At 38.3% G+C, this 144,179-nt stretch overlaps 4 protein-coding genes and 1 long non-coding RNA gene across 24 annotated transcripts in view; 3 read left to right on the top strand and 2 right to left on the bottom strand.

Moving 5' to 3' along the window:
• Positions 1–42,068, top strand: part of abi2a (abl-interactor 2a) — a 53,037-nt gene extending 10,969 nt beyond the window's left edge. The window contains exons 2-12 of one of the 12 annotated variants that reach the window (XM_055216530.2): positions 20,025–20,192; positions 22,442–22,618; positions 22,792–22,809; positions 23,308–23,405; positions 25,962–26,111; positions 28,869–28,987; positions 29,444–29,683; positions 34,491–34,649; positions 35,485–35,571; positions 35,769–35,930; positions 41,131–42,068. In XM_055216530.2, the coding sequence (XP_055072505.1) occupies positions 20,025–20,192; positions 22,442–22,618; positions 22,792–22,809; positions 23,308–23,405; positions 25,962–26,111; positions 28,869–28,987; positions 29,444–29,683; positions 34,491–34,649; positions 35,485–35,571; positions 35,769–35,930; positions 41,131–41,306 (1,554 nt within the window). In that variant the 3' untranslated portion in view covers positions 41,307–42,068. Of the gene's footprint in view, positions 1–20,024; positions 20,193–22,441; positions 22,619–22,791; positions 22,810–23,307; positions 23,406–25,961; positions 26,112–28,865; positions 28,988–29,443; positions 29,684–34,490; positions 34,650–35,484; positions 35,572–35,768; positions 35,931–41,130 lie in introns of all 12 variants that reach the window. The other 11 variants (XM_055216529.2, XM_055216531.2, XM_055216535.2 and 8 more) reach the window with 11 other exon arrangements.
• LOC129447136 (uncharacterized) lies at positions 986–4,352 on the bottom strand. Of its 4 annotated transcripts, XR_012358294.1 has the most exons (5): positions 4,139–4,297; positions 3,521–3,649; positions 2,404–2,886; positions 1,680–2,293; positions 986–1,511 (listed from the first exon to the last, which is right to left on the bottom strand). It is a non-coding gene; the product is annotated as an uncharacterized lncRNA (long non-coding RNA). The 4 variants fall into 4 exon arrangements; XR_012358292.1 differs by lacking the exon at positions 986–1,511 and having other exon boundaries at positions 1,675–2,293; positions 4,139–4,352; XR_012358293.1 differs by lacking the exons at positions 986–1,511; positions 3,521–3,649; positions 4,139–4,297 and adding an exon at positions 3,154–3,232 and having other exon boundaries at positions 1,675–2,293.
• A 12,176-nt stretch (positions 42,069–54,244) lies between the features above and the next one.
• On the bottom strand, positions 54,245–123,302 carry raph1a (Ras association (RalGDS/AF-6) and pleckstrin homology domains 1a). Of its 6 annotated transcripts, none has more exons than XM_073855035.1 (17): positions 123,003–123,302; positions 103,994–104,050; positions 81,689–81,808; positions 80,884–80,986; positions 79,079–79,701; positions 75,749–75,823; positions 70,418–70,495; positions 67,152–67,311; positions 64,416–64,537; positions 63,827–63,892; positions 63,576–63,719; positions 61,189–61,299; positions 60,718–60,816; positions 60,492–60,612; positions 60,061–60,200; positions 58,348–58,402; positions 57,588–57,774 (listed from the first exon to the last, which is right to left on the bottom strand). In XM_073855035.1, the coding sequence occupies exons 3-17, from the start codon at positions 81,806–81,808 to the stop codon at positions 57,737–57,739; spliced, it is 2,055 nt and encodes a 684-aa protein (XP_073711136.1). In that variant the 5' UTR covers positions 103,994–104,050; positions 123,003–123,302; the 3' UTR covers positions 57,588–57,736. The 6 variants fall into 6 exon arrangements, with proteins under 6 accessions (XP_055070537.2, XP_073711134.1, XP_055070539.2 ...); XM_073855036.1 differs by having other exon boundaries at positions 58,360–58,402; XM_055214562.2 differs by lacking the exon at positions 58,348–58,402 and having other exon boundaries at positions 54,245–57,774; positions 123,003–123,301.
• Positions 123,303–131,292: 7,990 nt separating this feature from the next.
• LOC129452253 (cytotoxic T-lymphocyte protein 4) lies at positions 131,293–133,975 on the top strand. The gene is made up of 4 exons (XM_055215999.2): positions 131,293–131,673; positions 132,130–132,474; positions 133,180–133,319; positions 133,655–133,975. The coding sequence occupies exons 1-4, from the start codon at positions 131,625–131,627 to the stop codon at positions 133,736–133,738; spliced, it is 618 nt and encodes a 205-aa protein (XP_055071974.2). The 5' UTR covers positions 131,293–131,624; the 3' UTR covers positions 133,739–133,975.
• Positions 133,976–143,770: 9,795 nt separating this feature from the next.
• LOC129452576 (uncharacterized) overlaps positions 143,771–144,179 on the top strand; it is a 3,562-nt gene continuing 3,153 nt past the window's right edge. The window contains exon 1 of the mRNA XM_055216560.2: positions 143,771–144,057. Within this exon, the coding sequence (XP_055072535.2) occupies positions 144,003–144,057 (55 nt within the window). The 5' untranslated portion in view covers positions 143,771–144,002. The remainder of the gene's footprint in view (positions 144,058–144,179) is intronic.

The raw sequence follows: 144,179 nt of genomic DNA, 5'->3' as shown, positions 1-144,179 counted from the left end.
AATTTTTCTTATTACCTTGAGGGGAAGGGTTAGCAAAATGGTCAAAGACATGTGTACATGGTTCAACAAATGCAAAATAGCACGAACAGAATTGTGTTCTGTGTGAATGACCATTAACTTTGACAAACTGTTTCAAAAACAGTTGCTGTGGCCACTTTTATGTCCTAAAATTATTTCTTATTTGTGGACTTTTTCAGGACTATTTATTTGTGGACTTTTTTTGGGTGGTTAAGAACAGATTTTTCTGTTGTGTGACAAACTTGGAACACATTTAATATATCTGACTTTACAGGGACTTTTAATATATTATTTTTGTATAGTTAGAACCCCAGTCATGTTTTTGAATGGTCGTGCATCATTTCCTCAGTTGCCGCTGAGACAGGAGAAATGCAGATTTCAGTGTTGCACTTCCTTCTTTCAATGATGTAAAAATCATCATTTTGCATCATTGAAACCAGGAAGTCCAATATTTTTGTTGAGGAGGTGAGACTATAAACACCAATTTTTTCTGTCAAATAGGCACCAAATTCGAAATGTATGTTATATTTTGACTACAAATATGACGCACTTTCAATAAAGATTAATGTTTCTACGGGTGAAATGCTCTTTTAAGCCATAGTCAATAACTGATAATCCTACTTCTTTTTACCAGAACTTACATACAAACAGCTAATATGATGGATGCTGTAATTAAAACGCCACACTCTTAAAAAAAATGGTTCTATATCGAACCAGAAATGGTTCTATCACCCGCTTCATATATGGAACCCCCAAATGGTTCAATATAGAACCACTTTAATGGGTTCATTAAAAAGAACCCCAAATGGTTCTTTGAATCAAAGTTAGATGGTTCTATTTAGAACCATTAAAGGTTCTTTATTATTATGAGTAATTTATTATTGATAAGAAATTATAACCGATCTAGAAAATTATAAAAGTTTACTATTTATTAATTGTATTATACAGAAATATAAATCTATAAAAATTACTTAAAATCACATCTCTTTATTCTGTATTAGACAGCAAAACTTTAGTTTACATTTAAAATGTCTCATTACATTCAACCATTTAGTTATTTAATTATTTCCATTAAGCATTTTCACTTTTTAATAAACATACATACGTTTATATATAAATAATATATATAAATAAATTGCATCTCTGTATTAAACAGCTAAACTCTTAATTACACTATACATTAAAAATTTTGTTCAAGTTATTTCCCTTACGCATAGATACTGTACAGTATATGCAGTACTAATTTTTAGTAACTTTTACATGTGTCTGAAATGATGAAAAGAAATCACGGTAACACTTCACAATAAGGTTCATTAGTTAACATTAGTTAGCTACATTAGTTAACATGAACTAATAATGAACTGCACTTATACAGCCTTTATTAATCTTTGTTAATGTTAATTTCAACAATTACTTTATTAAAATCTTGTTAACATTAGTTAATGCACTCTGAACTAACATGAACAAGCAATTAAAGCTTAAATTTTTATTAACTAACATTAACAAAGATGAATAAATACTGTCACAAATGTATTGCTTATGGTTTGTTCAAGTTAGTTAATACATTAACTAATGTTAACTAATGAACTTTATTGTAAAGTGTTACCGAAATCACAATGCATTTAAAGACAATTCATGAACAATCTATTAAATAGAATGACAATTTACACAAGTTGATTGTACATTTGTTTTGTACAGGTATTAAAACTTAAGCATATATTTTATAAATTAAAGTCACTGTGTGCTTAATGGCAAAAGGGTATTGAACATTGAGGAGAAAAAAAAACGCAAACAGTTGTCACGGAGTGACTATGCGGGGCGGAACCAAAAGGAGAGTGAAGAGGTTCCGCCCGGACCGGTTTGTAGAGACACCGGCACTTCAGGGTTCCCCGGGAATCCCCGCACTTGCTGAAACAAGGCACAGCTGTGTAAGTGACGTGGCGAGCGATGGTTGGGCGAGCCACGCCATGGAGGAGGATATAAAGAGAGAAGGTAGAAGTTACTGGAAGGGTCGATTTTCGGGCGAGTCAACTTCCGCCTTGGGCAGCACAACGAAGACCAGCCTCCGAAGAGTCCGCAGGCTCTGCTGATCCGGCGACCGCTAGGTAGCGGGCGGAAAGAGTGCGGGGCTGGTCCGGGCGAAAGGACGGCGTGGTTGTGTATAGGAAGTTACTTGTCAGAGTGAAGTTTGATCGCGTTGGATATACGCTGCAGATGCCGGCTGGGTTGTTAGTCCTTCGGGTGCTGAAATACGTAGTTCTGCTACGGCTAGGAGCTGTGGAGAGAGAAGAAACACTGTTCAACAGTCAAGTAAGAACCTCTTGAAACGGAAATACACAAAGCTTTCTTGAAGTGTTGTGCTGTGTCCTTGTCGTCCGTACTCACCTTAGGAGGGTCTCGGACCTTTGTGGATGCCATCAGGGGCCGCCGCGACGGTGTGTGCCCAACCCACCCAGATACGCTCTGTAGTGGTGTTCCAGCTGGAGTCACGTGGAAACCCCTCCAACGTCCCTGGCCCCGTAATACTCCCCCTGAGGGCGAGAAGCGAGATTTTTAGATTCCCTTTCCCATTCCCCACTTTAGTTTTAAATAATTTAAATAAAGTTTCTATTTCTATATTTTACTTATCTCTGGTTTGTCTGGTCATTGGGGTGCTTTGGGACCTCCTCGAGGTGGAACTAGGAGGAGCGTGATCCGCGACAGGGGCGGTCCGCTTCTCCGACCTGTGACACAGTCATTCCACAGCCTGTGATGTCAATGTCTTCCACATATTAAGTTCACATTGTCCATTATAAAGTTGATACTTTCAGATTTGAGAAGATCAGGAGAGCCGTTGAACACTATGGTTGGTGTGGGACCTTTGGGTTCCTGTAAAACAAACATTTCACCTTTTAAGTGCTTTTTACCAATTAACAGAAGCCATCAAATAGACTTAAAATTATCCCATAATAACACAAATAAAGTATGACAACTAGGCAAGCGACACTCACGAACCAACAAGACTCATAATAATTGATGTGGAGCTGTATGCTATTTAAGGGTAAACAGAGTAATATTTTTATATTTGCATTGAATGTTACTTAGTTTAAATAAAGTGCCTCAAATGCTAACTAAATTACAGAAGACTATACCTACACTATTTACACAGTCAAGGAAGCTGGGATTTTCTTTAAATAATGCTTGCAATAACATAAGTGCTCCTTACAACACAGCTGTCTTATTGTGCTTGGCAATTTAATTTAAAATGACAAAGAAATAAAGCAGGACTGTAACGTAATTCATTAAAACCCGGAACAAAATGTATTTAACAGAGCTTTTATAACTGACGGTTGACGAAGCCCGTCAGTGCTTTAACGTTACCAGCAGTATTTTTTAACTGAGGTAAATATTATAAATGTAGCTAGTATCACTATTTAGCACAAGACCCACTCTAACAAAATAAATATTAACTAATTATACTAAATATTTCAGTAATATTGTTTCAAAAATGTAGAAAGTTTACCTCAGGGTACAAACAAGCAGAAATGCCGGTCCTGAGTCTGAACTCCCCAGTTTGAAAAAATAACTGTCACGCCTCGAGGCTCATCTTCGCGTATGGTGGTGGTCTCTGCCTCTCCACATCATCACCGCTCTGGTTTAATAAACAGAGGAATATAAACACACACACATACATAAATAACATGTTTAATATAAGAAAGCTTGACGGTGAAAGATTTTATAACCTAAAATTGCCAAATTTCCCTCAGACATCACACGTAACTGAATTAAACACTATTGGGCGGTTTTCTCGGACAGGACTTATCACTGACTAAAATACTGACATCTGTTAACATATGAGTGCTATTGTTTTGTCTCAAAATGCACGCCAGTATTGTATTTTATAAGGTTTGTTTGTAAAAATGTCCCAATTATAATTAAGACGAAGTCCTAAACCTTGTCCGGTATTATCTTAACTAAAATAGCTCCACTTTAACTCGGACACATAACATAACACACACTTTAAGTCGGTCACATACCATAACACACCTTTATATAACGTCTCTGTTTACAAAAACGTCGAGTATTTGCGTCTGTGCCAATTAATATAGTCTAAAATTAACATTTATTTACAAACACTTACCTGACGTGACCTTGAGGAAACGGCTGATGACTTGTGTCGTTGTAGGAAACAGTGAGTGATTCCAGCTGTTACATGCGGAATGATCTCAGATGAAATGACCTGTGATTCAGATCCTTCCGAGTTAAGTTAAGACATTTTAAATTAAAAACTCACGCACATACTGTACATACACACGCGCGCGCGAGCGGGTCGCGCGCACGCCCGCGCGCACACGGGTACACACACGGGTACACACACGGGTACACACACGGGCATATTTAGAAGTTTTATTTAAGATTATGATATTGGGACTATTTCTCCACCCGCTTCCTCAGCTCTGAAGTTCAAATTCGCATGCAGTCCGGTTATAACAAATGTAAAAGATATGAAACATCACTCAACAGCAATATCAATTAAGTGCAATCCTAAAATATGATTTAAAACATAACCCTTTCATTGTTAAGTATGAGAAATTAAAATGAATTAAATCGCATGTTTAAACGCCACAGAGATATCAGAGCCAGCAGTCTGATGGGCTTGCCGAGGAGAGGCTGCGCTGGGCGGGGTGTGAGCGCTTAAGTGTCTGTGATTTTCTGGAGCTCATATGGAGCTCATCTAGCTACGTCCGAAAGTGTCCGAGCACATTTTTAAATAGACGCTATCTTTATTAACCGACCGCATATTTAAACTTTAAGCACATACATTCACACCTGAACAACTCTTACAATTACATTTTGTGACCAAATAACAGTAATATTATGAGCATTTTGTTGTCAGGAAACATAGCTGTCATAAGTCCACATATTTACCTGATTTGTCTTAATTAGTTCACTCAACACTAGCCATTTTGAATTTTGACTGGATTTGAAAATAACCATTCATTTAATATTTTAAACACAGATCTTCTCAACTAGCTCAAACAAAAAAATTGGTTTAACTTATATATTTTTGCCCGTCCAACATTTCATTAGTTGGATTTTTTACAGTGTAGACTAAATATTAGTAGCCTATTTGTTGACTCTCTCTTTATTTGACCACAACCTATTGACACAAAAAGGTTTGTGAATGAGTTGTGTAGGTTTGTAAATGAGTTGTGTAGGTTGTGTAGGTCTGCAATTATTGTGTAATCTTTAGTTTACACTTCAGTCACAAAACGTGAATTATAGAACCATTTTAATAAAAATGGTTCCTTGCCTTCCAAGGGTTCTACATGGAACCCGTTTTTTGGTAAAAGGTTCTATTGGCCAAGTATAGAACCCCACGGTTCTATATAGAACCTCAAGGAACCTTTTTTTTTTAGAGTGCAGTCAATTTACTGACAGCCAAAAACACACAATAAAAAGACGTGTCAAAATAAAGTGCACCTAAAATGGATTTCCATTTCTGCTAATCCAAATCGCTCACTCGAGGGTTGACCATCTGTAATGAAACCAAGATTTCATCATCTCCCATCGCAGCATGTGATTTTGTGCCAGTTACCTCTCTGCTTTTCTGACAGAGATGGTGATTGAATTGCTGCTATTATTCACAAAAATGGTTTAGTATGTGATGAATCAAAGCACTGGCTGTACTTTGAGCTGACCTGTTTGATTGTTTTCACGGAAGAGCATTTGGAAAATTGATGTCGGCATGAGCCGTCTTGAAGAATTGCTCTCCTTTTAAGGGCTGAATGGCAATTGGTTTTGTTCATCATCTGGCACCAGTTGACATTACTGTAAGGGCAAACTCACAGACGTCTTACTGCCAAATAAATATTTGCTTTGTTGCTGTGGTTACTTTCTTTTGTTTAAAGTGAAATTTTCAGCCATTATCACAAATAATAAAGCCTTCAGTGTGTACTGTATATTTTTTCTTCATGTAACATCTTGGGCTCTATTGTTGTAATTTGATATTTGTGATTTGTAAGCCTGTCAACTGGTTTTCAATAAATAATAATCTTGATTACATCATCAATGCCAATGAGACATTTAAAGTGTCAATTGGAGGTGCTGTTTGGAATTTGGTTGTAATTCACCATCTGAGAGCTATTACAGCACAGAAGATAGAAGTGTCCAGACTTTTGTTATTTATTGAGCAGACATGGCTCTTCATTCTTCTCTGTAGACCGTTTCTCAGTTCCCCCATCAGTAAGGATGAAACCAGACGTTTCTTTGTAAATCGTCTCCCAACTTCATAGAGCAGCGTTGTCCTCTCCTCAGGCCAGTGAAACCAGACAAACAATTGGGTCAGATCATTAGACACAGAAGAACATCAGAAACCAGCAGATGAAACCGAAGCCACAGAAACACACTTGCAAAAAACTGATAGAAGTGGTAAAAGGAAAGAATGGTGGATGGGTGGGATCTTGTAGTGAAAATGGGCAATTATTTGTAGATTTTGTAAGAGGATCTGAATTCATTAAAGCTAGCAGTGTCTACGATTAGTTCAGCCAAAACTGAAAATGTGTTATTTACTAACCCCTTATTCAAACCCCACATACAAAACAATTGTTGTCTTTGTTCTTCAGAACCAGAACAGGGCTCGCAAAATTTCAAAATCCCTGGTAGCCCTTCGGGCAGGCACTTTTCAGTTTTTGCTATAGCCCAAAATGAATGCATTTAGGGATGTTCACATTGACCGTTTAACCGTTAACCGAAGGTAAGAATTTATGACCGATTAACATTATCAGTTAAAATAAAAAAATATTTGTTAATACATGGTGAATGTCGTCATGAGCCGACAGACATTTCGCCACTTTTTCTATCTTTAATTTGTGAATGTCCTGTAAATGACACAAATTATTGCTGCCCTGACGGTCTGATAAAGTAATCATTTGTATGAGAAATCATTTGTATGCGTGTTTGGAAGCTGAACGTGTCCGCGCAAGATGACTCAATCGGTACTCGCTAAATTTGCCGATCTCATGAACCGATCTTTCTGTTTACTTTGGTCATCATAGGGCTTCTGAATGCGGCTGCAATTAGAGACCATTTTTACATAATGCGAGCATTTTTATAACCCGTTGCTCATGTGCGACTTGGGGATTTGGATTTCCCTCTTTGCCTTTACAGAGATATGTGAACATATCACAGCACAGTTGTGATCCATGCTCGTCTCATGTGCTTAATACACAGCTTTGACCATAATAATGTTACAGCGTTATGTTTTGCAATAAACCTCTTTCTTGGTGTAGTGTGTTGTACGCATTTATGAGGCTGCTCCACAGAACGTTGTCTTGCGGTGTTGCCAGGTACTCGTCTCTTTTTTGTGCTTGCATACCGTTGTGTCACTTAACCGTTTATGGCATTTGGCTTATAAGGCGATCAAGTTTTTTGTGTTATTTGAAGTGAGAATCTGTCTGTCCCAATATTTTGATCTTTAAGGTAAAGCATTTGGATTTATTTTGGTTTATTGTTGGATTTTTCTTGTTCGGTGTATTTTTTGTGCAAGATCTGGTGACACTAGTCATCAAACACTCCTGTCATTTTCTGCACTGCCCATACAGAAGACTTCTAGAGAGACCTGTCATGTCCATAATGCATGTTTAAATACAAAATGGTGCTCATTAACAACCAGTTGCTCAGTTCAGTTATGTACACACTATGCAGCATTTCTTATGCAGATGTTACTACCTGCATTTAGCAAGAGTTAATTCGGATAATTACTAAAGTGTGTGTGTGTGTGTGTGTGTGTGTGTGTGTGTGTGTACAGAACAGGATTAAGCACTAAAAGGTGGAGTGACAACCGAATTTCAATGTAGTGTGTACGAGGCCTATATGGCTTTTGTGTACTTTTAAAACTTGACACGAGGGAGTCACAAATCCACTCCCATCATGAAAGCAAAACAAAGACAAAGCAAAAAAAACTAAACAGCAGTTTTTACAATTTTATTTTTGTGTAAACTTCCTTTACTGTAGTTTAGTTCCATCACATTAGGTTTTCACTGTATTTTTTTTACTTAATGCATTAATGTACTTGATGTATTTCAATGTTTTTATTAGAAACATTTATTTATTGATGGAATCTATCTTTAGACGGCTCCAGTTTAAGTTTGTGGTAAAGTCTTTGAGAGTTCCTGTAGAGATCATGGTGAGTTTTGTTAGTCAAAATGGTGCTGAGGTTTTGCTTTTATAAGGAGGGTGTTGTTTGTTTGAACATGTGAGCACAGGAGGGTGTTTCTGTACGTTCATCGGTTGACTCCTATTCAGATTAATTACATGTGTTTAATGATGGCTTCATTAAAACCTTGTTTCCTCAACAACAGATGGAGGAATCATATTGAGATGCTGCCAGAACCTCAAACTATTACTGACATGTACTGTCTGTTCATTTCTGTTCTCACTTTTCCTACTTCCAAGAGCACCTGACCTTGCCAAAGAACCTTTAATATTTACCTGCTGAAATCACACACATTTTACACCAGGGCTAGTCAAGTGGTGGCCCACGGGCCAAATGCGGGCCTCCAATCATCTTTGTCTGGCTCACTGGTCATCTTTGTCTGATTTAAAATCAGCATGGTTATTTTTACCTTTCCCCTGTATATGACAAATGACGGCTGAAAACCGGAAAGAAAGTCAGAAATGGGCTGCGTAGGATGCCATCCATAGCGTAGTTATCGGATCCAATTTGAGCTTTAGATGCATCAAAAATAAACTTGTGCGACTAAACCGTGTGACATGCTGATTAGAATGTATTTTGGTGTGTAGTCCAATCAAAACCCTGTGTGTGCAAGGTGAAAAATATGAATCCTTTTTGTTTAACACTTGAATCCTTTAAAAACGATTGATTACCGACATGTGAACGAACACTAGAACGTTTAAATCAAAAATCAAAGGAATATAAAACAAAATTTTTCTGCGGGCCAGATTATGTTATATTTTTGAAAGGTGACGCAGAGAGAGGGAGGGCGGGCCGCAAATGGCCCGCGGGCCGGGAGTTTGAGACCACTGCCCTAGGGCAAACAGCCGTATGTCCGGTTTTGAGGATCGCTCTGCATCTGATCTCTATCAAAAGTCCTTCACAAAAATTGAATTATTTCAGCTTTTTGCCTAAAATGTGGTGTTTTTGAAGAAAATATGAGTTTTCAGTAATTAAAAGGCAAAATTCTGGATACAAGAAGTGTGCATCTTTTTTGAAAATGCATGTTTTTTTTATTTATGACCTACAGGTATGTAAATGAAAATTTTATATATATAATGTAAATATATATATATATATATATATATATATATATATATATTTTTTTTAAATATGACCCTCGAAAAAGAGTAGCTGAAGACCCCTGCTTTACGCCTTTGGTTTGTAATATCATTGTTTTCCCCCAACGGCACCCCCTCAGAAGGCCAAGTAAGTTTACAATTAACTTCCTGAGATTGATGATGTAGACAAGACCGACATTATCATAATTCCTCCCGCTTCTGACTCACAGCCTGTAAGTTAACTCCTGTTAGCAACCAAATCTTTCAAACAGCCTTTCCGGCTGCATCAGGTATTCATGCCAATCACAACGTACAGATTAGGCCAATCAGGGGGACAGCCCTTTTCAAATCCCTCCTAAAATTTTTATCTGGAGCCCTCTTACATAAAGAATAAATAGGGGATTATTTGCTGTCATTAAAAGAAACGCATGAACGCCATGATTCCTTTAAGTGTTTTGTCAGTGTCCATCTACCACCCCAAAAAGCTGTAAACTGAGGGGAAACACTGCATATACACCAGCACATGTTTTATACATGTTGGTTCAACTGAAAAAAGTTACCTGGTTGCCTTGATATTTTGAGTTAATTCAACTTAAAAATATTATTTAATTTAATAAAAAGGTTGTGTAACAATGGTTGTCAACAAATATTTTTACACAGTGTATGACTGATGTACAGTACATACAGACAGCAGTTATAAAGACAGGAGCCAGAGTTTTTGTGTAACCTCATACTGGAGGTGGATTCTGATGTTTTTGAGCCTGTCCTGTGTTCATATGATAGAAGAAAGATGAAAGGGTGATGAGTATGCGTGTGAGTAAGAATGAAGACTCACTGTGTGGGCTGCCTTGATTCGCAGTTTAGTCTTCCCAATCTAATGGATCCTCAACTGCATGTTCACATAAAAGAGCACTACTTTTCAACTGTAGCTTGACAAACTGCTTGTCATTTTAAAGTAGATGTGTAAATTAATGTGTTAATGATATTGAGTAATAGTTATCACTTAAAACTATAAGTAATAGGTTTCTTAGGTTTCTTATTTTTACATTAGCTCTGGTTGCCTAAAATGTGCTGTTATGATGATGTTAAGGTGTTTTGAATGGTTGTGAGGACATTGCTATGTGGTTGCTGTGATGTTCTTGGTGGTTTTTACATGGATTCAGTCAAAGGAGCTCAAATCTCAGTCTTTATGGCTGCATACACACACAACAGCACTGGTCATTGACAGCCACATTTTACAGCTGAATTCACTTCTGAACAATTCACATTGTGAAACTTTATTAAGTCAGTGTTTTCTGTATACTGTAACAGTAAAGTGAACGAGTTAATATTTTTATATTGTGATGTCTTGTAGACAGAAAGCTTGGCTAGTATATGCCCTCCAGAAATTTGCACTGTAAGCAAATCTAAACATGTAAAGAGGTGCAAATCAATTAATTCACAGAAATGAATCATTGATTTTTCAGCAGTGGTTCTTTGTAGGGCTGAAACGAGTTACTCGATTAACTTGATTCAAAAAAATCCTTGAGGCAAAAATTCTGCCTCGAAGCCTCGTTAAATTCCTATGACACGCACTACACGCACCGAGATCTGATTCACACGGACCGTTGTTCAATGTTCAGGAAGCACACCATAGCGCGTGGTACATTTTGAATTTAGTTGGCGCGATGGCGGAGAGCGAATATGTCCTTAAACGGTAGAGAGAGAATGTCTAAAGTTTGGGATCATTACATTATCATTACATTCAGCATCTGAGCCGAAAACATCCACTGCCGTTTCACCAAGCGTCGATGAAACAAGGTAACGTAGCTTCCGCTGATTTTAATCCCATACTGTATTTGTAGCGATGTCGTTATGCGGTATGCTTAAACTTTTAGGTAGCCACGCAACAATAATTTCAGCTGCATGCATTCACTGTATACAGCGGGACGTGATGATGTGATTTTTCGAACGGATTCTTAACCTAAAATGCACCGCAATGCAAGTGATGCAAACCAAATGCAGCGTTCTATTGAAAATGAATGTATGTATTCCTGCCGTACCAAAATGCAATGAAGCAACTGAACGTCTGGGTGGGGTGTCACTCTTCCTCACGCACAGCACGCGTGCACACATAAACGCAGGTGCACGTGCGCGCACACACACAGGTTGTTACCATAGCAAATAGGCTCACCCCAGAAATGATATATTATTTGTTAGTAGCCTAATGGTAAATGCTGCAGGTGTAGAAATGTACATAAACCAGATATTTACTTTGATGTCAGGGCTAGATTACAGCATGAAACCTGTATTAATAAATTAAAGTGCTTAATTGTTGGCACTGGCACTTATAAACACTAAATGGGTGAAATAAATAGGCTTATTTATTGGAGCCAAATACCTTTGGTTTTTTTAGAAATAAAAGCCAAATGCTTGAACATTTTACAGCCATTCATTTTCGTTATGCATTATTTGTTTTGGTTGTTTAAAAACACACACAAAATTTTTATCCGATTACTCGATTAATCGACCGATTCAGTGCTAGATTAATCGATTACAAAAAGAATCGATAGCTGCAGCCCTAGTTCTTTGCATTGAATAAAGCTGAGCTACCTTCACTCTACTGAAAAAATGTAGTCAAGTAAGTTATGTTGCTACACTTAGTTTCTTATTCTCCAACAAGTATGTCGCTTTGGATAAGAGTTTGCTAAATGATTAAATGTAAATGTAAACAAACATACACCAACCAGTCTGACTGATATCATGTTTCAACACCAGTTTTTAATGTCGATCTGTGGAGTTGTGTGTAGAGCCCGACCGATTTATCGTTTTGCCGATTTTATCGGCCGATATGAGCATGTCGCAGATATATCTGTATCGGCGTATAAGCCGCAGATATGCGCCGATATGAACGTTTGTTACAGAACACATTAAATGCAATTGAAAGATGTAAGTACTTGTTTGTCCAGCAGAGTGCACCATACTGGTTGCTAATGGCGACCCAGATCACTCACTGTAGTGACACCAGCCAATCCCCCACCCCCTTCACTTCAGTCAGTCAGTCTCTCAGTTCAGGTCGCTGCAGTCACGCAGTGTCTTCTAAACAACATTTTTACACCTGGTATTAAGACGCGCTTTGGTTGATTGGATTATAAATGGACAAGAGAGACGCATTCCCGCTTACATTTGGTGTTTTTAATCCGTCTCTTTGTCGACTTGCGAGTTAAAACGCAAGCGGGAGAAATGACGCGAGACGGAGAAATTACACGTTTAAACTACGCGCAGCCGTGCACTTATATAACACTATATAAGATTACTGCTGCTTGTGTTGTTAGTTAACACGCTCATTTCAGAGCAATTGATTCAATAAGCTTGCGCAACTTTACACCCTTGCTAAATAAAAGAGGCGGAGCGAAGACGCATTAGTTTTATTAAAGTCTAAAGTTTGCACGGAACCCTGGGTTTGTGTTATAAAAACGTTGTGCACAAGCACAACATTTAACATAGCGTACATTAATATGTGCTCCGTCAAGCATTGTCTTCGTAACTGTGAGTGGCTAACTAATTTGTGAAGTACACAACTTACTGTAAAGCTAATATTAATCAATGACTTCATAAGTTTCTCTTTATAACGTTATTCTCGTCAAAACTACAAATGATGCAAGTTTTATGTATTTTGTTCTCTTTGTGTTTTAAAGTTATTTATAATAAGTCAAGTTTACTGTTTAGTGCACTGATATCCAACTAATTTTGGATAATAAAGTTTATTGTTAACTTATTACCTATAGTACATATCTTTGTCACATCAATATAAGTGTTGGATCACCACATTTGTGAGTGATCACCAAATTTGTGAGTGATCATTGCATTGCATTGTATTTATTCATAGTATATTATGTTAAAGTATATAGTGTATTCTATGTACAGTACTTTAGTATAATATACTGTAGTATATACGTAAGCAATAAGGTACGAGAGGCTGTGCTGTATCGTGAATAAGTAACGGCTGAAGGGCGTTGTTAGGCACGACGCGAAGCGGAGTGCCTGCAACCCCTTCAGCCGTTACTTATTCACGACACAGCACTTGCCTCGAGTACCCTACCGCTTTTATAAAACGGTTACACCACAATATTAAAGTAAAAAAAATATTAGTGCAACTTTCATGAAGTTAAATTAATAAAAGCATTCCTTCCGCTAGAAAAAATAGTCCCTGACTGCGAACAACAACAACATGAAAGCTCAAATAAAAACAACAAACTGTTCTCAGACTTTGTCTCATTATATGTTTATGTGTTGCTAAGGGTGTTGCTAAGGGCGCAGTGATATTAAATAGAACCGTTGGGTGAAGCGGTCATAGCAGTGTTTTATCATGAATAAAGCACACCTATTGACCAATCAGAATCAAGAATTGGAACCAACCGTTTTATAATGAACTATAATGTACACATAAAGAATATCGGCCGATATATCGTTATCGGCCTTTTTTTACTCCCTAATATCTGTATCGGCATCGGCCCGAAAAAACGCATATCGGTCGGGCTCTACCTTATTGCTTTTATAAAACGGTTACAACACAATATTAAAGTAAAAAAATATTAGTGCAACTTTCATGAAGTTAAATTAATAAAAGCATTCCTTCCGCTAGAAAAAATAGTCCCTGACTGCGAACAACAACAACATGAAAGCTCAAATAAAAACAACAAACTGTTCTCAGACTTTGTCTCATTATATGTTTATGTGTTGCTAAGGGTGTTGCTAAGGGCGCAGTGATATTAAATAGAACCGTTGGGTGAAGCGGTCATAGCAGTGTTTTATCATGAATAAAGCACACCTATTGACCAATCAGAATCAAGAATTGGAACCAACCGTTTTATAATGAACTATAATGTACACATAAAGAATATCGGCCGATATATCGTTATCTGTCTTTTTTTACTCCCTAATATCTGTATCGGCATCGGCCCGAAAAAACGCATATCGGTCGGGCTCTACCTTATTGCTTTTATAAAACGGTTACAACACAATATTAAAGTAAAAAAAATATTAGTGCAACTTTCATGAAGTTAAATTAATAAAAGCATTCCTTCCGCTAGAAAAAATAGTCCCTGACTGCGAACAACAACAACATGAAAGCTCAAATAAAAACAACAAACTGTTCTCAGACTTTGTCTCATTATATGTTTATGTGTTGCTAAGGGTGTTGCTAAGGGCGCAGTGATATTAAATAGAACCGTTGGGTGAAGCGGTCATAGCAGTGTTTTATCATGAATAAAGCACACCTATTGACCAATCAGAATCAAGAATTGGAACCAACCGTTTTATAATGAACTATAATGTACACATAAAGAATATCGGCCGATATATCGTTATCGGTCTTTTTTTACTCCCTAATATCTGTATCGGCATCGGCCCGAAAAAACGCATATCGGTCGGGCTCTAGTTGTGTGTGCTGAAAAGCTGTGATGTCTGTGCATTTTCATTAGCAACAAAAGTGTTGGTAGCATCCCTTGTTCTGCCCACCTGTTCATTTTCACAGTGTATTATTATATAGAGTAATTTTCTCAAAGATTCAGAGCGTGTCCTTCTGTGGTCAGTCATTACTGGACTCAGCACCATGTAATTACACACAGATCTTGAAAGGGAGAGATACACTTACACCGTGTGTCTATGAGTTGGTTGGGCAGTAAATCACCCCTATACCTGCTTCTCCATTGTATTGTTCTCATTTTACAAAAGGATCTCAGACAATGCTGTGATCATTCAGAGCAGGACTTCACCTCCCCTGTGGGTGTTATTGTTAGACTGCACCTGGTCTTAAAACTGACCTTTTCTTAAATAATTCCCTTACTTGCTCTAACAACTGTTTTGCTGTGCTTTGGTTGTAAATTAAAAAATGGTAGTTATTTTTATGTATGTTCCTTATATAGCCCATGTTAAGTAATGTTTGTCTTTTTAAACTAGAATGAGAGTCACTAATAAGCCGATAGAAAATATCTATCCACGATAGTGAGACATATGGCCGAAAGTGAGCCTTCATGACGATAGTTGGCATTAGGGGTGGAACGATACATGTATTCGTTTCGAACCGAATCGGTACGGGGGTCACGGTTCGGTGCGTGAATTTAAACGGAGAATACACGGTATGAAAAAAAAACTTGCGTGCAAAATAATTAATGTAATGCGGAACTTCTGTTAGATCCGCGGGTTCTTTATGGACAGCTAATCTGTTGCCCCGCTTTAGCTCTGAAGCTCTGATTGGCGCCGATGCAGCCGAGCTCCGCCTATGTATGCGCTCTATCAGAGCCCGTCTACATTCTGGCACTCTGCAGTTTTTTGTAGGGTCCGCCGGTCCAGTCAGTTTAGTGAGCAGCGAGAGGATGGCAAGTGGTGTTCCACAAGAGTTTGACGCTCCGCCAGCCTCTTTAAGATCGCATGTTTGGCAAAACTCGAGTTTTCCAGTCAGTTACAATAGTACAGGCGATAGAGTGGTGGAAAAGACGAGGACTTTGCGTCGGCGTTGTTCAGCAGTTGTTAGGTATGTGAGTGGAAATACATCTAATCAGGGCTCTCAAGCCTCACGCATTCACCTTGACACACACGCATTTCAGTCAGTTCACACGACTTTGAATTTCTCACGCTGAGAAGTAGGAGATAAATTGTCCTGCTAATATACAATTAATGGACGAGGCGCAGTTCTGTCGAGTTCAGCTGCTTTTTTAAAGTGTGCTGTGCTCAACTTTACGCAGCGCCATCAGCGTCAGAGTACCGTGAGAAATCTTGCGGAGGAGGCTGATTTCAAATCCCTCTCGCGTTACTCTGACGTCATCCGTTTGTCGTTTCTTGCAGCGCCTCGTGAAGTCGTACACACCTATTAATTCATCCTACAAGCCTATTTTTTGTTCTTTAGTACATTAATATGAAATAAGGCCAAAATGTAATTTTAAAATGTATTTAGGTAACACTTGTAATACATTTGAACCCATATTTGTATGAAAGATGAGTACAAGATTACTTAAAGTGGTATACATTTTTTAAATACAAGATAGTATGTTAAATGCATTTCAGTTCATATTCATGACATCTCAAAATAACACTAATAAGGACACCTATGTTTTTAAGATTATCTTAAGTACTAAAAAAATGCCTTCTTCATTTTTGTTTTGCTTTTCCCTCAATTGTACCAAAAGTGAATCGAACTGTGGCGCCTGAACCGAGGTACGAACCGAACCGGGACTTCTGTGTACCGTTCCACCCCTAGTTGGCATGTTTGCCCATTATAGTTTTAAACTATTATTATGCTATTTTTATTATTATCATAGATTAAGATTAACATTTCGCATAACTCGCACTTGTTGCGACACCAACGCGCATTGTGTGCTTTTCCTCACATGGGAGAACTTGTGGGCTTCTTGCGCGAGAGAGCTCGGACTCTTCCTCGCACCTGAGCTTGTAATGTGCGCGGCCCTGACATTTTCTTTGAGATGTTGTTCGGCGCTCAGGGATTTAAAACCAGTAACCCCCCAGTCACATTAGCTACAAAAGACAGAGACAGAGCGACAGGCTACCATTCATTTTCAATGGGACTGGCCATTTGCCAGCGACGAGCGATGAGCTCGCTGCTGCGCGGGCAAGGTGGTGCCAAAATAGACAAGCAGGCTATTTTATGCAAATGCTGAGCGATGCGACAAAGCGACTGCCAATCTTAGTGAAGGAGCAGCGTGACGTAGGTCTGTGGTAGCCTGGTCCAACCAGACTCTCGCACATTCATTTCATTTGTACAGAGAGTCTGGCCACGCTTCATTGCAAAGCGTTACTTCCGTTAAGGAGGGTCCTCTGTTGAAGTTTAAAACTATTGGATCTGCCCAGTCACTCAGGATCTGCCATAACCAATCGCTAACGTGTGGTCGTGACGTATATCATGCGCCGAAACCGGCCGGAAACAACAAGTCAGAATAATCAGACCAACAAAACTTAGCAAACCTGGTTCTTGCTCCAGCTTTAACTTCTGTATATTCGGCAGTTTTGCAACAATGGACCGAATAGATTTTCTCAAGTCTTTCTCCGCTGCCATTACTGAACTACAACTCAAACTGACCCACGACCTCAACGTCATCGTTCTTAGCCACCCCCATCTGTTCGCTGATTGGTCCTGCAGATTTTTGCAGGAGACAACGAAACTCTACAGAGCAGTCCCAGACGCAGTATTGAAGCGAAATGAAAATTAAGCAGAAGCACGTAGAAGGGCGGAGCCAGGCTAGGTCTGTGGCCGAGTCTATGAAAATAATTCAAGATGGCGGAAAAAGCATATTTCTGTATATATCTGATAAGTTTGGCATTTTATCTCATATTTTGTTACTTTTATCGAGAAATACATACTTTTAAATCGAATCCAAAAACATTGTTCTTGTAACTTAACAATACCGCTGAAGTGACCTAAGATAATACTGCTTTTACATATTAGCCAAGGAACGCCCATGTCGCTTGGTGTCGCTCACTTTTGTAGCTAATGTGACTGTAGGGTAACTGAGTTTTTCCCGCTCCCTGGCACGCAAGAAATTTTGGGGGTGCCTGGGCTTTAATGACGTGCTCTGCTAAATTATTGTGATGTTGAACCCCGAACAATTTAATGCAGTACAATCCTGTAATAATCATCTGTTATTATCTGTAGTGACTCACCTGCACAACATACACAAAATATAGCTAATATAGTTCCTAATATGTCTCCTTAAATTCCTTAAATTGCAGCTCTTCTTGTAAAGTTTAGTCAGCGCTTCACTGTGCTGATAATGAAACTGTGCCACCAGAGTGGCATTTGTAACTACAGTTACAGTTTTTGTAAGCATGGGCTACCACAATGGATAAAACAATTTGGAGGGCTACTTTTTGATATAGTCTATTCAAAATGTTTTTGTTTTACGTAAATTTTTTTTATAAATAAATATTAAAAATTGAGGCTTTTAATGAAATGTGCTTTGGCGACTTTGTGCGGGCAACCTGGTGACCACTGATTTTTTTAAATTGGTTTATTAATTCTAATTTTTCATTTTAGTGGGATAACTAACATGTGATTGTTTTGGTAGACCTATACTGATATGTCGGCAGCAACCTTGCTGTCCAGAAATCAAAACATCTAACCAATGATTAATCCTGGTAAAGGGTGGCTTAGGTTCCACTGACCCATGTGGTTTTAGATGAATGTGCGCTGCAGTCATTTTTCATCTACAAATCAGAACAAAGTCAGAAGTATGTGAGGCGTGACTGTTTTCTCCTGGTACTGCACTGGGACAAAGACAGGAATTGTATACACGGACACACACACACATACTCTTTCCCTTTGACAGTTTTGGGATCAAAGCAGGTGTCATGTGACTGCACACAGAAATGCTTAGGTACTGACATTGCACACATTTGACTGCCACATCCAAATGTCTGATAAATAGTCACACAGTTTATTACTGGCCTGTATCCGCTGTGACCATTTCTGGTAAAATCACATTTACAGGGTCATTTGACATTCAACATTATCACAGGATGTGATGGACATTGAATTTTAATATACTTTGTTGCTTTCATAAGTTTGCATATACTGCATTTGAAGACAGCTTTTAGGATTTTAAATAGCCATTGACTTATATCTAAAATATACTGTACTATGTAAGTATGGTTAGACATGACACCTGCAGAGTGTGACCTGTGCTGGCAAATTGAGTCTGAATGAGCAAATGAGACATTTATATTTTGACATTCTCTATTTACATTCTCTATTTAAAAACTTAAACGATGTGTGATTTGTTGGAAATTGACAAAAATGACAGAGCTACACCTGTTTGAAGTTGATATAGTCAGCAAAGTCAATTTTGAGAAAATCGAGTCAAAGAATTTTAAAGGTTCAAAAACAAAATCACTGCATCCATACCTTAAAATCACTGGTAAAACTAATACATTTGCTACACACAGTCAAAAACAATATCTGTAAGGAAAATGTATGTTGAACTTTTTTCTTTCTTTTATTGTTTGATTGACATTGAGACATGCAGATTTAAGATCTACTGGAATGCAAGATCTAATATAATGTTACACATCAGATATTTTCCCCCAAAAGTTAACCAAACATTCACTTAAAACATAACAAAGTTTATCTGCATGAGTTCTTGTCAAAACAGACATTTTTAAAAGTGTTATTCTGTGTATATGTGTATATATCTGGGTCGCTCGCATCTGTGTGGAAGCTTAAGATCTGTCAGTCGGTGCGAGGAAGATTTGTTTTCGAGTCTTGTCACTCTTAATAACTTTTTTAATATTTTAACATCAAGCAAGTCCTGTACTTTATTTGCTAACTTCTGCACATTTTAAACCGAAACCAAAGTGTCAAGTGCATGTGTACGAATGTACGAATAAAGATCATTATAGATGTTTAATAACTATTTAGAGCATTCGGGATCGCTAGACGTAGGCTTAATGTACTTACCTTAATTTCGACCGAAATCGACATCTAGCTCAAAAATAGACTGTGTGCATTTGCCTCATTTTTCAAGCACGGGGCAAATATTTCTGTAAATTACTCTTGCCAATGTTTATTCATTTGGGTAGATGAATTTGTAAACTGGTTACATTAATCACTCTTTAATGGTTACAGTAACCAATATCAATCTTTATCAAATATTTTACTTGGGCATTAAATGTACTTTGCTTGTCATTCCTCTTTTTGGTTTTAATGGTGTTCTGACTTTTATACTTTATTTCTCCATCAGGCTCCAGACAAGCACCTCGCTCTAGAGGAAACCAAAAGTTACACCACTCAGTCCCTGGCCAGTGTTGCCTACCTGATCAACACCCTTGCCAACAATGTGCTCCAAATGCTTGATATCCAGGCGTCCCAGCTACGCCGCATGGAGTCCTCCATCAACCACATCTCTCAGGTAATCTAACACAGTTTCACACCCTCAGCTATATTTACTGAAATTGGTTTGGGGGTGAGTACCAGTCTTGCATTTGTCAGTGTTAAAAAATGTGGATATCATAGTCAAAAGGCTTTTTCCTGCCTATTACCCGTTAACACTTTAGCAAGAGCTTGTCTGGCAGTTACACTTTTATCTCGGGCAACATATTAAATGTATATTTTCTAAAGAGGATTCATTTGATTGATTCTGCAATAAACTACATCCCACATAGAAATAGAGAGGAAATCTGAACTGCAGTTCATCTGCAATGTAACTGCATTTTGTGATGAGACCGTAATGATCTGTGCCAGCAAGAGATACGGCTGAAGGAGCGAGTTAGTCAAGCCTCCTTACAGTATTAATGCTTTGATGTGTTCATGTCTCTAACACACACACACCCCTATGGCTGCACATCTAAACTGTTATATTACACAGTGTTGAGTTTAAATTCTTTGGGACCACACACATTTTTTTAGTGTGAGCAGAATAAATAAGTGTTTAGTATTAATTTATTTAAATGAAAAGTTTAATGATTCAGAAATTATTTATGTTTTCTAACTATGTCTTTTTTTCTAGTAAAGTTTAAATCAAAGACAAATGCTTTGGTTAAAATGTCTCTTAATGCTTTAATTCAAGTTATGAGACAAAAAGGATCCCCGAGTTTCTCTTAAACCCCATTCACACAGACCTTTGGTCCCAGAAAATACCCTTAAAATTGCCAGACAAGCGTCTGTGTGAACACAAACACGTCCCGTAAATCTTCTGGGATCGTTGCCGGAAAGAGGACCTAGTAAGATACACGGAAAACCCTCTGTGTGAACAAGAAGCCGAAACAATGCCGTAATGCGTGTGTCGTAGGGAGGACGCGCGTCATCACAACAAAAGTTATGGTTCAGCTCCTTAAAACGAGAGATAACATGCATATAAACATTCACCACGAGAAATGTTGCAAACTAGATTGAAGCAGTTATCAGGAAATAATAAATGAGACGCATAAACAATGACGCACGTGCCGTAGTGAGGACGCGCGTGTCATGGCAACATAAAGTTGGTTCAACTCTTTAAAATGAGGGATTTACAACATTTACGACGAGAAATGTCAGCAAACTGGACTGAAGCAGATATCAGGTAAGTTAGCTCGTTACTTACTGTGTTGAAACGGAGATCATTCAGTATCATAAAAGAATATCGCGTCATGTGCTCATTTGAGCTTATAATAAACGAAATTGCCCGTGCGTCATCCCAACAAGATATATCGTTCAGCTCCTCAAACTGTGGGTTTTAAATGCATATAAACAATCACGATGAGAAATGTCTGAAAACTGGATTAAAGCAGAGATCAGGAAGCTTGTCAAATATCCACTCTGAAGCTGAGATCATTCACCAGCATAGAAATGTGTGCTCACCCACTCCTTTATAGTCTTATCATAAACAAAAATGCACGCAAGTTGTTTCTGGAGAGAGAAATAATAAATAATATGCAAACTTCAGACGCTGCGTAGAAGAGAGGGCAGTACTGTCAAGAGGTCACGTGTCTTTCAGGGACCTTGCAGATGCCGGCTAATCATGGCAGTGTGAATGAACTAAAAATCTAACGATCCCGGAAAAATCCAGGATGCATTTTCCGGAATGTCTCTGTGAAAAGGGCTTTAGAAAACTTAAATGACCAACAGAGAAAAACACATGGCACTAATATATTATATCTTAAAATATTTAGGTAGGGAGATCTGCATTTATGACTTGCATCAAAACTTACATTTATGCATTTGGCTTTTATCTTAAAGGGACTTACAGTGCATTCAAGCTATTATTTTTATCACGTTTGTTCTCTAGGAATCAAACCCATGATTTTTAGGTAGTGATTTAATTGCTGTCCAAATCCACCGCAAATGTATCTCCATCCAAACGCATGAGTTTTATCGCGGAGGAGGCATGCAAATATACGTTTGCAGACATCCTAATGAGAAACAATTACAGTCCGAACAGGGCCTTAAGAGTTTGTTGCGATCTAAAGTGTCGAACACAGCACTAAGGTCAAGTAAAACTAGCATTGAGATGCAAACTTGATCCAATGATAAGAGTGAGTTATTTGTAATTTTAACAAGCACAGATTTTGGCCTGAATCCTAACTGAAATTATTTATAGATGATATTTAACTTTTTAATGCAAAATTTTGAAAAAAGGTGAATCTCAAACGTTTGTCATGTGTCCATTTCCCATAAATCCAGACAGTGGATATCCATAAAGAAAAAGTGGCACGGCGGGAGATTGGAATCCTCACAACCAATAAGAACACGTCTCGTACCCATAAAATCATTGCTCCAGCAAGTCCAGAAAGGCCTGTGCGCTACATTCGCAAACCACTCGACTACAGCATCCTGGACGATATTGGCCATGGTGTGAAGGTAAGCTCACCTCTGAATCAGTAAAACTGAGATGAGGGGTTTGCATGATGGAGCGAGTTTTCCAACTAACATGGGTTTAAACTAACAAATACCACTTTGTGTCGTGTGTGGGAGATCTGTCACTAACCTCTCTGTGCTCTCACCTCTGTTTACTGCTTCACTCATGGTTTAAGTGGTTGCTTAGGTTCAAGGTAAGAGCATTAAAAGCTGTTTTACAATCAGCTGAGATGAATGGAGAAGGAATAAGGTATGATGAGTCATTTTGGTTTTGAACTTACTGACTGAAAATATTAAAATTCTGTATTTGATTTATTCAACTTTTATGGGTTTTCCTAATCAGCATAGACTATTTTTTTTTTTTAATAATTCATTTTTAGTGTATTTAGGATGATTTATTTAACGTTTAGTTTATCAAGCTTTCGATTAAATAACCATGGGGAAATCACTCCTTGTTTCTTCTTTGATTTTTACAGTATCGCATTTTCATTTTATAGTTGTGGCTTTTAAATGGATGTGCTTGTTCTGTTTTCTTGTTTGTTTTGCTTTGGGTGTTTATTTGTGTGTTCTGTCACTGTTTCAGTGACCCTGATGCCATTTGTCTTATATACCCCTTTTGTGACATTGAGATGTTATTGCTCACAGCTGAAGTCTGTATTTGGAGTTGTTGATTTGTGTTGTAATGGTCACAGGTCAACACTCAGAACATGAAGATGGGCGGCCTGTCTCGCACCACACCTCCCACACAGAAACCACCCAGTCCTCCGATGCCCGGCATAGGCACCATAGGGTATGTATGTGCACTCGACTCGGTAAAGCTTGGACCTTGTGTAGATAAGAATTGCATGCTTGAGTGTTTATTGTTTTTATTAGGTGAATAATTGAATCTCAATTGTGCTGGATACCCATAGATATGTATGGATGCATAGACTTGGCGCTGCACTGCTGCTTCATTTCTAGTGTGTAGCAATGCAGTGTGAATGCTTTAACCTGTTAACATCAATGGCGAAAAAATACATGCTGCAAATGTGCAACTCGCGTATGATTTGTGAAACCATGAACTGTGTCTGGAACTGGCGAATGTCAATGTACCCGGGTTGGAGGCAGGGACTTATTTGCATATTCATATTAGGGATGTTTATTTATGCAATTCCCCATATTTGATGATCATTTAAATGAATGAATGATTAATCAATGACATAATAGTTAACTGTAAAAGGCAAACGCCAGCTTCCTCATGTAAACTAAAAGTTTTTTTTGTCTAAATAACATGCTAGTGTGACTGCAAATTGAGTCGATTTAGTTGGTGTTTTGATTAAACTTAAACCTCTCATAATGAAATAAAATGACTAAAAACACTCTTCGCCTCACATGTGCACTCTGGCAGTCGCATGCAAGTCTGCGTCTGTGTCAGAAAAAAAGTTTCATTATTATAGGTGTAGTTGTTGCTTTCCGGGTCATTGATACACTGTTTGTTGTAATTGTATCCAAGAAACATACGATGGGCACTTTTCCCATCATCCCCTCCAAATTGGACTTGCGGCACACTGTCAGCAGAGATACTTTAGCAACCTTCGGTATACCATTTAGAAATCTGTTGTGGGCATTTAGAGTATGACGACAGTCAGGTACAGTTTACATTGTACAGTTTTTATGCCAGAATTTAAAGGAATAGTCTACTCATTTTCAATATTAAAATATGTTATTACCTTAACTAAGAACTGTTGATACATCTCTCTATCATCTGTGTGCGTGCACGTAAGAGCTGGAGCGCGCTGCGACGCTTCGATAGCATTTAGCTTAGCCCCATTCATTCAATGCTACCATTTAGAGATAAAGTTAGAAGTGACCAAACACATCAACGTTTTTCATATTTAAGACGAGTAGTTATACGAGCAAGTTTGGTGGTACAAAATAAAACGTAGCGCTTTTCTAAGCGGATTTAAAAGAGGAACTATATTGTATGGCGTAATAGCACTTTTGGGAGTACTTCGACTCGGCGCAGTAACACCCTCCCTCTCCCATTGTGAGAGGGAGAAGGGGAGCGGACTTTTCAGGCGAGTCGAAGTACTCCCAAAAGTGCTATTACGCCATAAAATATAGTTCCTCTTTTAAATCCGCTTAGGAAAGCGATACGTTTTATTTTGTACCACCAAACTTGCTCGTATAACTACTCGTCTTAAATAGGAAAAACGTTGATGTGTTTGGTCCCTTCTAACTTTATCTCTAAATGGTACAATTGAATGAATGGGGCTAAGCTAAATGCTATCGAAGCGTCGCAGCGCGCTCCAGCGCTTACGTGCACGCACACAGATGATAGAGGGATGTATCAACAATTCTTAGTTAAGGTAATAACATATTTTAATATTGAAAATGAGTAGACTATTCCTTTAAGATTACATTTAATATGTTCAATAAAAACGGCCTCTGGTCTCCTTCCCTGTATATGGCAGCGTTACGCGTTTTTATGCCAAGTTGCAGGCTTGCCTAAGGGGCTTTGCTTTCAGTAACGTATTTGCATTTTCTGTATCGGACCCTACACTCTAAAAACAAACGGTGCTATATAGCACCAAAAGTGGTTCTTTGCTCGTAATCATAGAAGAACCGTTTTTGGTGCCATGTAGCACCGGTGAAGCACCTATGTAGAACCACATAGTGCTATGTAGAACCATATGTGGTGCTATATGGCCCCTATTTGGGTCTACACAGGTGCTTCACTGGTGCTTCGCCGGTGCTGTATGGCACTAAAAACGATTCTTCTATGATTACGAGCAAAGAACCACTTTTGGTGCTATATAGCACCGTTTGTTTTTAGAGTGTATCAGAGCCACTGCGGATGCCATTTTGTGCAGCTTCGCATTGGCAGCCAGCTGCGTCTCCGATGACGTTAAAAAGCACAGGTGCTTGGCATCCAGGATCGTCGTGATCATGGCTAGTTTAACTCCTGCGTGCTCGCTTCGGTTTTTCTACTTCTGTATGTGTTTTGCGAAGGCGCCGCATGACCTTGCTGTTTCGACCATCCACAAGTTTTATCGATTTAGTTATTATTTGCAATTAATCGACTAACGATTAATTGTTAGCATCCCTAATTCATATCTATGGTCTGAGCTGGTGTGATTGAGTATAGTGCATGAGACAAGGGTTACATCCAATCAATTTTAAGGCATGAAGAAATTATCACAGGAAGAAAAGCATTCACATATGCCGTTTTGATGCTCAATAATGAGTTTCAAGGGATAAAATTATCAACTACAGGGGGACTTTAAGCACGATTTTGAGAATTAATGTTAATAGGAAAGTAAAAAATGCATTCTTTATAGATAACATATGCTGTTGTTTCTGACAGGAGACACTCCCCTTACAGAACACTTGAACCAGTTCGTCCTCCTGTGGTACCTAATGACTACGTCTCAAGCCCCACACGCAATATGGCACCCCTACTGCAGCAGAGTCCCATACGCACGGCATCTGTCAATCAGAGGAACCGCACGTACAGGTGCCATTACCCATTTTTTCACCTCTCTTACTGCAGATCTCATCTCTCTTTACTTCAGCTATTCATGTGTTTGTATCTTTGAATTGACATATTGACTGTATACTTGTAATATGCCCATTTGGTTGATATTAATTTGTACAGGGCTTTAGCACAAAATCCAAGCCAATTAGAATTTTAAAAGGTGCTTTCGAACAGAATCCAGACTCCTTATAGCACTTGAAGAGGACTACAACAAGCATTACTGATTGCCAGCACAATTGCATAATCTGAAACCTTGGCAACCAGTTGCGAGTGACGTTAGCAGGGTTCATTCAAACCAAGTGCAATCATTGAGAATATTGACACCTCAAGATGCTTTTATCGAGTGAAAAACGTCCCTGTAATGTCTCCCATCTCAGACTGACTGTTTTACAAGAAAAAAATCTGCAGTGAATGCATGTCTTCCACTTTAAAATTTATTTTCTTTAAAGCTCAGTCCTTTCCAACTGTGCCTGACGTTATGTAACAGCTCGGTGCCATCTGTGAGGATGTGTTTCAAAGGCATACTTTGTCCAAAAATGAAAAGGCTTTTAAATTGATTTAAAGTATAAAAGGTAAAAGTATAAAAAAAAATAATGGTAACACTTTACAATAAGGTTGTATTTGTTAACAATTTAAGTGAACTAACAATGAACAATACTTCTAGCTAAATACTTGAAGCATTTATTGATGTTAACTCTTGTTAATTTTAGCATTTACGAATACAAAACTAACATTAACAAGAATTAATACATGCTGAAAAAAGAATTAACATTGTTTGTTCATGTTAGTTTAGTTAATGCATTTACTAATGTTATATAATACAAGCTTATTGTTAAAATAATTGTACATAATAAAGTTATGTAAAAAAAATATTTTTTCACAGTTCAGAGGGCACAGGTATTTTATCATACTGGAAATTTTTACCTTGATATTTATTTAAAGGGGCCATGGCATGAAAATCTGACTTTTTCCATGCTATGATTGGGTCCCCAGTGCTTCTATACACCTACAAAATTTGATAAAGATCAACCCAGTAACTTAGTTTTGGTAAACCATTCTCTACAAGGACATCAGCTCATTTACATTTTAAAGGACACACCCAAAACGGCACATTTTTGCACACACCTATAAAGTGGCAATTTTAACATGCTATAATAAATTATTTATATGGTATTTTGAGCTAAAACTTCACACATGTGCTCTGGGGACACCAAAGATTTATTCGACATCTTAAAAAATTTAACTCGTGCAATTCATATTTTCAGTTGAGGACTTTCTTTTCCAGTTAAAGTTTATATAAATTGAGAAATGTTGTTCAGTTACTCATTAGTTTAGGTTTTGACTGTGTCGAACATCTTGCTTTGTGATTCCAGAATTTTTCATTGGCAGGGAAAGAATTAAACAGTTGCATTGACAAGTTATCTCACGCTTCTCTGCCAATGACATTTTTTCAGCAATCCGTATTTCTGCTATTATCCACCAGGTGGCGCTCTTACCCAACATATAAATATCGGAAGTATTCCCATAGGGCGAACAGTTCAAACGCTGTGTATGTTTTGATAATCGCTCCAAATCTGATCTCTATCAAAAGTCCTTCAAAAAATTTTGAGCAAAAAAGTGAGAATTACATTTTTGTGAAGAACCCTACCCATATTTGAGAGGTGATAAAAGAGAAAAAATAAAGGTAGGATGAAACGTTTTTTTTTTTTTTTTTAAAGCAGTGGTCTGTTCTGTCATTTGATATATTGTATGTTTTTATATCTAAAAAAGAAAATTTTCTGAAAGGCATTAAACTTTTGTGAAAATTAAAAAAATGCTGGCGCTGTCGGGGGAACAGTTCAATCGCTCCATCTAAACTTTTTTAAATGCTTGAGCTTTATATCTGCCTGACATTGCTGTCTCACTTTCTCTTTTCCATCTCTCTTGTATAAAGGTTTAAAGTGTCTTGCTTAAAAAACATTCTCATTGCAGATCGACTTTTTGCTCTTTCTTTTTTCTCATGCTGTCATGATTTTATGTGTTCAATAAGCAGTGTTGCTTTATGCTTTTACTAGAGTGTAAGCTGAGTTAATGTGTTACTAACAGTCGACAAAGAGTACATGTGGCTTAATGACTGTCTGATATCGATTCTGAAGCACGAAGGCAATATTATGCACAGCTCTTTTATGTATTATGGCTCTTTGATCCTTATCAATCTAAAAAAAAGTCATTTATAACATGCATTTGAAAAAGCAACACTTGTCAAACATAATCATTATAAATATTCTTTATTATCATAGATATACCTGAAAAGGTTTGTTAACAGCTCATAAATAAAATTCATTGAGAAGCATAGCAAGCAGAATCGCACAATTTATCATCCCAGGCTATGCTTTATCTGCAGATCACTGGTTTCTAGTATTAATCTCTTTACTTGTTGTTTAAAAGATATTGCAAAGCTACAGCATCCACCATGAATGCACACTGTCTGTGCTGCTGCTATTTTTTAGTCAGAATGTATCATATTGTTGATCTGACTGATTGACTGATTGTGTTTTTGAAACTTAAATATGGTCTGTATCACTTGCATGGAGACCCACATAATGTGGGTTAGCTTCCAAATGCAAATGCCACACCTAAAATCAACTCCAGACCAACTATATATATATGTATAATGATTTGGCATATGTTAATTTTTTTGTATGTAAGATGCATGTACATGTGTAATGTGTGACCTGTAGTGTATGTGTACAGCAGTAGCAGCAGTGGAGGAAGTCATCCCAGCAGTCACAGCAGTAGTCGTGAAAACAGTGGTAGTGGCAGTGTGGGAGTCCCAATCGCCGTACCTACACCCTCACCACCCAGCGCATTCCCAGGTAACTTCATCTCAGACTTCACTGAAGGGACACTTACTGCGCACACTGCCTATGACATACTCAACATGTTTGCTATAAACCCTTAAAATCATTAAACACCGTTCAAACAGCAGGACGGTTCATCCAAAAGTGATATTCAAGGATAATCAAACCTAGGTCTTGACAAGTGAAATGTATAGGAGTGCATTTCTTATATTTTTAGTCTGTTCGTCTTTCGTGCAAGAATGTTGTAGGAACTACTTCACCATGATTTCCAGAATGAACCAAAAAACTAAGGCAACTTTACTAAATGAATATGCATTACAAGTATATTTTAAGCATATGATCGATCATCTAACAGCTCTCTGAGACTAATGCATAATTTCTTCTTGTTATGCTCTCTCATTAGACCATTTAACCAAAATGCAAAACCGTTCCTCAATTGGCACCTACCTCTCTTCTCTTTTTACCCTCAAGCTGCCAGTGCTGGTCTCGCCAGCACACCCTTAGCTACACCTAACTCCACCCAGCCTTCTGTCACTTCCTCTAATCTAACCCTCACCCAACCCTCGACTAACCCACCCGAGTCTCTCCCCACTCACCCTGTCACCACTGAAAGCTCTCTGGCTACGGGTAAGGGCTCTCCACCCTCCCAACCACCCCTCAGTCCAGCTGCAGATATTGTTGCACCAGTCACCAACACCAGCCCTGTTACAGGTAAGTCTCCCACTCGCCTGCCTGTGTCTACGGTCCACTGGTCCTGCTTTTCACCCTCACTGTGCCATTTTATCACCCACTTCCTTAACCTATAACCCACTGAAACATCAAGTTGCTCTGTGGTGATGTTTTGGTCCTGTTCATGCTGTTTTCTTATTGGTCTCAAGCTGCTTTCACATTATATGAGTTTAATTCCTCCCTCAAAACTAAAATGATATATTTGGGTCAATATAAAAACCAGCAGTGTCACTTGTTTATGGCTGCAAAAGGGCACTCAAGATATTTCAAAAGATGTGAATAATGTGAGCTGTTTGGCAGCTTCTGCAGAGACGAGCAGCAATGAGAAATGTTTTATGTAAATCATATTTGTTGTCAAACAATATATGTTTTTTAGAGGCTGGGGCCAAAACACATTTTGAGATGCAGGGTGGCAGACTGCTAGCATTTTCCAGACTATTTTTATCCATCGATAGGGTTGGTAATCTAATTTCGATTCCAATTCTGGAATCAGATGCATAAGAAAGGAATCAGATCCTTGTTATAAAATAACAATTTCGATTACACTTAACGATTTCGGACCGCACGGTCACATAATTTTCACGTCATCTGCCAAGACCTGAGTCACCTGATCTATAGCCATCTGCGCAGGACCTTCTGCTTGAATACTTAAAGTCAGTTTGCCGGAGGACCGTGGTGAGAAGCGCTCTAAAGTGTGCCAGCATTTTGCAAAATCACACTGTAATTATTTTGACAAACTATTATGTTGGGTGTCACCAGCAATATGGCAAAATATCTGCGGTTTGTTCATCGTATTGAATTAAAAGAGTGCACCCTGTTTGGTTTGTTGCGCATCCCGAGTGCCGACTCTGCCGAGTGCTCTTCATTACCAGCCGCCAACAGTAGGAAGGCTCACACAAGAAGTGTGACAGATTGATCACAACGTTTATTGATCAAAACGTGCATGCATTTTCTGTTGTTGAGTCTCCATCACTTAGGTAGGTGTTACGTTACGAGGGAATATTATTTAAGGGTGTTTTCAGACCTGAGCCTTTGTTTCGGAACCTGGTGCGTTTTCTCCATTGATTAGGTTTGTTTAGGCATATATGTGAACATGGCAATCGTGCTCGGATCCGCACCAAAAAAAATTATGATCCGAGACCCAGCTTTGGGACCCAGCTGAAGACTTGGTCCCGGTCCGGTTAAAAACAAACTCTGGTATGGTTCGTTTAAGGTGTGAACATGTACCGACTAGTACGTTCGCTCCAAATTAGGGTTGTGACAATTAATCGGCAAATGCACGTTTTCTCAATGAATGAATTTGAATGAATTACGTTGAAATGCCACCACATCCAAAAGCCAGAGGGTGCTTTCGTGCAGAAACTCCATTTGTGCCACAGAAGAAGTATCATTACAAAACGCTATTCCATGAAATATCAAGAGGCATATTTATATCGCTGTTCTTCAGATTGAGTCAGGTATTTTCGTGATAATAATGATTGTGTTTGACGAGTGTTGCTTTTTTAAATGCACGTTATAAACGAGTCAAACTCATAGTGATTTTGATATTGGACTTCCTACTGATCACAGAGCCATAGTACATGCACAAGCTGTCCATGAAACAGGGTTCCCACGGGTCCTTGAAAGTTTGTGAATCTGGTGGAAAAAAATCAAGGCCCTGGGAAGTTTTTGAAAATATACATGCATAGATACAGGTCATTGAAAGTGCTTAAATCTATTTTATGCAAGAAGTTTTCTGGAAAAAAATCCATATTATTCCCTGTCTAGTGTAGGATAATATTACAAAAATTCTAGGGATGCACGATATATCGGCCGACATATCGTTATCGGCCGATAACTGCTTATTTTTAATATTATCGGTTATCGGTCTGATAGCAAAATTAGGCCGATAAATGAAAGCCGATAAATTATGGATTATTTTGGTTTGTTGAACCACTTTACTTGCTCATTGCTGGCCATGTGAAGTTTTGATTGGTGCTATCTGTGACATAGCACGAAGATGACACGTGTTGCGGGCTTAAGAAGAGTATGCTAGTCTAGCGCAAAGACAAGATGTCTGCGAGATTTTCATTGTGAAAATAATATGAATATTTATCGGCCTATAGATATCGGTTATTGCCCCCAAATTTAAAGAGTTATTGGTTATCGGCATCGGCCAAAATTTCCATATCAGTGCATCCCTAAAAAATTCTGAACTTTTTAAGCACACGTGCTAAACTGTTCACTTTAAATGCTTATATCTTGCATAATAATGCTTATAAATGCTTAAATGTGTATGTGAATGTTGATTCATACCAAAATGCTTTTTTGCGTAGTTGTGTTTGACACATGAAAACGTCTCGGGTTACGTATGTAACTGTTGTTTGCTGAGAAGGGAACGAGACGCTGCATCCCTGTAACGCTGTCTTTGGCAATATTTTAGATAGCGATATTCTTCCTGGCCTCCGCGTCACCCTGTCTTTGTCTTTAAGCCTCACCATTGGTTGAATTTGATATACACATTCAGATGCACTTACCACTAAGGGCCTTTTTAGGGTCACTACATTTGTTTTCTCTGATCGGATAGCTATTTGATTTGTTAAAACTGTTCAATTTACATTTGGCCACATAAATGCGTCTTGGCAAAACGGATATGAATCCAATCTTTTACCCCCACCCAAAATGCAAATACACTATTTATTACTCTGCCTTAAAAACTTAAGATGACGTTTATGCAACAATAGGCAGCACTTACTGTATGTTGTACTGTATGTTGGGCTGGGCATGCGCGTCTCCTTGCTCAGCATGAGCTGAAGCTCGCAGTACAGCGCAGCAGGAGAGTTACAGCGCGGTGATTTAATGCAGGTCCATGACAGGAAAAGCATTCACAAAACTCTCTCTTAAAGTTTTATTTCTTTGTTTAATATCATTTGAGTTTGTCATTAGACTCTTTTATTGATTCTAGGAAGCTTTTTTACCCGCTGTCGTCACTCCATAAAGCAACGAGCATGTCGTCTTTGTTTCTTTGCCTCTTTGACGGCTAACTTCCGGGTGACGTGCTTACGTTTGGGAGGAGTTATGGACTGAAAGATGTGGTTTCATCAACCAGATGTATTTACACTTCTCCAGTTTCATCTGAAATGCGTCCGAGACCACCTCCTGAAGTAGTTTGAGCGATCGGATTTAAATCCGTCTCGAAAACGTTTCGGAGGGCATTTACACCTGGTCTTTTTACGATCGGATAGCTATCCGATCAGAGAAAACGCATGAAGTGACCAGGTGTAAAAAGCCCCTAAGGCGTCCCCAAAGTGTCACCGCAGTGACGCAGCGCGAGTTCCCTCAAAAGGGAGCTGTAACAATGTATCTTAAAAGGTAACACAATGTAACCTTGCTCTCACTTGTAATGTGTCCCCACATTTAGTCCTTAAATTTGAGGGTATTGGACCTGGAAAGTCCTTGGAAGGTCCTTGAATTTGAGGTTAGCCAAGGTGTGGGAACCCTGATGAAACACAGAATCGGAGCCTTGCGATTCAGAATCGATTTCAGACAGGTTTTTTTAAAGGTCGCGTTCTTTCTGTGTTTTTGAAGCTTTGATTGTGTTTACGGTGCACAATATAACATGTGTTTATGTTTCACGAGTAAAAAAAGCGGTATTTTTCACACAATTTACTTATCTGTATAGCGCTGTTTTCACTGTTCTAAAACGGGCTGATGTCTTCCTTGTTCTATGAAGTCCCTCCTTCAGAAATGTGTATTGAGTTCTGATTGTGTAGTTTGTTTAGTGTGCTGTGATTCGATAGCAGCTTAGCCGTTACTGTCGACTGATGTTTTCCTGTGGGCGGAGTTTAGTCAAAAAACTGTTCTAGTGATGTCATTAATGCAGGAATTAGAGGGCTGTAGTCCAAACCGTCCGTTCGTTGTAGGCTTTTAAAGTTGAATTCTATAAAAGAAAATATATAGCCTGGCAGTGAACTTTGAGCTTTATCATTTTAAAGGGAATTATTTATGCTATTATAGCAACATTACACACTAACTAGGGTTTTAAAAAATGGGATCAGAAAGAACGTGATCTTTAATGGGAACGCGTTGCATCGATGCACATCCCTACCCAAAATGCAGAAAGGACTGTGCCTTTTTTGGAGTTAATTATTATTATTATTAAATTACATCGCTGCTTACGTGCTAGTGGGAGATGCGAACATTAACTAACAGGCAGTTTGTGCAGTCCATGGTAGGTGCACATCAGAGCATGCTGTCTACACCAAAGTCATCTTGCAGCAAATCTTCATCTTTGCACAATTTGAATTACAACATTGTTTAGATGATTGTATCATGTGCTCTTCAAAAGTGTCTGCAGTGTCACTAACAGAACAGAATTGTACTACGAATGATCTTCATGATTTTGCACTTCCTGTTTTCCCCCACCTGATAATTTCTGGCCAATGAATACATGACCTTAACACATGTGGTTTTGTTTACAAATTTTGGTTTACTTGCAAAAAGATCAGTGTGAAAGCAAACCACACCAAACAAAAAATTGACTTTTTTTGGTCCGGACCCATGCAAGTGAACCAACGGACTTTCCTGGTATGAATGCACCCTCATTTTGAGAATAGGTGTATAAAGATTGATTTGTCATTGATTTCTATTTTTGACATGACTTTGTGCAGTCAATATTGAAGATATCAAGGTTATATTTTCGCAGAATAATTTTTATGTAGAAGACAGTAAATCACTTTAGCTGGATTTTCACAGCCACACATAATTCAGTATGTTTGTGTTAATCGTTGTTTTCTGGTTGGTTGTGCAGGCAGTCATCAGTTCTTCAGCATGAACAGACCCGTCCCAAGACAGATATCACCTACAGTGGGAGGGTCGCTGCCGTATCGCAGAGCGTCTTCAATCACAGGTCAGGCCTCAATGACCTCCAACCAGCAGAACGGAGGACCTCATTACAGTCAGAACCAAGGTACTGCTCTTACTCTTTATGTGTGTGTAGAAAAGGATAGCAAAACATTTCACAAATTAAATATCACACATGGCACAAATTCAACTTTGTTTCAGCTAAAAACTAACTGTAATGTTTCTCTGAAATCATCAGGTGTTACGGGTGGTATGTTTACCAGGGAATAGGTTAAGCTGGAAGTATAGTTCAGTTTTTACGAATACGCGAGAGTCTGAAATTTTGTAACCATGCATACTTTTTACGCATAGGTCACGCATGCGCCTAGAGGAGAATTTATTATGTTGGCCAGTGGTGACTTCTCTGCCTAGGGGCGTGAAATCAAAATATGTTTTGCTCGTGTTTTCAAAATATGTGTTTGGCGCATCATATGAACCATGTGCATCACATGTCTTGTCAAAATAAGTGCCTGCCTATACATGTTGTGACGAGCTTCGCATTGTGTGCCCTCAAAAAAAGAAGTCACCGCCCGCCACTGATGTAGGCCAACAGATGCGTTTTATGTGTTAAATCTCTGTGTACACGTACGAGTCAAATAAACTATGCTTTGCAAGGCTGTGCATTCAGCCTGGCACGTTCGTTCGCGTACATGTAAAAAATCAAACTATACTCCCGGCTTTGTGAACTGTGTAGCTGGTGTACAGTAGATCCACCATTCATACTTTCTGCTCTGGTTGATGTCACTTCCTGTTTGTCACACACTACACTAACAACATAACGTTTTGGTCATTTACATTCACTCGGTTTTTACCTTTCTGTATGTGTCTTGGTTCATTGGTCACCATACCTCCCCATTTCGCCCTCTGTCTCTTTCTGTGCTTTTTGTGGTGGTGTGGATTAGCCTCAGTGGCCCCTCCTCCCCCCTCCATACTGCAGATCACACCCCAGCTTCCCCTGACGGGTTTTGTGGCTCGCGTACAGGAATCCAGTAAGTGGCTTTGCGCTTTGTTTAATGAGCCCCTCATGCCATCACACCACACATACACGTTCAGTTGGTGAGAATGTCTCATCGCTATTCCTCATCCACAGCAAATCCAAATCATCATTAACTCCTGCTTGTCCTGCATGGAAGCATGTGTATGTGTTGCTGTCTGTGAGTTTCTATTGATTGGTCTGCTGTGTCAGTTTCAGAGGTTTCTCCTCCACATCCCCCTGCAGAAGAGCTGTTTGAAGAGAAACGGCATCCTCCCGCTCCAGAATATGAGGAGGAATCTGCTGTGGTTGAATACAGTGACCCGTATGCTGAAGAAGACCCACCCTGGGCTCCACAGACTTACGTGGAGAAAGGTACTAGTATAAACATGTGAGCATTCAGGCAAAATGTGTTCAAATATGGTGTCCTGTAGGGGTGTGACGAGATCAACAATCGTTTTTGCCTTTATTAAACAGTGAGGTTAGGATAGGACAGGGAGGAAAGAGGAGTATGGGATCGGCAAATGACCACGAGCCAGGAATCGAACTCGGGTCGCAGAAAGTGCGAAAGCACCACATGTCGGAGCGCTGCCCAATACACCATCGGCTCTGACAAAAAATATTGTTTTTTATAATTGATACAGTATCTGCAAACAATATATCCCGATACGCACGTGTATCAATATTTTCTTAAACCCCTCATTTCTAATTAGCATTTTTTTATTGCTGCACTTCAATTTAGCCACCTTACTATTCAGCAGGGCTTAGGGATCTGAATTTTATGATATTTGGCTTGTATAAATATATTTGTTTTAGCATTTACTAGGGCAGACATCCCACCACTTCCAGAGGTTCTGGGAGTCTTCCACATACTAGAGGCTACCTAATGCCTGTAAATGTAAAACATCCCAGAGATTGAGAATGTGAGAATGACAGCGTGTGACAAGACGAAGCAGGAAAATGACAGGGAGCATATCCTGATTGGTCGGTGAGCTACCTCCCTAAATGTAGTTTTTACAGGGTTGGATGTCTGCTACATCAGTGGTTTTCGATCTTGTCCCAGGGGACCCACGGCTCTGCATATTTTGCGTGTTTCCCTTGACTGACACACCCAGTTCTGTTCATGGATCTCTCCCTTAATGAGCTGATGATCTAAATCAGGTGTGTTAGATAAGGGAGACATTCAGAATGTGCAGAGCGGGGGATCCCCTGGGAACAGTTTGAAAATGACTGCGCTACAAGACCATATTTTACTTGCTTAATCGCACTTTGGATGTAACAGTCCGGTTACAATTATTTTACAGTTAGTAACACTACACTGTAAACCCGAACAGTACAATGTAAAAGTTCTTTCAAGTTTTATTTGTTTTCAATGATTTCACCGTTTTGGATGCAAAAACAATAAAATGAGTCAAAGAATTTCGCTAACTCAAAAATGAGTCATTTCAGTACCACAGCCTCATTTTAACAAACACTGCAAATAATTACAAACTTTAGGTGGTTGTGATGAGGTTTGTGGCATTCACTCTGCTTTACTTCAGCTTAACGTTAAATCAGCACGGTTGGTTGAGGATAGGGTTGTAACGGTATGGCGGTATACCTTGCTATTAACTTTTAAGATTATCATACCGTAAACGTTTGCTCATACACGGTTTTGAAAAAAAATAAAGCAGATCTCGCCTGCGCTACTACGTGCATGCAACTTTATTCGGCGTGACTGCTAGACTCCACTCGTTTATGTACGGCAGAGAAAAGGCAAGAGACTACAAATTCTAACCCCATTCCCCACCAGAAAAAAGTTCAAATCTACAGTATGGGAATACTTTAGGTATACGAAAACGAACGCGGGGTTGTCCTTGAAGATGAATATCCAGTTTGCAAGAAATGTGGACGAAGAGTTGCTGCAAAAAGAGGCACTAAAGCCCATTTAAGTGATTTATATTACAGATCGATTTAAGTTGATTATACCAGAGTTGTATAGTACTTAAGTATTTTTACTTTCTACATAAAAGTAAATTTTCAATTATTCGTATTTTATTAGTGTGTTTCTTTGGAAAACAAACATTCCAAAACATATCATAATTTTTACTCCACTACATTTCATAACTTCAAGTTTTTGGTTTATATTTAATATTAAAGAACATTAAATATCTAGTATTTTTTTGTACTTTTACTTAAGTAAAAATTTTTTTCGTACTTTTACTCAAGAAAGTAAAAGTACACAATTTTTATGTAATTAGGCATTAAATCAATTTTAATATGCAATATATAATAAATACACAGTATGATTCTATGCTTTAGAATGTAGTGAAGATTTTTTAGTAAAGAAAAGTTAATTTTTTTCTAAGACACACTCTGAAAAAGCACAGATGCTTGGAAAATGTAACTAAAATACTTAATGAGTATACACCTCTGGATTATACTTATGCCATATAATAAAAACTATACATTTCACTCACTATATGACGATGTGAACAAATGAATATATCCAGAGCAGCTCTGAGAGAATTTAATGAGTATTTTATCATTTTATTTAAAAGAATAAAATTAAAAGAATCAAAAAAGATTACGAATCAAAGTACTTTTTTCGAAATTGTATTTTTTTCCAAAAAGTTTAATATAATAAACCATATGTTCAACCCAAAACCCCTATCTGTTTTTATTAATTTAAGGGTCATTGTAGCTAATGATAATAATAATAATAATAATTAAGGGTTTAATACCGGCAAACCGCGAAACTGTGATAGTTTCTGGGACAATTATCATACAGTGGAAATCTCATACCGTTACAACCCTAGTTGAGGAACACGATTGGTTGAGGAGGATTTCCAGTTCACAGCATGCTTTGCATAAGCCTGCATTACTAGAGCATTTTTTTTAATTAGGTGATATTTTATGTGGTTTTCAGTAAAGAGAAAGACTCAATAGTGTTAAACATTTATTTACGTTGGAGATTTAGAAGAGTTATCTATTTTTGTTTTGTGGTTACTAGGGGTGTGACGAGACGCTTAATCCACGAGACGAGACGAGACACGAGATTGGGTTCACGAGAACGAGACGAGACGATATTTTTACACTTTTTAAGAAACCCTCGATGATAAAATAAATGAATAAGAAACTGAAATCATGTTATTTTTAAATGTTTTAACTAATCAAGGACTGGCCATAACAATTATTTTACTAACTGATTATGAAGTAATTTGTTATTTTTGGGTAATAAAAATAGACCCAAGTGAGCAGTAGCCTTTAAAATTACATAATAACGAAGATGCAATAATAATTGGTTCAAATAAAGTATTAAAACCAAGTTACATTAAACAACATTACATTAACAAACACATTACATTTGTGGTCTATAAATAAAAAGCATTATGTATATATTATAACAAATGCCTGCAGGGGGAGATAGTTGACTCGTCTCGCGGACGCTATCTTCACTTTCACTTAGACGGAGAGAAACGCTTATTTTTTAGCCAAACAATGTTTAAATTCATTTGAATATTTAATATACGTCCATTTCTTTACAATAGAAATGAACATGCAGACATTAAATCATGTAAACTCTGTGATGGTTTAATCTGCTGAGACTTCACATCTGACAGTGATCACCAGACAAACACAACACGTCTCAGACTTCACACGTGCTCCCAAACGAACATTATTGGAAACCCAAACAAAAAAGCAAATGCAGTAAAAGACAGAATATAATGCATGCACTGTAAGAGGCTAATTACACCACCCACGCTTTAAACGCTTGGAAACGCAAGGCGCGACGCACTGCCTTTTTTTTTAAAAAGAGCAGTGCGAGTCGACGCGGCTTTTAATATTGCTAGGCAACCACCTAGTCAGCTGTCTTGTCAATCAAATATTGAAGCGTGCGCTCTTTTGCTGTTAACTGTCACATTAGCAGAAACTTTAAAAAGATGACGCTTGCTCTGACCTTATTTGAGGGTGAGAGGTGCACAAACACGCAGCAGAGAGTTAGCGAGTGGAGTCCGGTTCTTCAAAGCAACTGTAAACTTCCCTCACCACAACGTAAGGCCCGCATCTCCCCTCATTCGAGTGGACAATGGAAAGGCGCGAATGACGTCGGGCGCTTCTCCGCTCAGCGTTCCTTCAAAGGCGCGTGCTGCGGCCGCCGGCAAAAACAGCAAGGCGCTCAGCGCGCATAAACAGCGCGCAAACGCTCCATGCCCATAGAATATCATTTAAAAAAGGCGCCTGCAACTGCCATAAACGCTTTTGGTGTAACTGGCCCCTAAAAGGGTCAAACAGAAAGCTGCATCCTCGGAGGTCGCATATGCAGGCTGCATACGTCATTAAGGTTTATTTCAGATCATTAACTGAGCATTACATTCGCAAGTCGTGAGCATATTACAACAATTTGCGATTAACTAAATTATTAGTAAACTTTATAATTGTTAGTAGTCTCTAATAAGACAGTCTTTATGAAGTAAATGCAGTTTAAAAATGCGACCTCCGAGGGATCTAGTCTTTTATTTGAGAAACGGCCAGAATTTCACCTACACAAGAAATCTCGCGAGACACACTTAATCTCGCGATACATATTTAATCTCGCGAGATCTCGTCGCACGAGATCTCGTCACACCCCTAGTGGTTACCACTGTTCAGAAGTGTAGTGCCTATGCTTAGGCTGTAGATCGGATGTGTGGTGCTTTATTATAGAATATTATATACAATAACTTGGCCAATGCCAACACTGAGCTCAGTTTCTTCACACTTGCATACACAAGTCACATTGTCTGTTTCAGTGACAAAAAAAGGTAAACACTGCTTAAGGTGAAACACTAGTTTTAAGGATTACAATAAATATTAAATACAATAAAATATAAATTTTTAAATTTGGATTAATTGTAATTTATAAATATTATTTATTTAAACAGATTTTAGTAAACAAACCCAAATTTTTTAAGTAATCTGTAAAACCTGACAAGTTCAGAGTACAAAAACATTTGTGGAAACTTCTTTGTAAAATTCTTTGAATTTTTAAAAAATGTTTTGTATTTTACAATTTTTTTGTTTTTTTTATTTTCCTTATTTTTATAATGTTTTTTCCACTGTTTGATTTAAAATGTAGCTGCTTTGCAACAATGCAAAATTGTGAAACGCGCTATAGATGGTTTCATCGGACGCACACACGTGTTTGCGGTTAGGCACCCGAAAAGAAGTGATCTTCCGGTCTGTATTTATTTATCAGTCTGGCTTGTGGCTAGACAGATCTCTGAAACAAATACCTCTTCAAAAATAAAATGTTTTGATTTGCTAAAGACAAAGGGAAGATGATGAGGTTTAGCAGCCAGGGAAGAACTCAAGGAACTGTAGCTGACATTGTATACATTAATTTTACACAGTAATGTTAGCTCCAGTGTCATCATTAATATGTGTTCGATATGATATTTATCAACAAAGGTAATTTACTTGTCATTTATTTTACTTGATTTCCAGAAATAAACTAAGTAGGAGTCCACAAAAGCTGTTTGTTTATTGTTGCTGCTGAAACCATTTATAGAAACAAAATGAATATGTGCCTAACTTTGAGTTTTCTCTTTTTAAGTGGTGGCTATTTACGATTACACCCAAGACAAGGAAGATGAGCTTTCTTTCCAGGAGGGGGCCATCATCTATGTCATTAAAAAGAATGATGATGGCTGGTATGAAGGAGTGATGAACAGCACTACCGGACTCTTCCCTGGAAACTATGTGGAGTCCATCATGCACTACGCAGAGTGAGCGCGTACACCACCATGCAGAAGAGCGCATGTGTGCTATTCAAACTTTTGCACCAAGGACCTTGAGAAGAACACATTTATCAGAATATTTTAGTAATGAAAGCTAATAAGTTTACTGTTACTTTAATGAAGGATAACTTTGAAGTTCAGGTTGTCTATAAGCTAGAATTTGAATGGTGGTATTGTTGGCTATTCATAACATTTTCTCATTCCACAAGGCATTTCAACATTGGGGCTGACTGATGGTTCTCTAGTTTCCAAATGACCTAATGGTGGGTTCATAAGTGAGGTTCAAAAAGGGATTTCAGTACAGCGAATGCAGTTAGGAATACAAGACAAGTGTGCAGCTGAAGACAATAGGAGCAGCTTTCTATTTATTTCATCTTGTGAGTTTTTAAATCTCTCTAAAGTGTTTTGTTTTTAATAATTGTCTGATTTCTTATATATCTTATTAAAGGAATTTGCTTTAAAGTGTATTAAAAATAGTTTAATCGTACATACAGATATAATAAATGGTGCCTGCATTGGGCCATGATTAATTCCCACAAAGATTTCTTTTTTGTTGTTGTTTTAACTCAAGACATGGTCAGTCTCGGCACACATGCAATACTACACATCTAATAACCTCATGAATGTTCTATTCTTTTACTATTGTGTAGTGATGCTAACAACCATTTCAAATGGCCAATTTTCTTTAATGTATGTGTATGATGTGATACATAGACTGCATGCTTAATAAAACAAACCTTATTTATATCATTTACATTTTAGTTATTCATTATTTTTACACTTATCTGCAGAGTTTCCACGCTCATCGATCTTCATGAGTCTTTTGTACATTTGTAGTTATTTAAATCCTAATAATTGAAATTATTGGTACCTGATGTACAAATGCAAAAACGTCAATCAGTACTTATATCTAAAGAATAAAATCACGGAAAGTCATGAAAATCGGTTGTGTGGCACCCTGTATATGTTTCTTGTTACTAATTCCTCGTATACCCAAAAGATCATATGATTGTTCATTCGGTGCATGTAAAAATAATATGCGGTTTTGTTCCTGTCAATGTGAATAAGCTACTATTTGACAATCGTGTAAAAAGTGTTTAAAAGTTTTTAAAAGGGCAAGACTTGTGTCTTTACGTTTTGGCATGCATATCTTGACATGAAAATTAAAGGGATAGTTCACCCAAAAATAAAAATTCTGTCATTTACTTTCAAAACCTGTATACATTTCTTTGTTCTTCTGATTATTTTAAGCAATGTTTGTAACCAAACAGTTTTGTAGCATCACCATTTTTTCTACTATGAAGTCAATGGTGCTCCTTGGTTACAAATATTGTTGTATTCGTTGTAACAAATGATGACGGTATTTACATTTTTTTAGGTACACTATCCCGTACACATTACATTGAATAGGTATACTATCCCTATTCAATGTAAATGAAACTGCATGCTAGAACTACAGCAGGAGAAAAGGATCCCACTTTACCATTGCAATAATACTGGCAAAACATGATGTTCAAAGGGTTTAGTTTGACTGTTACCTCTGTTTGAAAGCACATCATTGCAGACAGAAGATAAAAAATATCTATTTTAACAATGATTTTTGTAAAAAGTATATAAGTATATTCTTGTGTGTAAAGTTGTAAACCAATAAAACTATAGACAAACGTATTTTTATGTGAGAAGATAAAGTTATGGTTCAAATGTGTTTTCCTTTCCAGTACTATGCAAGTATACTTGCTTTTTCAGCTTTACATGTTATTTGCATCTGATTTCTCATGTCTGCAAAAGCTGTGAGCATGTATTGATGAATGTATTTTCAAGGAAGAAAATCCTAAAATGTCTCTTCCTCACATTGTGTGTTCTAGTGCAGTTACAGTGTTCGGGATACACGCCCATGGTCTTTTTCAGATTTGCATAACTTGGCAGAGAACAGGGGTCCAGATGGTTTGAGACGTACGTAAGATTGCTGGAGGTTGTGCACACAGCCACCCACAGACTGAGAGGAAGAGCAGCTATTCTGCAGCGATGCAAAGAAATACTTCACCTCAATATAAAAATTCTCATATTTATTCACCTTCTTGTTATAGATACAACTTCCTTTCTTCAGTTGAACACAAGGTATTTTATTAACATATATTTGGTGTACGTATGTACCGAAATGTTGAATCTCTAAAAATCACATCCATAGATGTTAAATGAATAAAGAAAAGATACTCAAGTCTTTTGGGTGTACTATTGCTTTAATAGGTCCAGTATACCTGTATGTTACAAAATATGTCTGTGGTCATGATTTTTTTCAAATGTTTATGCTGTAGTAGCCGGATATGTATAAGTTTTTTTTTTGTTTTTTTTTTAAATCAAATCAACCTCACAATTTAAGGTTTAAATCGTTCTAAAACAATCTTTACAACCCCCAGCCATCTTTATACTGTGTAAAACCATCTTAGCTTTTCATGCTGTAAACCACAGCATTCACAGGCAATCTGCAATTGCTTAGTTAGTAGGCTATTAAAGCAACACTAAAGAACTCTGGCTCTTTGCTCCCCCTACAGGTTAGAAGCGTAATTGTTCATTACCACTGTCGTAAATACTGCAGCATAGCTGGCTCTGATTGGATTGTAGGTCTGCCGTAAAGCAAGTTTTTGTAGTTTTCACTCGAACTACAGGACCACTACCCGACGGTTGGAAACTTCTTTAGTGCGGTTTTGGCCGATAGAGGGCTGCAAAGCGAATGTGAAAGTGCAGTTCACCCTGTTTTGAGTGGATGAACCACTGAAACTTTTTTGGAAACGTTATTTTAAGGTAAAAAAAAACTCTTTGGTGTTGCTTTAATAATTTAATATGCCATTCATTCAAGTCAGTGCTTATTCTTGTTGAGACCATCTGAATATTAACTAATATCTTTACCTTATTTTTTGTTACTATTTTTTTCCTGCCACTGTGAATACTTTTTTAAATCATTAGCATAGTATAATCGTACTATACGCCTTACTTATACGCACTTTTTCAAATGCCGCAATACATTGCCGCCATCTAGTGATTATATAGGCTACATAACTGGCATGTACACGACAGTGGTGTAGTCTAGATTTTTGTAGTGAGTATACTGTGATTTTTCCCTCTCACCCTTATGCTCACTCGTCCCAGCGCGACACCCCATAAGCACCACCACACTTACAGATGCATACAGAATGGATCTTCACGTAATCGAGAGCATTCTGAAAGTGTACTCATAAACACATAAACTGAATGTGTTATCAACATGTCAGTTTATTATAAGAAAAAAAGAGTTTAACAGCCAATGGGTTTACAGCTGGGGAAACTGGATGGATTTTTAGACTGGTTTAGTGTTAATTAACATCTAACTCGGGGCCAAAAGTTACTCAACTGTTAATTAAAATTAAATAAACTGTTTACAATCTTCAATCCGTGGCTAACACAAGCATTGAAGGAGAAAAAAATATCCACTCTTTCAATAGCTATTATCTGACAACTATTGATAACATTACCATGTGTAATTTAATGGTGTAAATGTTTTTAATTAATACACATTTAAGATGACAATGAATTAACTCTAATTTGCATAGTCATTGAAATAAAAGCTTATTTTATGCATATAATACAAGCAGTGTCTAAAAATGAAAATAGGCTTTTACTTAATTATTATTACAAGACCATCATGTAGCCTAATATTAGACACCCAAACCAAAGTGAAGAAAATTATCTTTAATTTGCAAGTCTGAACTGAACATCAACGCAGACATGATTTTCCTCACAAAACTTTAAGATCATATACATCTTGAACATATATATATAAATTAACACAGAGAAGGAAAGTTTAACACTATGAAGCACAAGCAAACATGCTGAAAGCTAAAACCATCAGGATATAATTATGGGCTTATTTTATTGCATTTGGAGCCTTACCTCCAGATAAACTAATAAACTGGACTGATGTTTTAAATGCTGTTTACTCACATGTGCGTTGTTAACTCTCCGGATTTTATATTGCAGCAGCTCGCTCACTTCACATGGATTGTTTGTTTACAGTGTCGCGTGAGCAGCTACACTGCAGGTTCGACTTCATTTGGCGGTAAGCAGACCCTTTGGTGATGTCAAAGTACCGCGAGAGCGATTCAAAGCAGATTTCTCCATGTGATAAATGCAATCGCTCTCGCGGTACTTTGCTGTCATTCGCATGTGGGTTCTTCTAGTGCCACACCAGTCTCCTCCCCAGTTTCGCGCCGCTATGGTAATTTGATTTCATACGCCGATCGGATCGCGCAGTTCGGCAGGAATTCAAACACACCAAATATATAGCCTAATATATATGCAGTTCAACCCGCTAAAATAGCAAGTGTAGCATGCTACTGGTCAGTGCTTTACATCTGAATTACGACTAAAAGTTTGAAATGTCAGAAAACCATGCTGTTACGCATCCTCAAGCTATTTTTAGTGGGTATACGGAAATCCTTGACAATTTCTAGTGGGTATACGGCGTATACCTGCGTATCACGTAGACTACACCACTGGTACACGATAACTCTACCAACCATTGCATCACCATCGCCTAGCAGCAGCCCTATGCCGCCGCCATTTTGGGGTGAAAGTCCGGTAGGTTCTTGCTGTCGCTATGACATTATCAGCCATAAAAATAAACGTACATTAAAGCTGAAATCCAACCTGACTGTTGACATTGACAACAGAATAACGTACAATCGCTAGAGTGATCATCAAATGCTTTAATCGGACCAATTTAGACAAACCTTTGCTGTCTAAAAATAATTTTATCTGAAAAATGGTTTCTAGTTCTAGTAGTAGTAGCATAAACACTAATATCAACACGTGAATATTAAAGACATGTGTCAGCGAAATGGTAATATATAACATCTGTAGACTGTTTTTTAGTATTGTCTTATATTAATTTCCATTAAAGCAAGACTGCAAACAAAAACTTTTAAACAGCCACTTATTATTCAATTATTACAGACAGCAATGCATCGTGTTCTATATGAGATCACCATGTTTAAAACATATTTAATACATATTTCATACCTTGTGGAGTAGTACCTAATAGTAATAAATATTAGTGATGGGCGATTTCAAAGCAGTGCTTCTTGAAGCCTGGAAACATTCACGTATCTTTTGTTTCGACTTTCGGAGCGTGTTTCAAACTGACCAAAGTCACGTGATTTTAGCAAACAAGGCTTTATTACGTCATATCTGTTTCGAACTCGGGTCAGTTTTATTATCAGGGGTGCAAACTTGTCACCTTTCGGCGAAATTCGCCGTTTTTAATCCAAAATAGGTCATCCTTGTGATTCGTCTAGATCCGATGAGTTTTTGAAAATGAGGGGTGAGGGGGGTCTACGACAGGGTCGCAATGAATGAAAATATGAAAATAATTTCCAGATATTGTGTTAATGATGTCAAATCACTAGCCAGTTTGGCGGGTTATGTTTTATAGTCACCTTATTTGCTCCCGAAGTTTAAACAGTCTGTGCAGAATGAGCGCACACACTTAACTCGTAGTATTTTCTAATCAAGGTTACGCGCCCACATCACATTGCTGTTCGCGTGGTCACCAAAACTTAACATTTGTACAGGTATTTAAGCACCGCAGTTTTAAAACAAGTGATTTTAAGCCGTTGAAACAAAAACAACAGTGCTATATGCGCGCGTTAGCTGTTTCAGTTTGAAAGGAGCGTGCAAGTCGCGCATCCGCCTCTCATTGAGCTTGTGAGTATTTTGCCACTGTATTAGCCTCAAATAAGTTACACACATGCGTCAAAATTCCCGTCTTTGCAAGTGTCCTTATAAACACGACTATTTAGGTAAAAGAAAGTAAACAGCTGAAAGAGAAAACGCATGTGTAAGAGTATTAGATCCGGACTTTGGTCTTAAAGGGGAAGTTACCTAATTTTGCTCCTGTCACTTGTATTAATAAAACGGCATTGAAAGAAAATCTATTACTGCTCTTAACTAAATCCCTTTTCTACCTTTAATACCTGTAATATTTGTATATCGAATTGTATAGGAATTGAATTCGAGTTGCTCGTTCAGGGTTCATATTCATACTGTATTAATATAGCTATGACTGTGAACTGTCGCGGTTACCACCTTCATTTACTAAAAGAAAATTATTTTTTAAAATCCAGAACAATGAGGTCAACTAATGTAGAAGGGTAGGCTACATGTATTTCCCCTTATGAAAAAAAGATTAACACAAGCTATACTACAGCTAAATATATTTTTGAGAAAACAAAAATAAATTAAAGAACATCATTTAGGTTTGTTAAGCGCAAATTAACAGAGCATCGGTCAATACAGAACAGCAGTGTCTTAAAGAAGTTAAAATTAGCCAGTATTTGTGCACCTGTAAATGTACAAAACGAATGCAATACAGAAGGCAGTGCATAATAATTTAGGGTATTTTTAATAATACATTAGTAGATAAATTAACGTGTATATATAAAGTATGAAAACGAATGTATCATTATTTTGGCTAAATTAAGCTGGAGAGGTCATTTTTAGTCACACAGATTTGTCATCATTTCAGAACAAGCTTAAATGCTATCTATAATAACTTACATTATATCTTGTGTCTTCCTTTGTCGAAAATATGTAGAAATATATGCGAGTAAAAAAGAAAAAAGCGGAAACGTTTAGCTCACGCGGGCCGAAGGAAAAAGCCGCTAATAAAGCAGACTCTCCGTGTATAGAGGATGCTGGGATGAAACAGTCGAGTCGGCAGATAATCATCAATGTTTAAAATCTTTCACGCAGATACTGTTGATGAAAAACTTGCATATCTAATGTCTATGTGAAAGTCAAGTGTGCATTCAGTTCACAAAAGCAACCGCAGCGTTATATTGGCTGCATCCACGGAGCAGACGCTAATGAGGTTTTAATGCTGGTAAGCAACCAGTTATATTTTGGCGTCATTTGTGTTTATTAGTTATATTTTGTCAGTAATTTTAATCTTTAAAACTGCATCTAGAGGCAGACGACACCACAGATATTCTGTCATCTCAGTTTTACTTTTTCACACATTCACTGTATGATTTAACGAAATGTGAAGTATTACATTTTTAATTGAAATTTACGATAAACAAATTGGCCTACTCTCTTAACTCTTGACAATCTATTTGGCCTTTTTTATACATGTACTGTATGTCGTGAAAAACAAGGCGGCATATAGTTTCATGAATTTAACGTGAAAGGCGCGGTTGTTGCGGTTGCTTTTTTCCATGCGGTTGGGCTTTTCAGTAGCGCGGTCATGCGGTTACCGCGACAGCCCTACTGTGAACAGAACAAACCCTGAATTGTTTGTTTATGTATAGGCCTACTGAATAATAGGAAATACTACGTTTCTTTTTTAAATAAGTTTCTGTAACACTAAACGCTTTGTATTTGTTCACATTAGTAAATGCATTATGATCAAACGATGAACAATATATTGTAAGCATTTATTAATTCTTGTTTATGTCATTACAGTAATTGATGTAAGTTTGTGGTTAACAGTTTCAAATTTGATTTTAAAAAATGTATTAGTAAATGCTCAAATTAAAAAGATTTACAATGAATAAATAATTAATAAAACTATTAAAATTAAAAGAAAATACAAATTATATATATATATATATATATATATATATATATATATATATATATATATATATATATATATATATATATATATATATATATATATATATATATATATATATATAAAATTAGCAATTGTATCTTTGTCACCTTTTTCACCCCTGAGGAGTTTGCACCCCTGTATTATACAAGTTCATAAAACATCCTTCAGACTGATAACACTACCATTTTGCCTACTTCTTGTTTATAGACAGTGGCGCCCCAGGATTGTTTTTATGGGGGGGCACAAATGGGCCAGTACAAAACTTAGGGTGGCACAATTAAAAAAATTATTATGCCTGAATCTAATGGTCAACAGTTTTCCCTTTGCTTTTAATGCTACTTGTATAGTTATTCTTATTTATTACTAGTATATGATTTACTAGAGACAAATAAAAATTGCAAATAATGTAAAGATCAGATGGTGGAATAGTATTAATCTATCAAAGATGAGTATCGACCGATCATCGTTTGATTTGTGTATTTAAAATACATTATTTTATTAAACTATACAATGAGTTATATCCAGTGTTATCCAGCTAACATACTGTAAATAAATGAGTGACATACTTTAGTCCTTAACACGTTTCTAGTCTTTTATTAAGCTTTCCTGACGTGGGCACCAATCTTACTCTCTCTCTCTCTCTCTCTCTCTCTCTCTCTCTCTCTCTCTCACACACACACACACACACACACATACACATACACACAAAGACGCGTTTGAAGGGAAAAGCGCGTGTTTTCGGCAATGGCTCAGCCAAATTCGCGTCATTGGCATTTCGCATCGCCCCTTGCGAGGACGCGTCTGTCTGATTGCGTCTTTGCATTGACTTTGTATGTAATCTACTCGCGCAAATCGTTGAACTTGCGTTTGGTGAGTATGCCCCATAATGAATGGAAACACATTATTTCCTTTGCGGCACCGCAGGCAGCGAGTGCACATGCACAAGTGCAGCGGGTACACTGGCAAGAGTAGAGCGAGACCTTCAGCCTATGTGCCGGGCTTTTTTAAGGGGGCACAGTGTGCACAGCTCACAGAAATGTGTGCATACACAGACATCAAACGAAATATTATAGATTCTTCAGTCTTTTCTATGGCACTTACATTTCTAACAAGCTGAGCGCCCCAGCCTTCATGCAAAAACCTCCAAAACAAAAGTGTTGACTAACTTTTATATCAAATACTATTCAATCGGATTAATGACATATTGAAACAGCATGTTTTGTTTATTTACGTTTTGTTTAATGACTTCTAATTGTGTCATTAATGCATTTTGCAAAACAACTGCATTATCCTATGAAATTAATGTTATTTTAAATCCATAAAGTACATAAACAACGAAAATGACATAAGCTATAGCCACGTGATTGATTGTAATGTTCAATAACGATTTAAAACAATATGTTTAGATAAAATTATTAGAGTAACGGACTTTTGCATTAAATGTTACCCGTGAGCATGTGTGATTCTGCGCCCCCGTGAACTCTGGCGAACTTTGGCGTTGTGCCAAGAAGATAAATCTAGAAATCTCTACTAATATAACGTCCAGACGGGCACATTTTAAACTATACATTTTCTACACAGAGGAGGTTAACTGCACATTACCTTCCTGGGGTTTGGAAATGTTGTGGGCGTTTCTTAGACGTTTTAATTCCTCAGATAGCCAAATGCAACAGCAAAGCTTGTGAGCGCGCTCCGACGCTGATGACGCCAGAATAAAGAAATTTAACAGGATCAAAGCGGCGAAAATGACAAGTGAAAGTGACAAGGATGCAGCACAGAATTGATAATATTGCGCATATTAAACAGATTAAAAGAAAAGCAACAGATTAATGGATGCTTCTTTGATTTTGAGGTTGCATGGAAAATCCAGTTGGCTCAAAAACCGAGGGTCAGTTTGAATGGGCATGACGTCTCTGGTGCCGGGGTTTAGCCCCGGATGGCCCCAGCCCAATTTAAATCCTGACAGTGATTATCTAAGTTGAAACAATATGCTTTATATAACGTAGAATTAACTGAGTTTTACTTACTAGTTTGTGAGTTTCTTCTGTAATGCATGCAATGGCTGAACAGGAGCGAACAGGACGTCACGTGTACGTCACATGGATGGTAGTGCGGCTGCGCGTAATCGCGGGTAAAGGAGAGGGGAGGGGTTAAGGTTGTATATTATCACATTATACAAATGTATTTTATTTTTTACATAGTGCTTTTAGTGTACATTTTAATGAATACATATTACTACTATTATTTCAATCTAAAAATCTAAAAAAAAAAAAAAAAATTTTAATCTCATTCTGTTTGGGGGGGGCCACTGGGGGGGCCAGTGACTTTTATGGGGGGGCCGCGGCCCCCCCTGGCCCCCCCTTGAGGGCGCCACTGTTTATAGACAGATTTAATTACAAACATGTGCATAATTTAAAGGGGGGTTAAAGTGTTAATGATCTGTTTGCCCTAAATAAAACTAAAAACACCGAATGCACGTTTACGTTAATTAATTACGTTATTATGTAAAAAGTGTAAAATGTTTGGACTGAGATCTTGTTGCTTTTACAACGTTTTACCAGCAGGTGGGGTCACATTTAGGTGTTTCGAGCGAGCGCTTCGATCGAGTGAATCATTTGGTTCAGTTGATTCTCCCATCACTAATAAATATACATAAACCTGCATACAATGGAAATACTCAAAGTAGGCTAAAACTACCTCAAATATGTACTAATGTTTGGATTCTGAAAACATATCAGACAATACAGCGTTTAGGACACTGAAGGTGTCATAAAATTTACTGATGACTTAAATTTATGAAATTATCTATTATTTACTATTTTCTATTCTGATTTGACAGTGAGATTCATTCATTCATATTAGATTTTTCTCTCAATTAAGTATGATAAAGAAGAGCGTTACCGTTTTTTCCCAGGAGGTATATACATAATGTTAATCTTACCTAAAGTAAATTAAATGTTTATTCATTTTCAATAAATATCTGTTTTAAGGCTTTTTTTGTGTTATCTAAATACAATGTGTGGTGTGTTGAGGTATTTTTATTTAAAATAACCTGTGTAAATACATTCATATAATATTTAAATAGATTTTTTTAATTAATAAATAATTTAATTATTTTATATTTTGTATAGTTTTATTCCTCATATGGAAATGTATTTGACTTATTTTAGATATGATAGATAAAAACATAAAATGGAATGTACTAATTAGACGTGCCGTACATATATCTTCACTGCGGCTGGAGCTCTGCGCGCTCTTTCAGTGCGTTCACGGAGCCGCGGCAACCCGCCCTGTCCTAGATCATTGAACTGTTTTCCCAGCTAACAATTTTTTGTTCCCAAAACGTTTTCCTAACGTTAGTTTTTGGTTTCCAGAATATTATTTTTCAAAGTTTGTTAATTGGTTAACCAGGAGAGTTTTCTTTACAGAAATAGAACGTTATTTTAGGTTAGTTTAACGTTCCCCTACGTTAAACTAACCTAAAAATAACGTTCTATTTCCGTAAAGAAAACTTTCCTCGCTAACCAAAAAAACAAACCTTGGAAAATAACGTTAGGGAAACGTTTTGGTAACCAAAAATTGTTAGCAGGGACAGTTGGCCTTCTGTAGAAGGCGACTGCGCAATTACATACGGCTTAAGAATCGTTGAATTTCAAGTGCTTTTTCTTGATGTTTTCTCAACCCAGTTCTGCATTACCAACTACTACATCTACAACACACCTGATTCATCATTAATTCGTCTTGTGAGAAAGACACTAGGGGGCGCTGCAGGACAGAGTAGTGCTGATCCATCATCTCGAAGAATGCTTCTCAAGTTCAACTTTGTTTTTCTCTGCAGATGATGGGATGTGCTCCAGACTTGATTTATTACAGTGCAGCTAGATAAGGTATGAATGTCCTGCCAAAGCAATATCCCACTGCCACTGCTCTTTCTCTCTGTGGATCACTCAGCTGTCAGGGCACTGGGCTCAAAATTACTGATGCGATTGAAAAGAATGTGATTAATGCAAACATATAAGACCTTAAAACTGATGTCCTTTATATACCAAATGTACACTGTAAAATATCCTTAACTTATGCAGTTTTCACCTTTAAATTTGTCCAAATAAAGTCCTTAGCAACACACATTACTAATGATGAATACATTTTTGATATTTTGCATTGGAAAACGTACAAAAATCTTAATGGAATACCCTAATAATTTTTGGCATAAAAAATTGATCATTTTGACCCAAGCAGTGTATTGTTGGCTATTACTACAAATATACCCATGCAACTTATTTCATTTGCTTCTGTCAAGTACATACGGCCAGTTTTGTGGTCCAATATGATATAAGACTTGCGCTGCGTCCGAAACCGCCTACTACATACTATATAGTACGCGAAAAGCAGTAGGCGAGGCGAGTAGTATGTCCGAATACATAGTATTCGAAAAACAGTATGCGAAAAGTACCCGGATGACCTACTACTTCCGGTTAGATTTTGCAGTGTGCATACGATGGACACTTCACTATCCCATGATGCCCCGGACGAGGAGTTGTCCAACGAAGAAGAAGAGGCACGCGGCTGTTTTCGCGCTGAAATGACATGACGTGATGACGACGTATGTCACGTGATGTAGCAACATGGCGGATGTAGTACGTCCGAATCTCATTCATACTACCAGGATTCATACTATACAGTACCTACTGTTTTAATGCCAAGTAAGTAGGTACTTCATCTAATTCAGTACCTACTATACAGTATGCGGTTTCGGACGCAGCCTTGGTTTCATCTATTGCAAATTTGTAATGTTGTGCTTAAAGAAAATGAAATGCTTCTGACTTTTTAACACAAGGGAATATATCATGTTTTAAGGATGTTTAGACAACTGTGCTCACTAACAAGACAAAAAAACAAAAACGAGCAAGAAATGATATTAGGCAGTACACGGAGGATGAATCTCACAGAATGTATCAAGAACTAAGCATTGTGCCATAGCAATTTCATTACTGTAATGCAAAAACAAGCAAAAAAAAAATATTGTCAACCTCCTTATAATAACTTAAAACTAAATAGTTTTTAATGCATTACAGTAATGAGAATTTGTCATATAAAGAATAACACTAAAGTGCACAACAAATTTTTTTTTTTTCGATGCACAAGTTAAGATGAAAAATTATATTGGGGTAAAATGTCAGTAGGTGTAAATTTGTAACTTGGGTAATCACGTCATATGGTTTACAGAGTATAAAATGATAATGAAACATCAACAGAACAAGCACATGGACAACATTCGGTGTGATTTACACATTTATATTGTTCAGTTTAAATGTAACAGACACTTTGCCATTTAATCAACTAAAAGGTTCCTGACTTTAAGAAGCAGCATTAGCTCTGTTCTCGTTTCTTCACTCAGTCCTTCAAAACCAAGCATTTCAGAGATGCGAAATCAACAGGCAAACATTTCGTCAAACTACGCATTCAAGTTTGATAGATGGACAACAATGACAGTAGGCACACAGTGAATTTTTTTGCATTGTAAGTCAAGCAAACTTGACATGACACCTTTTATTGTGTGGCTATGATCCTGGAACCCTAAAAGGTGTGCAATTTTAGGCAACCATATGACGGAAGCATGCATGCAGGAATAACGTCAGTACATTTTTGGCATTGCCATGACATGGATGTTCCAGATATGGGATACTTCAATACAGAGCGTACAGAGGCCATTGGAGCATATCAAGAGATATCAAAACATAGAGAACCACTTCCTAGTGTGTGCGTTTTACCCATGCAGAGCTAACGCACATTGATAAAGTCAGGAACTGCAACTGTATGTACAGATAGATAGTAATGTAACCAACATAGACAGAGCACATTCCCAACCCAGACACAGCCCAGCAACACACAGAGATGTACTCAACTGGTAATGGGCTCATTTTCATCTTCTAACATCTTCATGGAAAATAAGCAGGGTCCACAGCAACACAACATAACAGATTTATCAATAACAATGGTAATCGTTTTCTTTTCTTGACACATTATTGGAAGGTTCTAAACCATTTAAATTAGGAAATGTGGAAAATTCGGTAGAATACTTCATTTAGAACGTATGCTACACAAGTGCAATTCCCACAGGTCGGATTTGCACAAGCGAGGTGGGAATTATTACCCGGCCCTCGCGTTTTTCTTCTGACTGAGAGTGGATCAACCAAATCGCTCAGACAAAATGCGTGCGCACACACACACACACACACACGAGCATCAATTCGACAACCCTGATTTTCTATTCACGTTTAACGCTTACAGTCAAGGGTTTCAAAACTAAACTTTAAAATAAGAATATATTTCAGGTATTAAATAATTTCATATAAAAAGGTACAAGTCCCTCCCACCCCAGAGTTCCACATATATATTTTATTATACATGTACATTATCCTCTTTCCTCACAGCAGTGTCCATGCAGTACCTATATAAACAATGCCAGTCTTTTTTCTCAGTATTTTTGTATACACTTAATAGCAAAGCGGCACAAATACGCAGAGAAGCTTATGTTATAGATGGTCTGGCTTTTTTATGTTGTGGTTATATCTGGGTTAAAATGAGTATTATTTGAATGCAAACATGTTCAGCCATTGAAGATAAACAGAGTGGAAAAGGAGAGTAGCGTATCCCGGCATGTGTCCCATATCTACCACTCGCCTGTCAGTTTAGTGTTTTGGTCCCGTTTGGGTGGAGCTGGTGGAGGACCCCGCCGTAACGTTGCATAGCCTGAGATATTGGCGGTCGAATAGCCACCCTTTTTCTGCTGGCCCAGCAGCAGCTCTGGAGGAGGGGGCGGGAGGGCCATATCGTCCATAGTTGCTACCGGCTCCAGTTTGGCAGAGATTCGGGAGGAGGTAAGGGAGCTATGTCGAGTCATGGATTTCCTCTTTAGAGTTCTGTTCAGATCTTCCAGGAAGTTGGGCTGGACAGCCAAATTGCTCTTGGGGGAAGTTGGTGGGATCTGCGAATTGAAAGAGGATATAGGGATCTGTTGCGGAGGTGGAGAAAGGGCAAGCGGCTCGGGTGGGCCGCTGCTGCGTCGATGCATAGTCGGAGGAGGTGCTTTCTTCAAAGAGCTCTGCTTCCATGAGGATGTGCTGGAGGGCAATTGAGGTTGGGGATTGACCACTGCCACTTTGGGAGCCCCAGAATGCAGTTCTGATGGGAGAGGTGGAGGAGGCAGGAGCTCTGAATCTGGAGGAGGAGGGGGGAAGTCAAACTCTGGTGGAGGAGAGGGAAAATCTGCACCGGACTGGCGAAACTGACTGGGTTTCCCCTGGAGAGCCAAAGGCAGATTAGCCAAGTTGATCTTGCCTGGTTTTGGTGGTGCCCGAGGGACAGAGGGGTCCTTGGAAGGTGATCCCGTTGTAGAGGATGGAGTTGACAAAGAGCTGGTTGGAGCTTGACTGGTCTGGGCAAACATGCTTACCAGATCCTCAACTTTCTTGGATTCCTGGCACTCATTCGCTTTCATGCTGGAGTTACGCTGTGGGGTTGGAGGGGGCTTCTTCCCAATTGAACCAGTAGAGGAATTTGATGACGTTGAAGGGGATTTCTTGAGTGGTGACCCAGACTTGCCGGAGGTGGGAGGTGGGCTTGGAGGAGGAGGTGGTGGGAACTCTAGGGTACTCTCTGGTGGAGGTGGAGGAAATTCGGGTGACTGTGCTTGAGCCTGCCCACCTGGCTGCCATTTTGGTTTGCTTTTTACCACAGGAAGAGATATAGGACCTTTGGATCCATCAAGAGTGTCTGGGAACTGGTTTACAATCTGCTTTACAAGTGACTGCGTTGGAGAGATGGGGGCAGATACAGGTGGAGTTTTTGAAGAAAGGCTATACTGCTTGGGAAGTGTAGGTGGAGGTTGACTGGGACTGTGGCCGGTGGAGAGGCTCTGCTGTTTCTTCAAACTGGCTGAAGGGGTTGGAGACAGAGGAGGTGGCACGGGTGAAACTGGAGAAAAGCCGTTGCCAGGTTTTAGAGCAGTTTGCGGTGGAAACCCACCAGTGAATGTTTTCGGAGGAGCAGGTGGAGGACCAGCTGACTGCTGAGGTGGTGGCAAAAAACACACTGGAGGCTGTGCGGGGAGAGGAGGAGGTGGAGGCGGCGGTGGAGGAGGCTCTTCATCTTGCAGATCAGGTGAAAATTCATAGGACATATTAGGGAACTTCTGAGCCAAGAACTCTTGGAGCCCATTGTTGCTGAGGGGAGGTGGGTATTTTAACTGTTCAGGTGGTGGTGGAGGAGGCAAAAAGCCATTACTGTGTAAATGAGATGGAGGTGGGAGGTCTTCCTCTGAAGGTCGAAGGGGAACATAATGGGGACTTACGGGGGCATGTTTTAACACCGCCATTGCTGACCCTGGCACTGGCATCTCTGGAGGAGGTGGAGGAGGAGGAGGTGGTGGAGTACTGGTACCAGCTTCTGCCATATTATTCATTACAGGCTTGAGGCTTTGTGGCGGCGGGGTAGGGGCCTGAGACTGTTGCTGTTGTGCGGCCAATAAGGGGGTCTGTTTGTAGTGATTTGAAGCATGGGAAATGTTTTGAAGCCTAGCGATGGTACTGTACTTTGTAAACATAACTGGGTTCGAGTGGTGGTGGGTGGGGTTGGGAAGAGGAGGAGGAGGTGGAGGAGGCGGTGGAGGAGATGGAGGCGAGGGAGGAGACATCGGAGACAAGCCACTGTAGCTGCTACGGGACTGGGTAGACTGTGGTACCTGGGGCAGCTGTAGAGGGTAAGAGGTTCTAGCAGGCTGTGTTTGAGGGGCAGAATCCATTCTCACCTGTGGAAATTAATCAAATAAAAAAGTGCATTACAATAAGAACTGAATTAAGACCATGTTGTTAAAGTGTATATTATGTTATTGTGCACTGTAATTGTTTGTGAACAAGTTGTAACATTTCTAAAGGATATGCATTAGTTGAGAGCAAAATATGTACTAAAGACAAGTGCAAGTGAAATGGCATGAAGTAAGACTTTTGTGAACTGTTAGTACAACCTCAAACTGAGATCTGCTCCTTCAAGGTCCTTCCCAACAATATATCACTGAGAAAAAAAATCTGAAAACAGCACCATACTCGCCTACTGTGTTCGCATTATCCCAATAAGAGCTCCTTAACGTTACATAATGGGTTAATCAAACTATAACACCAGTGTGCTGTCTGTTAAGAGTTAACAAATCATTTCCACACAATCCAAACCAACAGTGTCCCACACCAGTCCAGCATTCCCAAAACAACCATAAAATAAATGGCTTCACACATATTGTATCAGTGGTTAGTTGATTTTAAGATGTACATGTGAGGATAATATAAAACATAAGGGTTAGGGTGTGAAGTCTTTTCACACTCCTAACCTGAATCCCCACCAGCACATAAGGCTGTAGCTTTTCCAGACTCGACTTTGACATCCTGGGTAGACAAACAGAGAGGGGACAATTTAACAGAGATATAAAGGTGGGGACACTGCAACATGGGTCTGATGTCCCACAATCACACAAAGTGACTTGAAATCTGATGGACTCAGATTGCAAAATTACATCGAAAGGCACCTAAGTTATCAACTCCAATTACTACAATGACGGTATCAAACTGAACATATTTGATTTCTCTTTAGTGTATAATACTCCTCTCTCTTTTTGTTTACTGTATAGTGTTCTTTCATGTCTTGTTACTATTACAGCTATTAAAAATTGATAGTTTAGTAAAAACAGCACTTTAGCTGTGCTAAAGAACACAATATAGCAACAGATAAAACGCCTGTTCTTCTAGCGGCTGTTAATATCACTGTGCAATGCCCATAAGATAAGGTTGTGTTATTAATTTACATGTTAGAGACAATATGAAGAGTTTAGATGCAAAAGCCGCTAAATGTCACCTCCATCAAAAATAAAATTCAAATCTGCTTAGTCCCGGCCTCAGGCCAATTAGAAATACAGATTTGTTGGCAGAATCTGTTAAATGCCAAAACGATTTTTCAGCAAAGTCCTCTAAGTGCATGGAAGAAGATCTGGATGAACGAAAGCAAGTGTAAGTCAAGCTGCAACAGTTTTTAGGTGGTTTACAAAATATATTAAGATATTGACCAATTTTTTGAGCCTTTTATCTTTATTTAGAAATGGAAATTTTTGCATGTACTAATGAAATGTCAAAAATTACGTTTGTGAAAATAAGACATTTCATGCCAATGATTTTTCCGGAATCTGTGCATCCATTCACACACACACACACACACACACACACACACACACACACACACACACACACACACACCGTAAAGATCTAGTAAAGACACGTGATGTATTTAAAGTCCTGCACTTGATAAGTTTTTTCTACAGCGTCTGAAGTTTGCAAATTATCCGTGATTTCTCTCTCTAGAAACCACGCATGTGCATTTTTGTTTATGACAAGTTTGTAAAGAGCGCGCAATGCGCTGTTCTGTCATGCTGGTGAATGATCTCAGCTTCAGCGTAGATAGTGATGAGCTCCCTGATTTCTGCTTCGGTCCAGTTTTTCGACATTTCTCGTTGTGAATGTTGATCTGCGTTTAAATCCCTGTGTCAAAGTGTTGAACCATAACTTCCTGTTGCGATGACATGCGCATCCTCACTACGGCACGCCCCTTACGGCATTGTTTCTGCCTCATGTTCACACTGAATGCTTTCTGTGAAGGTTACGGCAATGTTACTAGGTCCTCTTTATGGGAGCAATCCCAGAACATTTACGGGAGGTGTTTGTGTTCACACAGAAGCGTCTCTGCCAATTAACTGAATTTTTCTGGGACCAAAGTGCTGTGTAAATGGGGTTTAAGAGGGTTTTGCATCTGAACTCTTCACATGTTCTAATGGAACAATGACACTAAACATGAAGACACTAAGAAGGACACTAGCTATTATTATGGCTTTATTATAAATCAAAGATTTCAGTATGGATTAGGATGCAGAAGTTATCACAGAAAAATGGCCATGAAATGGGGTCAAAAAAAGACATTAGGATAGTGAAGAAATGTAGGAAAAGATGAAAGGTTAAGCAAAGCCAGAGACCATAAATAAAGTTTTATCAATGGTCACCTTAGACTCATCTGCCTGATTGCCTCTCTTCCAAGCCTCAGAAAAGATGGAACTGACCACACTTTGAGAGCGAATATGAGCAGAGGATGTGGTCTCTGACACGCCGCTGTCTGATTGGCTGGAGTGGTTAGATTGAGATTCTGTCGGCATGAAAGAAGCACTCCATTAAATACCAAATGAACAGGTGATAAATCTTTATAAAGAGAACTGGCATATGACTTTTTCATCTGTAATAGCCCATATTTAAAAACAAAATGGCCTTCACAAGCTCAACTTTTGCACAAAAAAATAATGATGGCGATTAAATAACAGATTTAACATTTTTTGCCAAACCATTCCTGTAATTTAACATTAAACTGACAACAATACACAAGCCTGTTAAGCCTCCTGACATGTATTACCTGTTTTTCTGCTGCTGCTGTTGAACTCACCTGGTATACTGGAGGAACTGGAGCCAGACTTCATACTGGAACTGGAAAGGGAAGACCAGTCATGGGCCGCCTCTGTGCGCTTCATAGCCTCCTGGTAGTTCAAATACAGCTGCTTCCCATACTACATTAAAAACCACAGAGATTTAGCCACTGTCACATTAAAACATGTAGAAGTACATAAACTGCAGCAAGCAGGGTGATGTCATCAGTCTGACAGTGATCTTACCTTAGCGATGCGTAGCCCATTGACCCACTGATGTAGCGTTCTGACATCATCACAGCAAAGATACTTAATGTACTGTGATTTCTTCTGAATCTGAGGGTGCTGGATTGGAAAATCAGAGATGATCTTATGTTTCATTTATTATACTTACAATGATGCATTTTATTGTGATGGATGCTTATAGCTGCAATTCACTAAAAATTTTTTTAAAGCTACTGTAAAATAAAGATAAACCTGTGACTGGTCTGCATTTATACAACTAATGTCTGGCGTTTTGCCTTCATCTTGAGGATTGTTTCTGACTTAAACTACATTAAGTTGCAGACTGGGGTCTGGCTTTTAAATACCCCAGTGCTTTAAAGGTCCTTTAAAAAAAATAGAAAACACCACCACTCATCTTTATCAACAAAACTAGAAATATACCTTTCATAAGGGTGTGAAGCACTTTATAAAAAGATGATTGTTGTCTCTCACCTTCAGTACCATACAGTAGTCAGTTGGGGCTTTATATTTGCTGCGATAGTCCTGACCCAAATACACATTAACATGATCCAGCTGTAGGAAGCAAACCAGGTCTCTAGAGGCCTGCAAAATGTCAGCAGATGAGAGAAACGGTTAACTTGTTTCATGTTGAACACGTTTAACCCTGTAAATAACAATGTTTAGGTGAATAGCTTTCTTATTTTCATATTCATAATAACATTTTAGAACATAGATTTTGATGAGCATGCAACCTGTTTCTATCGATTGCTTATCCATCCTGCATAAATGACAGCTCAAAAGTGCACACTGGCTGTTTTGAGACACCCTTATAGTTTCATATTGTACACAGTCAGCTTTACGTAAGGTTTGCAGCCAAGTTTAAAAAAGACAACACATGGTTATGCTGTCAAAATCAGCACTTGACCCCAAATGAATGTAGTAGGAAGGAGAAGGTTTTTCTTCTGTTCTAGGATGAGGTGAAGTACTGAGATTCAGTATGATTTCTTCTAGATTCAGGTAAGAGTAGTTAGTATAAAAATAAGATAAGAGTACGCAAGTAATGAGTGATGGCTTTAGGATGTGGGGCAGCTGGTCTTTAATCTTTCTTTCCCTCTATCGCCACGTGCCTCTCTGTGATCTGTGTGTAATGAGCAGACACTGGCTCATGCCTCCTCTGAACTTGACCCCATTAGCTGATCTCTAAACAGCATGTTTTTATGTCAGCAGTGACACTGAACTGACAAGTGAATCTCTTAGCATCAGTCAAGTGCATTCCAAAAGTGCATTCAAATTTCAAAGTGATGCTGAATTAATAAAAGCGAATATGGTGATATACTTGGAAAAAAGGACAGAGAGAAAATGTAATGGGGCGTACACACCAAACACAAATTCAACGATTTGCACAAGTAGATTACAAAGTCAATGCAAAAGATGCAAAAAGAAACAAACTCGCTCAGGGCGATTCAAATGATGGGAACTGGGCAGCGCGATTGCCGTGAATTCGCCTCAAACGTGCCTTTGCGCAAGTTGAAAATATTCCATGCATGCAAAAAATTTGCTTGACACGAAGTTAAATCCCACGAGTAATCTAGAGCGAGGAAAGCGATGCTTCGCATTTGGTGTGTACGCGGCATTGGTCTTAGTAAGGTCAGTATAGAAAAGCAAATCATTCCTAATGCTGCATACACACCAAACGCAAAGCACCGCGTTCCTCGCTCCAGATTACTCGCAGGATTCAACTTCATATCATGCAAATTTTTCCCTTGAGTTTAATTTTTTTAAGTTGTGCATAGACGCATATCAGGCGGATAGTGCCTGACACATTTAACCAGCGGATTAAAAAATTAACCTAAAAAAGTCCAATTCGCGTCATTCGCATCGCCCTGCACGAGTTTGCGTCTTTGCATTGACTCTTTATTTAATCTTCTTCTTCTTCATTTCTTAACGCCATTCCAGCATCTACGGCTATATTCATGGCGAGAACCAGGTAATCCATACACAAGTTTTATTCAAACACAAGTTGATTCATACACAAGTTTGGGGGAGGGACAATTTGGTATGTCCAATTTGCCTAACTTGCGTGTTTTTGGCCTGTTGGAGTAAACCACGCTGACACAGGGACAACACTTTATTTAATCTAAACCCATGAATTCGCGATAGCGTTAAATTAGATTCCTTTATCGTGCTCATATTTGCATAAATCCAGTATCTCTCTTTACGTAGATAAGGGGTCTTTTTGTGTGGCAGTGAAATTAAGATTATCTAGCAGATCATTTATGAAGTACATGTAGTAAGCATGGGGTGACTAATTTGCATTAATTCACACAAAGTGAATCCTATAAAAATGATTACTGATAATGATTATTAAAAATAAGCAATAATGAAGCCCGATCCCTAACCCAACCCCTAAACCCAACATCATTGGGGCAAAAGTAGATACAAAAATCTGAAAATATGTAAAAAATAAAATAAAAACTTTTCAGTACAAAATGGTAGTCAGTATTTAGTGTGACCTCTCATGGCACTAAACACACTCTTTTGACGTGACTTAAGTCATGAATTCATTAGAGTAGAATTAGGATTTCATTACATTTAGGTTTAAGAGAACCTGCACGTTCCTGGTATTACTCAAGAGAAGGTCACATATTAATACAAAAAATTAAAAGCTAAAAAATTTTTAATAAAGAGACTGAGAAATAATTATATATGGTCACTATACCATTGCAAAAGCAACAAATCTTATAGGCCCAAGATGTTTGCAAAGTACTGTATGTCACGCAGATACAGTAGCGCTTCATCCATGAAGCACACAGGAAACAGAGTCTGCTTTTTATAAAGGGATACAGATTTCAACAAAGACAAAGAGACTCATAACTGACCTTGGCTTTACCCTTTGGCACATAATATATCCCCGAAGCTCGTAACAGGAAGTAGCGCTTCTTCCATGATTTCTTGCCGTCGTCTTTAAGCCACAGCACTCCTTCCATCTCAGGCACACTGACGGAGCTACCACAAAAACATTCCTGCACACACATACGTAACGCAAACATAACGTTTCTGACATGAAATAAATAAGTCATCCAATTTTAAGCACTCAGAGAGGTTGTGTGCATTTGTAAGCAAGTCTTACCTCCAGCAAAGCCTCCTTATTTCTGTCTGCCATCTCACACGTCTCCTTCCGCCCCAGCAAATAGTTCTGAGAAAACAGACAAATACAGATGATAATGTGTCAGGTAAGCTAAACCAAAGACTGACACAAACACACTGTGATATAGTCTTCATTCATGCTTAAACAGTATTTATAGCACAGTTCCCCGTAGCATCCCTTTTAACGAAAGTAAGATGTAAATATAAAACTTATAATTATTAAAGTTTCATTGTTTGTGAGGATTCATCTAGTGGGTTTAAAAGAGTCCAGAGCCACAGATTCAAGTCTGGCCAGTGAACATGCTTTGCTCAGATCAATTATTCATTCCAGTTCTGAGTTTACACAACATTGACCTACATCACACACACACCAATGTCATCACTGATCGACCCAATCATCCATATCCACATGAAAATGCTGGGTTGTTTCAACCCACAGTTGGGTAAAATATGGACACATCTGAGCACCTAAAAAATGTCCCAGCATTTTGGGTTTCTCGCTACTTAAACATTAATCTATAATTTCATCCCAAATAAATAGCACTAATTTGAATTTTGAGCATGTATATTACCTGTGGGTTCTTGAAAAGGGCATATTTCTCAATGCGTTCAATGAACATCAGTCTGTTGGTGCTGTCTCTGGTCCAGTTCAGCAGATTCTCCACCAGGTTCTCATGATCCTCAAAGATTCTCTCTGGAGAACAAGAAAGAGGACAACATAAATTGTGCACACAGCAAAGTGTATTTCTAATAAGTATTAAGAGTTCCTATGGGCATTTCACACGGTACGCGACAACCGCAAGTGTTTCGTTCATTTTCAATAGGAGATGTGCGGAAAGCAGCAAAACGGGGCCGGTTACAGAAGTGAAGCTGAGACGGCCTTGCTCATGCACCCAAAAAAACGACCCAGTGGCAATTTTTTTAACCTGACTGGACCCGAATGTAAACGGCACAGACGTGTGTGCAGTCTGCAGCCCCGTATGCACCAGACAGAATGAAACACTGGTGACCTTGCAATCAATTGGGCGAGCTGCTCCATTTATTTTCTTTTGTTATCTGGACGATGACATCAAGGTAACCGCTAAAATGTGCATTTAAAATTGACAGGTCTTTAACCTACCACCAGCAACACGATGCCAAAAAGAGAAGAGGCTGAAAAGGGGTCGGAACAGATCTAAGTGGACCCGTGAAGACCTCTATCGTGAATACATTCCTCTGCTTTGCATCGTGGCAAACAGCTGTGACCTTTCCCACATACCCACAGCATCTCGTACCTTATTGCTTATTTACTGTATACATAACCCTGCACTACAAAACCAGTCATAAGTACAACAGGTATTTTTATGGTAACAGCCAACAATACATTGTATGGTTCAAAATGATCAATTTCCTGTTAGGCCAAAAATCATAAGGATATTAAGTAAAGATAATCTTCCATGAAGACATTTTGTACATTTCCTACCGTAAAAATATAAAAAAAGTATTTATTATTAGTAATATGTGTTGCTAAGGACTTCATTTTGACAACTTCTCAAAATGTTGATTTTTCAAATGTTGATATTCAAATAGTTGTATCTCTGCCAAATAATGTCATATCTTAACAAACCATACAACAATGGAAAGCTGATTTATTCAATTTAAAAAAATACCCTCATGACTGGTTTTGTGGTTGAGGGTCACATTATTCTTTTTAGTTTGGTGATGTTTGAGCTTGCCAACATTTTAACTTGGCACTTTGGAAAACTACATTTATCCATATGTATTTATTATAAGCATGAATTTTATAAGCATGATTATTCACTTTTACAGACTATTTTCACCTCTTACTAATATTTTACATTCTGATAAGGAAAAACATGTAAACTAAGGACAGGTAAAGTGACTTTTAAATTCAGTTAGCAGGAGAACTCCCAGTCAATGAAGAAAAGTGACATTTATTCCAATTACAAGAAGTCTTTCTGGCAGGGTCCTGCTCTCTTCAGAGACTACAAATATTCTCAGGTCTATATGAGTGGGAGAAAAACCTTAAGCTTACTCTGGCTCTCAACATTACTAAATCTTGAGGAAAAGAATGTAATTGTATTGATGTCAAAGAATGCATTGAAACAATATGTTAAATTGTTCTCTGATATCAACATAGAAGGTATTTGGCTTTATCAAGTGCAAAAATTATCCAGAGATGGTTTTTCATGTCCATTTACAACCCTAGGATTTGTGCCCAAATTGAAATGGTCTATTATTACCTTATTTGAAAAGGTTTTTAAATAGTAACGTTAAGATCTGCTCTGATTGGCTGTTTTACAGAGCGGCTCATTTCAGTAGCTCTGTGTGTGTGCAAACCGACCCTATTTTTGAGCCTGTATCAGACAAAGATTCAGAATTTGAGGAATAATCAATTATTCGGAGAATAAAAATTGACATTTTTGAGTGGTAAGTTTGTGGGTTTTTTAGCATGGACCTGCAAAACGTCAATAAGGGAACTTCAGCCTAAATGCTAGCATATAGCATTAACTAGCATATAGTGCTAATTCAGCAGTAACAACATTGTTATTGATTTAATGTTGGGGGCGTATATCACGACTGTAACGTCACAGTGTTATGTTGAGATTGTTTACCAGCGGTCTTTTGCATGCATAAGGTTAACACATAGAGAAGGAGACATCAGTGTTGAAGGCTCACGATATGTCATTACTATGGACAGAACTTTTATTATTTATCTATGCCTAGATAAATACAGTTTTACATTCAATGGCACCTTTGAAAAGTGTGCAAAGAGTGCCTCAGCAAGGGCTTTTGTAAGGCCAATGGGAAACATGATAATGTTCCTGGAAACATGTCTGGAAATCGGTCTAAAGATGGTGCTTTTATTGAAGTGTTCCTAACGTTTAATCTATCTAGCTTCTATAAACAGCACATGATTGTATGTATTAATCCTACTAGGATTTCAGACATACATTTTACTAATCTACACTCACTGCAAATCTGCTTCTGCAATCGAATAAACTGAAAAGGACTGCTGCTGTGTTTCTGAGGACCAGTGGAAAAAAAAAGAGGAGAACTATCATCCTGCTGACTCTGTGCTTTGTCTGAATCAAACCCTTCATGAAACTAATCAGCTTGTTATGTTTCTATGTCTGTAAGGAAATAGATTTGTTTACAAGGTACCAAGCATTGGTAACATCATACCTTGTGGACCAGACTACATTTTGGTTTTCGGAAAATGAGCTACATTGTGGACAGGCTTTTTGCCAAAATCCTAAGTCTAGCTCTGTGTGAAAGGAAGGCAGAGGTCTTTGTCTGGCTCTTACCCATCTGGAGTTCAGAGATGACTTCAACCAGACACCAATCCAGGCTATAACCACAATGGGATTTGTCCAGCAGACTGTCCAGAACTTGACGCACCGTCTGTCTCTCATCCACCATCATAGTCTTTGAGCTTTCATCTGATAGGTGCACTCGGATAACCAACTGGGGAGAGAGAAAGGACAATATTTGGATGTATTTTTGGATTTGTTTAAATTATTTCTTTACCAAAACTTTTCTCTAGCATCTGTGAGTTGCATCCTGACCTGTTTTGTGACATTTCATTAAGGGTTTTTTTTTCTTTTGAAAACACCCCAGGCATCCCATGACCTTTTGATACTCTGATCCAAAAGCTCATCCAAGTTATTACAGCATGATTTGAGAATATTCAGTAGTATAGAGTTAGCAAGGTTAATGTTACAAATTGAACACTTGTTTAGTGAAACAGAAATAGCACATTTGTATGGTTAGGCAAGGCATAGATTATTTTGTTTATACATTTTATTAAAACACTTATTTTTATTTCCAGGTTTAAATAAAATTTTGAATCTCAGATTGTCAGTGTGGACAGAGACATAAACCTACGATACATATCCTCCATTTTAATAAGATACAACAGTAACCTGTGAACATATATGAACCAATGAGAATGCTCTCTCTCTCTTTCTCTCACACACACACGTTACACCCACTGACCTACATTCTCCCTGTACTGATGATCAAAGGCCAAAAAACCAATCCAATCCAATACAAATGGTGCAAACCATAATTTCAAGCATATTTAAAATCACAGTGAAAGTACAGCCTTCAGTGAATGTACAGCCTTCGCATTTATTTTATTTTTAATACATTTGCAAAGATTTCAAACAAAAATCTTTCACTTTGTCATTATGGGGTATTGTTTGTAGATTTTTGGGGAAAATGCTGCATTTAATCTATTTTGGAATAAGGCTGTAGCATAACAAAATGTGGAAAAAGTGAAGGCCTGTGAATATCTTCTGAATGTACATAACTTAAATCCTCTAAATCAACTCTCTGTCTCTTTCTGTGCGCACATCTCATCGCAGATCAGTTTTTATTTTATATATCACTAGAGAGTATTTGGGAAATCATCCAAGCAATGTGTTAAGTCACATGACACAGGTGACATCATCATCCCTGAACTGCAGCGTTAATCCAGCCACATCATGCCAGATTCCATCTCACGTCCCAGCTTAACTCTGGAGCACATTTACTGAGATTTAAGAGAAGCGTCTAAAGAGACACAGACTCTGTGTGCTGTGACGGCGACCTGACCCAGAAAACGGTCATGCCATCAGGACTGCTCATACAGAGTGCAGACACTGGGAGACACAGTAAGGTCACATGTGCTCACGGTCGGTCACGTACCCAATCCTCTCTATGCGTTTAAATGGTCTTAATACACCTGTCTTTACAGTTAAACACACCTTAACACCAATGTTTACCTGACCAGATAACAGTACAGAAACTGAGGAAGTCTTTGGGATTCTGAAACTTTAAAAATAAAGAAGCTGATGTCAATTTATTTAAAAAATTGTCATTATTTATTGTGTGACATTTTGTTGACTTGTGCAAACACAGTAAATCCTTTATATCTGTACAAAATGCCTGCTTGCTTTTACTAAACTTCCGGTCTCTGTTTGTTTAATGCTCTGACTAGTGGCTAAACTGAACTTTGGAACAAATACCTCGTCGAAAATAGCAAATGTTTTGGTTTCCTAAAGACTAAGGGAGACAACGCTATCTGAAGGGAGGTTTGGCAGCCGTTTAGTAAACATTGTATACAGTCATTTTACACAGTAACAGTTAGCTCAGTGTAGTTTTTGATACGCTTTAGCTATGATTTAAATTAAGGCAATTTACACTGCAAAAAATGACTTTCTTACTTAGTAGTTTTGTCTTGTTTTCAGTAGAAATATCTAAAAATTCTTGAATCAAGATGTATTTTCTTGATGAGCAAAATGACCTAAGAAAATAATACTAATTTTTAGAAAAAATATATACAATTTAAGTGAATTTGTGCTTGAAACAAGCAAAAATATCTGCCAATGGACTGAGAAAGTTTTACTTGAATTAAGTGTTTAAGAAAAAAGAAATCTTATTTCACAATTTTTTTCTCACCCCATTGGCAGATAGTTTTGCTTGTTTTGAGGACAATTTCACTTAAATTGTAGATTATTTGTCTTAAAGCTAGACTTATTTACTTACGTCATTTTGCCCATCAAGAAAAAACATCTTAATTTAAGAATTTTTAGATATTTCTACTGAAAACAAGACAAAAATACTAAGTAAGAAAGTCATTTTTTGCAGTGTATGTGTTATTTATTTTTCATTCTTTGCGGAAGTTTACCAGAAGTTACGTTTGTTCCACAAAAGTCGTTTGTTTATTACTGCTGAAACAGTATACATTTCATAAGCTTCTTTTTTATATATCTATACTGCCTAAACTGATATGTGTTTACTGTAAAGCTGCTTTGCAACAGTTAGGCATGGGCCGGTATAAGGTATTGCCATTGCGACACTAAATGTGTTATTTTCAAAACATAAAGCCTTTCTAATAATAATAATAATAATAAGTAATTTTTGTAATGTATATTAAATGCAAACATCAAATCAATTAAATGACTTAATGATTTCATTAATTTTGTGTAAACACAGCTCACACACCTTGGAAAAAGTATTACAGAAAATTTAAGTGGTTTTGACTCTTTAAAACCTCAGTATACATTGAAACCAGTAACCAACCCATGCCTAGCAACAATGCATAAATAAATAAAAAATAATTGATTTACTGCTAAAATTATTTTTGGCTTCTGATAATTTATTTTAATTAAAAAAAAAGAATTACAAGAATGTAAAATAAAAGATTTAAACTAGTGTTCAGACTTTCAGACCCTACTACTGTATATGTATAACTAAACATTTATACCGCCAAATGTCAAGCATCCACTGAACACCTGAGGTTAACACACAGATGAAGCAAACCATTAAAAAAATCCTTCATAGGTTTAAGTAAACCTGATTTAAGCATGTAAATGTGATGCGTTACACTGCCTGCTGTGAACCAGGCACATGTCCCTACTGACCCACTTTTACACTGCACATGCTGAAGCTGGGGAAATTATACGTACAGCACAGATTTATAACATACATACACACATTTAAAAACAGGGTTGTGTTTACAGTACAGGTACACTTCACCTTTATCGTCCCCTGCAAAAGGAAAACTGGTAATTCCAGATCATCTCACCTTTTTAACTTGCGCCTCCTTAATCTTCTCCAAAGCCACTCGGATGTTTTCAGCTTTTTGTTTGGCAGCTTGCTCTTCCTAAATAAAGACACACAAACACAGTCAGCACACAAAATCTCAGTAAATGCACAGTGGGTATGCTGGGTTCCTTGTGATGTTCTAGTTAAACATTTGGACGTTTGATCATTTTAAAACCCAAAATGCACCACTCATACATTTACCTGACTTTTCCAGCAAGATGCCATTGTACGTACGTATGTTTCAACTATTAATAAAACCTTTGATTCTTTGGTCCGCACAATAAAGGGACGTTTAAGCGCCAATAAGACATCTGTCGGTAAACACAATCTGAACGTTGCGGTCCTCCTCGGCAGATTAGAGAAAGCTGCTTTTCAATAGTCACATCTGTGGTCCAGCGGAGACAGGTCTGAAAACTCAAAACGAATAATTTGCAGGTAAAACCCAAAAAATATTCCACAGTAACACGTCTGAACCAAATCCATGTCTGTCCTTTACAGCTCTGGCGGTCACTGAGGTGTGCAGACCCATGCTGAGAGCAGTTTAATGTTTAACTAAAGCTGTAATGGTCAAGTTGGTGCCAGCTTCATTTCTCAAGTATTAATGGCTTGAAGCGACCTCTCCGGTCTCTGCCGTGTAGATCATTCCAGGAGAAGCTCTTCTGCATAACAGCATACAGTAAACCAAATCTACCGCAACCAGATGATAGGTGGAGGATGGGCACAACAAGCAACGCTCTACTAGCTATAGTCTACTAGCTAATCTCTCTCAGTCTCTCTCTCTCTCTCTCTGTCTAGGATAAAGCAATGCCCCTCCTCCTTTCCTGTCAGATGCATTTCAGTCATGCATCTTTGTTTCTGTGTGTTTTTGTGTGTAGCAGCTTTGGTGTAGGGTTGGGCTTGTGTCGAGGTGTGTATTATCCTCTCCACGCTGCTGTTAAGGTACAAAAACACAAGATTCCTCTTGTTTACCCAACAATGAATGCAAGATATAGTCCAAGCTCATATTAGCACATCCTCCCCAAACTTAATAGTGTAACATGAAAACATGACACAGCAGTTTTCAACCCGTCCTGCTTCAGAGCACAGGCAATTAAGTGGCGAGCTGTATTTAATATACTGTTTTGTTTACTTTAACCCTGTGTAGTTTGGTTCATCATGTTAGAGGCAAGCAATCTGCCCATGTTGGCATTTGTCCTGTTTGGCTAGTGCTTACCAAGTGACAGAGGGTTGATTGGAGGCACAACCAGTATTTTTAACTAATAACTGAGTTTTTTTTTAAATTGCAATTTCTTGTATAATACTAATTTGTTACTGTTACTGCAACTATTGAAATTCAGTGCATTCACGTAAAAAAGCACAACATTCAAGTTCACCAATGGATCAAATTAAAATGAACCAAGTACAGACCAGCAGCTGTTCTCCTGACCTATAATTCTACATCACAAATCACCTGTCAACAGATTAAATTAACAATAACAAAGGCTATGTCTGAAAGCTGAGGCAGCTGACTTGTTGCCGCGCTGCCTTACCCCTCATTCAGATAGCCAGCGACGTTATCGCTGTGTGTCGCTTGTCTCTTTCAATGAGGCGTTTCTAAATCTGCTTGTCATAAACAAATGAGTACCATCCACGCCAGTAACTGACGAGAGAAGGATGACGTGAACTCCACTGCTTTGTTCTCATTGGTAGTCGCTCCCGAAAGTCGCTCGACATTAGCATAAAGTTAAACTTTTCTTAACTTTCTCGCGTCGCTGGACACGCCCATGCGGTCGGCAATGGTCACTTTTGCTCGTGTCACCGGAAGTCGCTAGGTTTCCATTTAAATGAATGAGATCGCGTCGCTCTGCTACTGCTTGTCGTTGGCTGTCTGAATGGGGTGTCAGTCAACAACTTCGGAGGCATGAAGGCAGCTCCGGGAAACGAATTCGGACAGCCTTCATAGACAGCGTAATGGAATTCTGTTTGAAATATATTGCAGAGAGCAATATTGCTAGAAATGCAGCCAAATAGTGTAAAAAATAAAAATATTACTTTATTTACACTAAATTTGTAATCCAGACGATTTCTTGGCTGCCATTTTATTATTTTCGAACTTGACCAGGCTCGACCAATCACATGACAGGCTCGACCAACTTGACTCTTCTGTAGTTACATTGTGTACTAAGACCGACAGAAATGTAAAAGTTTTGATTTTCTAGGCCGATATGGCTAGAAACTATACTCTTATTCTGGTGTAATAATCAAGGACTTTTCTGTCGTACCATGACTGCAGCAGATGCAATGAAATGAGCAGCCGCAAATAGTCCCCTTAGTAACTTTCAATGGCAGGGGACTATTTTCGGGGCACTGTGTATAGAATGAGAGTATAGTTCCTAGCCATATCTGCCTAGAAAATCGCAACTTTTAGTTTTCAAGTTTTGAATAGGAAAAATATCAATACTCTTTGGTTATTTTTGAGCACGATGCTAATAGGCTAATCAGATTTAATGAATTATGCTAAACTATGCTAAAAGTGGTACTGCCAGACCCGGAGATCAGCTGAATGTATTCCAAAACGGTAAAAATCTAATATTTAACTCTAGGGGAGCTGGAAAATGAGAATATTTAAAAAAAAAGTGGCGTGTCCCTTTAAGATGTCACTTTAAAGATATCGTGTACATAATAACGTCATTTTACAGATATTATTCATAATAATATTCCGTTTCTTCCACAGACTGATCATTTTGCCTTTTAAGAGGCTTATCACACACGCTTTTGAAGGAGCTCTCAGAAGCACCCAACATCATTCGTGTTTTTCCACTGTCCAATCGAATGAGTGGAGAGGCGGATCTTTCATTGTGGTGACAGAAGTTTACAGTTGCTTGGAACAACCGGACTGCAGTCACTCACTGTCTCCTGTCTGTTTGTGCACCTCTCACCCTCGATTAAGGTCAGATCAATCGTCCTCTTTTTAAAGTTATTGCTAATATGATAGTTAACAGCAAAAGAGCGCTCACGCTTCAATATTTGACTATCAGGACAGCTGGGTCTGTGGCTGCCTAGTAATATAAAAAGCTGCGCCACACTGCCCGCCATGCGTTTCCAAGCGTTTAAAGCGTGTTTGGTGTGATTGGCCACTTAGAAGTCAAAATATCAACAGCAGCCATGGACCCCGATCAGGACACATCAGCTATAATCGCTCGATTCTTTTATTCGAGGAATACGCAGCTTGTTGTTTCTGATGAAACTCGATCGCCTCAAGGAATCCATTTGTTGTGATGTCACTCTCTACCTCGCGAGTCTGTCTGCCACCTGTCCGCAGACAACAGATCTGAGGATGTACCTCTCCAATGAACAGGTACACACAAACCTAGAGCAACTGCACGGTCACACATTACTTGTATTCATAAGCACAGATGCTGTGGTGACCCAGTTTTTCTTTCTACCAAAATATCAACAGCAGTTTTTTACTCTGTTGAACTCAAATGTCCAAATGTTTAACTGTCTTTATGCAAAACCACTTACCCACATGGTGCATGGCAAAACACAGAGGCATATCTTCATTTAAATTCAATGACGAGCTGCCGATACCATACAGCCAGCGATGAACAAACTTTTTTCAAGCATGCGTGTACAGTACATGCTGTACATACTGTATACTGTTGCAAGCTGACAGTCATAGTGCCAACAGTTTATTATTACAATTACAATAGCTTTGTAGTTTATAAACTTTAAAGTGAATTAAATATTATTTCAATATAAATATATAAGGGTGATTCTCACGAAACCATTGAAACACCACGGCACTAATGATTTTAGCTTTAAAATGTGTAATATAGTAACATTAAAAAGCATCAGAATTAACACAATACTGTGTTCTACCTTGCACAATGTGTGATTTCAACATAAGAATTTATAATTGTAAATTTTATCTCATTTTCTGCTGAAATTCTCATTACCGCAATGTGTCCGGCTGTGTTTGAACATGCGTTATGTTGTAATTTAATCAAATTAACACAAAAATATTAAGAAAAAAAATAAATGGATGTTTTGCTAGACTACTTTAGATGACAGAAAAAATATTTACTGAATATTCATGTATAATAATAATGAAGAAAATTAGGAAAATTATGTGTCCATGCCTGATGTTCTCATCCTCCGCAACACTTTTTGAGAACAGTTTAAGCACACATACAGAATTTAATAAAGTTTTATTTTGAGTGACCAAGCACATGGACCAGTTACTTCAAGATGGCTACCAGGTAAGATAATTTTTTACAGTTAATTTGAAATATTGTCTTGTCAGAATGCTTACACGACATTTTGATTATCATTACCGCAACAGATGCTTATTAAATGTTAATTTAATTAATAGAAGCATAATACTTTGATTTTAAATGCATGTGCAGAATCTCCAAATTATGTTCTTTCAGGTTTGTCATGTCATTTTGTAAATATGTCAGTGTTGATGTTTTCTGACTGTTGCGGTAATGAGATTTTTTAGGACAAATTTTTTAAATTGTGTTACAAAAAGTGTTAAATGATAAGTAAAAGTTTTTAAATTAATGTTCCCATTTACTCCAGACTTTGTTTTTCAATGTCTGGTGGGAAAAAAAGTAAATTTAAGCAATTTTTACATTTTCATGCTTGACATTTTTAAAACCAAGTTTTCATGAGAATCACCCATAAACAAGTCAACACACATAGAGTTTAAAACCAGGCCAGAAAAAAACATTAAAACATTGTCTCTTTATGAACATCTTGAACTTATTTAACTTCAAATTAATCTGCGAGGTAAAAAATTATAATTTGCTAACCATAACATTTATCATTTTACATTGATGAACTTAAAAACTGTAGAGCACTGTGACTATCAACAATACAAAAATGAAGAGCTCAAGTTAAAACAGCGCTGGGCATTCCTGTTGTGTTATGAAACATCACAAACACAATATATGAATTATAGTAACCATGCACGCACGACAACGTTGCCGAATTGGTTTAACATATGGGTGACGTTTTTCGATTTTCTGAATTGACAAGATACAAGCCAAGGACCAGCATGATGCCGGGGTCAAGCCAGCGAAGCTTAAAAGGTCAGTATAAAAGAAAAATACTTAGATATTAGTTACAACAATTAAACAAAGCCAAAAATATCTACAGTGTTATTTCACTGTACAGTAAGTGCTACCTTACCTATACTCCACATCAAAGATCATAATGAAAGAAAATAGAAAATAAATGAAGAAATGAATCATGCTGGCGTGCACAGAAGTGTTAGAAAGCAACCAAGAGAAATTCATCTCATCCAGAGAGGGCAAGAGTGCTTCACCTTGGTCAGCAAGTGAGAGGGCTTTCCTGCAATGCTTTTCAGAATGAGAGAGGTCTCCCTGTCCAGATACGAGTGCTTTGTGCAGAGAGAGAGAGAGAGGAGAGATAAGAGTCATTAGTGCTAAGATTAATGAACATGAATGATTCATAGTGTGAAAGCACAAGGGAAAATGTGTGCAATAATCAGTGAAACTAAACAGAAAACATCCTGCTAAAGACTATCATGGGAAGCATTGGGGTTTAAGCACAAAAGTGCCGTAAGCATTTGTTGTTTTTCCTAGATTCATTGTGTTGATTGCTTTAGGGTAGGGACACACCAAACCGACGCAAACAATGTAGCGCAGACTGTGAGGTCGGCTCACATTGCAAGCGTGCAAAGTTGCCCCGACACACCAAACGTTCGGTATGCGCCTGCGTGAGACAACTTTCTGTACCAGCAATGCATGTGCCATTTATTAATCAAAATGGGAAACCGGAAGAGCTAGTGAATGCTGTTATACAAAGCATAAGCAAAAAGATTTGTGATGTGACCCTGGAGTACAAAACTAGTCTCAAGTCGCACAGGTATATTTAATACATTGCATGGGTCAAAACTATATAATTATATTATGTAAAAATCATGTTCCATGAAGATATTTTGTAAATTTCCTACCATAAATATATAAAAAAGCACGCACATCAATCTAAGTAGGGTGCTAGTAAAAAAGAACGTAATAATATAAGAATGCAGATAATATAACTTTGCATTCTTATATTACTACCATAAATATAAAAAAACTAGGGCCGGGACTCGATTAAAAAAATTAATCTAATTAATTAGAGGCTTTGTAATTAATTAATCGAAATTAATCACATTTTAATCACATATAAATATTTGACCTGAGAACATTGAGAAGTTATTTTTTCACATGGAGTTTTAGTATACCATGAATAATGACTGAAAACATAAGCTTAAGCAACAAAATATTGTTTATTTTTGTTCAACCAAGTCATTGTACTCAGAGTTGGGCTAATGTCCACGGTAGCTGCTATATGTTTTGCATTGAGATGATACTTGAGGTTCGATGTGCTGCGGTTATATGTGAATTCCTTGTTGCATAGCTTACACACAACCATGCTCTTATCGACACTTACATCCGTTCGTCTTTTATAAAAAAAATTCCCATCCACGGGACCAACCAAAGCAATCTCATCAGCTTCTTCGTTCATGTTTACTGTGGTTTGTTGTTGTCTGAAGTCATGAACGCTAGTTGGTGCTCCAGTATAATCGGTCCGCCGAAAATCATCCAATGAGAAATGTTCCACGGTGCAAAAATAAGTGCGATTAAAATGCGTTAAAAATGTTTAACGCGTTATTTTTTGTGTAATTAATTAATCTTAATTAACGCGTTAAAGTCCCGGCCCTAATAAAAACTTTACTTTTGTGAGTGGGTGCATTTGCTAAGGATTTCAATTTGAACAACTTTCAAGGACTTTTCTATCAATATGTATATTTTTTGCACACTCAGATTTTTCAAATAGTTGTATCTCGGCCAAATATTATCCTATCGTAACAAACCACACATCAATTGAAAGCTTTTTTTTCAGATGATGATACATCTCAATAATAATAATAATAATAATAATAATTAAAAAAGTATAGGGTCACATATATCTGTAATATCTTATGAGTTATATCTTTTTAAATATTCATGTATAGGAATAAGAGATTGAATAAAACGAGATGAGCGCTCACTTCCGTTCCGTTTTTCTTCTCGTGCATTGGTTGGCCAAGCTAAATAATCAGAGCCAATTAGAATGATCCAACTCCCAGACGAGCACCACCAGTGATTCATCATGCTGAATCGGCCAAAAAAAAGAACAATCCGAAAAACTAAGTCTGACATTGCTCAAAACCTGTCTGATAGGTGACTGTCGGTTTGATGTGTACCTAGCTTTACACGTACCACTGAAAAAGCGTTCTGAGAATGAAGAGTTGATGGAGAGGCCTGCCCTCTTTTAAGCCAATCAGAGAACACCATCTACCCACTAAAACTACGTCTTTAAAGGTGCAGTGTGTAACTTTTAAAAGGATATCTTGAGAGAAATGCAATGTAATATACAAATATATTATCTGTGGTGTATAAAGACCCTATATAATGAACTGTATTGTTTTTATTACCTTAGTATGAAAAATTTTATCTATATACACCGAGGGTCCCCTTACATGCAAGTCGCCATTTTGTGCCGCCACGTTTCTACAGTAGCCCTTTACAGACAAACTTTGTTAACCATGTTGTCCTGTGGCAGCTACAGAAGCTGTGCGTTTCAAAAGCGAGTGGTGAGCCGTGGACTGAGCCGTTGGTTGCAATTTACAACCTTACCACTAGATGCCACTAAAATTTACACACTGCACCTTTAAGCTTGCTTGGATTGGTTGACGTCTTTGAGGGTGGGTTTGGGTGTGTCTAGTAATTGCAGCAAAAATTTTATTGGGTGAAACACCACCTGTGTGTTCACCAAGTCATTACCAGTGTAACCTTCAGTGAAGATCAGTAATGACCATCTTTTGTGTGTCATGGGCTTGAACAGGAACAACTAAATAACTGGAAAGAAGCTTGTACCATGTAGGTCAATCATGTTTGTCACTAGGTCTTTAGGACAGACGGACAGATTAGTGAAATCCCTCTCCATCAGTCGGCTTTCTCAACTGCAGTTAAACGAAAGCATAAAACTACTGACTGCAATTTTAGACAGCTTTAAATAGAGGTGCAAAAGTCATTTATGTGTGTTTTTGTGGATATATACTCATTCTAATAAAAAGAAACACTGTGGCATGCCATACACAATGGCAAGCTATTATTGCTCTGACCCGAGTCTGAATTAAAAGGGATAGTTCACCCAAAAAAAAAAATTCTATCATCATTTACTGACTCTCATGTTGTTACCCAATATGTGTGTGCGCTACGTATTTTTATGTTTATCATCAAGTTTAGAAAGCAATGCAGCTCACCAGGGTTTGGAAGAGAGCCACAATCCTGTGTCTCTGTGTTATGTCAATTACTGCTGACACAGCACCTGCTTAGGTCTACAATCCCATTTACCTAACTTTAAACACACTCCAAAGCTTTAAAAAAAAAATGTGATACTAAACAAAATAAATGTGAATTTGAGGGAAAAGATAACAGCAGAAGCAGTTGAATAGTCACTACAGAGGTGTACAGAGAGGCTCTGTGTTCACTAGATGGCAGCGTGATTGCTTTAAAGCTGATGTGTTTAGGTACCTACAGGGACACTGGAAGAAATCATGAAGTGAAATCCGCACGATCTACTATAAAGCAGTATTGTGTACCTCTGAACTTGGCTGGTCCTGCCCATCTCGTACCCCGTCCTGATCAGACTTGGGTTTGTCGATGTCCAGCGAGTCCATGCTGGACGCAGAGGCGGAGTTAATGCTAGAGCGAGAAGAATGGACAAAGGACCGCACCTCGTGTTCAGTGACCGTACCCACCGACCCCGTCCTGCGATGATGGTGGGAGGTCGGCCGCTTTACGGTGGAGGAAGAGTACGGAGCGGAGGACGTAGAGGCTAAAGACGTGGTGCTCTGTCTGGCTGCTTCGTCCATGCTTTGGGAGGCTTTCTCCAGCTGGGCTGTGATGTCATCCAGGGAGAAGTTAGACGCCAGTGGTGGTCTGCTGCTGGTGCTGCCCACTCTGACCGTAGATGCGGGTGATGCGCGGGTGCTGCTGCTGGTGCTCCCGCCGCTGCTGCTCGCCCCCCCGCTGCCACCGCTGCCCGTGTGCTTGGTGCTGTGACTGCGCCCGGCCGGAGGTTTCTGACGGACTTTGCTGTCTCCTGACAGGGCGTGGCGGGTGGAGCCACCGGGCTTACCGATGGTGCTGAGCTCCTGCTCGATGGAGCAGAGGTCTGCCATCAGAGCGTCCAGATCTACAGAGTCACCCTGGTTCAGAGCCTCTGCAAGACAACACAAATGTTACACACACCATAAACAATCACGCTATTTGTTCATGCTAAATATTTATTATGGGCTAACCATTGAAGGGACATTCCACTTTTTTGGAAAATATGCTCATTTTCCAGCTTCCCTACAGTTAAACATTTGATTTTTAGCATAATCCATTGAATCTGATTAGTACATAAGCATGTAACTACATAAGAGTCAAGTTTTAAATAGGAAAAATGTCGAAACTCTTTGGTTATTTTTTAGCGCAATGCTAATGGTCTAATCAGATTCAATGGATTATGCTAAGCTATGCTAAAAGTGCTAGCGCCAGACCCGGAGATCATCTGAATGGATTCCAAAACGATAAAACTCAAATATTCAACTCTATGGGAGCTGAAAAAATAAGCATATTTTCAAAAAAGTGGAGTGTCCCTTTAATGTGCAACAGGGGTTTACGTTAGTGGGGGGTTTGCACAATATTTTCTTTGAAAGCCCCCTCAGGTTAGAATAAGCTTTTAAGGTATTTATTGTACAAAATAAATTGACAAATAATGCAAACCACAGCATTTTAGGGAATCTGGGTTTTATTTAAATATGCCAAAAAGAGAAAAATAAAAAAGAATTGTATACTCAAGAGGTCATGATTTGTTTATTTTAATGATTTATTTCTTTGAGTATTTTGAAAGTCTCTTTCGAACTTCCAACAATATTAAATCATGTATAGTCCCCCCTTAATGTTAAAAACCTCAACCAAGCACCCCCAATGTCAATTTTTTTATGTATAGCCCCCTCATGAGGTCCCAGTTGTCAGGATTATTTTCATGTTTATCCCCCAGTGAGGGCAAAAATATTTCAAAATATATGTTTCCTTCTATGAGTCATGTCTTTGGTAGACCCTATATGAAGTTTATGACTTATGATGACATCATAATGTATAGCCGCCATCAAGAAATTTTTATTTCTACAGTGATTTAAAGGGGGGGATAAAATATTCTGACTAATGGGCGTTATGATTCTGCAGAAGGCTGTGAAGCTTTCAGTGGTCTCAAGAGTCTGTGGGCTCATGAGGTTTTGAAATGCATTATCTCATAAGTCATAATTGTTTCCGAATGCATGTCTGGCTCATGATGTCACAATTACATTTGAATAATAACAGAATTCAATGGAATGTGGTGTGTATACTGTGACCTCACCATTTATGTTATAAACTGAGAAGCGGTAGGCCATGTTGGCCATGTTTGACTCTTGTCTGAGTGGGGCCTTCTGCACCTTCTCTGGTCTCCCGTCATCCAGACTCTAAAGATAAGAAAGCCAAAGTGTCACGTTTAAGAACTACCAATGACATTTTGCATTTAATTAAAAATACGGATTACTCTTACTAATGTCATTCAGTATAAATATACCTTGCACTTCCTGCAGACTCTATGGCTCAGTTTCAAAAACCTAGTAAGCTGACTATGTATGTAGGCAGCATTTTAAAACATCACATGCTCTTTAGACTTATAATGTAAAGAATGTTCGAGAGAGCATTTTAAGATGCACGCATTCATCAAGGTGGCAGCAATCCCATTTTGCATTGTGACAAGCCCAGGGGAAAAAAATATTTTAATTTCTGACCAAGTGAGATTCAGTTCAAGAAACGAACTCTTACTGATCTTATTCATGTTGTAAAACCTAAAAATCTACAAAAAGACATTTAAATAGTATAATGCATTTTAATGAGTTATGACAACACAAAAGCAAGTTTGGTCACATGGGTCATTTGCTGCTTAATTTCCCAAAGTGCCTAAAGACCCCAATAAATATAGGAATTTTATGGCTTTGAGTCAACGACTGTCAGCTCCTTTATCTCATTTTTGTACTTTTTAATAGCAATAGCACAATTTGTGGCTGTGTGTTAAGGAGAAGCTCCCCACTATCCACTTCTTCATGGGTTAGGACCTCACAACAACGTTACAGGATAATTAATTATATCATGAGATTATCTCTCCATCTTACCTTTGTTAGTTTGTCCAGCTCCCCGAGCCATGCTCCAAACATTTTATCCAGGTCCTGGTCTTCTTTATCGCTGTCCTCCTCTGCAGCATGATCCAGTTCATCATCTGAAAACTGCTCCATCTGTAACACATCCACAGAGAGCAGAACCGCTCAAACATCATGGCAAATTTAAAATGTTTACATTTTGTAAAAATGAGAGTGAAGCTTGATTACCATCATAACATTTGTGGATGCTACGCGGTTGCTAGGGTGTTTGTGGTTTGTAGTGTTTACAGGCTGTATGATACGAGATACTTTAATATGTTTTTCAATAATCAGAGAACATAAAAGCACCTGACACACACATGAATTTAAAACACATAAAACTCATCACACTTTATTTTGGCCTGACAGCACATGCATTACTTAGCCGCCACAGATTTCACTAATAAACACAAGCCCCAAAATATAAATCACACACTGCCCTCTGGTGGCCATGTAGAACACACACACAGACCCTGATAATATTCATCACACCCTATGTTGTCACCCAGGTCAATGATATGACATGAATATTAGTACAGGAGCTGTATTTACTTTAAAAATAACTTTGTAGAGTTCAGGTAGTTAAACCAGAAAGTCAAATAGTGCAACTGCTATAAATGCCCCTAAGATAAAACATTAAGCTTAATAATTTTAATAGGCTAATAATTTAGCTAATAATTTTAGTTTTAATAAATGCAAGCTATGGTTGTCTATAATTGTTATTATACTTTATTATTGTTCTTAAAAATAATAGTTCTCAAATGTTAGTTTGTTTATGTTTAGAAAGTAACTAAAGAAAGTTGTTTGCACTAACTATTTTCAGGATTATCATTTTAAATGCCAATATATCAAATAAACAAACAATCAGCATGACACGGGGAGCACATTAAAACTTAACTATTGTGAAAAATCATTAGAATATACTGAAATGTTCAATAAACAAAACTAAAAAAACATTGTTCATAATGCAAAAATATGCATTGCATTTTTTTCGAAGACTTTTCAAAATGACGTTTTTAACAGCTTGTTTTGTTATTAACCCACACCCGGTTAAATTATGAAGAGTTTAAGTAATATGACAAGCCAAATGTTTATTGAAATCATCTTTTAAAGCATGAATAATTTATGAGGCAACAAAGAGACAGTACTGTGGAATTGAAAACACTGAATGGGACAGATGGAGTGTGTATGTGCGTGTTATACAGATGTGGACATAGCATATTATCATCAATATATCTATCAAATGGTCTGGAAATGATTATCTGCCGTTGTAAATGGTTTTATTAAGCTCATCAAAAACACACACAGCCAATTAGCAGTCTCCAAGGTCTAATGTTTTTTGTACCCTCCAGAAACCCCAAATCCAAAGATTTTATTTTTTAACTATATCAGACACACACCCCTAACATTAAAGTTATTTCAAAGCATTTTATGCCTCCTCCTCCTAAAATACCTTGTTTATGCATAAATCAAAGGCTTCTAATGCCAAGCATCACATTGGTATTTCACATTCAACATCCCAGAATACACTGCTACAAGCTCTGAGAAAAAATACATGCTACCCCTGCTCCAGAGTTCAAAGTCTTATGAGGTTTCATAATGGTTAGCATGAAGCCAAAGTGGACAGCTGTGTGCAGCCACTAAGGAACTAAAGCGGATTTAGAGCAAATCAGGAATCACAAATTCCTTACATACACTTTTAGATATGCAATTATATATTAGTATATTTAAAATGAATATAAACAATTTAGTGCGCAAGAATAAGTATAATGCACTAGTAATTCAGATTTCCCAACTTTTTTTATTCTGTATATTTTAATGAAATAATTTAGGTCAAGCAACTCTTGTTTAAATGTATAGCGAAAGATTTTCTTTTTCCAGGTGAATCATTAAAACTATTGGTCATCCCAGTTGTCAATTATTCTGGTGATATGTTTACCTAAGGCCGTCGTACGAGCTCGTCCTTAGGTTCACTTTCTGCCCATGCTCACTTTCAGGTGTATATGTGTGGTGGGCTACGGTTTCAGCCATTCATTGAAGCTCGCATTCTCATTGTGTTTTTCCAAAATGTCTAAGGGTCGCAAGAGACAAACTGTTTACGAATTGTATGACAAGAAGAGAAAGGCCTCTAAAGAAAGAAGCAAGACCAGAGTGTTTTTGGGAGATTTTTACACGCTGGCGTGCGCTAAAAGCACAGGTTGGGCTTCCTACGCGAAGTTTCTACTCGACAGGTAAAGTTTGGCATGCTATTTGGAGAAATCCATTTAAAATCACTGCTAGTAAAAGTTGATGTAAGCTATGATTAGCGATGCTAGCCCTGGCAGAAGTCACGAACCGCGCAGACACTGTAAACATCTTTTTTTTAAGTGGAGGGGCGGTTCTTTTTAAAAATTCAGGAAAATCTTTCGCTATACCTTTATTTAATTTTTTAATTCAGTGTTTCTTCATCTCAGTGGTAAAGCATTGCGTTAGCAGCAAAAAAGGTCATGGGTTCAAACCCAGGGAAAATGCTAACTGATCAAATGCATATCTTGTAATTTACTGAAAATCGCTTTGGATAAAAGTCAGTGTCTGACAAATGCGTAAATGTAAAAGATTAATTTCACTTAACTGAGTTTTGGGTAATATCAGCTATTGACCTGTATTTTGTAATCCAAATACTTTAAACATACAACAACATATTTTGTAACACAAAGTTTGAATGCTATTTTAAATTGACAATATGCGAATTAGGACGCAGGGAGAAACTTTAAGAACGTTATAACGCAATTAGCCGCAGTACAACAACACCATGCAGAACAGAATTAAAATAATCAGCTTAGAAAAAAAAGGTACTTTGGTCTGAAAATGTCTTTTCACTGGTATAAAACCTCGTGGACAGGCTGTACCAGGCCACAGAAATCCCTACCGTGAAGATCATCCATATAGGGGAACGAAATTTATTATTTACAGTTGGGTCCCATGATGAAACTCTTTCCAAACCAGTTCTATTGAAAACAGCATGTCATGGTCATGTACAATATGCAGGGCAGTACATTGGGTCAGTCACCATCTCAAACATTAAGATCCAAAGCAAAAGTATAGATTTAATCAGTCCATGCTCCCCCCAAAAATCATGACGTTGTGCGCTACAGGAAGTAGAAAATAAACTGAGCATCAGGATGATGAAGTGCAAGCCAGATGTTTCAGAGTTTTGATTGTTCAGAACAGCTGGCAAAGCTATTAGACATAACAGCAAGACCAGAGACCACCATAAATCTCCTACACACAGTGGCATAGCTAAAGAATGACAAAACTACAGTACAAGTACTTGGTAACCACCAAGTGCTGTAGCAGTACCATGGTACAGAGATGCCATCAGATGCTGATGATGCTGAATATTTATTTGTACTTTCAACATAGTACAACCTCATAGTATCATTCCAGGAATCAGATTCCTGAAATCTCAGACCTTTCAGCCATATCAGCAATTGCTTATGTTTAAGAGAGAGAGAGAGTGACCGAAACCAGGAAGAGAATTAAAGAGGAGAGTTGCAGAGCGCTGTGCTACAATTAGCTTCATGCGGTTAGGAGCCCTGTGATTTGGGCCCGTGACTGGCAGGCCCGGGGCGTGGGCCGCCCTTCGCATGTTATAGACGCTGTGCTCGGAAAGATCCCCGCTGACACAGACCGTACCGGCAGGGGTGTGGAGGAGAGGGTGACCGTACACAGTGAAAGGTCTGTGATCGGAACCTTGCACGTGCGGGGAAGTCATGCCACGGTAGTCGAGTCTAACAGTTCCTGGAGCGGATTGCTTGCCTGACACTTTCTCCAGTTTATACAGCTCCAGTCTGGAGTCACGGCGGCCACGTGCAGCGTCAAGCATGCAGAGCAACCATCTGTTTCACATCACTGCCTTGCACATTCCAAACACAGCAAGCACTTCTCCGTGATGAAGTAAAGCAGTCAGTCCTGTTGTCTCCTACGCAGTGGAGCCAGCAGTGTTTATATTATTAGAAACAGCGACACGTTTAATGGCACCGCGACGCTCTCGCCATGTCTTCGTTCGGTCGATTTTGCTGACTGTGTTGGCACTGTCTGAAACATTAGATCTCTATCAATATAATTATGTTGTCATAACGTCTCAAACATGCTGGAGCGAGTTCATTCATCAACATCATGGATGATTCATGGTGCTCTTAGGGAAGATACGTCAGAAATAATTGCTGGGGGCTACCAACATGACTTCATTGTTTTATTAACCTGTATAAAAAATTTACTTACATTTTCTGAAGACCATGTCAGTGGCAGCTTGCAAATACGCTGCCACAATGCTGGGGTGGTTGCAAGGTTGTTGCTATGGATTGAATAATGTGTCTTGTGTTGGTAATAGTTAGTAATGTGTTGCTAAAAAGTTTCAAAGGTTGCTTAAGGTGGTTGCTAAAGGGCTCGTTACAGTTGTGCGTAGGTCCTACGGCGTAGCCGCGACTGCATAGGTTCCGCGTTGGTTCTCATTTATACTTTTGCGTCGCCGTCCGCGTCGACGTGCAAACACACGCGCCTACCGCTGGCAGGCAGTATCCACGCCTGTAACCAGAGTAGCAGCACGACCGTCAAAGAAGAGCTTTGCAAGTTAACCCACAAACAAAGAAGAAAGTTGAGTTGAGAAGACCAGCAATGATTGAAGTAAAAACAGCGACTTTTGTTGCAGTTTGAGGTAAATCACTCCTCAAACTTGGCTCATCTTTGTTCTCACCGTCGCAAACGAAAATACCTATGAAGCAGATTTTTACCTGACGGGAGAGGTTCTGGTGGACCAATCACAGCGTTTGCGGTCCGCATAGAACTGACACGCTGTAAAAAATTTTGTGAGGTGCACGTCAGGCTATACAGAGCTACGCACAGGCTACGGATAACCTATGGCATAGCTACAGCATAGAGGTTACGCACGACTATAAATCGGGCTTAAGGTGTTGCCAAGGATGGTTGCTTCCTGGCCCAAATCTGATAATCCGGTTCCTAGGTTTGTTTCAGTCAGTGATTATTTTGACATTGTATACTCTATAAATCACTGGGTCACTTTCAAAAATGGTTGGGCCGCAAAGTAACAAAGCCAACTTTTGGATTAAATATAAACCCAGGCTGGGTTGTGTCAATCTATGGTTGGGACAAATATGTAAATTTTCTAGGTTAAAGGTGCATTGTGTAATTTTTAGAAGGATCTCTTGACAGCAATGCGCTATTATACATAACTATATTATCAGTGGTGTATAAAGACCTTAACAAAACGAACTGTATTGTTTTATTACCTTATCATTACCTTATAAACAAGTATAGTAGTTTTTATCTACAGAAACCATGGGTCTCCTTACATAAAAGCCGCCATTTCGCGCACCATGTTTCCACAGTAGACCCAAGCGAACAAACTACGTTGTCTTAGGCCCCGTTTCCACAAGAACGATCGAGGGTGAAAACGTAAAAATATTTTATCAGATGTGCCTTCCGTTTACATGGAATGGTGTTTTTGGGGCTTAAAAACACAAAAAAGTGAAACCACCCTCAAGAGTGGAAATCTTAAAAACACTCTACCGTTGCGTTCCCGTCTAAAGGGTAAAAACGCAAAAGTCGTACACGTTTACATCACAGGAAAATAACAACAAATTCGATGTGCATACTACATCGAATATCACACACTTTTGCGTCACCATATGCCCACAAATTTCCCCCCAAAACGCTCATATAAATGCAGAATAAAAAGTGATAATGCAACAACACTTTTTTGCGTTTTCTCTTCAGATCGTTTCTGTGTAAACGTAGCCTTAGACGATGACGTGTTTGTCCTGTGGCGGCTATCGTAGCTTCTTTATGCGTTTCAAAAGGGAAGGGTGATTTGTAGACTGCGTTATTGGTTGCAATTCACAATCTTACCAATAGATGCTGCTAAAAATATACAAAGTGGACCTTGGGTATAACAATTTCTGACTCAACCAAGGGATGGAAAAACCATTTCAGTCTTCATTTCTTAAAAAAGTAACAGCACACTTTTCAAGTATCAACTATGTCCAACTCAGCACAAAATGAGTAGTAGGACATGTCAAAGTTGAATACTTACAGTACAGATAGGTATTTAACCAAACTCTAGAAGCAAAACCAAAAATAATTCAAACAAATTTAGCTGAAAAAAGAAAATAAGCAGTTATAATAAAACTCAGTTTGACATGTCATTTACATTCTGATAACAAATCAAAGCTATGCGTGGAAAAAACATTTAATCCGAGCTCGCTGTAGCTGTGCATGTGTGTAGGAGGACAGTAATGTGAACAGGAAATGTGCAGGATGTAATGATTCCTCATCTCCCTCGTGGCATGTTGTGTAAGACATCCCCTAAGATTAGAACCACACCAAACTTCAGCAATGTCACAACAAACACACTCCCAAACGCAGTTAATCAAATAAAATGATTCACTGCATTTAATGACATTTGAGATTATGTAATGAATAGCCCATCAAATCATTAACTGATCCTAGGTCAGAAAAAAGCATCGCAATCCAGAACCGACCATGCATCTCCATCCAAAGATGACATTTTTTAAGACCCACAGAAATCTAAAATCTTCCTGAGATAAGCAGTGGAGCATTTCTCTCCAAGAGATCCAAATGCAAATGATGCCAACTTGATAAACAGCTCCTAAATTGTAAGGTTTTTCAAAGAAATGACTTCTGTCCCCATTCATAGTAAAAGCACAGAAAAAGACCAGCATAACCTTTATCACGTCTGTTCCACAGAAGCAAGTCATATGGGTTTAGATCAACAAAATGGGTGTTGTAACTTGATTTAGAAATACCAGTGTATTTACTCAGTGATGCAGACTAACACCCGTGGATGGCAGAACAACATCTGACCTCTTAACAAACCAATGAGGCAATCCCACGGTTACAACAAAGTATATGCACAGATGTCCGTCATATCCAGATACGCCTATATTCCCAGATGATCCATTTTTCCCAAGATGCTAGCTTCACGCAGTTTTCAAATGAACAACAACTGTGTGGATTGTGCTTCCTGCTGGCTGACCTTATAATCTTTGATCTTGGGGTCAGATGTCAGAGTCAGCAGTGTGTATCTGAGGGAATCGACTTGAATCACCCCATGATCCAGAAGTCGGTTCACGAGACCCAGATGTCTGTCAACTGTTAAACTAGCAGCACTGTAAATGTGAAAATTTGGAGCAACTTAAATTACTTCAATTGGTAACACTCAAAAAAATTAAGTTGGAAAAAAATTTTACCAATTGAAGTAATGTAAGTTAATACAACTTTTCACTTTTTACAGTGAGTGTTAAAAGTTGCTAAACATCAATCTATGACATTGATGCATGAAGTTTAAACAAAGTATTATGCAAGTCAATTCAACCTACTTTTCTAAAGTTTTAACTTGTAAGTTATATTTTTGGGCCATTTTGCCTTTATTGACAGACAGTATTGAAAGGCGACAGGAAAGTACAAGCTGGAGAGAGGTATGGGATCGGCAAAGGACCTCGAGCCGGGATTCGAACTCGGGTCACCGGAAGTGCGTTTGCACCACATGTCCGAGCACTGTCCACTACACCTTGGGCTCCGACGAGTTGACATAACTGTTAAACAATTTAAAATTGTTTTCTCTTAATTTGTGAAGTTAAAGTAACATAAAAATACATTTTAATATAATATCGTTTTTTACAGTGTGGCATTTGTGGGCCTATTGCAAGCATTAGGTTCAGAATGAGTCTTTGGACTGTTAAAATGGATTTAAGAAAGCTTTGAAGTAAGGTTGTGACCCCTGTAAATTCTTCGCACAACACATGGCAGGCTTTAAAGTACCAGAGTGTGTGAGCGTTATTAATGGGAACACAGACACACTAACACAAACCACAGACCCCAGCTGGTCTTCAGGAAGCGACACAGCTCCAACACTCATCACCTATGGAGGACATCAATGACAGCAAATACTCACAGCTCTGAACACAGGAACCCACAAAAAGAGGTTACAATAAAATGGCATGTATCAACAGACAGATTATATGGTATTATTTAGTTATGTTTGGAGGCATTTCCCATAATTCCATGAGCAGAACAATGAATCACTGATGCATAAATTCTCAGTGCTGGAAGAAATTGTGGACACGTGGCTGAAACTAAGCAGTATTTGATTCATCATTACCTCAACCAACTGGTAAACAAGAATTCTACGTACGTGTCTGTTTTTCAGCCAATAGGCTAGAACTTGTTAATTACCCTTTAATTTAACACTTTCCCCAACAGCGTTTAAAAAAAAGTTTATGATTTTCACAAAAGTGTAAGCCTTCCAGAAAATGTTCTTCTTTAACATATATAAAAATATATCAAATAAAAATACAGCCCCTCTACTTTTTTTTTTTAAAAAAAAAGAAAAGTTTCATTCCATTTTCATTTGTTCACTTTTATCTTATCTCTTTTAAGTTTCTTTAAAAATACAAATTTTGAACAAAAAGCTGAGATAATTGCATTTTTGTAAAGGACTTTGGTTAGAGATCAGATTCAGAATGATCATCAAAACATACACTGAGTTTTTACTGTTTTTGGATCAGTGGATGCATTAGTGTTTTATAAGTTGGGTAAGGGGCCAATCACACCAAACACATTTTAAACTTTGGTCACTTCAAAAAAAAAAAAGAGCAGTGCGGCGCAGCTTTTTGTATTGTTAGGCAACCACTGGGCAGCTGTCCTGTCAATCAAATATTGAAACGTGAGCACTCTTTTGCTGTTAACCGTCATATTAGCAGAAACTTTAAAAAGATGGCACTTGCTTTGAGAGAGCGAGAGAGAGCGAGAGCTTCCATCACCACAACGGAAGGCCTGCCTCTCCCCTCATTCAATTGGACAATGGAAAGACGTGAATGACCTCGGGCGCATTTTCGCTCCCAGCGCTCCTTCAAAAACGCGTGCAAAAACGTAAGACGTTCGGCGCGCATAAACAGCGTGCATAACGCTCACTGCCCATAGAAAATCATTTAAAAAAGACGCCTGCAACTGCCATAAACGCGTTTGGTGTGATCGGGCCCCCTAAGAGTGCCACCTAGTGGACAATAGCAGAAATATGGATTGCTGTAAAAAGTCGTCATTGGCAGGAAAGCATTTTCTTTTAATTGACGAAATAACTTGGCAATGGCGGGGAAAGTGTTAATATTCATGAGCCAAATTGGACATTTATTATAATTTTCCCACCATTATCAGATCACTCCTACACCCCCAGAGGAAATGTTAGGCAAGAACCTACAGAAATAAGCTATAGTCAGTAGTTTCCATTTGCATGTCCAGCATTTATCTGAATCAGACGTGGTCTAGAAGCTTAACAGAGATCTGGGGTCCTGGGTTTGCTTCAGCTGGCTGATCTTTGGTTATTCACCCCTACTTCAGCAGCAAGAAAGATATTAAATATTGGGCTAGTTGCTTGTCCAAAGAACAGTAGGCGTATGATAGCTGGCCATTTGAAAGACAATGGTTGTTTGAGAAGTATCCACCTTCTTTGTGGACTGTCACTGGAAAGGCTCCTCCAACCACACAAACAACCACATAAAGTCCAATGAGAAGCATTAAAGACAGTTTTCCCATGACTAGGACAACAGCGCAGCTGTCATCCTCAGGGAAGGGTGACTCTGGACACGACCGCAGTAAAGCATCCTGCACGAGGCCGATTCCAGCTGAGCTGTGGTGGGGATACAAGCAGAATGTGAGGCAGGAAGAAACTGCTTTAAATAAGATCCAGATTTTCCTTCATCTCGAAGAGAAAAACAAATGTAGTCTTGGTGAGGACGAGCTGGCTTCATCTATCGTAGGAAAAACTGAAAATGAATCAACGCGAGTGTCCAACTCTCCAACTTAGTATTCCAGATGTGAGCGAAGAAGCATGGAAACACACAAACACAACACGTTCTCTCGCTCGTGTACAAAACCGCACATAAAAATAGGCCGAAGACCACTAAAATGAGTAAAACGGTTGTCGAGTGAAAAGGTTGTCGATTGGAAAATGTGCACAAGTTTGAAAACACTGAGCTTCTGTAACCTTTTTAAATCTGCATACTTCTCTTTTCCTCCCTGTTTGTCTTCTCTTCTTTGTTGCAATTTGATTGAGATCCTCCCCAGAGAAGAAGAGGAGTTTCACAGACAGTTAGCTGAAGTCGGCCTTGCACTGTCAACATAAACACTACCCACAGAAATGTTTAGTCTGAAACCCAGGGCACATCGGATTTTCCGATTATACTGTCTGTGTACCCTCTTTATGAACAAACAATCAAAAACAAGTCAAGTCCTTATTTCATTTCTGTCCAGTATCTAATGGAGACCCCCAACTTTCAACACCCCCATCTTTTCTCACAGAAAATAAAGGCTTGTGAAAGAAATGCAAAGGTCATTACTGGCCATCAAGGATGAGTTAACTAAACAAACATTGGATAACATTCTTAATAGCAGGAATCCAGCCAGTAGCATTTTTATGACGCTGAGCTAATGGTCCTTAAACTTTAGCATTTGTAGATAAATAGGATCCAGAATCATTAAGTACCACATTCCCTCCTTTTAGAAAGCACAAAATAACTGCACTTAACATTACTGACACAAGCTTAAAAATGTTAGACTTCTATATAATGCACACGATGCCCTGGCAATGATTGAATTAGTCTGTTGCTCAACAGATGCTACAATCAAACATAAATCATCTAAATTCGAGTCAGCGCAGGTTGTACTAGACCGCATGCAACAGCCGTTTTAACGTTCAGTAATGATGGTACTCAGCCAATGCCACTGTTTCTGGCACAGTCCCTACATATGGGAGCGATCAGAGACCGATTCCCACTGATCCCAGATCTGAGACATTTAAGTACTATTAAAACAGCCATCTATCCAAAAATAGGGAAAAAATGCGAAGTCTGCATGTCACCGAGCACCACGTTGTGTTTGGGATAAACAGACAAAATATAAAACGAGATAGTCCAATAAATACAGTTTCTGAGGATGTGTGGTGGAAAGGTTTAAGAGATCTCCAGCCCGAGCATTTCGCCAATGAGTGAAGGAATATGTATTTTTGGACAGGTCTGACAAACAGGTCGTGATTACCTTTCCATTTGCTGCACGAGGCTTGGATGGTTATTTTCCATTGGAGTTTTTTCCTCAGCATGACTGTATGTTTACATAGGAATGTACAGCTCAGTAGATCAACATATGTATGAGATCGACTCCAAGCAGATTTTTTTATAGATATAGTATATAGATACAGATAGATAGATATAAAGAGATAGATAGATATAGATATATACATACATAAACACATACCATGCCTTCCTTGCCTTGACTGTTAACCTTTCTTACAAATATCATTTACTGTGTATTACCAGCCATGCAGGCTATTGGTACACTGTTTGGTTATTGGTTAATCAGTTAACCAACATTATTACAACAGTTATTTGACCATCTCCATTTCATGTTGCAGTCGCACATATTTCCTTATTATATTAAATTTCCAACCAACAATTTCATTGCCAATTATGTAAATTTAATGACTGTCTGTTTTTTCCTATGTACATAAACATACACGCATGGTCGAACCATAGACTGTAAAAAAAGATGGACGATGCCTGTTTGCTCTCTCCCATTGGTGAAAAGTGAAGCTGTCAGTGTCCCGATACGGCCTGACATCTTGGGTTTTGAGTCTGCACAGTAGCGATTTCAGGACCAGTCCTGCGCAGTAGTGAGCAGGAAGTAAAGCCACGAAAGCAAGGCCCCGCTCTCGCAGAATGCGCATATGACAGCTGTCAATCATGAGGTGACACGACCGTTTTTATAGCATTAAATAACTAACATAAAACAAACTTATTTTTAGGGATGCTCCGATCGATCGGCCGAGAGTGCTTGCTATGCTTCTCAATGAATTACGGCAAAATGCCGCTACATCCAAAAGCCAGAGGGCGCTCTCGTGCAGAAACTCAGAATGCACTGTAGAAGAAGAATAATACACACGCAGATATGATGACACGCAGCTCCAGGAAATGTCTTAAGGATATATTTATATTGCTGTTCTTCAAACCTTTTCGGGTATTTTCATGATAATAAAGAATATGTTTAATAATTATGTTTGACGAGTGTTGCTTTTCAAATGCATGTTATAAACGACTCAAACTAACAGTGATTTCAGATCGATAAGGACTTACTGATTAAAAGCCGTAGTACATGAAGTAGCTGTGAATAAGATCGGCTCTTCGATTCAGAATAGTGATCGGCCACGTATTTTTAGTTGAGATCGGCATTGATCGGAGCATCCCTACTTATTTTAAAAACAAACACTTGAATTTAAAGCAGCGTTATAAAAACTAAAGTAAATGACAGAAAACAGCTTTGGAAAAAAGATAATTGAAGTGTAATCAAATTGTTTAGTTGGTCTCAAGTCCCATTGATAACATAGGGAGGCAGGGTTTATGACCTATACTGGGATCAGTCACTGGGGGGCGATCGAGACGATTTGGCTTCACTTTTCAGGGCTTGTGCGGCACGATTGGGTCGAACGCACAGCCTTGCAAAGTATAGTTTGACTCGTACATGTACACAGAAATTTGAGGCATGAGCAATGCGCCAAAATGCAATGCATCTCCTGGGCTACATACTACAGTACATTTTCCTGTAGGCGCACAATGTATGAGGGTATTAAAAATCTTCTAATGACAAAAATTTCGTCACGGGCACTGTATGTGTACTCTCGTGTACGCGTAAAAAAAATGGACCATACTTTCCCCCCAAAAAAACATCCCCAAAAGTGGGTGTAGGCCTTCATCGTGAATTGCAAACCAAAGATCTGCTGTGTGAAACTTTATAATCCAATCAATTTACAAATACAAATAAGACCTGCACTACTATATATATATATATATAGTATACATTTTATTGAATAGTTGCATCTGAATATAAAACATTAACTAATAAATTTGTGCTTGATCTTCAACCCCCAAGAGAAAATCCCTGAAAAAAATTTGTAATAAAACAGATGAGGTAAATAAAACTAGTCACTGATTTGGGTCTGAAGTCATACTCATGCCATTACGTAACCATGAGCTGTAATAGCAATGCTTTACCAGCCCTGTCTAACTCCTGTATAAATGTACTGTACTGTAACAGCCCTGTCTAAAAACAGCAGCCATGACCTTCAGAACATGAGGACCGTCTCACACCCGCCCGGACTCCACCCATCACACATCTGTCACTGGACTGGACTTTTCCACTAAACATTTCCTTTCGAACACTAAGAGGTACACTAAGCAAATTCTGGAAAACAGTTTAAATGGAATAAATGTTATGCGTCAAGAACAAACAAGATTTGTGTGACTATTTATGGCTATTACATAAGTACTTACATTTGTGATCAGAATTGCAACAAAACAAGAGAGCTCTTTGATGGCATATTCATTCAGTATCCAGAATAAGCTAAATATCCTCTTGGATCCACTTTTTGGCCAGGAATGTTCTGGATTAAAACTCTGGGTATAATAACATCTTTGCAGCACCACAAAAAGTCTAAATTGCATCACCTCCAGAAGTTATCCAACAGCTGAACTTCAACTGGAGACTAACAATGAAATTCACTAGAAAGATTACACACAAACCAATCAGCCAATCTATTTTTACAACCCAGATTTAAAAAAAATCTTTACATTGCAGTGTGTATCAGAAACCTTGCATTTCACAATTAAAGTAAACCATGTGTCAATTAACTTGAAACAGGATTTTGACTTTTGATCTTAACAAGCTGCAGGTTTGAAATTTGCTGCAGACAGCACTTTATATGCATAAAAGGAAGAATTTTAGTGTTTGCATCCTGTAGTTAAGGACACTAAATGTGGCGATCTGTTCAGTTGCTTCCTCATCATTCTTATTGCAAAACTACCATCAGTCTTTCCCAACTTGATGCCAGCAGTGGTTTCGTTGTAAACAATTATTCATCAGTTTGACAGATAACTTCTGCCATGTTTGTTTTAAATTCCCCATAATAATTATAAAAGTACACAGAATTACCAAACACTATCTGGTCAAAGGCTTTTCTGAGATTCAGTCCAATCTTCTGAAGCCACAAATGTACACACAAAGCACTTAACAGCATCATCACTGATTTCACAAATGATATTGCATTGGGGACAGATGTCCTTACCGTTGGTTTGTTTGGGTGGGACCTTCAACAAATGAAAACAACGTTCCTGTAAAGTCTTCTCAAACAGAAGCTATACAGAGAGAAATAAGGTTCTTTCCAAGGTCACGGTGAGTGAGGATGCAGATCATAATTTACTGTGCGTTTGGGTAGGCAAACATATGATTTACAGGCACTCTCAGTAGTCTTTATCTAGCCTTGTAAAAACCAATAAAATGTCCATACAAGGACGTTCAAAATCCTTCTAGAGTAATACATGCATCATAAATGTTAGCACAAAGAAAAGTGATTTCAAAATGGTTTCTCTTATCCAAGTCAACCAATTCTATAGGAGACATATTGGCAATCTATAGATGGCAGCTGTCTAAGGACCAAACATCTAGCACCAGGATCTGCTAAATGGCCCACAATAATTGAATAAGTCACAAGGGATGATGCCACTTTACACTTAATCTACACAGGAAATACAAGTCACATCTATTTTAGGGCTGGGCGATATTGACCCGAATTCACCTCTCTGTAATTTTGGGACGAATGACAGTATACAAAGTTTTTTTACCACTGAAATAAATGTTAACATGTCAAAGCCTCACGTGAGATGTCACAATTAAAGGAACAGTATGTAAGAAATTTATCATAAAATGGCCCTGACATGTCACTAGACATTAAGAAATCATTTTCATTTCAAATACTTATATCACTGAAAACAGTGGTCTGGCCAGGATATTGTCATTTAAAAAGTGCAGTTGCAGCCCTCAACTGACGTTTATGTTGTCATGTTGTGTATTGACCACCAGTTGTATGATTGCAATATCTGTTTTGGCCACAATACTACATACTGTTCCTTAAAATAAAAATATATCTGTAAAGCATGCAAACTGTTTGGAAAGCATTCGTTTGACCTCAGTGTATGATTCTGGCATAGCTTCTGTGCAAAGGGGGGTCATATCAGACCATGCCGATATAGATGGTATTGTCCCATCCTGTTTCCCACTTGGGAAAAATACCAATATATTACCAAATAAGGTCCATTATAGCAGAATTGTGGGACCATTATGGTTATACTGCTTGCTTCAAGTGTGTCTAAATTAAAGCAAACATTGTGACAACCAAAAAATTAATACCATAACAAATAACACAAAATGGTATGTTAGTGTACACTATTTTTCAGGGCTTCTAATTTATAGTCACAGCCAAAATGATAAATGATAAAACAAAAGGCTCACTATTCATCGTGCTTCATTCGATAAATATGAACCCAGAAAAACAAATGCTGAAGATCCAAAAGATGGGAATCCATTAGACTGAGGATAGTTGATGTTCTCTGGCCCCAGAACAGCTGCATCTCTGTGACCAAATTAAACACTGGAACCAAACCTCAGCCAAGTATTTCCAACATTTGTCTTACGTCAATCACATAATCAATTCATATTAGCGACAAAGCATAGGATGTAAAATAAGATTTAAAAGGTTTTAAAATCCTGCAATGGACTGACAAAGCAGTAATCTTTCTTGCACAACTTTGTGCTGTAAATACGAGACATGCATTAAGACTTCTTACATATGATGGATGATGAACACAATGGGATAGACTTAAAACACTTAAATTTACAAATTGCACATTGTGCAATTAAATCGTAGAGAGGTTAGATGCACAATATCCTTTCAGTTCGACTTTGGCCATGCAAGCTTACAAACAGGCTGATGGATGCAAACTCAGTAAACAATATTAAAGTCCCCTTAAAATGGCTTGACAAATGCAGTTTTCTTTCCTAATGCAACCACTTTTAGAAGAACAAGCATAAAGATGTCATCAACCCTAATGGATCAAAAGCCACAAAACCAAAAAAACTTTGCCTCTAGAAACAAATACAAGTCATTACCAAACATATATGGAGCCTCACTGGCCAACGCTTATATCTACATTTTTTTGTTTCTGTATACCCAGAAGGGTGTGTCGTCTACCAACGACAGATACTGTTGATTCCCCAAGCGTAACAACTAGCACAGATGCTTAAATTGTCCCTGTTCCAATAACAGGGTCACACCTGATACGCCACGGATTCAAAATCAGGTTATAAAAGAAAATGGTGTTGAAACCAAACAAAGTGACATGTTTCCCATCTGCTTAGTGAAGATGAACAGCTCGCTAATTTCTATGTGACCAAAGTTTAAATGTACAGCCGCTGCATTACAAGGGTTAAACTTTCTGCTGTAAAGGATAAAAGGGGGCAACACTGTCTGCCCCTGGGCACTCAGGGAAATGAGGGGCCCTGATTCTCCTCCACCAGAGGACATCTCAGAGGCACTCCTGCTGACTTGTTACCATTACATTTAATGACTCGCAAGAAACAGGCGTGGATGGTGAATGCAATTATAGACAGCGAATCCGGTATGGGACCGTCCAGCTGAGACCCTTCAGACACACAGCGGGGGGCGGGGGTGGTGTTCATCCACAAAGAGGTAATGCGACGGACTACAAATCAATACCATTGCCTATTCTCTTCTCCAGCAAATCTACAGACTTGAACATGTGCAGGCTGGCTGGAGCATCTGTGTGTACACAAAATAACAACCTGCAGTTCATCTACGACAATGCTTAGGTTAATTTGAGTTCATGCAAACATGGCCTGGAGCCGGTCTGAACAGATAAAAGGTCTTTACACCAAAGACCTGTCAGGCTACATTGGATCTATCCAATATGGGTACAGGGTATTTCCACTGACAGTTCTGAGTAGCCACACCCTGGACTGAGGCAAAACTGGCCATGAACCACGTAAATAGACAGGATGAGCCATCTGAATTACATGTAAGCAAGATATCACAGGTTGTTTGTTTTTGTTCGTTTAAGGTTTAGGTGCTTAAGTTTTGTACATAAAAACTTTCATTACAAAGCTAACATATTTTTTTCAAATGCAAGTTTTTGAACCGAATAAACACCAAAAACAAAAAGAGCCCAGAAAAAATAGGGACTATAATAAATGTTTAAACAGCATCTCGGGGAGCTGGATGATAAAATGGCAAACAAATTTCAAACATACATTTACAAATACAAGTCAAAAGAATGGTTATTCTAGCAACAAGCGAATCCAAATTCAGCAACAGTTCAGCATCTCTAAATAAAGGGTTGTTTACACAAAAACAATTTTAACCATAATCGGTAAAGTTTTTATGCAGTTTGGCTGTTTGTTTACAAAACAAAATCATTCTCAGGTCCTGAAAACAGCAACTTTAAGACAGGTTTTCTAGGGTCACTTACACCAAAAGACATAAACCTACCTAATTTTTCATCTAAACAAAACTTTATGCTTTCATCGTCTTAATTGTTTGCAATTCTCAATCAACGCTGAATTGTTAGATCTGTCAGAAACACAGCATTTAATCCATCTAGCTTTATTTCTTTTGTGTGCAATAGAGAGGTGAATGGAAAAAATTAACAATTTTAAGACGGGAGACAATATTGAATGGGTAGCTGAAAGTACATACTAATGTTCCATTACATACTTTCCTGTGGGTGTCCTGACATCATTACATCACTTCCTGAACCCTCATGCTCTTTTCTTATCTCTGAGAATCGAGTGTAATCATAATAGTGATTTTGTATGGCTCTGAAAGGTCAAGGCGAAACCGAATTCAGTACAATAAGTCAGCTAAGGTCAACACCACTTCAGGAGCTACATTTAAACAAGATAATGAACCATGCAAAGGCCATTCTTTCAAGCAAAAACAAAGATCCTTGTTTGTACATGAATACATTCAAATGTACTTATCACACCCCCTGTAGATTGATTGATTGATTGATTGAATGTTTAATACCACATCAGCAATCAGGCCATTTTTAATTGTAGTTAAAAGACATACATGATATTTAAGATACAGCGGGTAAAGTAAGTATTGAACGTCTCCATTTTTTGTAAATATATTTCTAAAGGTGCTATTGAAATAAAATTTTCACCAGATGTTGGTAACAACCCATGAAATCAAACCATAAATGTCCATAAATTAGGTTATGTGTAATCATGTAGAATGACATAGGCAAAAGTATTGGACCCCTGAAGACAAGAAGGTGCAAAAAGGCATGGAAAGTCAATCCTGCCCATTGTCAGTGCAAATAATAACAACTAGTTCCGTCACAACCATAGACTGTTAAAAAGATGGATGTAGTGTCCGTGACATCACCCATTGGTTTCTGAAGATCGTTTTTGAAGCGTAAAGTAGGCTTTGCCTGCCGTCACCATCTTGGCCACGCGTCATCGTGCATCACTCGCGGATATCCGAAAATGGGTAAAGAGGCGGAACATGGGTGATGCTGAGGTGTCTGGTTGCTGAAACCACGCCCACCTAGCTCGATTCTAGTGACCGCAGTGGCCGTTCAACCCTCACTCAAGTGGCCACGCCCTTAATTATGCAGAACTTTAAAGCTTAATATAATTTAAACGGATGAGTTATAAAAAATTCACCCCTTCACAATTGTCATGAAGGCCAAACTTAGCTATAAAGACCAAAAACCGTTTAAGCAGCCAGTCGATGAACTGCAGTTTAAATCACTTCTGTATTGGCTTCATTAGAGAGTTCAGAAGGTTGCCCCTCAGTCCCAACTGATGGCCTATAAAATAGTGTCTCATTACCAAGGTGTCACACAAGAAACATCTCATAATGGGTAAACCCAAACTCAAACACACAGCAGGAGAAACCTTCAATTGGTTCAAGAGAAAGAAAATATCATCTGACTTGAATCAAATTAGAAATCTTTAGAAAAAAACTTAAGATCAAGATTTGAAGAGTAATTGTGTGGACGAATGGGTCAAAATTAAACCCGAGCAATGCATGCAACGAGTTAATCCATACAGGAGGCATCTTGAAGCTTTCATTACCAACAAAGGCTTTTGTACAAAGTACGACCCATTTGATAAAGACTGCGAACGGAACCGCACCCGTAAATTACGTTATTAGAAACCTTTAAAGGTCTTCAGACAGAACATGAACTCAATAAGCACACGACCATTTAAAAACAGCTGACTATCAGCGTGTACAGAATCAAGCAAAAATAGTCTTGGATTTTAGACCCACAGTTCGCCCCTGCCAATCAATTCTCGTTAGGCATACCACAAATGATACGTTAATATTATTCCACCAGTTACATTAAATATTAGCACTTTACCCATTGGGTACCTATCCACCTGCAGGTCTCTGCTATAGATACTTAAAAAAACTGCATAAAGCTACATACACAGCAACAGTCAGGTCACCACCTAGCCCACAAAAATAAAAGCAAGAGGGAACATGATTTTGACCTACAGACCTTCCATTGTGTCCAATGTAAGATTTGTTGGTCCATAGTGTTTCCACAAATAACGTTCAAAGCTTAAAGCAACACTGAACTGTACAACTCGTTGTATGGTTCATTTGTAAATTAAATTTTATACTTGCAACCAGTCTGAATGAAGTTCAAAAATCCTATGCTTGTAATTTTCAAAGCACTTTTAAAAAGTAAAACAACACAATTTACTTTTTATAGGCACTCTGTGGAAAGCGGCAAACGACAGCAGGCATCTGGGATGACCCGAGTGATCCATGTGCCTGGATCCTGTCAACATTAGTAACTAAACTCAACTCAGCAGATGCCAAAAACAGCTCACAGTGAGACAGTAAAAACCCTCAGCCGGCCAGAAGCAGCACATACTTTCAGATTCGATTACCACCTAAACCATAACAATTACATACCCAAACACCTTTACCGAGTGGAAAGCTGCTTCTGATGAAAACATCTCAGCTTTTCTTCAAGGCTACTGAAATTTTGATTTCAAACTCCACTAATGTCCTATATGACTGAATCACTTAATTACAATGAAAACAAACAACACATTTAAAGTATGGAAACTTGAACAGAATTCATCCAACATCTGCGAATTTAACTAAACTGGCACTGGATGCTTTATAAGACATCTTGTTTTTCATCAGGTGGTCTAAAAAGCTCATTCCAGAACCAAAATGTTGCTCCACCCCTCTATGGGGAAAACGACACTTTGTGTAATTATTGTTCTAGGAAAAACGAGATTGTAAAGCCTTTGCTCACGCTGTGGTGGGGCCCTTGGGGCCTGATATCCTCTTCCAGTGTCCCCTCTCATTAACACAGAGCTAAAGCAGGAGACTCTGAGGCGATGACCACACTGCTCCAATTCCCTACAAAACCAGAGACTACAGAGGCTCTAACTGACAGGGAGGTTTCATCAAGGAGGGGCTGGAAGGGTTAATGATAGTGCTACTGCACGGACACGTGTGGTGTACTGCAGTCAGCAGGTCTCAGATCTGATAACAGGGCAGACGACAAGCAGGGATGTAATTCATAAACATCAGTGTCCCATACAAGAGCAGTCCTAAAGCTTCTGCCTTCTGTTTCCATAAAGAACCACATGCTTTCACTTTTAAATGGAATTACCAAATGAAGCCAGACTCTTTGGCGAGCACACAGGAGGATTCAATGCTTAAAACAGCGTTATTCGAGATTCTGCAAACATTGAAGTAGAGGTTTTATGGATTTTAGTATAAATATGTTAGCCTGAATGATATTAATGAACTAGACTTCTCCAAAACACTGACAAAATTCACACTTAGTATTCAAGCCTTTTTGAGTCTCCCAGTTGTCAATCATTTTAACAGTTAAAACACAGCTTTGAGCATCATAATAGCATATATAAAAGTTTTACCCATCACAGTCGTTTATTAATGCTTTAAAATAGCTTAAATGTAACTCTACACCCTTGCCTCATTTAGTATACATGGATCTATGAATATGCTAATTAGTCTCTACTCCCCCACCTTTACTCAATCACACACCTCGGAACATAAATATGAATAAGCTAATTAGTCCCCTCCTCCACTCTTTCGCACCACCATGGATATATATGAAAATAGATGCTAAGGCCCTGTCCCAAATGGCACACTCCGGACTTGTGGTCCTCTTTAGAGTCCACACTTTGATGACATCACGTAGTCCAGACTTTAGGGACCCTTGATGCGAGTCCACGTGGGTGCACTGGAGTTGTATTTTGGGACAGACTCGAGCATCACACCGGAAATAGGTAGAGTAGTTCCCCGTCAGTGTGAACTCCTCCCTTCCGTCGTCTGATTGGTCTGATTGCCCTTTCGCAAGGACTTCTGGGTTGGCAAAGTGCGCAAAGCCTGCTGCAGTGCGGGCTTCGCTGAAGACCGCATCAAGGGGGCAAAGGAGTCGCTGATGAGCACACTTCATAGCGTAAAAATGACAGATGGGACACCCTACAGACTCGTAGACTAAGCGAGAACGCGCAATTTAAGGCCACAAGACCGAAAGTCCACATGAAGTGCGCCATTTGGGACAGGGCCTGTCATTCTCGTGGCCTTAAATTGCACATGCTTGCTTAGTCTACGACTCCGTAGGGTGTCCCATCTGTCATTTTTACCCTTTGAAGTGTGTTCATCAGCGCCTCCTTTGCCCCCTTGATGCGGTCTTCAACGAAGCCCGCACTACAGCAGGCTAAGCGCACTTTACCAACCCAGAAGTCCTTGCGAAAGGGCAATCAGACCAATCAGACGACGGAAGTGAGGAGTTCACACTGACAGGCAACTTCTCTACCCATTTCCGGCTTGACGCTCGAGTCCGTCCCAAAATATGACTCCGGTGCACCCACGTGGACTCGCATCAAGGGTTCCTAAAGTCTGCATTAGATGATGTCATCAAAGTGTGGACACTGAGTGTCCAGAGTGTGCCATTTGGGACAGGGCCCAAGTTCGGTTTTACACAACCTATACGTGAACTGACATCATTTTGCACTTCAGCTTCTCGTCAGATTCCAGTCTGTGAGGTAAACTAAACGCTATTAGGTATTTTAAAAGGGAGAGGGGACACTTCCACAACTTCCTGTTTCAGTGAAAATTACCACAACGCAACAAAGCAAAGCTGCATTTCAAGACACTTCGGTGGGTATTTAAACTAGGAAAAAATTATGTATTTTACCATCTGCTATAAGTTAAGAACTCTATAAACCAAAGCATTTCTCTAAAGCCAAGTTTTAAATAACTGGAAGCCGACAGGTGTTTGAGTGCTGGATAAAGCTTACCTTTGGTTCTGTGGCAGTGCCAAGCTGATTTCTGAATGGAAAAGGTCCTCAATCAATCTGTGGAACAGAAAAGACAAATTCATTAAAGTTGCCCATTAGTTATTTTTCACCCAAAATTATAAATTAAAACTCAGTCCACTTTAACCATCAGATGTGCATGTTATGAATAACACAAGTGTATGTTGCAGCTGGTTTCCCCTGAAGAGCTCGTGTAACAATACAGGACAAACAATGAACTAAACACCTGTTTTTAGACACGAACTCATACGCCATCATTTGTGAAGTCATAGGAATAAACAAACTGTGTGGCTCAATTGTAGGGGGGCTGTATTAGCATCAGAAAGGTCGATCCCAAGAGGACATAATATATACACTGATAAAATAAAAAAATGCACAGAATAAATGCACTAAGTCACTTTGGATAAAAGCATCTACCAAATGTTTAAATGTAAATGTAACAGAGTTTGTTGAATGCAACATGACACTGGTGGTTGCAGAAATGCTGAGCTTCTTAAAATGCTTCAATTACATAATGCAAGCATAGTACGTCTCATATCGAGATAAAAGCACTTATGGAATAGAGTTTAGTACATTTAAGCAAAAAACCTGATGATTAAATCATAACATAAAAGTTTCTTCACACAACTCATGCCGAGACATTAGATGATCTGAGAAAACGAGCTAGTTTCTAGAGATTGGACAAATCTGTAAAGAATTGCACCAAACACCACCATCACACCACTAACGCATAGCTTAACAACACATGAAACAAAAACAAACAAAAAACTTAATACATTTATGATAATTTTGAAAAATACTATTAATAATAATACAAGGTATATGAAATTAGATTGTTACCATATGATAAGCCTTAGTGCCCCACATACATCCAGAAATAAAGTTGTTGAGTGAAATCAACGCCACTTCACTATAAAGAATCTGTCAACTGTAGAGGTGTGTTTGTGTCAATGGGTTAAGCTATTTATACTTACAAAAAACGGGGCTAAAATTCTTGATACACTCACACACATCCGTCTTCATGTCTGCTTTGCAGCTGTTCGCTGCTAGACAACTGTGCTGCTTGTACTTACAAAGACTGGCTGTCTATCAACTTCCCCAAATGGTTTGTAATATACTGGTGTTCCAACAACCAGCGTTCACACTTCGTCTTTAAACAGGAATGCAATCGAACTAGGAATGCATAACGATTCATCTATAGCAGAATAAAAGTTTAGCACAAAAAATACAGGGTAAACGCAAGTTAAACTAAAACTTTGACAACAAATCTAACCCGTTCACCCGTGAAATGAAGAAGTCCACAGATTTGCGAACCAACACACCTACCACACGTCAAAACAAAAAAAAACACAAGCATTTGCAATTCAAATTCAAGGATGGCCTGTACTGCAGGAAGCCTGATGTTATGAACTGGTTACGTCTCCTTCATACTGATGGCACGAGAAACCAAAGAGTGACTATCGCTGCACCCTCCTCCAGCGGTCTGCATCCTTCTGTCCATGCAAAGGAAAGTTGATACACTTCCCTTTTGCAAATGATTAACAGTTGAGCAAGAGATGATGCCAGGAGGAAGAGAGTATAAAATAGACTGCAGAATGCGAATAATGCTGACTTGCAGCACACGGATGCAGGTCGCTGGTACTACTGCCACGCAATGTCCAAGACAGGCGACAGAGCTGTCGTACAGCATCAGAGCGGATGCCGATCACATCTAACCAATGACCCGATACTACAGCGCTGTTAACGTGCTGCACCCGAGTCCCTGTGCGGCATTTTACTGGCAGTGAAATTTTATCATAAAAAATAAAATCCTATGCTTAGACTCAGTTTAAAAATAATAATGGGTTTATTTTTAGCTTTTGTAGATCTCTTATTTGTTTATTCGAAACCAAGATTAAAGGTATAGTTCACCCAAAAAAGAAAATTGTCATCATTTAATAGTTTTCTTTTATTTCTACTATTGAAGTGAATGGAGCTCATGATTACAGACATTCCTCAAAATATCTTCCTTCGTGTTCATCAGAACAAAATGTATACAGGATTGTAACAACATGAGAGTGAGAAAGAGTTTTTTAATTTACTTTAACAATAAAAATATTACACAAAAAGTCCAACAGCATGCATAATACTGCTAATGTACAGTCTTAAAATAGTATGGCTGTGTGACAATATTGTTTGTTTCTATTTATACATTTAGTTCCAGTCCTTGATAGGGCTGTCACTTTTGAGAAAAATCTAATTCGAACGGATATCGAATATCATGCAATGTATTCGAATATCTAGGTGCCCCCCGCGTGCATAAAAAAAAAAACACCACTATAATGGAGATTCAATCACAAATGTATAAACAGGACTGTCTGGATTACCTTTTTACTTAATGTTTAAAACAGCAGGTTATCAACTTACGAATAACAACTTGTATGAAAAAAATTATTCAAAACGGGTACAAACAATAACATGACAACTTAAACAGCAGCAGGAGTAAGGCATATAGCCAAGCCCAAACGGAATCCGCGCCCGCAGATTTCGGCGGAAAACCGTCATTGATAATGCCCGTCATTGACAAGCACACATATCCCGCACTTGTTTGTGATTAGTAATCTCATTGATATAATACTGACGTGCTCGTCGCGAATGTTCCGCCACAAACTGCAAGTTTGGAAAAAACTGTGATGGTGTTCCTGATTCTCAACCTGTAGATGTTTTTCATCCCTAAAAGGGAGTTTGGGAACTTATAGCAGAACACAGATGACAATATTCTTCCTCGAGACAGCCAAGCTAGCACTAAAGGTAAAGCTAATCTTTACATTAGCGATGACGCTTGTGACGATTGACCAATCAGTGATCTACTGTGTTTTCGCGTCACGTTTGGTATCAGCTCGGGTCGCTTGGAACCCCAACCGAGGTGGTACGCAAAAAAGTACCGGGTACTACGTACTGCACCAAATGGAAAAGCTCCCAAAAGTAAGCTGACCTGACCCAAACTAAACCAAACCGTGGGGTACTATGCAATGGAAAAGCGCCATTACATGGAAGTCGCCATTTTGCACCACCATGTTTCTACAGTAGCCTATATGGACAAACTGCTTTACAGAACACATGTTTTTTCACTATAGACCACTTACAACACTGGTCCAGAAGCACTCCATGTTTTTTAACACAACATAAACGTTGGGATAAAGGCAACCAACAGAACATATAGAACTGAATTAAAACGTTAAACAAACATCTTTAAGATATATGTGAAATAAAAAAACTGTAACAAACTGAAACAGGAAGTGTTTCTGGACCAGTGTTGTTTACAAAATATTGTTTAAGTCAACATGACATGCTTGTTTGTGGCAGCTACCGTAGCTTCTCTATGCGTTTTGAAAGAGAGGGGTGAGCGTTGGACTGAGCCATTGGTTGCAATTCGCAATCTCATCACTAGATGCCGCTAAAATGTTTGCATTGCTAACGCAGTGCTCAACGAACTGAGCTAAGGGAACACATGAGCTTTTATCAGGCAATGCTTCACTGTACGGTCTTCTGCAGATGAGGTACTTGCTACAGCTGTGTGTGTGGCTCTAATTTCAAAGTCAGAGCTGTAAAGAGGAAGCTCCTCTGCCCCTCTGGACAGACACAGATTAAAACTGGAAAAGATGGGGTCACTGACAGCCTCTGACTGCAATGCCAGGGGCTTTAGTGTGTCACCTGTCTCTAAGCTCTAAGGCTCCATTTCAAATTGAAATAATTAACCTGACAGAGCCTGCAGGCAGAAGAGCTGCTGGTTGCGTGGAGGGAGACAGTGGACATTGAGAGTCATTATTAGGTCAGTAGGACTCAGTAAGGAATGGACCAGAGGCCAAAGTGTGGCTTTGATATCTCTGAAGCTTTAATGCCCATGAATGCAGACTCAGCCTCACCCATTCAAGAAATCGCTCTTATGCATCATAGCCAGTGGTCGTAATTAGAACAGAAGCAACTCACTCGAGAGAAAAGCAAGAGGAGAGTAACACAACAACTGGGTCATGCGAATGGTTGGAGGCACATTTCTTCCAAACAATTTTTCCATCACCACTGCAGAGTCTGATGTGATGTGAGTCACTGGGTCCAGAGCAAATCAAGGGGATCTGAGGTGATCTGGAGTTATTTACTGTATAACCAGCAAAAGTTGGGATGGCAAATGTGCAGAAGAAATCCCCTAAAATAAATATCATGAGTATAAATTTAATTTGTTCTGTAAGGCTTTAATTGGTGTTCCTATGAGTAATTCTGACATGAAACAATAGCTATTTCAACATCTACACATGTTCTTAAGTAGGTCACTTGATGACAAACCAGGACAAACAGTTGGTGGCACTTGCTAATGCTTATATTTAGTGTTACGAGGTGGCCAATTTGTTCATACGTAGACACACCAGTGATGTTGGATTTAGGGGTGGAGCTTTATTATCCCTTTTTCTAATAGTCATATGTTTTTGTACATTTCGCATCATAGAGATTTCTACGAAACCAACTACTAGTAAAAAAAGATCTGTTTTCCTGTGAGATCATGTTTTTTTTCAACCTGGCAGCATTGGTTCAAAAAAAGGATGAGCCCAACCCATTGGGTTGCAGTTTGGGTTGGTTCAACCCAAAATGCTGAGTTGTTTTAACCCCATTATTGGAATAAATATAAAAATTTTCTGGGTTAATTGAATCCAACTGCAGGGTTTATCCCTTTTTAACCCAGCATTTTTTAAAGGGGACATTTCACAAGACTTTTTTTAAAGTAACGCTAAAGACTTATGGCTCTTTGCTCCCCCTACAGGTTAAAAGCGTAATTGTTCATTACCACTGTCGTAAATACTGCAGCATAGCTGGCTCTGATTGGATTGTAGGTCTGCCGTGAAGCAAGTTTTTGTAGTTTTCACTCGAACTACAGGACCGCGACCCGACGGTTGGAAACTTCTTTAGTGCGGTTGTGGCCAATAGAGGGCTGCAAAGCGAATGTGAAAGTGCCGTTCACCCTGTTTTGAGTGGATGAACCACTGAAACTTTTTGGGAAACGTTATTTTAAGGTAAAAAAAAACTCTTTGGTGTTGATTTAAGATGCCAAATAAGACTTTGGTGTCCCCAGAGTACGTATTTGAAGTTTTAGCTCAAAATACCATATAGATATTTTATTACAGCATGTAAAATTGGCACTTTGTAGGTGTGAGCAAAAATGTGCCTTTTGGGGTGTGTCCGTTAAAATGCTAATGAGCGGATCTCTGCAATAAAATGGCAGTGCCGTAGTTGGATAGTGCAGATTAAGGGATGGTATTATCCCCTTCTGACATCACAAGGGGAGCCAAATTTCAATGACCTATTTTTTCACATGCTTGTAGAGAATGGTTTACCAAAACTAAGTTATTGGGTTGTTGTTTTTCAAATTTTCTAGGTTGATAGAAGCACCGGAGACCCAATTATAGCAATTAAACATGGAGAAAGTCAGATTTTCATGATATGTCCCCTTTAAAGTCACAATGACATTTAAATGAAAAACTGTCATTTGTTTTGGAATTGTGTTTTTTTTATAAATTACTTATCTGTGAGCGTCATCATTTATAAAAAAAATGTATGTACCCTCATGCTCTTTAATCAAACATGCAATGCTCCTCCCCAAAACACATCTCGCTCTACTTCCGGTGATATGGTATGGCAGGTAGGTGGGGTACAGGAAAAGATCACAGTGATTAGCAAATAGCAACATGAACCAACTTCAAACAATCCAATCAGTTCTCGATGGACGAATTTAAGTCCAGCCCTTTCAGAAACGGCTTCACTCAGGTATACGTCACCACAGAAAAAATAAGCCAATTGCTACTTCCTTTTCATGGCGACTTTAAGAGTGGATGGACATGAGCGACACTTTAAAGAAACTTCAGTCAAATCAAATATTTAGAAGATTTGGATTTGAGGAACAACGTGCCATTTTTAGGGACCAAAATATCCTGAAGACTTGGGAATGGGCACTTTTGACAGCCACCAAAAAACCATAGCAACTTCATAGCAACACACTTTATAAAAAACCTTAGCAACTACATCATTGCTCAAAAAACCACCCACACTTTAGCATAATAGCACAGATTTTTGCACAGACAAATTAAAACAAATATTGTTTAGTTTTAAATTCTCCTCCAGATGCATAACTAAAGCTTTACACTTAGATGTGAGAATGTGAGAGTGTTTTGCAAATGTGATTCACATTAGCCACTGATGTAGCAGCAAGTTATGTGACCTTGCGACTGAGTGTGAAATGGTCGATGTTGAGTCTATAAGCCGCATACGAGACATGTATAAAGTAACGGGGAAAGAACGCGCTCCATCCAGTCTCCAAAATCGTTCTGGCTAGTGACACAGTTGAGTCATATTTTGTGTATGTTCAACCAACCACCCACTACGACCTCCAACAAATCTTACACAAAAGCCTCTTTGTGTGCTCATCTTTTATGGGCGAGTTATGCTTTGAGTGGCCCGACTCCCATGACCACATGGTCAGGATATTTCACCCAGAGTATCCTAAACTGGGCCACATGGGTCTGCAAAACAAGACGATGGTCAAACCACCTTCCATCTGAATTAACAGAGACCTGTGGATACTACGTCAGAAAGTCCTACTGAAAATACACAGTTTAACCAAAACTCTCCCACCCTGACCATCTGGTTTGGATTGGAGGCAGGCTGGTCTAAAATGTGACAAATAATCTAGCCAGCTAAGACCATCAACACAGCTTAAGCTTTGTTTTTTCAGCAGGGTGGCAAAAATAGCACAAGTCAATACGGATACACATGAGACAATTGTTGCTACATTAGATCATACGGGGAAAACACAGCCAGGAGGAAGAATGGTGTTAAAATGGTGTTGGAGAAGAAACACAAAGAAGGAACAATATTGGTAGCAGCCATTTCCTGCTGTACAGAAATAGAAACTTGTCCAGAAGAAGTGATGTTCAGAAGAAACTGGCCGGCATGTACAGACAGGAAGAGCTTCTGAGGGGCATAAACAGAATGTTCCAATGCTCGAAGTGAAAACCATTTTCTCCTAAAGTACATTTCGACGTCAATAACCAAGCATAAATCAGCAACTGAAAGACATCGTGAGACAACATCTTCCTCTTTTTCTCTGGATATGAGGCTGAAACACCCTTTCCCTGTTGATTGCCTTTCCGGACAACGTTCTGTATATTGGGATCTTCCCGTAGACATGGAATGACTGCACATTTTCTTTTTCCCATTTAAGACGGAATTCCAAGTCAAATCCAGGCAAGTTACATTAAATAACATGATGATTGAAATATTTTATTTGAAAATGAAAAACAATGACTGGTGGTGGTTTATTTATGACCTCTTTTTGAATAGCCTTAGGCAGGAGTCTGCTGGAGACCCATCATTTGAACCTCCTCGAGTCCTACTTTGAAATTCAACCCCACAGCCAGGAGCCGAGATCCTACCAAATCCTAAAACTCGATCTACTTTCACACCGCCGCAGTCTTTAGCGCATCAGCATGCACAATGTAGCAGGTACGTGTGCATGCGCACAAGTCTGGGTTTAATCGCAGAGAAGTAGATTAGTTTCTGCGCACCATGGTTGGCGCCACTGGAGGGTCAGAGCGATCGTTTCAAAACACACACATGGTGAGTATTAAGAAGCACGCAACATTGGGAATGGTTTAATGGTGACATGGGCCGCTCTAAGCCAGAAATTAAATGTGGCAACAGGAGAGGAGAGGTGAAAAGAAGCAATGCCAGTTGTCCAAGAACTTTAGAAACCTTGAGAGCTGCCTTGTTGTTTACAGCTTCAAGGGCAGCGGCCTTGTAAAGCGACATCCTAACAGAAATGAATCCTCGTAACTGATCGATTTAGTACACTCAACGCAGGCAGCAATTTGTCATATGTCATTGCGTCATACATATAGCACTACTTAACTGAAACACAAGAGACACAACTCATAATTGATTGCATCTTGACAATTTAAAAGCAAAATACTCTAATACACACATTAAACAAAAACATAATTTTCAATAATGTAGAATAGATTATTTAAAACTTATATGGTCACTTTGATTACCATCTTGGGTAGATGTATACTGATCTCGTCATAAAGCATTATGGGATTTAAAGGGATACATCATGTGACGCATCTCAATTTAAAATTTTATCCAAATTCACATCGCACCTATGATGTTATTAGGCCTGCTCAATTTTGCAATCAATTTGACCTATATTAAATGTTTAAAAACTGAAAATTATAAAACCAACATACGTTTCACAGTCTTTCTGTTATTAACAATCTTCCATCAGAGTAGAACTCAATACATTAAACACAGCCTTACATCACTTGACCAAACTCCTCAGACGATGTTTGCCTTTGCCTCTTCATTTAAAGAAATAGTTCATCCAAAACATTAACTTACTCTTAAACTCTTAAGAGTTTGAAGAAGACCTGTGACCGTCAAGGGGGCCCCCCTAATATGATGGCAGTCCGTCAGATTCATTTTATATGTATGTGATGCATATAAATATGAGATTTAACACATTAAATATTATTTAAATAAAAATACAGGACAAAGCACCTATCCTATACAGACTTGGTCATTGTTATGGTACTTCTATAAATCTATACAACAGTGATCGCCAACATGGTGCCCGGCCCGCAAAGAGTCTGTGTGTTGCCCGCCAAAGCACATTCTATTAACAGCCTCAATTTTAATATTTATTCATATTTTTTATATTAGCCTGGTTTCTTTATATAATTGTTTATAATGTAAACATATATAAAAGTATCATTGTCAACAAGTAAAATCAAATCAACAATTAAGAAGTTTTGAGTAGTCTACACCATTTTAAAAAAGTGGCCCTCCAAATCGTTTTATTCATTTTGGTAGCCCTTGCTCACAAAAAGGTTGGAGACTCAAAGGGGCTTTTTACACCTGGTCACTTCATGCGTTTTCTCTGATGGGATAGCTATCCGATCATATTAGACCAGGTCTAAATGCCCTCCAAAGCGTTTTCAAGACGGATTTAAATCCGATCGCTCAAACCACTTCAGGAGGTGGTCTGGGACGCATTTCAGATGAAACTGGACAAGTGTAAATACATCTGGTTGATGAAACCACATCTTTCAGCGCATAACTCCTCCCAAACGTAAGCATGTCCATGGAAGTTAGCCGTCAAAGAGGCAAACAAACAAAGACGACACGCTCGTTGCTTTATGGAGTGACGACACCGGGTAAAAAAGCTTCATAGAATCAATAAAAGAGTCTAATGACAAACTCAAATGATATTAAACAAAGAAATAAAACTTTAAGAGTTTTGTGAATGCTTTTCCCGTCATGGACTGCGAGCTTCAGCTCATGCCGAGCAAGGAGACGCGCGTCCCCTGCCCAACATACAGTATACAACATACAGTAAGTGCTGCCTATTGTTGCATAAACCTCATCTTAAGTTTTTTAAGGCGGAGTAATAAATAGTGTATTTGCATTTTGGGCGGGGGTAAAAGATTGGATTCATATCCGTTTTGCCAAGACGCATTTATGTGGCCAAATGTAAATTGAACAGTTTTAACAAATCCGATAGCTATCCGATCAGAGAAAACGCATGAAGTGACCAGGTGTAAAAAGGCCCAGAGTGATGAATATTGAAATTATAACAACTTTTATCAAATGCTTAACTTTAAAATCAATGTACTTGTTATACTCCAAATACATTTACATCTTTTCAAACTTCTTTATGAAACTAATAAACTTTTTTAACATGGATACACAGCATAATTAATCCTTTAATTTATGTGAAACTCCCTTGTAGACTTCAGTCTGTAGAAAAACAAACCTCTGGTGCCTGAGTCACTTTCCTTTACTAAACACTTTCTGTCCCAAAATGCCATATTTTTATAACAACCTTCAGACAGTTTGGAAAATTCTGCTGAACTTTTACCTGAATCATATCCCAAGTTTCTACATCGCTTCTATAATGAAATTTTCAAATAGCCTTCAGTATAACCAAATAAAAATTATGACTGGCAGAAAAAGGCAATAAAACAAGTTAAACTAAATAAGGTGTCAAACCCAGTAAGGCTAAAACCACCTTAAACAATTCAACAGAAATTCGCCTCCACCCCACCCCAGCGCCGGATGCGCCAAAGAGAAAAACAGCTGGGATGCAACCACGTTTCTCCCTGCACCACGACAGCCGCTCCAGGCATGCCACAACACGACAGGCACGGACGACTGTAATGATGATCAAATGATTTTCTGTGCCCCGTGCAAAGGAGTTTCTCTCTTAGTGTTTATATATGAAAGATACCGTTACTACTAATATAAGTGACTGTGCCATCTCAGATTTTACTCTTCGTTTAGCCTAGATCTCTTTCTAAATCTTGATAGGCGGTCTTGACTTGCTCCATTTTATCCTACACAAAAAAACTTATTCTGCAAGTATTTACTTAGGCCATATAAAACCTGTATAAATGTCTGTAATAGATCATACAAGATGTTGGACACTAGACAGGATGTCCAGGCTACCCTTTTCAATTAAATTAATAGGGTGTCAAGTTCTAATAATGACAATTAGGGCATCATAAAAACATCCATATCACTTGTGAACCCCCTCGATAGCTTTATGTAAAGAACAAACATCTAATTTTGACATCCAAACTAGTGATGCACCAAAAGAAAATTTCATAACTCAAACACTGATCCTAATCTCCATCTTCTCATTTATCTCCCACTTCACCAAACAGAGAAAAGAAGAAAATGCTCGGTAGAATGTTTCTTCCATTAAAAATGCATTTTACAATCTATTTTTCTGGTAAGCCAACAACTTTACAGCTAAAATATCTCATATGAATTTCTAAAAACCAGTAGCAACCCTGGTTGCATAGTTATACAAGTTTAATACTTCGTTCTCCAAGACTATGGCCCTCTATGGAGCGAAAAGCAGGTCAGGACAGGACAACGCTCTGATTGTGCTGACAAGGCCATGCACAGATTTTGTAAGGAACACAGATAACTTCACAGTAATCGTGCAGCCAGACATGTCTGTCATTATTTGAACTGACAGAGAGACAAGACAGACCGTGACGGTTTGATGATCTATCGTGTGAACTCTAGCCACTTTCTACCCATCTCTCACATTCACTCTTTCACCCACTTCCCTGCACACACATTTGGCTTACTTTTGAGAGCAGGTCAAAAGATATTAAAAGCAGATTAAACACGTGTGACGGAGGTGGTCATGTGTCCAAAACTGCTGTATGTTTTGGAAGTGGTGAATGCTTGAACAAAACTCGCCATCACTCTTTCAAGTAATCTAAAAGGATGCCAGGGTGTTGCTATGAAGTTGCTGATATGTTAAGTGGTTGTCAGCAGCAATGCTGGTGGTTACTTGGTAAAAAAGGACTTAACAGGAGAAAGTCAGCATGATATTCAAATATTTAAATATAGCTCAGCTCCCTCATTTAAGCTTTGTCCACCTTGTCGCACTGAATTGAACTGAATGATAAGAAAAGATGCCAAAGCTAAAAAAGCTGTTTAAACAAAAAAAAAAAAAAAAAAAAAACTAAATTTTACTGACGCAAAATACTGCTGTGCATTGTCAGAATTAGACAGGAGAAATAAATGTTGTCTTCTTTAACATGCAGTATATTTACATAGGGTGAGGCTTTGTTCCATCGAACCATAAACAAAAAGTAGCACTCTCAGCAACACAATGATTCAGCGAAATATAACAGCATACAAACTGCTTAAAAAAATAACATTGTATTTTACAGGCAAAATGTATACTCCTACTATTTAAAGCGATTAATATTTCCTACACGGAGTAGTTTGCGATCTGAAGCTGTGACACAGACATTTCCAAGAAGCAATTCACTCAACAATAACAGAGAGCACCTCGGGCGAATCTGCCTCAGACAAGCACGTTAAAGTGCTCTGCATCAGCAGCGCCCATCAATAACATTGTGCAAACACGTTAACACTTACTACACAGCTTTTTAAAATACTACACTTTGATTGGTCAATTAAGGCAGTCACACTGCTAAACTGTATAATTATTCACTGTTGCCCCAGACAAATCATTTCCTAAATACTTGTATAATCACGCAAAGTGTCTTTTCACATAATATACCAATCATAACTTAAATCGATATTTTATGTCCATTTATGTAGGCACGCATTTATTAAGTAGCCATGATAGCAGGATAATGCACAGTGAGCCATTTATTATACAAGATCACACCACTTCGCATTTGGGTCCATTGGGACCACCCTTCCTAGATTTATTATGTAATAGCATACAGCCAGCTAGCCATTACTTTTTTCTTAATAAAGTGTTTCTTTATAAGAATAAATAAATATATTTAATGAAACATCAAGTACAAAAAGCATGTGTCAAGAGGACAAACAATAAGAAGAGAAAGCATCACTTCATATTTAGCTAATGGTGGGCCTTGAGAAGAACCCACTGAACTTCTTTGTTTTCCCCTCTTTAGCTTGTGTCCTGAGGGAAATAGTCAGTCCCATCACAGGAACACTGGGAATGAAGACTGCCAAAGTCAACTGCGTCCATAAAATCTTGGCAGCAGTATAACGTGACACAATCTAATTGACCGTCAGTTAAGCCTGCAGACTGTCAAAGGTTTGTCAAAAAAAAAGTCAGTGAGTGGAAGTCAGTCACACCCTTTCTCAAGTACAGCTGTGAGGTGTATACAAATGCTGTTTCGTAAGTGAACACAACACTGTGCCACATGCTTTTAACAGCTCAAAAGACAAAGTTTATATAATTACAAATTCATGTGCTCTCACAAAAACTATAGTTTCACATTACTGAATGTCAAACGTGCACTTTATGTCTGACAACTAAGTTTTACAAAGCAAAACATACTTTCAGAAAAGTATGAATAAAACTACATGAGATCACCCTAATCTGCGCTGACCAAATCACTAATAAGAACAGTATGTTTTAAGCTTTATATAATACTTTGAACAAGGCATGTAAAATCTAAACAAAAACAAACAATAAATAACAACAGACAAACATAACAAAACAATGGCGCCAGAGTCAACATCATAATTAAGAGCGATGATATTTATCATCAACATGTGAGTGATTTACCGAATAGTCCAAACAGAACGAGTGGGAAAATGAGGCAAACAATTCATAGTGGAGCAATGAAACAAACTCCGATGGCAAAATGCCTTCGTCCAAAATATAGTCTGGTCACAGTGCACTGAAGTAGCTGGCCGCCAACATGTGAGTTTTCATTGGGATTGAACTCATAAATGCGAATGTGTAGTATGAGACAGAGTAGGAACAGACAAAAAGAAAGAAGGTAAACAAACTGCTTTAAAGGGAAATTCCGCCTTGAAATGATCCTAGGGTTAATAACAAACGTGTACCGAGTTCGACCGTTCACTGGAGTTTGTTTTCATGCTAGTCTAACGTGACCAGTGTTATTGCTAAACGCAAATTAGCATGTTATGGTAGCCTTCGGGGCATCAGTGCATTAAAAACGAAATCGCTATGTCTATACTACTAATAATGCTCAAAATAACCCCACACTTACACTGTAGCACAATGAGGGTCTCTATATGTAAACCGAAGCATTGAGAACTTTGCAAGTGTACAGGCAGTTTATTAAAAAGAAACATTTACCGTTCACGTCTGGATCACATATCCATGCGGGCGCCATCTTGGGAAAACTAAACTCTCGCGTGAAACGTTGTTGCCCTGAACAGGTGTTGTGCTTTCACGCGGTAAATGTTTCTTTTTAATAAACTGCCTGTACACTTGCAAAGTTCTCAATGCTTCGGTTTACATATAGAGACCCTCATTGTGCTACAGTGTAAGTGTGGGGTTATTTTGAGCATTATTAGTAGTATAGACATAGCGATTTCGTTTTTAATGCACTGATGCCCCGAAGGCTACCATAACATGCTAATTTGCGTTTAGCAATAACACTGGTCACGTTAGACTAGCATGAAAACAAACTCCAGTGAACGGTCGAACTCGGTGCACGTTTGTTATTAACCCTAGGATCATTTCAAGGCGGAATTTCCCTTTAATGTGAAGCAGCAGTGGTTAGAAAAATGTCATGCATCCACACCAACAGGTGTCAGTATAACATTTCAGCACCTTGTGATAAACACTACAATTTAAAGTTTCCCCATGGAATCGGGCTACTTTAAAGGGCACATATTATGCAAAATCCACGTTCACAAGGGGTTTGGACAAAAATGTGTGTCAGCAGTGTGTGAGCACAACAACAACAAAAAAAACACCAACTCCTTTTTTTAATCTGCATTAAATCAAAGCAGTCTTATACTGTTTTGATTCATCCGCCCACGGCCACTGACTGACTGGTTGATTTTACGCAAAAGCTTTTCTTAAACGTGTGTGTTTGCACATTGTAGCACTAAATATACTGTTGTCCTAAGGTGGCCATTCGTGCCAGTTCCGCCGGACACATCCCAAACATGTTTTCGAGTTTGTTCTTCGGAAGTCGCGTTGCTCAACCGCATACGTCATCAAGGTTTAATATTTCGGGTTTAATTTCAGAAAAGCAACCGTTAAATTTCAAGGTAAGAATGAAACTACAATGATTGCATGTCTTTAAAGAAATAAATCTTAATTTTCTAATGTATTTTAACTGAAATGTCAGAACCTCGATGACGTATGTGGTCGAGCAACGCGACTTCCGAAGAACACACCCGAAAACATGTTCAGGTCGTGTCCGGTGGAACTGGCATGAATGGCCACACTATGTTGTCCTATATTGTGTTAAGGAAATGAGGGCAGTAGCTCATTTGCATTTAAAGGTACAGACATGAAAACAGCCCTTTTTTGCTTACCCCCAAATAGGGGCATTTTGGAGATGCTATAGCAAATGATGTGTGGGGTATTTTGAGCTAAAAATTCACACATTCAAGGCACACCTGAGACTTATATTACATCTTTTAAAAATGGATGTGTCCTTTAATACTGTTGCAACCCCAATAATGTTATATTTAGCCACGGTAATACAAATTTAAGCAGATAAATCCTGCCAAATACACAGATTTTACCTCTGGAACGTGATTTACCCCCTTTTAAAACATGCTTGTGCTAGTTTTGAGGAGCAATTTGGTGGGTTTTGCTGTGAAAACCTGGCAACTCTGCTTTTTTTGTTAAACAACTGAGGTTTTTATCCTTAGGTTGTATTTAACCCAAAATATTTGGCAGAGCCCTTAGCAAAAGATGTATAGTGCTGAACCGTTCCTACTATAGGGGTGTGAGCATTTTACTGTGTTTTATGGGGTCCTGATTTCTGACACAGCATTTTGTGAGGTAAAAAGCTTTTTAATTTAAACGGCATGCCAGGGAGTTAAAACCACTGCACAAGTGAAAGCCCTCGGTCAATCAAAATAATTTATGCATTGTCATGGCAAATTGGGTTGTAAAGACATAAAGCAGATCTCTGACAGCATCACAAACACAATACAGATGAAACCATGCTAATTCCAGGTTGCAGCTGCCATGGTTTGTAAAAGGAAAACTGTTTTTATCTTTCACCCAACATATACAGGTTACAAGGAGTCCTCTTTGGGGAATGCAAATATACCATTCTGGAACCGCAGTTCAATATTGCTCTGAACAATACGAAACCAAACACACCCGATAAAACGTTAGTGGATTACAATGCGAAGGTCAACAATCCGTAGGTACAAACGCTATCTCATGAGTCACCCTGTTCACCTTTACATGTTTGCAGTACCTTTGTCATTTGAGAAAGAGGGGTTAATGACAAGTCAGTCTGATGACAAATCTAAAGGTTTGTTATATCCAAAGGAGCACACATCTAAGCTGATGACAGACCACACACACACCTGCCAATACATTAGAACTGCTGTGCAGCAGATGTCACCAAATTCTCTTCCTGTAGTATCTCATCTTGTTTGCAACACTAAAGTTGTGGGTTTGATTCAGAGAAAACACACATACGGATAAAATGTATACATTGAATGCAATGCAAGTTGATTTGGATAAAAGCATCTGCATAAAAATGTAAATTAGCTGATTAAAGCTGGCATGAAAGCTTCAATCACTTATATTGCATTTGAGCCGTGTCAAAGATTGATGCATATGGTTGGTTGACCTGCTCCTGCACCAACAAAGGACGTCCTTTTGTCAGAGACTCATGGGACACTATTAATTTAAATAATTTCACTCCCTATCTTCCCATTTCCACTTCCTTTCTTCTTCTCCCTCTCTCTTTGTCCTGAAGTGCCTCACTGTCCTATCTAGTTTCAGTGCTGAGTCAAGGGAGAGTGGCAGCGGTGTGAGTCCTACTGAAAAGGTCAGCCCCATACAGAACTTAATGAATCAGAACCTCATTTAAGAAACCTCAGAACAAAGAACCAGTTGAACAGCAACATTACCAGGCTGCTAGACTTCCTGCATCTGGACCTCAGGGTCCGCACAGTCAGCATCCACCCCAGTTTCACAATCATCTGACGTAATTTAAGTAAAGGAGGCCAGCTCTAGAAAGAGAATCTGGTATAGATGGACACTTGATTATTGCCTCACATATGGCAAAAATAAAAAATTATTTTGCAAACAACACTATACATTTTAGGTAAAAGATAGAAGATTAAAGAAAAATGTTTTGGATATAAATAATCAGTAAATAAATAGGGCTGGGCAAAAAAAAAATCGTTTTTTTTTTTAATTAATCGTTTTTTTTAAATGTTGTCGATTCAAAATCGATTCTCAAAGGCCACGAATCGTTGTTTTTTTTCATATTTATTTCCGCAATCATTGAACGTAAGATTAACGTTAACCTAATTAATAGTCTTCTCCGCTAGATGTCACCCTTTTTTGCCTTGTGCGATGTTACGAAGGAGCAAGAGGCGAGCCTGTCATTCATTCATTCACTGCTTAAAATGGCGGTTTCAGGTGCTTCGTCGACATTGATGCCACCTTCACATAAAAAGTCAGAGGTATGAAGCATTTTAGATTTCACAAGCAAGACGACAACGATAGTGTTGTGAACTGGAACAAAGCTATATGCGTGATTTGTAATGCAGAGGTGAAATGCTGTAGTAATATTAAATCTATATTCATTGAGTTGAATCAAGAATCGAGCATAAAAATCGATCTGAGAATCGAAACCGAAAATTAAACAGAGAATCGAATCGATTTGATAGCTTGTAATGCGAAATCGAATCGATCTGGAACATCTAAATCGATACACAGCCCTATAAATAAACAATCTTTGATACATGAAAAGCAAGCATGTATTTTATATATGAAATGCAACCCATCTATGGAGGCTTTGCAAGATGTAAAGGAATACAGATTTGGTATGACCATCATCTGCAATTTAATTTTAAAGTAGGACCATAAGTCTTAAAGGGTTAGTTCATGCCAAAATCATAGCCTTTGGCTAATTCTGGTGCAAATGTTAAACTAATGTGCAATGTCCCGGATAACTAAACAAACAAAAATTCCCCTTACGTCATTCCACATCCGGTAAGAACTTTGTTCATCCTCGGCATACAACTTAAGATTTTTTTTAATCCGAGAGCTTTCTAAACCCCATCAGAGACTGACACGAAAGAAATTGTAGAATAAAAGTCATTTTTTTAGCATTCTTGTTGCCTCATGCTATGAAGATTGATCCACTAGTCACATAGATTATTCTGACAATGTCTTTATACTGACATTCTGGGCCTGGCATTGTTGTCTAGGGTGTCAGAAAGCTTCTAGATTTCATCAAAAATAACTTAATCTGTTTTCTGAATATGAAAGAAGGTCTTACAAGTGTGGAACGATGTAAATGTACAAAAGTACAAAATTCTGTCAGAATTTCATTTTGGTATGAACTAACCCCTTTAAGACACAAAAAAGACCATCACAAGGAGAGAAGTACATAACAGATTTACACCAGTAAAATCACTTAATCTTTGCCAAAAAAGTAGGCTACCCTTCAGTAAGGACATATCAGAAAGTACAAAACATAAGGGACTCCCTGGTCACATGTAACTCACACACATAAAGTATGCAGTTTAAAGACTGGTTAAATTTTTACCAAACCAACAGCCTCCTGTGCATTTATTAAACACCGTTCTATATTTCTATTAGGGATATTACATAAACAACACAAACATGATCATTGATATTTAGTTACAGTTACTCAACACTAAGCAGAATCAGATCTGCATAAGTAGCTTAAGGAATAGGCTACATCCATCGAGATTTATCTATTATGAGGCTTATATAAACAGACTCGATTTGCACAAATAAGCCTGGACTTCACGAGCACCAGTAAAAGCACAGCTGCCATGCAAAGGGTGGAGTCTGGACACTCAAAACATCAATGTGTGTGTGCGTGCGCGTGTGTAGCTACAATATGGCAATGGCTCATCTGTTTGCAGTATGTGTTACTGCAGAACACGCCACACGCCATATAAATGGCGATAAAACAGCAGAAATGACGTTTAAATGCAATACAAAGGTGCTGCAAAACATAAGTGATACAGAAATTACTGATAGCCTACTTGAAAAGCTGAGACCTCTTTAAAGGAATACATAATAGATCATTTACTCAGACAAACGCGAGATGCACCTCGTCCTCTTTGACTGATAAATCTCGCGATTTTTCCAAATTCACGGGTTCATTATTCTCTCTCACCGCAAAAGCTGTCTGGTCAGCATGTTTAAAACATATCATTCATCTTTATAGTGTTTAGTTACACATAACAACATAAAATGGGCTTTAACGCTTGAAAATTCAGAGCGCAGGGCCGTTATTCAGACGTGAGGGCACCACACAGCTGTCTGAATATCAGGGCAGCTCCCTGTCTATCCATAGTTAATGAGCCAATATAACATCGCCAACGTGAATACATGGCCATGCGTATAATCTGTTCTTTATTTCAGAGAGGGATTACAATCACCACAACAATACAAACATACAACAGCGAGTATAAATAAAGAGTAGCCGCTTACTGTCGCAAAGCAAGCCGACGCTCCCGCGGCTCGTGCCTTTTCCAAAGGAAACGGTAACAATGGGGAAAAACCGCCGACGTGTTGCGCAAATCCAGCGACCGAATACCGGCTCCTCTCAAAGCCGGATCGGCTTTTCTCCGCCCGCGTCGACCGCTTATATTTGATAACGATGCCGAGATGAGCGAGACTCCCGTTTCTCTCCCGCGTCCATTCCCGTTTTGAGCGTGGCTGGCAGCTGCGGAGCGATGCGCGTTCCCGGCGTCTCCGTTTCCTGTCCAGCCCAGAAATCCATGTGATTGCGCCCTGCCCTTTGTGACGTCAACGAAAGCATGGAAATACGATCCAGTTACATTTTGACACAATGGCTCTCCCGTTGGAATAAAACGCAGCATACGTTAACGCAAATAACGCTACCAGCTATTTGTCAGTAGTTGGTGTGACTACACAGAGGCCAATACTGGGTTTTTGTTTGTCTGAAAAACAGAAGCTTACAGTGTCCTACATAGTATAAAATAGAATAACAGTAAAAATGGAGTTGTTTTGGGCTAACAGTCAGTCAGATGAAATCTAGTAGCCTATTGGAGGTTGAATTATAGAAATAATTGAATTTACACTGTAAAATACGCTATAGGTTGTTTTCAACCAAAAAATGCTGTGTTGTTTTAATCTATTGTTGGGTCAAATATAAACATTTTCTGGGTTAATTTATTTAACCCAGCGCCCATTGTAATTTTTTGACCCAATGTTGGGTTGAAAAAACCCCAGCATTTTTTTTTTTGAGAGAATATTTTCTTACAAAGTGTTCACACCAGTCTTCATAAACTCACCTCCTTCAAAAACAGTAACAAAACGCAGCCTTCTGAATTGCACGCATGTCTATGCATGCATCTATTGACCTTAATATTCTCATATGGAGCAAATAACTTAAATTCTTGATAACAGTGTCTGCTAAATCAGTATCTCACCAGTTTGACTTCAAGGATCTTGTTGTCCACAAAAATAAAATATTTAAAGCCCCCATATATCACAATGTCTGACCAGTAAAATCGTCTAAAGCTTGAAATATGTTTTCTAAAAATAACCAGCCATTATGAAATATCTTGATTAGGCCTTTTGTTGCTTTAGTTTATTTTAAGCTATTTTTAGCTTGTCTTGTCTCAAAAATAATGTTATTCATCTGGAGGACCCAGCCCGGTGAGGGGACAAAAGAGGCTATTTCTCATCTGAGTTGTGCCCCCTCATTTAGGCTATTTTTTATATATATTTTGAAAAGGTTTAAAAACGAGCCTTACAAAAAAGATAACGAATTGAAACGGTTTTGTATGTTTACAAGACTAACTGAAATAAACTACAAATATAAAGAAAACGTCTTTAGGTTTCGTCATTTTCTAATTATTTTATACGCAACAGGGCTATGCGTCTCCGGCTGGCAATGAAGTATGGATGAATAATCGCACTAAAAGATGATTGGCCAGGAAGTGATAATCGTGGATTTTTATTGGCTGCCTGTAGTCCTGGGTGCGTCTCGTGTAACGCAGCTCAGTGTGTAAGGTCAGCGGTGAGTCATGTATGCTAACTGTTGTAACCTTGATTCATAACAAAAAAATGTTTACTATATCTGCAATAAAACGATAATCTTTTGTAAATAAGCTACCTTTTTCCATAGGTGTTAGTGAGGCATGTGAACAGAACACATCCCATAAAATTTGTAGTAGTTATGATACGTTGTTAGAGCTACACTGGGTGTTAATGAATAAATTCAAAGCAAAATTAAAATGATTACCAATCTTCTAAAAAAGATAAGCTATTAAAATTATGCTTTTTAAAAATTCAAATTTAAAGTTAAAATTTTATTTTTTAGTTAGCTGTGCAGTATATGTGTGCAAATGACATGTTTTAGGAAACAGTGTGTTTAAAAATCTGACAAAAGTAAGTCATCTATGTTTTTTTTAAATAAAATAAAATTCCTTTAAAAATGTCACATGCCCCCTCTGTCATTTCCTTCTGCAGCCGGCCTGACACCAGGACCCTTTATAACAGGCTGCGATCCCCTGGTTGAAAAACACTGTGCTAAATGCCTGAGATAAAAGTGTAAAGTAAAGAACAAAAAGTGTTACAGGGGTCAAAAGAAAGCAGCAAAATCTAATCAGCCAAGAACCTGTATAGGTGATCCACAGGTGAATGTCTGTATAGACAATGATTATTGTTGGGGGGCTTCAAAAGGTTGTGTGAAATGGGAGTAGATGATAATGAAAAAAAGAAGGCCTAAAGCATAACCACATCAAACAAGTGAGAGTGAATGACTCAACAACGCTGTGTGAAACTGAGCCCACTACAATCTCAGCACAGCCATATTTTTGTGGTCTAGATCATCATCTGTTGTTCTCAGTGAGGAGACCACATATACTGCATTGTAATAAATGCACTGCATTCAGTGTAAATTAGAAAATGGGTCAATAACATAGCATGCATATTTTTGTGTCCGGGGGCATACTATAAAAATAACTTTGATGCATTCATGACGTGTCCTTTTATTCTATAAAACCTATAGTTTAAATACATTTGCAGTATATTTTAATAATAAATACTAGTTTTTGTTTTGGCATCTCATACTTGTAAAAGATTCCTAGCGTCTCCGTTTTTTCACGCCCAGAAATCCATGTGATTGCACCCTGCCCTTTGTGACATCAACGAAAGCATTTTCCTTATTTTCAATACTAAATACTAGTTTTTGTTTTGTTATCTCAAACTTGTAAAATGGTGGGGTGGGGGCAAATGTACAAATGATGGCAATTGTAAAAAAATTCAAATGATAAAAAAGATACTTTGGCATTATTTCATGTTCAACTTTTGCCCAACAATTTGTATGGTCTCAAATGTCAGGGTAGTAAAAATGCAATTATGGGCTTTTTGAAAAAAAAATGCTGCTTTAATGTAATGGGTATGCTAGCACACTTTCTGTGTCAGGTGGTACATCCAGTGTAAAATGCTATTTTATCAAACTCATTTTAATTGTATTTAAAAAGTATATTTATGAATTTTATATCACAGGCAAAAGTTTATACCAGCATCCAAGTAGAAGGCTGTTAAATGTAAATTCATTGCAGAGGTCAGGTGGTGCAACCAAATGTCAAAGGGTGCAACTGTTATAAATGCCCCAAGAAATTAAAAACATAAGCGAAATAATTTTAATAAGATAATTATTTAGCTAATAATTTGAGTTTTAATAAATAATTGTTATCAATTTAATTGCATTAATAGAGAAATAGACAATGACTGGTTGTACCAACTGACATTTGAATAGGAATATCAAAAATATTATGAAAAAATCATAAAAATGTACTGAAATGTCATTTAATAAACAAAACTTTATTAACCAATTGTTCCTGACTCAAAAATATACTTTTCATCCATTTTTAAAAGATTTAAAAAAAAGTTTTTATGAGCTTGTTTTGTCATTAAACCAAATTACATTTGGAAACGTCCATCAAAAATAAGATCTTTCTACTTTGTTTTTCAAAACTTATACCATATAAAGTAAACATTTTACAGCTTTATAGTGGTTAATGTTTATAGTGGTAAACCATGCAAGCAACTAGTGTTGTAGTCTGTCATGGATGTGTATTCTGCCATTTAGTGGCTATATCTGTTACTGCATGTGATTTGCACAGCTATGTCACAAGTCTATGTAATTAAAACGTATATTTAATTAATATAGTAAGCAATAAAATAAGCAAACTGTACTTATAAAGCTATTTGCATAACATGCCTCACAGGCAACAGAAACATCAATGTTATTTACTCTAAATTCTGTTGGGTTATTTTTATCCAAATGCTGGGTAAATATTGGACAGAATATTATGGTTGGTTAATAAATAAACCTATGCTGGGTTGTTTCAATGCAGTGGTGGGTTATTTCAACACATGGTTGGGTTAACAACAACCTAGCATATAGGTTTATTTATAACATCTGTTTTGTCCAATATTACCCAGCATTGAGATAAAAAATAACCCAGAAAAATGTTGTTGATGCAGAGGTTAAATTTTGATTATTTTGTGAGTGTATTAAATAAAATCTAGAAAATCAATTTACTGCATTTAAAGTTAAAACTGTTTTGCTTGCTCATACATAGAAGTCACAGATCGAAAGTGTTGTGTGCTGGTGGTAAAAAGTAGTTTGTTTTACTTGCATGTTTACTGTGCAGATTATACATACAAAAAAACCATTCAATATGCAAACAGACCACAACAATACCGACAACACCTTGTTTTTCCTCTCACTGTTGTTCACTTCCTCTTACTTCTGCAACACTGCACTGCAGGGTAATATGTGTTACAGATGTGACTGACAGAGGAAGGCAGAGGAGTTTCACTTTAAGTAATGAATAAAATACTGAATAAATATTATCTGATGTGAAACGGCACAACTAGGAAAATGACTCACTCCCAGTATGACTCCCTCTGTTTTCGCACGTGAAGGATGGAAAATAACTATAGTCTGTGGGTGTTTGTTTGATTTTTACCAAAAAAAGTTTGGTTATGCAAGAATGATAAAGTTTTGCCAATTTTCCTCTTTTAATCCTTGTTTTCATTACATGAAGAACTAAAGAAAATATCTGAGGAAAAATTTAATTTTATGTACAGAGAAAAAATAGTCCAGTGCTTTGAACATTTCTGATCTCCTGTCAGATTGTCACCTGCTCAGTTATTGTAATGTGACGTAAAAGCCTCCACCCACACGCATCTGTCTGTGAAAGCTCTGAGGTCATATTCTCCTGTTTTCATGTGCTCAGAAGAGCAGAGGCGAAATGCTTGAGCACTGGATTTTAGCAATGGTTGTTCTCCTTATACTTTTTCATCCAGAACTTACCGAATCCTCTTCATTGTGTAAGGATGAGAAACTCGACAAAAGCAAAGGTTTGAGAATTTCTGTTGTCTCTTTATTTGGCTTTAAAAAAAATTTCTATTGGTTGATTTGTGTGACATGCAACATATACATCTATGGGTTTGTGTATATTTAAAAATCTCTAAATTATTTAGCAATAAATACATTTAAATTTATTTAGCAAAATAAAAAATTGCAAGCAAACCAAAGGAAACTGCCTGCTTGACTCCCTGTGAACCACATCCTCTACAAACTCTTATTCCCTCTCTCAATCTTTCTCTTTTTAAAGACAAAATGTGCAATGAAGAGAATGTGTCGCTTGTCTTTCAGCTGCAAAAATGCAAATAAAAAGAGTGTATAAAAACACGACAGCTATTATCCCCTGCCCGCACCTGGAAAAGAATGAAGAATTCGTATTTGTCAGTCTGCACAAAGAAGACACCGAGCTGCACTCCGCAGACATGAAAAACATGAGTGACAAATCAGAGGGGATGTATATGATGTCCAAACAAAACAACAATGTCTCATATATTATTAAGGAGACTCAATCCAACAATACAGGAATCTATAACTGCATAATCCAAACTCAGAACGGATCAGTTCAGAACACAACCATACTGCTTATTAAAGGTATGAGGAAAGTTACAACATCACATTCACATATAAATTCACAAATTTAACACATGCAATTTATCATCAGGGGAGTTATAGTAGAGGTTATATGATGCAACATAGATTTTGGGATGAGAGATTTATTTCAATGCAATGCTGACACCTTTACGCTCTCTGTCAATTTTCATATTTTACATATTTGTTTATGCACACTTTTGTGCAAAAACATTATGTAAAGGTGCTTCAATGCACATCATGAAAAAGCACTGTAAAAATAAAGTTGTATTTATCTATCCTAATTTTTTTGTTATATAATTTGTATGATTTTAGATGCTGAGAAGCCTACAGAAGAGCCCTTTCATTGTCTAACACTGACACTTTATATCATTGGTGGGGTGATTATTATATACAACCTGGTAATCACAGTCATTGCCTTTGTCCTCGGAGTAAGTATCAGTATTTAAAATTACATGCTTGCACACACACACACACACACATTTTTTTTATTGTTGTTGATTCCTGTATGTTAGTTTTGGATGCTGTATGAGACGTTAGTGTCTCAGCAGGTGTTTACTAGTCCATTCAGCAGGTCAACCAGTTTTCCTGGAAAGTAATACAGCTTTGGATAGCCATTAAATAACCATAAACTAGCAGTTAATTTCAGCATGGACACATGTTTATTTAAACGTTATTCATAATTGATGTTTATAGTCACTGTAAAAATGATATCAACATTATTTTTATGTTACTTAAATCTTAACAAACTAAGTTAAACTAGTTCAACTTGTTTTTATAAGTTATTGCAACTTGTCACAAGTAAAGGCTTTAACAAATTAGGTTGAATTGACTTGCATAATTATGTTGTTCAAACTTCCTACTGCATTTTTTACAGTGTTCTTGATAAGATAAAAAAGTGCCAATATGTGTTTTCTATTTTAGTATAAACTCAAGAACAAGGAGCCACCTGAGATTACCTACATGAACACAAGACCTGCAGGATTCAGGCGCAGATAAAACCAGCATCCAGAGACCTCACATACTGTACAGTAGCAATACATAACATCTGTGCAAGCTCTGGGTTTTCCTTTATCTGTGCTGGACATCACATGGGTAGCACTGGCTATTCAAACCACAAAGAGCTATTGCATGATATCTTTTTACGTTGAAACACTATGACACACTTTGACTTTAATGAAAACCTGTGTTTCATTGCTGTAAATGTCTTTCGTTCTTGCATTTCTTCAAAGCAAGTGTATTTAAATTTTGTGATTTATCAAATATTTTAACAATTTCTTTAAATTTAGACAAAATTGTTCAATGCTCTATCACGTGTAAGCCGCTTTTGATAAAAGGTACAATAAATATGTGATCTGTGAAATTCAAACTTAATTCTCAAGTTTGATTTTAATTATTGATTTCAATCTTTGACATGACCTTACTCAGATTATGTTTTTATGTTCTTTACGTTATGATTTTATGTAAATCACAAAAATGACTTGAGCTGGATTTTCAAAGGCAGGGTCAGAAATGTCAATGTAACTGGTAGTCTTTAACAGAAAAGCAGGGGTTTTACAATTTATATTTGATCCCCCCATTTTGGAGAGTAAATAAAAATATGCGTTTAATAAAAACATCGAACTAATTAAAAAAAAAAAATGCAGAAACTGAAGCATTGTTTCACTGTAACACACATTCTAATGTATAAGTTAAAATCTGCACTGTTGTATTTGTTAATTAGTTAATGCATTAGCTAACATGAACTAGTAATGAACAATATTTTAGTTCTTAGGTTATGTTAATTTCAGCATAACTAATACATTTATAAAATCTGTTAATATTAGATAATGCTCCATAAACTCACATGAACAACTGTATTGACATTAACAACAATTAATACATGCTGAAAAAAGATATTATTCATTGTTTGTTCATTTTGGCTAATGCATGTATTAATGCTAACGAATGCAACCTTATTGTAAAGTGTTACTGAAATATTTATACTATAAGATTTGCAACCAATAAGCGGATAAAAACATATGATATAAACTTAATTATATAAATGACCTAAATTAGTTAATATGGGCTAGCAAAATAAACAATATTTCTGCAATATTAACTTTTAGCACATTTATTTAAAGGTCAAAATTTAATAATTTTTTAAGCTGTATCTGTTAACATTAACTGATGACCTCAAACAGTGAACAATTGTTTTTGTATCATAAAAAAATTATAAATGCAGTAAAAATAAGCTGTTAACAAGTTTTTTTTTAAAATTGATGCATTAACTAATGTTAATAAATGAGACATGATTGTAAAGTTAAAAGTCCTTACATTTGAAGACCCAAATTAAACTGCTTTAAAAATACAATTTAAGAAAATTGTAATTTAACTTTATTATTCTATTACATTGGACTATAAATAAATGTAAATCAAGACAAAAAAGTTTAATATTAATGTTTCATTACAAACCAGGTGAGACTTATTATGACTGTGGGTGAAATTAATCACAATATACCCACATCCTTCCTGTGTTTTTCTCCAGTAAAAATATTAAACAGATTAAACTTGATATTTTGTTCTTCTTCCATTCGACTTCTTGAATGAAGAGTGCGCCCTAGAGGCCTTTTTCATTTATTGCACCCTGTCTTGTTTTCTCATGATCAGAAATGTGTTGTCAAACTTCACCAAAGAGCTGCAGAAAATATGTTAATTGCAAAGCACAAAGGGTTTGTCCTCAACGTATTTTGAAAGTGCTGAGCGTGCAATGCTTTCATATTGAGTGCAAACTGATTTTAATATTTCCCCCATATTCATAAACCCAAATAATCTATTGACCATTGGTGATAGGCTGAAAGTCAAACCACACCCTAACCGAATTTCCAGTTCCACTGGCGTTGAGCTGTTTTTTTCTCATCTTAATCTGCTTATTCAATAGTTTCCCCTCGATTACACATATTGTGCAAATTTGCTACATTACTTGCACATTTTTGAAGACTTTACGGGCATTTGCAGCCGGCTTGAGGTTTCCTGCCACATTACTGATGTCACAAAGCTTTCCAGAACTCACTCAGTTTAAAAAAGTATAAAAAGACCCGGGGGATCACTGTGTGTGCTTACATGACACAATGATTATCTTTCTTATCACAAACATTATATATATCCCACTGGGAATTGGTAAGTATCTGCTGGGCTTCATGTTTATTTCAGTGTATTTTTTTATTATTGTAATTATTATTGTTTTTTTTTTCTTTATATTAGAATTTTTAGGGTTGTATTCTTTAACAGATATTGTATTTATCTGCAATAAACTAAGGTGAAGTGCTCAAAGCTTTGCAGATACTGAAAGCTTGATCCTTGTGTTTGGAAGGAATTCTGAGGCATTTTGGAAAATTTTACTAAACTTAGTAGTAAATCCACAGTTTAATTCAGATGAAGAGTGTATAGTGTTCTGAACTACAATATTAATTTAACAAAAAAATAACTGAAATAATATTATTGTTATTAATTAATATTGGGACTACATCTAGAAAACCACTTTTTATTTTAAAATGTAAAATATTTATTTTCTATTTTATTTCTTAAATTGTTTGAACTTAAAACATCTCATCCTCTTTTTTTATCTGTTTCTAGCCTTACATGTTTCTCAGCCTTATCGTGTGGAAGGGAAACCGGAACATGTCCCTCTACAATGTCTCTTTAGTTCAGAATTAAGGCCAGAGGAAATGCAGGTATCTCTGTATAGAGGATTGCATGGCCAGCAGAGGATATGCAGTGCATACGTCAACCTGTCTAAGCCGTACTTTGCTACAGATGGGCCAGTTCAATGCAGAGGCAATATAAGCTCTGGAAGAGTAGATATGATCATCTTTGGACTAAGAGGAGAAGATACAGACATATATCGCTGTAAGGTTGAGGTTCTCTACCCACCTCCATATCTCAGAAGTGTTGGGAATGGCACTGTTGTTTACATACAAGGTAAGGGATTGCCTGACTTGTTTTCTACTGCTTGTTTCAAGTCATTTACAATATAAAAAAGTCTTTAACGTATTAAAGGCAATTTATATTAGTAGTATAGTTATTTTTTAGATTAATATAAAAAACAGCAACTATTAAAAATCAAACACCGGCTTTTAATAACGACTACGATTACTTATGAAATGTGGGCAGATGGCACTTAATATAATGTTATCATAAAAATGTATCCCAAAATATTTTGTAATAGCACTTTTAATAAGAGTCTACACTGTGATTTTTTTGTAAATACTCTAGAGGGAGTCAGAGAGTATGTTTGAGTATGATGTCGTGAGGTGCCGAACCATAAAACTGAAAAGTTGTGGTCGGCTCCATGCACAAGCGATGGAAATGGGGCCTCCCCGGCAAAGCACATTTGACATAATAGCACTTTGTGCTCTATGTTTTGATTTTACAATGCCCTATGGAAACTTTGACTTGTGACGTGTGAATTATGTTTTTCTTTGAAAAGTAGATGTTTTTATGATAAGAGTGCGTAAAAATCAACCTTTAAGAATCATCAAAGACGGGAAGCCTAAAACAGTGATAGACTCAGACTCTGCCGGCTTCCTGTTTTCTCACAGATCAAGGCCCTGTCAAAACAAAGATGTCTATTGGTGTCAGTGCGATTGGACAACGTTATTAATTATTGATCTTGATCTTTTATAGAAAATCCAAACTGCCCAACTGCATTCATGCAGAGCCAAAGCCAGATTTCGGAAAAGCGGTCCTCTGTGAGTGATGATGTGGGTCCGCTTCCTCTGCTATGTGCTATTCTTATCATTACTTCCTGCATCTTTATGCTACAGGTGAGAAACTGGTTTTGTATGCTAGTGCCCTCATCAGGGTGTTTGCTTAACTACTTTAACTAGGTTCTTTAGAAAGACCATGCTGGTTGACCACCTTAACCAGCACAACAACCTGATCTCAGAGGAACTAATATTGTAGGAGGTGGTTCATTCGTATGAATTTGTACGATGTAAGAAAAACATATTATTATAAATAAAAAGCAAGAATGAATTTTCGTTTGTTATGTCACAATGTTTAAATCTGATTTATTGTTCAAAAGGGTTTTCTCAAGTTTGCACTCTTATGACAATAATGTGATTGGATCAGTCACTCCATGTCTTTCTCTGTGACACAGATAATGAAGATAATCTGGAAATGGAGGGACACCGGGTCCATGGCACCTATGGCTTCACAAAAAGACAGCTATAGGCAATTTTAAGGGTGTGATCATCACCTGTAATGTCCACATGTATTCTAACATGTATTTCCACCTGCATGTATTCACATGTACTCTCATTGTCATTTCCAATTGCATGTATTCACATGTACTCGCATTGTCATTTCCAATTGCATGTATTCACATGTACTTACATGTCATTTCCACCTGCATGTATTCACATGCACTTACATGTATTCTCACCTGTATGTATCCATATGTACAGCATTTTAACATGTGTGTATTAACGTGTTTTAATAATATTTGATTGTTTTCATTTTCTTTCTTTTTATTACAATTAAATAAACTATTTTATATTTAAAATAAATACAATGCTTAAACAACTCTTTTAACAATGTTAAATAACAGGAAAACACACGCACGCATGCACGCACGCACGCACGCACACACACACACACACACACACACACACACACACACACACACACACACACTTCTAAACGTGAGGTGGTTTTGTATATTTTACAGACTTGTTTTTTTAGAAGTGTCGTTGTAATGGGATTTTTTTATTGCATAGACAGTCTTAATCAATTGGTGAAAACAGTGACCTTTATCATAAATATAAAACAATAAAATAAAGATAAAAAGCATAGCTCATAAGACCTCATAGAGTCCCATACCAGTTGATACCGGGTGTGCCTCATAAGTCTTGTAAAGTGGAGCCTCTGGTGGCTGGCTGCAGTACAAGTCATAAACCCTGCCCTCTACATTCAAACGAATGGGACTCTGCTCTAAATAAAAAAATTATTTACACTTCCAATAAACGTTTCCGAAAGATGGTTTTGGTCCTTTCAAGTAGTTGTTATTACGCTGATATATGTTCAAGTGTTCATTTTTATGATAAGTTTCATTTTAGCAAGTAATTTGATGCTATAGAAACAGGGCGTGTTGTCGTTATGATTGGCATGGTTGAATTGGTCACACGAGCGTTGGGGCGGAAGATTGATACCGCGGTTCCGCCTCTGGCTCCACGGGCAATTCCTTCTGCACATGCCTTGACTCCAAACTGATGTTTTTACGTAACATGGCAGTCACCATGGTCGTACATATTTGGCTTCAATTCATTACAATGGAGGAATGCGACGTTGCGACGTCCATCTTTTTTATGGTTGAAACACTTCAGTTTCAACTATGCTATTTGTTAAAGTTGCTAAAACCACACCCCTTAGCTCTAAGTTAATGACAGCAGTGGCAATTCGCCTGTTACTCAAGTATCCATGCCCTTAATTATGCAGAACTTTAATGGTGCATTCACACCAGCCGCGGTAAAGACGTCAAAAACGCGCTATTTGCGCATAGTTGGACTCTTGAACATTTGAGTTTACTCGTTTCATTTGCGCGTGAAAGCAGTGCGTGAAATTCTAGTAATTCGAGACATGGAAATTCGCATCATGGGAGGGGCTTCTGTGACTCTGTTGAGACTCCGCTCGCTTCCTGTAATCACGTCACTACTACAGCAAGGTCCTGATTGGTGAAAATTGTTACATTTTTCAACTCGCGTGTTTCCCGCGGCAACGCTCAATTCGCGTGGAACGCCTACCGTGCCTACCACCCTGCAGGATGCCTAATCTTGTCTTTGCATTGACTTAACATGTAAATCACTCACGCTTGCCGCCTGTACCGTGTCTGGTGTGAATCCTGCATAATGCTACGTACACACCAAACACGGGGCATCGCGTTACCCGCTCTAAATTACTTGCGGGATTTAATTTTGTGTCATGCGAATTTTTCACTCGAGTTGAATATTTTCAACTTGATTGTCTGTAAATTCAAGTTTTTGTTTTTAAAATAATTTAGTTTTTGTTAGTTATTTAATGCTATAAAAACGGTGGTGTCACATCATGATTGACAGCTGTAATATGCGCATTCTGCGAGAGCGGGGCCTTGCTTTCGCGGCTTTACTTCCTGCTCACTACTTCCTGGTCCCAAAATCGCTACTGTGCAGACTCGAGACCCAAGATGTCAGCGCCGTATCGTGACACTGACGGCTTCACTTTTCACCAATGGAAGAGAGCGAACGTGCATCATCCACCTTTTTTTACATTCTATGGCGAAGACGCGTTTGAGGTGAATAGCGCGTGTTTTCGCGGCAAACGAGCCGCCCATAGCCCGAGTAGATAACAAAGTCAATGCAAAGACGCAATCAGACGCGTCCTCGCGTGGGGCAATGCGAATGATGCGTCTGATTGCGTCTTTGCATTGACTTTGTTATCTACTCGCGCAAATCGTTGAACTCGCATCTGGGGTGAACCCACAGTAAGGCTTAATATAATTTAAACGGATAAGTTACAAAAAAATTCACCATGCTCACAGTTGTCATGAAGGGAAAAATAAGCTATATAGACCAAAAACACTTTTGTACCAGGCTGTAAACATATTTTTCTGCTGTAAAGTTTTTTGGGGGGGTCTATGGGATTAACTATCTATTGAAGCCAGCATCTAGCGGCCAGTTGTTGAATTGCAGTTTAAGTCACTTTGTTGGCTTCACAACAGAGATTGGAAGGTTGCCCATTGGATGACAATCAAGTTTTTATTGTTGATTCTAAGGGCCCACGCACCTTTGGGGCCCTCAGAGATAATTTAGTGCAGTAACAGTAGTAATGTAATAGAAATTATAAATATATCTACCAAAGAGTTACCAATAAAACAAAGTTATGGCTTGTTTCTGCATTTTCAGCAATATTACTCTCCCTCCATTCACTGCATGGTTTCGTCCAGTCTTAAGTAGCCTCAAGACTAAATTAGAGATTAAATGAGAGGTTCAGCCTCCAGAAACTGTGATGTTATTGTCCAGTGAGGGCCCTAGTGATGTAAAAATGTGAATTCTTCCTCTTTGAATGATATTAATACAGGAAAACTTTTAGTCAACATTTGACATCCCCTGGCTAGTGATTCTATGAAAAGCATAATGAATGACACATATCACAAACAAAAAGCATTTAGCTTGACAAAAACTATATCAATTGCATGATTCATAACATGAAGATATCAAACAACAAATGTAGTAGATTTTCAATGCCAAACTTTAGTGCACATTGCAGGCAATAAACCTTAACCCTCAAACTAATGTATATTACAACATACACTTCATAAGCTTTCAATAAAGACATTAACCATGTAAAATGTGCATGTAGTGACTACAAGGTGCTTTTCACTTGAATGTTTTCTTGCTTGTATGGTAGGCTAAAAAAGTGAGAAAAGTGAGAGAGTGGTTATAACAACTTTTTTATCTTCTTCTGAGAAAAACGATTCTTTTCTGCCAAAATCGAAGTACTGAGAAACTGTCTAGCTTTCGCACTTCCGACTGGTCAAAAAACAACTACATAACTCCCTGTCTTTTCCTTGTGACCTGAATTATATGCACTGATATTATACTTACATTTACACATTTGGCAGACACTTTTTTCTAAAGCGACTTACAGTGCTGTGTTCAGCATGTGTGTTCCTTGGTTTTAGTGACATCAGAGACCGAAGCCCTTTTCACACAGAGATTACGAAAAATACATGCGATTGGGATTTGTCCAGGATTTTGATTTTTGCTCAGTGGTGGGTGTAACTAGTTACTAAGTAATTAGTTACTGTAATTAAATTACTTTTCCTTTGAAAAAGTAAAGTAAGGGATTACTCTTATTTTTCTTGTAATCTAATTACAGTTACTTCTGATGTAACTAAATACTGTGTATGGACTCTAAAACAATTACACAATAGTGGATTTAACATGGTTTAAGTTTACAATTCTCACTATTAACTGGTTGATTATTAGCATTAATATTAATGAGATGCTGGCTGTTTATTAATACTTAGCACATATTAATGCTCTCTCTCAGGTCTGGCCTTGACGTGGCGAGGGAGCTTGTGCGTTCCAGTGACCCTGGAGAACGATACCGTCGGGAGCTCGCTCCTGGTAGGGTCACCCTAGGCGGGCCGGTCTCCATTGTAGGTTCCAGACAAACAAAGACCCCAGCGTGTCGGTACGCTGTGAGGTGGCAGCCCCACCAACCGACTATCCTGCGGAGGGCTAACAACCTACCCAGGAGAAAACCCTTTTGTTATGAAACCGATCAGAGAAAGAAGCTGGACTGCCAAACTCGGTAACGGACCCCGGCCTGCCCCCGACCAACGAGTACGGATCAACCTTCGTCGTAAGACCCGAGTCGCCACATGGAATGTCCAGACACTCCTTCGCCCTGGAGCTGCCACCCTGCTGTCCCGAGAGCTCTGCCGCTATAACATCTCTCTAGCAGGGCTCTGTGAAGTTCGATGGCACGGCAATGGTGAAACAACAGCAGGTGACCATTGCTACTTCTGGAGTGGCCCAGAGAGACGGACAGGTCTTTATGGCGTGGCACTTGCCATCCCTAAGAACCTCCGCAAGTCCCTTATCAGCTGGACACCACTGAGCGACAGATTACTGTCGGCCCGCTTTCTCCACCAACACGGCAAGATGACAGTAATCGTTGCTTATGCTCCCACCGATGTCACTGATGAGGATGCGAAGGATGCTTACTTTGACCAACTCCACCAGGCTGTTGGTCAAGCCTCTCCACACGACATAACCATCATTCTTACCGATGCCAGACGGCAGCACTAGGAAAGCGCTGGACCATATCCTCATCTCTAGACGCTGGAAGTCAGTGGTCACCAACTGCCGTGTGTACAGAGGAGCGCAGCTTGGCAACACAGACCATCGCCTGCTGGTGGCCCATCTCAAGTTAAAGCTGCGAGCCAACCAGCACACCAAGACCCAACCTCGCCTGGACTCCTCTCTACTCAGTGATCCAAACATCGCCACAGAGTTCAATTGCGCCATTCGCCGCACCTTTGACAACCTGGCTACTGACAAGGTGAACGACTGGCAGACCTTCAAGGAAAGTGTGATCCGGTCAGCTCACAATGTCTTCGGACACTTTCGACCTCCCCCGAAAAAGCCCTGGATATCGGAAAGGACACTTAACCTCATTGAGCGGCGGCGTGCGGCACGGCTCCGAGGTGACCTGACAGAGTATCAGCGACTGAACCGCCAGCGCAATGTGGCTTTAGCCGAGGATAGGGAAAAGTTATGGCAAGCAGAAGCTAATCACCTAGAGTCCGCAGCCACTAATAACAACATGAGCCGTGTCTTCAATCTTCTGCGCCAAGCCCGTAATGGCCCCCGCATCAAGACAGCCCTGGTGAAAGATTCTGATGGCAACCTTATAACAACTGAAGCAAACTGCCTTGAACGTTGGAAAGAGCACTTCAGACTACTTCTGCAGCATGGTACCTCCCCGGCTGATCCCCCCTTCATATTGGCCGCTAACACTGCAGCCCCTAGTGTCGTCTGCAGTACAGGCCCTGTCACACCTGAGGAAGTGAGAGCCGCCCTGGGAAAACTCAACAACAAGAAAGCCCCCGGCATATGTGCAATAACTGCAGAGATGCTAAAGTCAGGCGGTGAAAGCATTGTCAAGTGGCTTACCCACATATTTAATGAGGTGTGGGAAACAGAGAGGCTTCCCAGCGACTGGACCAGAGGAGTCATCTTGCCCTTCTGGAAACGTAAGGGAGACAGGCTAGTCTGCGGCAACCACAGAGGCATTACCCTTCTCTCCATCCCCGGCAAGCTCTGCGGCAACCACAGAGGCATTACCCTTCTCTCCATCCCCGGCAAGCTCTTTACCAAGATCTTGCTTACTCGTGCTCTACCAGCCATTAGAAGCAGCCGCCGTCTCCAACAGGCCGGCTTCATGCCTAATCGCTCTACAGTAGACCAAATCTCTGCAGTTCGCTTGCTGATAGAGAAGACCTATGAATTCCGTAAAGATCGCCATCTTTACATCGGGTTCATAGATCTAAAGGCTGCCTTTGATACCGTCTGCCACACTTCACTGTGGAGTATCCTACAGACTCTCGGAGTACCACCCAAGATCATTGCCCTGTTCAAGCTGCTTTATAGCAACGCCCAGAGCTGTGTTCGCATCAACGGCAGAGACTCAGACTGGTTTACCATCTCCAGTGGCGTTCGCCAGGGCTGCGTGGCCGCACCTGATCTCTTCAACTGCATCATTGACCATCTGATGTCCAGGGTCTGTGAGCGGGTTCCCGGAGTGTCCTTCGGCAATTACCACCTGACTGACCTGGAGTACGCTGATGACACCATCCTGCTCAGCACATCTTACAGCCAGCTGAGAGATGCTCTGGGCATATACAGAGAAGAGGCGGAGAAGCTCGGTCTCTAGGTGAGCTGGACAAAAACCAAGTTCATGTATGTCGGTGACAGACTACATCCACCTTCCTTGCAGCTTGGCAATGACATCGTGGAGCATGTAAAGAACTTTGCATTTCTGGGATCCATAGTGACAGACAACGGGGACCTAAAACCAGAGATAACCCGCAGAAGAGCCCTAGCTGCGTCAGCCTTGCAGTCTCTCTGGAAACCACTCTGGCGGCACCAGACTATCTCACGCAAGACGAAGCTCCGAATTTACAACTCAGCAGTACTCTCCATCCAGCTTCATGGCTCTGAGACTTGGCCCTTAAACAAGACACTGGCTGCAAGAATAGATGGCTTTGATAGCAGGGCTCTCAGAACCATCGCGAACATCAGGTGGCCCCAGCGGGTTTCCAATCAAATTCTTAGAGCCCGCACGTGCCAGCCCAGAGCATCTTCCCTGGCGGCACAACGTCATACCCGCTGGCTCGGCCATGTCCTCTGCCTCCCTTTTGACCATCCTACGAGAGCTATTCTCCAGTTTGATCCAAGGGCCGCAGGCTGGAGACGACCACGAGGTAAACCTCGCACCCGATGGCTTGACGTCCTTGCAGGCGACCTACAACAACATGGAGTTGCTATAGAGGATGCAGAGCAGCTGGCACAAGATCGTCAGCACTGGCAACAACTGGTCTATCTGGTCGGCTCAAGGCACAGGGATGGGACACCTCCCTACCCATCGCAGGAGCCAAATTGATTGAATTGAACATATTAATGCCTGATTCTGCAAAACCTTATTCTACGTCCTTAATCCTCCCCATTTCTACCAATACTTAAAATTAACAACTTCTTTAGGATTAATAAGCAGTAGTTGGAGTATATTGAGGCAAAAGTAGTTAAAAGTTAGTTAATAGAGAGACTTGGACCCTAAAGTGGGACCAGAATAATTTATGTACTTTTATATATTATTTCTTCGAGCCATTTCAAGCCTATCCTTGTATCATGTACTAAATAGGATTTAGAAAGTAATAAGTATTTAAATACTTTTTGAAGAGAGTAATTTGTGAAGTAATCTAATTACATGATTGAAGATGTAATTAGTAACTAGTAATTAATCACTTTTTTTGAGTAATTTACCAAACACTGTTTTTGCTTCATTCAAACTGCCATGAAACTCTGAAATGATTTTTCGGAATTTTTCTGTGCATTTACACACATACCGTAAAGGTTTTCCACAGCGTCTGAAGTTTGCGTCCTTATAAGCGTCCTTTATTTTCTTGTCGAGAAACCATGCATGTGCATTTTTGTTTATGTCAAGATCATAAGGAGCATGTGATGTGGATGTGATCTGTCATGCTGGTGAATGATCTCACCTTTAGTGCGAAAAGTGACGAGCTCCCTGATTTCTGCTTTAGTCCAGATTGACGACATTTCTCGATGTGAATGTTGAATGTGACTTTCACACATGCAAGCCTCACTCTTCCCCCGGATGTTTTCCCAATTCTTCTTCCAGTTTAAGAAGGTGGTAATCAGTATGTCACTGCCTGTGAAAACATAAAGTCTCAAATCTAATCGTGAGATAAAGATCATAACAGTTTGATTTCAAGCATTAATCTCACTTTAATCGCTGGCGTGACATAATAACTCAAGTTTATATTTTCACAGAATGTTCTTTAAATTATGAATACTGCTGTACTATATTTTTTACTTTACTTTATTTATACTTTTTTACTTTATTTGCACAATAAATCATCTTATACGTGCCTCTGACTAAACACTGATAATTGTGGTCAAAAGCAAAGGCAAAAGAAATTGGCCTGTATTTTTAAATTGCAGACAAAGATTTTGAATAGCTACACTGTAAAACATACGGAAGTCGAGAGACGTTTGTTATTATTTTCGTTTGCTTGTTTTCTCGTGAGCACGACTTAATTTCTCGTTATCTCGAGATAACAAAAGTTGTTTGCTCGTGATCTCGACATAACAAAAGTTGTATTCTTGAGATGTGATTAAAGCTGACGTGTACTTGACGTGTTGTTTTGTTTGCATATTTTGCTAAATTAGCATGGATGAACAAATGAGATTTTACTTGGATCAGAGATTTGCTCAAGCTGAAATAGAATTGTCGATATTTACAATTTTACAGTGGTGAATTTAGGGACTGTCTTTAAGTTACTCAATAATATACACGCTTCTACTTTTAACTGCATTTAAATGGAATGACTTAAAGTCAACAAACAGCCACAAAACCAACGTGTTTATGTGGTTGTCAAACAAAAACAACTTTTGTTTTCTCGAGATCATGAGAAAATTAAAGGTATTGCAGAGGATTTTCTTTTTCTGGGTGGATCATCAAGACTATTGGTCCTCCTAGTTGTCAATCAGGAGTGTTGCGCAATTGCATTTTTTTAAAAAGTGGAGAAGGTGGTGCTTTTCTAAAATTTGAATTCTATACCTTTAAGTCGTGATCACGAGAAAGCAACTTTTGTTATCTCGAGATGACGAGAAAACAACTTTTGTTATCTCGAGATAACGAAAAATTAAGTCGTGATCACGAGAAAACAAGCAAGCAAAAATAATAATAGTGCATGTCCTCTCTCGGCTTCCGTAATAACAAAATGCAGCATGAAGTTAAAAAAACATTGACTTTTGCAAGTCAATTCAACTTACTATTTTAAGTTTTGACCTGTGATAAACTTATCATAACTTTTGAAAACTTTTTAAAAAAGTGTAGGTTGGCTTGTATGTTCGGTGCGATATGGGTGTGGTAGAGGGCCCAACCTCATACTCTTTTATATGTCCCAAAGTTGTTAGTGGCGCCCCTGCACATACATGCTTTAAGGAGCCCAAAAACCACAACCCTTTCTAAAAATAAAAACAAAACATGCGCTGCAGCAAGCTTTTTAGCTTTTGCTCTGTTGTAATTTCCAGTTATCCTCATCAGTTACTTTATCTCTTATCTAAAATAAAGTCTAATTTGAAATAATGCAGGTCAATAGATAGCAATTTAAAAACAAGTGCATCTGTCTTTCTCTGCTGCAAAACAAGATATGATATTGAGTTGTGTGCATCAGTTGTGTGCATCTCAGTTCTGTGAACCTCGCCTATAAAGAAAACACGAGCAGGATGATGACACTCTTTGCTAAGCTTTCATTTTGTGCCATTTCAACAGGATGTGGGACAAAAAAAGCTTACTTTACAAAAACAGTATCTGAATCACAAACATCCCTCATCACAAATAGGTCATGCTAATAACTTTGCCTTGATTCCCTTGTCTTATTGGGGTGGTATAATTAAATATTAAAGAAGTTTTTACAAACACACCTTACAAAAACATTACTGGTGTGCATCTTGAGACAAAACAATGCCAAAATGTTAATTTATTTTAGTGCAATTTCAGTTAAGACAGCTTAAACAAGTATTTTGTTTCAGTCTTGGATTTAAGCCCTATTTAAGAAAGCGCCCAGTTAAGCGTAAAAAACATATTTAGATAAAATATCATATCTGATATTTGATCATATTTGATTGCTAATGTAAAACAAAAAATAAGATTTACTTGCACACAAAAATGCATTATGCTTGTGTGAACAATACGACAATATTAAAAGTATAGAAAAAATGCAAAATGCAAAAATATATGAAAGTAAGTGGATCTTCGTTGCTTTATTACTCATGTTGTAGGATATGGGTTTTTCCTAACAAGGTTGTAGTTCAAACATTTTCCTTTCAACAACAACATATTACCAGTAAGCTGCCCACTCACTTCCTTACAGATGTGCATCTGTGCTGGGACACCTTAAACATGAGATAAACCTCAGTCATTGGATTTAAATATCACAAGGTGTGTGATCTCATCATCACAATGTTTTTTAGTCTTTTAAATGCTTTTAATTGTTTTTCCTTACACCTCAAGTAAGACTTACAGTATCTGTGGGTGTCAGGGTGATATTGATCACAAAACCCACATACTTCCTGTTTTTTTTCTCTCCAGTAAAAACAAACCAAAATGCTTTAGCCACCATCACACCATCGTCAAACTGACAAGGATACGTTACCATGACTGACAGATTCACTCTGCTCATCTTTATCCTTTCTCTCATACATCAAAATGGTAAGAAGCTAAACAAAGATACCTTACTTATGCTGTTGTTTTGTGTACGTCTGTCATATTAACCTATACAAAAACAGCTTTGACGAGTTTTGAATAATTTTAACATCCTAAGACCTGGCACA

The sequence above is a fragment of the Misgurnus anguillicaudatus genome, chromosome 17, assembly GCF_027580225.2.
Source record: "Misgurnus anguillicaudatus chromosome 17, ASM2758022v2, whole genome shotgun sequence".
NCBI lineage: Eukaryota > Metazoa > Chordata > Actinopteri > Cypriniformes > Cobitidae > Misgurnus > Misgurnus anguillicaudatus.
The sequence above is the reverse complement of the archived record's forward strand: the minus strand, read 5'-3'. Positions and strand labels throughout refer to the sequence as shown.

Coding starts and splice junctions, on each gene's coding strand:
- raph1a (XM_055214562.2), bottom strand. CDS start 81,808: ATGGAGCAGTTTTCAGATGATGAACTGGATCATGCTGCAGAGGAGGAC. Junction 67,312..70,417: donor AGGAGGCGCAAGTTAAAAAG/GTGAGATGATCT, acceptor CTCTCTCCCCAG/TTGGTTATCCGAGTGCACCT. Junction 63,893..64,415: donor CCCTTTTCAAGAACCCACAG/GTAATATACATG, acceptor CTGTTTTCTCAG/AACTATTTGCTGGGGCGGAA.
- LOC129452253 (XM_055215999.2), top strand. CDS start 131,625: ATGATTATCTTTCTTATCACAAACATTATATATATCCCACTGGGAATT. Junction 131,674..132,129: donor ATATATCCCACTGGGAATTG/GTAAGTATCTGC, acceptor ATCTGTTTCTAG/CCTTACATGTTTCTCAGCCT. Junction 133,320..133,654: donor CCTGCATCTTTATGCTACAG/GTGAGAAACTGG, acceptor TCTGTGACACAG/ATAATGAAGATAATCTGGAA.